The 144,179-nt window shown below is 44.7% G+C and overlaps 3 protein-coding genes and 1 long non-coding RNA gene across 5 annotated transcripts; 2 read left to right on the top strand and 2 right to left on the bottom strand.

The window, feature by feature from the left end:
- Positions 1-29,627: 29,627 nt before the first annotated feature.
- LOC119652279 lies at positions 29,628-30,638 on the top strand. Its single transcript, XR_005249526.1, has 2 exons — positions 29,628-29,988; positions 30,056-30,638. It is a non-coding gene; the product is annotated as an uncharacterized LOC119652279 (long non-coding RNA).
- A 33,536-nt stretch (positions 30,639-64,174) lies between these two features.
- Positions 64,175-108,985, bottom strand: LOC119652792 (origin recognition complex subunit 2). Of its 2 annotated transcripts, none has more exons than XM_038057110.1 (5): positions 108,758-108,985; positions 108,141-108,671; positions 107,188-108,003; positions 64,458-64,688; positions 64,175-64,396 (listed from the first exon to the last, which is right to left on the bottom strand). In XM_038057110.1, the coding sequence occupies exons 2-5, from the start codon at positions 108,661-108,663 to the stop codon at positions 64,197-64,199; spliced, it is 1,770 nt and encodes a 589-aa protein (XP_037913038.1). In that variant the 5' UTR covers positions 108,664-108,671; positions 108,758-108,985; the 3' UTR covers positions 64,175-64,196. The 2 variants fall into 2 exon arrangements, with proteins under 2 accessions (XP_037913038.1, XP_037913037.1); XM_038057109.1 differs by having other exon boundaries at positions 108,762-108,981.
- Positions 108,986-110,877: 1,892 nt separating this feature from the next.
- Positions 110,878-111,948, top strand: LOC119652456. The gene is made up of 4 exons (XM_038056619.1): positions 110,878-111,195; positions 111,253-111,451; positions 111,506-111,581; positions 111,641-111,948. Exons 1-4 carry the CDS (start codon positions 111,045-111,047, stop codon positions 111,887-111,889), a joined length of 675 nt encoding a protein of 224 aa, XP_037912547.1. The 5' UTR covers positions 110,878-111,044; the 3' UTR covers positions 111,890-111,948.
- Positions 111,949-111,983: 35 nt separating this feature from the next.
- Positions 111,984-112,772, bottom strand: LOC119652093. Its single transcript, XM_038056030.1, has 4 exons — positions 112,617-112,772; positions 112,394-112,560; positions 112,281-112,333; positions 111,984-112,210 (listed from the first exon to the last, which is right to left on the bottom strand). The coding sequence occupies exons 1-4, from the start codon at positions 112,770-112,772 to the stop codon at positions 111,984-111,986; spliced, it is 603 nt and encodes a 200-aa protein (XP_037911958.1).
- Positions 112,773-144,179: the final 31,407 nt, after the last annotated feature.

The raw sequence follows: 144,179 nt of genomic DNA, 5'->3' as shown, positions 1-144,179 counted from the left end.
GAACGATATGGGACGCAGGGTCGGAATTCTCTTTTTAGTCAGGATGACTACTTCGGCTTTTTCCAGTGCAAGGTTGAAACCATGAGTAGTCATCCATCCGCTTACCCGTCGCATCAATATTCCGAGTCTGCTTTGCGCCTGTTCGACAGTGCGTCCAGCAACAAGCGCTGCGACATCATCTGCGTAGCCGACCAGGCGCGACTCCTCTGGCGTGTCGAGTTTAAGCAGACTGTCATAGGTAGCGTTCCAGAGGTCCGGCCCTAGGATGGATCCCTGTGCTACCCCCGACGTGACCTCCATCCACCTTTGACTCTCTAGTGTTTCATAGAGCAGGGAGCGGTTCATCAGATAGTCCCTCAAAATCCGTAAGAGATAGTTCGGCACGTTGAAGGTATTGTCTAGTGTGCCTAGAATGTCTTTCCATCTTACGGAATTGAAAGCGTTTCTGACGTCAAGCGTTACGAGGAGCACCACCCGTCGAGTTCGGCGGCTATGTGCCTTTGCTCGTCGAGCGGCCTCGCAACTTTCCAACGAACAGGGAAAATGCCCTCCTTCAAGCAAGCGTTGAATGCGCCGAGCAGTAGGTCTGGCCGGTGTTGGAATACCAGTTTGTATACCTCTGCTGGAATACCATCGGGTCCTGGCGCCTTCTTGTTTTTCATAGAGAGGACTGCCTGTTCCAACTCTATTACAGAGAAAAGTGGACAGTCCTCTGCGCTCTCCGCGCCGACGTCACCATCCCATACGGGGTGTGCAGGGAAGAGTGCCCCCACAATGCGGTCCATCTGCTCGGGTTACTAGTTTGTAACCGAGTCCCCACGGATCCCCATTCACCTCGTCGACCAGATCTTGCCAGCAGCGAGCTTTGCTCTTGTTAATTGCACTGCGGAGTCTCCTTTTGGCTGATTTGTACTCCATCATTATGGTACATGCCTCCTCCCGGTCGCCTAGACGTTGCGTTTAGCGGCGGAGCCTGTGACACTCCTTCCGGAGCTCTGCGATTTCCACTGTCCACCAAAACATGGGACGTTTGCCGCGCCTCGATGTCTTCCTGGGCATGGAGGCTCCGCAGACCGTCGTTATCAGGTTCATAACTGAATTTACGACAGTGTCAGCTGCGGCGCCACCGCCCCCAGAAGTATCTTCCAGCGTGGCCCCACCCGTTCCCAGAGTTTCGACAAACTTCCCGGTGTTCACCTTCGCGACGTTCCATGTACATGTAGATCACTGGGGTGGCGCACACCGAGAGTTTGTGTCCACCACTTCGAAAGCAATGTATTGGTGGTCACTTGCGGAGATCCGGTGGGGTAGATCCGGTGTTTAGAACTACCAGTCTTGCTCTCGTCGCCATTTCCAGAATTCGTTTCCCTCTGGAATCTGTGTGAGGCATGCCCCATTCAAGTGCCCTAGCATTGAAGTCACCCCCGACCAGGATTTGCCCATCCGTGCATAAGATAGCGTCCTCCAAAGCATCAAGCCTCCGACGAAAGTCCGGCATTCGGCGTCTCATTCGGCGTAAGAAAAAACGTTATCCCTGAACACCGAATCCAGACAATGCCGTCCCCTCGGCCTTGGGCAAGAACCCCCAGGAGGGTGCCGTCCCGAACCCAGATGGCAGCGGTACCTGATATGTCTGGGTGCCATGAAACTGGGCCCTTGTTTCGGTATTGCTCACTAATGAGTACTAAATCAGTTTTGCCCTCCGCAGCGAACTGCGCTAGCAACTCGTGAGCGGTTGCACTCCGGTGCATATTGATTTGTAGGATGCGAATCATGTTGACCGTATCCTAGCTCTTTCCAGTTCTGCTCTGAAAACTGGACACCGCCCTGATCCCGCAGTGTGCGCAATGCTCTCATCTGTCGCGCCACGGTCCCTGCATAGGACGCAGTTTTCCTTTTTATTGCAGGTGTTCGCTTTATGGCCTGCCTGACCGCATTTACGGCATGTTGCCCTTCTGTCAGGTCCCCGACAATTTGCAGATGTGTGCCCATAATCCAAACATCTGTAACATTTGGTTGGGGCGGCCCGAATTCGTATCCTACACACTACCCAACCAATTCTTATTTTCCCGCTGTTTGGAAGCTTCCTCGCGTAGTGCTCGGCAACTTCCACCACAGCGAGTTTTTGGCCTCGGGAGTTCGCGCAGGTGATACCAATCCGGACATTGGTTACCTCCGGGCATTCGCGTTTGATGGCCTCTTCTACCTCGTTCTTTTCCGTGAGGCAGTCAAAGTCTCGGATTTTCAAAGCACACGTGGGTTCCAGGCTGGAAACCAAAGCTTTTTCTCCTAGACGCCCCTTGACTGCTTCACAGAACGTGACTTTATTTATAGTCTTCGGGCCTAGTTCGACTAACACTCCACCACCCTTCGTTTTACGTATGCAAGACACTTCCGCTCCGTTATCTTCGGGTTTGATTTTATAACGGACTTCGCTGAGGACTTCCGCAAAAGTCTTCCCTGCCGGCGGCTTAATAAGCAAAGCTGGCGGTCTAGTCCTCCTTCGTCTCCGTACCTCTTCTTTTGGTACTCCGTCCTTCGTGTCCGCCTTAGTTCAGAGGTTTTTCTAATGGCGCGACATGTTGTTGTCTTTTGGTCCTCTTCGCCTTCTTCTTTTCAGCCCTGGAGAGTACCTGAGTGAAGTCTCCCTCAGATGTCCCTTCCTCCTTTCGTTTTTTACCAAGTTCGCTCTGCAATGGGCTGTCAGCGATCCGTTTGGTACTCGTGCTGTTTTCCTCGGGAAGCGTTTATAGGGTCGAACTCTCTTTTCACGCAGATTAACCATCATCTGCGACAATAATTTTGGCGTTGTCTTACTGCAGTGGACGCAAATAAATACCATTGAACGCGTCATGGTCTTTCTTTTGATTGGCCAAAACCTTAGCCGCGTGGCAGCAAGAAGTCCTTGAAGGCCTACATGGAAATTTCTAATGTGAATGCCTGCCATCACCAAACGAGAAATAGTATCATTTATGGCAGCAATATTGAATGTTTCATATCATTCAGATGTTTGCCTCTTGCAAGCGTTCTCCAACACTGATGACACCTTTCTTGTCCTAGAATGGAGCAAGTGAACTTAAAGTGCCTTGCTTATCCACTATTTTGGAAGCGAGTCAAACTCTTACGAAAAGTTTCGACACTGGGCTTCCCTCATAAGCAGGGTCGTGGCTGATTCCATTTCTTCAACGATTATAAACGATAAGCATCTCAGCTCTCTACTGGTTCAAGTGTTGTTCACGATTCGAAAAACATACGTGACGATCCGTCGTAAATGTTGAAATGTATTCCGGTGGTCGATTGTGGAAAGTATGCCTTCTTTATTTGCAACTAAGAGCACCACCTTTGCGTGCTTAGTTTCCAAATTCATTTTGAATTTTCGGTAGGTTGGCCACAAACTCTCCCCACCATGTAGAAACCAAAGGATGTTGTTAAGGTTCTTATTAGAATCGAGTCGATGTCTGTCTGTTATACCCGATTTATTCAGAAACGGCTGAACCGCCTGTCACGAAAGTTAATAAGAAAATGTAGTCTGTGGCTCCCTTTACAGAGAGTAAGTGGCGCCATTTTGTGTTGTGTTTAAGGGGGCTCCCTATGCGAAAGGAGGGTGCAAATTCTTTTTCACAGAATGTAGAGGTATCAAATAAAAGGGTTCAATTAGTACTTTTGCAAACTGGTCCCATATTAGGTCTCAGATGAAATATAGGGCAGTGAGGGCTCAAAATAAGTCCATCAAAAAGTGTAACAGGTCTCGTTCGTAGAACTTATCCAACCGAAAAATCTGAAAAAAATTCACAATGGCGCATTTGAATGAAATCAAGGCCCCAAAATACATCCCGTTCCGATATCTGCACAAATAAAGCTAATAATAGTATATTAGCACATTTTAGAAATTTAATCTGAAACCCCCGTTACGTTCATGCTAGAACTACAAAATTTGGCAGTGGCATAGGGGATAACATAAGGCATAATTTTGGGTTGTTTGTTTGACGAAAACCCAACTATTATTAACAAAGTTATAGAAGGTGAAATTTTTACATTTTATGTGGATTTCATTCAAACGTGTATGAAGTCATCATAACATATCATAATAAAGTGAGCTCATATGAATGGAGAGTCACAGGAAAACATTTCGTTTTAGTTTTTTAATCATTTATGTATAAATATCAAGTTTTATACATGCATATATAAGTATAGTGTTCGGTAATAGGCAATGTTTGTTTGTTTAGTGTGCGCATAGTGTCTACTTCTGTGATATGTACGAATATCTGAAGGATATGAAGGAATATTTTGGATTTTTAGCGAACGAATAATAAGATGAACGCAAAAGCTTTATACCCGAAGCGCCAAGTTCCCGTATTCGAACTTTTTTTTTAATTTAGTGGGTGAGCTTCGTGAAACTAAATCTGATAGGTTTTTCCTGGGAGGGTACATGTCGCTTTTGGTTAATGGTGGTGAGCTCTTGTATTGCCGCTACTTGATCCACAACGAAGGTGACATACGAAGACATTGTTTTCCTTAGCCAGGCGAGAACTATATCCGAATCGGACCAAAATGTACATGGTACGTCATTCCACCGTAATTCCCTTTTGACGAGTGTCGTGTTTGGTAGTAAGTACAGTGGCGATGTAGCGATCTTGGACTTAGCACATAGAAGTCTCGCAACTACGGTACCATCCTTGCGCTGTGACCGTACATATAAGGCCGCTCCGTAAGCCCTTTCTGATCTATCACTGAAGGCATGTAATTCGATGATTTGTGGTGTGTTTCCAGAAAATACATGTCTGGGAAACTTAAGGTGTTGCAAACATTGCAGCTCCTCACAAAACTTGATCCAACCGGAGTACATCTTCATTGGCACTGTTGCATCCCAATCAATTTTTAGTTTCCAGAGTACCTGAATGAATTCTGACGGTTAATATGTGATCTGTGGAAGAACAAAACCTTGGATTCAAACCGAGTCGATTCACAAGGTTTTGGAGCTAATATAACTTTTTATTAATTATATTTATTAATTGCAGATAAAATTACGTTTTGTTAATTGCAGATAAAATTACATATTACTTAATTATTTAATTATTTGATTAAGTTCAATTAATATACTTTTAAAATTAATAATTAGTTAGGAGTCGTAGTCGTGTCCTGGGGCAGTTCCAAAAGTCGTAGACTCAAGTTTTTTATTTTTTTTTTCTTCTGCCGCCTACTTATCGAGAGCGCTCTCCACTCCTGTGGCGAGTTCTAAAAAATGTGTGGAGAGCGCCGTTGGCGTCATCTGCCACGAATCCTGCCGCGCCACATCACTCCGCCCCCAGATGAAACCTAGGGGGGTTTCGGCGACTGATCCCGGAACTGCGTTCCCCATTAGTCCGCGAAGCGAACCTGCCGTTATTTTGGGGTGCACACGGGCTTCAGCCTGGATAGAGAGACCGCCTTTTCGTGTCCAACGATCTCGAGCTGGAAGAAATGTTCTCCACGCTCGAGAATGCGGTATGGGCCTCCATAGGGAGGCTGCAGCGGCTTCCGGACGGCATCCGTCCTGACCAGGACGTGCGTACATGTGTCCAGTTCCTTGGGCGCACAGACAGGTGCGGACGAGTGTCGGGTGGGAGGAGTGGCCTTGATGCGTCGAAGATTGTCTCTCAGCAGACGCACCAACCCCGACTGTGTGAGACCCGATTTCTTGTCGAAGACCGGATCACTTGGGAGTCTTGGGTTCTCCCCGTATACCAGCTCCGCCGGGGTGGCAGCAAATTCCTCTCGGCGGGTTGTACGTAGGCCGAGTAGTACCAGAGGCAAGACTTAAGTTCAGGACGGATCGTCGCGTGCCATAATGGCGGCTTTCAGCGCCCGGTGCCAACGTTCTAGCATCCCATTGGATTGCGGGTGGTACGCAGTAGTCCGCTGGCGTTTAAACCCCAGGAGTTTTCCTAACTCCGAGAAAAGGGTGGACTCAAATTGCATTCCCTGGTCAGTGATGACCACTGCAGGGACGTCAAAGCGAGGTATCCACTCTCGACAGAGGGCTTCGGCGCAAGATAGCGCCGTAATGTCTTTCAGAAGTATTGCCTCAGGCCACCGCGTAAACTTGTCGATGATTGTAAGGCAATACTTGTAACCGTGCGAGTCTCGCAAAGGCCCTACTATGTTTAGGTGTATTGTGTGGAACCGCTTGGTAGTGCGGGGGAATGAGCCCACTTCTTTCCTTACATGCTTGGTGACTTTAAACTTTTGGCATGCGATGCACTCTCTGGCCCAGGAATTGACATCCCTGTTCATGGAGGGCCAGAAGTATTTCTCGGTGACTAGTCGTGAACCGCGTGGATGTAAACTGGCTTATAAAGCTCAGGTGTTGGGGCTGATGAGGGGACGCTTTATCGGGCTTTTATTTCAAGGCATATGTGAGACACTTGGTGCGTGTGTGAACGGCCTGCCTTCTTGAGAGAAGCGGAAGTATTTGTTGCTCAAGTTCGCGCCGAGCAATTCGCGATCGTAGGTACTGTAGTTCCGTTGACCGGGGTTCAACGGCTGCCAGGCATGATTCACCTCTTGGTGAAGAGCGGCACCTACTGCTGTGTCAGATGCATCAACAAAAACGGCTAGGGGTGCATCTTGCAGAGGAAATGCCAAGAGTGTAGCAACAGCCAGTTGCTGTCGGGATTTATCGAACGGCGGACAGCCTCTTCAGACCACACGATCTCTCGTGTGTCTTTAGTTTTAGGGCCAGACAAGTACGCGTTCAAAACGGACTGGTGTTGGGCGGCCTTGGGCAGGAAACGACGATAGAAGTTTAGCATGCCCAAGAACCTCCGCAAATCCTTCACTGTTTTCGGACGCGGGAAGCTTGAGATCGCTTGCACCTTGTCTGAGTCGGGCTGCATTCCTTCAGGGGAAATGGAGTGGCCGAGAAATCTCACCTGTGCTTGAAGGAGCTTGCATTTCCCAACGTTTAGGATTAACCCGACCTAAAGGAGACGTTGAAAAATGCACTCGAGATGGGTTAAGTGCTCAGACTCTGAGATAGAAGCGACCAAAATATCATCCAAATAAACGAAACAAAAGTTGAGGTTTGGCAGGACCGAGTGGATGAACCTTTGAAAAGTTTGCGCGCATTGCACAATTCGAACGTCATCCGGGTGAACTCGAAGACTCCAAAGGGTGTGCATATTGCCGTGTTTGGAATGTCTTGTGGAGTTACAAGGATTTGATGATAAGCCTTGCTTAAGTCCAAGCAGCGACACAATCCCAGCCACCATCAGGGAGCGTGTTCGACAAGTCATCGGGGAAACTGGTGACCGAGAGTCGATGGGGGCAGAGGCGGGGGCATCAACAACACCACGCCGCGCTGCAGGTAGCAGTTTCAGCACTCGCCGAAGCACTCCAGCAGTACTTGATAGTTCTGCTTACAGCATGTATTGGGACCGGCAAGTTCTGACTGATCGCCACACTCTACACAACAAGCCTGACGTACTGTTAGTTGACAAGACGGGTCGCTCCGCGTATATTATTGATGTTGCTATGCCCCATAATAGCAACATTGAACGGAAATACGTGGCGAAGAAGGTAAACTATGAGTCATTGGCTCGGGAAATCAAAGAAATTTGGCGTCTCGAGCGGGTGATTATCGTTCCCATAATATTGTCAGCTACATGTATTGTACCTAAATCCCTGACGGCTTCCATTGATGTCCTGGGACTTTCGCACAGTCTGATTCAAACCATGCAGAAGTACACCATTCTGCATACGTGATCGATGTTGCGGGGAGTACTCGGCGGATTCTCCCACTGACCTACCACCGGCCACCACCACCAGTGCCCCTTTAGTTTTTAAGTAGGTAGGATCGTCCGAGCCTACTCGTAAATACTTGGCACTTAGTGCTAGTATTAGGTAAAATCCGATATCTGCCGAGATTGTGATAACTCGGAAATAATAATGTTATAAAGTAGCGTTAATTAATATTAGGAACCTGAAATCTGGAAAATGAATATAACGGAATATATTGGAAACCCATATATACAAAAGTGATTTCCAAGTTGTTTCTATATACATAAATATGAAATTACTGAGTTTGATCACAAGGGTGTAAAGAATCGTAATAACTGTGAATGGCCAGACGGTACTGAATTTTCCTTAAAGTTTGGCGAAGTGAACTTATACAACAAAAGTGACAGTAAACAACACTAAAGTGGTGACCCCGTGAGCACGCACCAAAGTGTGTGAGAGAGCCGCCGCAGCCACCAGAGACGCCGCCGCAGCCACGCTCGCCGTCTCCATCATCGCTGCCGCCGCCGTTGTCACCATTTTCGCCACAGCAGCGAATCACCCGCGACGGCCGCTCGCATTCACATCCGCCCTTAGATTGTAATTTAGATTTTGTTAGGAATAAACAATTATTTGGATATTATTTGGATGGGGTCGGCGCCTTACGTCTTAAATTGTGGTTTAGATGAGACTTTCTCTAGGTTAAATGTCTTCATTTGTTCTTAATTCTAAATTTTTATTGTCTATAAACAATCAGAAAGCATAAAATATTTTCTTTTTAAAGCGGTTTCAAGCAACCAAAAGTCAACATATTTAGAACGTGTACACGCAATTAAACCAAATATGTAACTATGTAAACACAAAGAGAAGTCTCAGAATATTTATATTTAGCCTCGGTAATTCAAAGTCGCATATTTGAATGGGATTGGGTCGAATATTTATCACCAATTTATGATATACGAGTACATACATACCAATAGGCTAAGAGCTATCAGTAGGAATTTTCAAAAGGAAAAATCCAAGTAAAGTTGGATCTTATTATATTTTCTAAGTAAATAGTATACCCGCTGCAAGAGACGGCGTTCAGGCGTTTTAGGTGCGTGTCATCGTTGGTTGTCCGCTCTCTGGGCGAGTTTCTGTGAAGTGATTTCTTCTCTTCTCGCTTAAAGGCGTCCGATTCGGTAGTGATTTCTATATTCGTGCGTACATTTGTGGGTTTGGCATGCCGTGTAGTTAGAGCAGTTTCACCGCGTCTCCGTTTAAACACTCGCGTCGCAAAAGTAGTTTTTTTTTGTTAGTGAAGATTTCGGTCGACAACAAAGACGCGGCAGGTCCATCGGACCCGGAAGTGACCGCCCTCGCCGTGCGTGTTCCTCCATTTTGGCGGCGGAACTCGGAGCTGTGGTTCATAACATACATTTGGAAGCGCAGTTCCAGATGTTCGAAATCACACCGGACGCGCCCCGCTTCAACTACGCGGTGGTCGGCCTGGATAAAGAGTCCATTCTTTTAGTGTCCGACGTACTGAAGTCGGCATCATACTCGCAGCTGAAGAGCGAATTGATCAGGCGCCTGTAGGTAAGCGAGTCTGCAAAATTAGACCACTTGCTGGCGGGTTTAACGTTGGGTGCTCCCAGCCAATTGCTTCGCGAAATGAGGCAATGGGGTGGGAGCAAGATCGGCGCTGACCTGATCAAGTCGCTCTGGCTGCGACGGCACCCGGAAGGCACCCAGGCGATCCTCGCTTGCGTCTCCGGTTCCTTGGAGGAAATGGCAGCGACGGCCGACAAGGTGCAGGAAGTGCAGGTACGCCCAACCATAGCGGCCGTTCAACCACCGTCGGACGAGGTGAGCGACTTGAGGCGCGAGATAGCCGCCTTAACAGCCAGTGTTGCAGAGATGCGGTCGACGTTGGCCGCTAAGCGTCGGGCGTCAGATCGCGAGTTCACTCACGGTCTGCCACTCGAAAAAGGCGTTCCGGTAGCAGGTCGTCAAGACAGCCTGCGGATAAAGGCATTTGGTGGTACCATTTTAGATTCGGTGATAAAGCGACAAGATGTACGCTCCCGTGTAAATTCGCGCGTACCGCAAAAAACTAGGTCCGCGGGGGGTCTTGGCGATGGCCACCCAGAACGCAGCGCCTCGTCGCCTAACTAGTTTCGACCCCCTCAGCAGGCGTGACTACCTCGTCGATACTGATGCGGACGTTTCGGTTCTTCCCGTACTTCGGCAAAATCAACTTTTCCCACAGCCGGTCAAACTGGCGGCAGCAAATTGCTCCCGCATCAACACATACGGGTATAGGCAAGTGGCCGTGAGTCTTGGCTTGCGTAGGATGTTTTCGTGGCGTTTCATCCTGGCGGATGTCAGCTTCCCCATACTAGGCGCAGACTTCTTGTGTCACTCTATGGGTTGCTGGTGGACTTACAAAATAAGTCCCTTATAGACCCCACGACCAACCTTAATTCGTCGGGCCAAATGGTATCTCACACAGACAATAACCTTTCCGTTCTTTTGGAAGACATCACCGACTCTCGTGTTCGGACACTTCTCCAAAAGTTCAGCCAGATTACTACCGAGTGTAGTCTCTCAAAACTAGTGAAGCACAATGTGCAGCACCATATTAACACTACTGGTTCACCGATTTTCTCGAAGGTGCGTCCTTTACCACCACAGAAACTGGCTATTGCGCGGAAAGAATTTGAACAACATGTTCAACAGGGTATCTGCAGGCCCTCAAACAGCTGTTTGTCTTCCCCATTGCATATGGTCCCTGAGCCAAATGGCGAATGGCGCCCCTGTGGGGATTACAGAAGGCTAAATGCACAGACTGTTCCTGACCGATATCCAATTCCACTCATCCACGACTTTGCGCATCACCTCGCGAATTGCCGCATCTCTCGACCATAGACTTGGCCAAGGCTTATCACCAAATCCCTGTAGCTCCTGAAGACATTCCAAAGACGGCAATATGCACACCCTTTGGACTCTTCGAGTTCACCCGAATGACTTTCGGATTGTGCAATGCGGCGCAAACCTTTCAAAGGTTCATTCACTCAGTCCTGTGAAACCTCGATTTCTGTTTCGTATATTTGGATGATGTTTTGGTCGCTTCTTCCACTGAGTCTGAGCACTTAACCCATCTCGAGTGCATTTTTCAACGTCTCCTTGAGGCCGGTTTAGTCCAAAACGTTGGGAAATGCAAATTCCTTCAAAAACAGGTGAGATTCCTCGGCCACTCCATTTCCCCTGAAGGAATACGGCCCGACCCAGACAAGGTGCAAGCGATAACAAGCTTCCCGCGTCCAAAGACAGTGAAGGAGTTGAGGAGGTTCTTGGGCATGCTGAACTTCTACCGTCGTTTCCTGCCCAAGGCCGCCCATCACCAGTCCGTTTTGAACGCGTTCAAAACTAAGGACACACGAGAGATCGTGTGGTCTGAAGAGGCTACCCGCGCGTTTGCCAAATCCCGTCAACAGCTGGCCGAAGCTACACTCTTGGTATTTCCTCTGCAAGATGCACCTCTAGCCGTTTTTCACCTTCACCAAAAGGTGAATCAAGTCTGGCAGCCGTTGAGCTTCTTCTCGAAACAGTTGAATCCTGCTCAACGGAACTACAGTACCTACGATCGCGAACTGCTCGCCGCGTACTTGAGCATCAAATACTTCCGTTTCTTCCTAGAAGGCAGGCCGTTCTCAGTGTTCACGGACCATAAGCCTCTCACGTATGCTTTGAAACAAAAGCCCGACAAAGCGTCCCCTCGTCAGCTTCGACACCTGAGCTTTATAAGCCAGTTTACGTCAGACATCCAGCACGTGTCCGGCAAGGACAGCATAGTTGCTGACGCTTTGTCTCATGTCTCCGAGGTTAACATCCCCGTCTCACTCGATTTCTCGGCTATTGCCAAGGCGCAGGAGGATGACGCAGTACTTCAGAGCCTCAAATCCAACCCTAAATACAAATTTCGAGAGTTGCCCATCTTCGGCTAGAACCTCTCTCTCTGCTGCGAAGACTCGGAAAAGGGACCTCGGCCATACATTCCGGCCACCTTTCGCAAGGAAGTGTTCCATGCAGTTCACGACTTAGCACATCCAGGCATCAGGACAACAAATCGGCTAGTCACCGAGAAATACTTCTGGCCCTCCATGAACAGGGATGTCAATTCCTGGTCCAGAGAGTGCATCGCATGCCAAAAGTGTAAAGTCACCAGGCATGTAAGGAAAGAAGTGGACTCATTCCCCCGCACTACCAAGCGGTTCCACATGATATACCTCGACATAGTAGGGCCTTTGCGAGACTCGCACGGTTACAAGTATTGCCTCACAATCATCGACAGGTTCACGCGGTGACCTGAGGCAAAAAGACATTACGGCGCAATCTTGCGCCGAAGCCCTCTGCCGGGAGTGGATACCACGCTTTGGCGTCCCTGCAGTGGTCATCACTGACCAGGGAATGCAATTTGAGTCCACCCTTTTCTCGGAGTTAGGAAAACTCCTTGGTTTTAAACACTAGCGGACTACTGCATACCACCCGTAATCCAATGGGATGCTAGAACGTTGGCACCGGGCGCTGAAAGCCGCCATTATGGCACGCGACGATCCGTCCTGAACTCAAGTCTTGCCTCTCGTCCTACTCGGCCTACGTACAACCCGCCGAGAGGAATTTGCTGCCAGCCCCGCGGAGCTGGTATATGGGGAGAACCCAAGACTCCCAAGCGATCCGGTCTTTGACAAGAGATCGGGTCTCACAGAGTCGGGGTTGGTGCGTCTGTGAGGGACAATCTCCGACGCATTAAAGCCATACCACCCACCCGACACTCGTCCATACCTGCCTGTTCGCGCAAGGAACTGGACACATGCACGCACGTTCTGGTCAGGACGGATGCCGTCCGGAAGCCGCTGCAGCTTCCCTATGGAGGCCCGTATCGCGTTCTCGAGCGTGGAGAACATTTCTTCCAGCTCGAGATCGTTGGACAAAAAAAGGCAGTCTCTCTGTCCAGGCTGAAACCCGTCTGCGCCCCGAAGCAGCGTCGTGTCCGCTTTGTGGATTGATGGTGAACGAAGTTCCGGGATCAGTCGCCGAAACCCCCCTAGGTTTCATCTGGGGGCGGAGTGATGTGGCGCGGCAGGATTCGCAGCATTCCGCAAGCCGTTGGTTGGGACAGGAAAAGACCGCATGGAAATAAGCCGGTCTCTTCTGTCGCAACCACCAAGAGGTACACGCGGCTTCCCACGCGGCCAAGTAGAAAACCATTCACCGTTCACCGTATATTTAAACTCGCAAAAAGTAAGACATGGAATCCTTCGACTGAAGTTTCTAAATTGAATAATAATAATAATAAACTCCGCCGAGGCCGGTCCCAAGCCCGGTTGTGAAAGAAAGAGGGATGGATAGCTTCAGTCTGAATGGCTGTACGCCACCGCAGCGTCTCAGGGGGTAGGTGAGGAAAGTGCAGGACTTTGCAGTCTTGCAGATTACTCACTAAGGAAGCTATCTACACACCTGGCAGCTAGGGATAAAATGCACCACCAAAAATGAGAAGAAGGACAAATTTAAGGTCCGGTACGGATAACCGGCGGGAGTCGTCTGACTTGGTGACTGGGTCGGGCTCTCGTAATGGACAGCACGGCGTCGAAACCGCTAGTCGTGGGGCGGTTCGACGTCTAGGCGCCACGGCGACCAGGAGCACAGCTCCGTCTGCTGCAGCTGTTTCGCCACAATCTGTGGCGGCCACTGCAGCAGGTTCGCGTAGGAAGCGGATGAAATGGACTGAAGAAATGAACCTTTTCATCATCCGCTCCTACTACGAAATAACGGCGGGGCCGGGTACAACATCTTACCGCCCCTTGTTGCACCAGAGATTCGTCGAGCGTTTCCCGCAATTCGCGCACATGACTGTGCAACGAGTCGCAGACCAGTACTGCTTCATTACTCGCAGCGACACAAACCCGGCCACCATCAGGTAGCGTGTTCGACTTGAAGTCATCGGGGAAACTGGTGACCGAGAGTCGATGGGGGCGAGGCGGCGGCATCAACAACACCACGCCGCACTGCAGGCAACAGGTTCAGTGCTCGCTGAAGCACTCTTCTCCACCGTCCAACTGAGGTTTCCGCTGAGGTTCGGGACGAATTCCAAAGAGCGTGTATAGAATTCTCGGATATGGATCCTTTGCATAGACCAGGTATTCCCAGGCTCTATGCATCTCCAGCAACTCCGGGAATTCTATCTCAAATCAATGATGAGATTGCATCTCGACTGTGTGCTGATATGTCGCTGCTGCAACTACAATCACTTGTGTATTGTGGTGCAGTTGCGGCCATCAGATTGCACGGTCAGAAGATTCGCTTTCGTGTTATTGGTTTGAGTGACCAAAGAGATACACCATGGAAAATTCGTCTGGAACGTCGGCGGGACTCACTAAGGCAGGACATTGCTAGACTGATTCAGATCAGCACTGGCAATGCCAGCCGACGGGTGAGAAATAAAGTGCAGTGGGTTTACCGGAACTATGCCATCCCCTGTGAGACACCCGTTGTTGAAATTCTGGACACACTAAAACAGAAACTTTCTGCCATATGCAGTCGGTTACGACGGTATGGCGAAAGTTATTCCAGACGTGTCCAGAATGCAACATACGCGAGGAACCAGCGGAGCTTTTTCAGATCTCTCAACGAATCCCAACAGAGCGCCCAGACAATACAGTTCTCGGTGACGGAAGCGAAAGAGTATTGGGGTGGACAGCATGCTGAGTGGATCACCGCCGAAGGCACCCACCATGCCAATACACCTGGTATGAATTTTGCGGATGTTACCGAAGAGGTAGTTCGACGAGCCATAAACATCTCGAAGAACTGGAGGGGCCCAGGTCTGGATCGGGTGCAGAATTTCTGGTATAAGAAATTTACCAGCATACACAGTCGGTTGGCACGCAGTATAAATGAGGTAATGAGTCGGCCGGAGGAATTCCCACCTTTCCTTACTGCGGGGATTACCTACCTTATCCCTAAGAAGGACATGGTGCAGGACCCCGCAGACATAAGACCGATCACTTGCTTACCAACCCTCTACAAATTCATCACGTCCATTATTAGTGGAAGGATCAATGCGCACCTCGAGACCAACAACATTCTGTCCGAGGAGCAGAAGGACTGCCGAGTTGGGTCAAGGGGTTGCAAAGAGCAACTCATTATCGACTCGGTAGTTGCAGGACAAACAACTACAGGCCAAAGAAACCTCTTCAGTTGCTATATCGATTATGCCAAGGCTTTTGATAGCGTTCCGCATACCTGGCTAATCGACATCCTAAATGTGTATCGCATTGATCCGAAACTAATAAAGTTTTTGGCGACAGTCATGGAAGGGTGGCATACCACCTTATCGGTGCGTACATCTGAGGGTGCTAATACCTCAGAGCCCATCCGTATATGGAGGGGCATCTTCCAGGGGGATTCATTGAGTCCTCTTTGGTTTTGTATGGCACTGAACCCCCTTCCATGGCTACTGAATGATGCTAGAGGGCATGGTTTTGCAATAAAATATGGCCTACGTGCTAAGTGCGAACGGACACACTTGATGTACCTAGATGACATCAAGCTGTATGCTGGTACTGACAACCATCTTAGAAGTCTGTTGCAAATAATAGACATGTTCAGCCGTGATATTCCGATGGAGTTTGGATTAGACAAATGTCGAATCCAAGCCATCTGCAAATGTCATCACGCATGCCGGGCATAGCATTGGTGACCTCCACATCGAAGCTATGACCGAGACAGACTTCTACAAGTACCTAGGAATTCTGCAAGGAACCCATGCTCGAGTTGGTGATCTGAAGGAAGCTCTGCTGTCCGAATTCCTGCGTTCCTGCGTTGAATGTATTCGCTATCCCTTCACTGGCTTATGCATTCGGAATATTGCCGTGGACGAAGACCGACCTGGAAAACGTCCAGCGGCGGATACGGACAACTATGTCCAAATTCCGAATGCATCACCCAAAGTCTGCCGTGGAGCGGATGAACCTGCCTCGTGACATCGGAGGTAGGGGCGTGGTTGACGTGGCAGCACAACATCATCGCCAAGTCGACTCGCTGCGCGCTTATTTTTACAGCAAAGAGCAGGCGAGTCCCTTGCATGCGGCTGTCTGTAAGGCAGACTGTGGGCTGATTCCACTTAACTTGAAGGATCGATCTTTCAATCCTCTGAGTGGGGTGAAGTCGGACCAAGAGCGGATCGATGAATGGAAGTCGAAGGCAATGCACGGTAAACACGTGAATTGTCTTTGGCAGCCATTTGTCGATTTGCATTTGTCGAACAGATGGATGTGTGCTGGGGAGCTCTTTGCTGAGACGGAGGGGTTCATATGTGCCATTCAGGATGGCGTGGTCGCCACCCGAGCTTATAAAAAGCTCATCATGAAAAAACGGGTAGAGAACTACCAGTGCAGAATGGTTGGTTCGGCGTTAGAGACGTTGGACCATCTCATTTCTGGCTGTACTATTATGGCACCGGTGCAATACATCACCAGGCATAATGCTGTATGTAAGGTGATCCATCAAAACCTTGTATACAAGCATGGGCTGATCACGGGGACATGTCCGGTTTACCGATATGAGCCGCAAGCAGTACTTGATAGGTCTGCTTACAGCATGTATTGGGACCGGGAAGTTCTGACTGATCGCCATACCGCACACAATAAGCCTGACGTACTGTTAGTTGACAAGACGGGTCGCTCCGCGTATATTATTGATGTTGCTATCCCCCATAATAGCAACATTGAACGGAAATATGTGGAGAAAAAGGTGAACTATGAGTCATTGGCTCGGGAAATCAAAGAAATTTGGCGTCTCGAGCGGGTGGTTGTAGTTCCCATAATATTGTCAGCTACAGGTATTGTACCTAAATCCCTCACGGCTTTCCTTGATATCCTGGGACTTTCGCACAGTCTGGTTCAAACCATGCAGAAGTACACCATTCTGCATACGTGATCGATGTTGCGGGGAGTACTCGGCGGATTCTCCCACTGACCTACCACCGGCTACCACCACCAGTGCCCCCTTAGTTTTTATTAAGGTTTTGTGTGAAACAAAACCTTATTAGAATCGATTCGATGTCTGTCTGTCCGTCTGTCTGTCTGTCTGTCTGTCTGTCTTTTTTTTTTTTTTTTTTTTTTTGAGGAGGTGGAAATCTTTAAAAGACACTGGTCTGGACACACCAGCGTGTGGGATTTTTACCCACTAAAACCACCCCCGACTCCCTCCCTGCCCCGCGGAACCACCATAAGGTATTACTCACGGGGCGGAGTCAGCTCACTCTAGCTTAATCCCCTTTCTTCTATACGCGGCGCACGTGACCGCGTTTTTCTCCTTTCCTCTGCCTTTCGCAATTTATCTTGAATTGATGCGATCATGGAGTTGACCGCATCCCAATTCTCTTGATGTGCTAGCATTTTCGGCACCAGATTTTCTGGTACCAGCACCTCTCCTAGAGTCTCCTCTAGGTTCCTCCTTTCTTCCACAAATCTCGGACAGTGGAAGAATACATGCTCTGGGTCCTCTGGGACTCCATCGCAATTTGGACAGTCGGGTGAGGTCTCCAATTTAAACCTGTGAAGGTATTGGAGATATCCTCCATGTCCCGTGAGAAACTGGGTGAGATTATAATTAACCTCACCGTGTCGTCTCTCCAACCACTCCTTGATGGCAGGAATGAGCCTGTGAGTCCACCGACCCTTTCCCGAGCGTTCCCACCGCTCTTGCCATCTATTTATGGATCTCTCCCTCTCAGCCTTCTTCGTCTGCAATAAGGGAGAGGTTGGCTTCGCATGGTATATATTCGCCATCTCATCTGCCAAGATGTCAATGGGCATCATTCCAGAGATGACGAATGCTGCATCATCTGAGACAGTCCTGAAGGCAGAGCATACCCTCAGAGCTGTCCTCCTGTAGACTGCATTCAGTTTGCTAGTGTTAACTGACATCCGCAACGCCTCGCTCCAAACTGGGGTCGCATAGAGCATGATTGAGGTCACCACCCTGGCTATAAGCAATCTAGAGGTATGCCGTGGCCCTCCCACGTTCGGCATCATCCTGGCCAGGGCCATACTGGCAGTGGATGATTTATCACAAACATACTGTACGTGTTGCTTATAGCTGAGCTTCCTGTCTATCACCACCCCCAAGTATTTGATGGCCGGCTTGGAAGTGATGATATGATTCCCGACTCTAACACAGGCGTAATTTCTCTTCCGGCGCTTCGTGATGAGGACCGCTTCCGTTTTTTCCTCCGCAAGTGTCAGACCAGAGCTCTCCAACCAGCATTTGACAGCACTGATTGCCTCGCTTGAGTATAACTCAGCATCTTCGAGATGCTTTGCGACAACAACCAGTGCAATGTCGTCAGCGTAACCCACCACTGTGGCTTCCTCCGGAAGGGGAAGATTAAGAACATCGTTATACATGATGTTCCACAGTAGTGGGCCCAATACGGAGCCCTGCGGGACACCCGCGGAAACGACGTACTCCTGCGGTCCGTCATCAGTGTCGTACCAGAGCCTCCTTTCAGTTAAATAACTATCGACAATTGCGGCGAGGTAGGCGGGAATACCAACCTTCGCTAGGGATTTCCGGATTAGATTCCAATTGGCCGAATTGAATGCATTTTTCACGTCCAGGGTTACTACCACGCAATATTTGCTGGTACTACCCTTTCCGTGGATTGCATCTTCGGCCAAGCCAGTAACCAATTTGATGGCATCAATGGTTGATCTGGCTTTACGGAACCCATACTGCCGATCTGAAAGGCCGCCTTGGCTCTCAACTACTGGGAGTAATCTATTATAGATTACCCGCTCTAGCATTTTCCCCACCGTGTCCAAAAGACATATGGGTCGGTATGAGGATGGTTCACCTGGTGGTTTACCAGGCTTAGGCAGAAGCACCAACTTCTGCCGCTTCCATACCGCTGGAAATATTCCCTCGGACATGCACGCTTCGAATAACTCAGCAAACATCTCCGGCCTGGATTTCACGGCAAGCTTAAGGGCCTTATTCGGTACTCCGTCCAGACCCGGTGCTTTATTGTCTCCTCTGTCTGTCTGTCTGTCCGTCTGTCTGTCTGTCTGTCTGTCACAGCCGATTTATTCGGAAACGGCTGAACCGATTGTCACGAAAATTGGTAGGAGTATGTGATCTGCCGTTCCCTTTACATGCAGCAACTGACGCCATTTTGTGTTAAGTTTAAGGGGGCTCCCCATACATGTGAAAGGAGGGTGCAAAATTTTTTTTCATAAAATGTGGCCATGTGCGGTATCAAATGAAAGGTCTCAATTAGTACTTTTCGAAACTGGTTCAATATTTGGTATTGGGTGAAACATAGGGGAGTGAGGGCTCAAAATATGACCACCAAAAAGTGTAACAGGTCTCGTTCTCAGAACCTATCCAACTGAAAAATCAGAAAAAAATCTCAATAGTGCATCTCTACGAAATCAAGGCCTCAAAATATATCCGGTTCCGATATCTGTACAAATAAAGTTAATAATAGTATATTTCCACATTTTAGAAATTTACCCGGCACCCCCCTTATGTTCGTCCCAGAAGTACAGAATTTGGCATGGGTATAATGAAGAATATAATGCACAATTTTGTCAAGTCTGAAGAAAATCCAACTATTATTAACAAAGTTATAGGGTGTAAAACTTTACAATTTTTTGTGAATTTCGTGCACTCTAAAACCTGATGATATCATCACATATCAATTCGTTAATACCACACGAAGTAAGTTCGTATGAATTGGGTGGAAAAGAATTATTTTGTTTTAGTTCTTTAATCATTTGTATATGAATATCAATTATTCCAACGAGCCATGTGTGTACGTAGGTATATAGTATATGCGTGCTAATGAACTTTGCGGGTAGAGCCTAATTCAGATAGATATAAGAAGTAAATCGGAAATATGGGTACGATCAATTTATGATATATACGTGCCTATATGTGTACAGTATTCGAAAATAGGCAGTTTGTTTGTTTAGGGTGAGCGTAACATCTACGGCTGTAATATGTACGTATGTCTCGTAGTTTTGTAGCTGTGTACGGATAGAAAAATGTGCGTTGAAATTTCTTAGATAAGATGAACACAAAACCTTCCGGTATTCCGACTTGTTAAGTAGGTAGGATCGTCCGAGCCTAAATACTTGGCACTTAGTGCTAGTATTAGGTAAAATCCGATATCTGCCGAGATTGTGATAACTCGCAAGTAATAATGTTATAAAGTAGCGTTAATTAATATTAGGAACCTGAAATCTGGAAAATGAATATAACGGAATATTTTGGAAACCCATATATACAAAAGTGATTTCCAAGTTGTTTCTATATACATAAATATGAAATTACTGAGTTTGATCACAAGGGTGTAAAGAATCGTAATAACTGTGAATGGCCAGACGATACTGAATTTTCCTTAAAGTTTGGCGAAGTGAACTTATACAACAAAAGTGACAATAAACAACACTAAACATTGCTTTATGTAGATGTTGTTTTCCTAACGTGTAATTCTAAAAATGAGCAACTTGTCCAAAAATGAAATGATCGAAGTGAGCGATGTAAATATTTCGGGTTAACGTTATCAGCCAATGGAAAACTGCGTTATGATATTGCTTCACGCATTAATTCGAAGAAGTTTCTCGATATTAACTTTTCGAATACTAGTTCATCGTAATCTCTTTTATTCATTATCATTATCAGGTTTCGTGTGAAACAAAACCTTATTAGAATCGATTCGACGCCTTTTTTTTTTTTTTTGAGGAGGTGGAAATCTTCAAAAGACTCTGGCCTGGGCACACCAGAGTATGGGATTTTTACCCACTAAAACCACCCCCGACTCCCCCCCTACCCCGTGGGACCACCTTTAGGTATTACATCACGGGGCGGAGTTAGCTTACTTTAGCTAGGTCTCCTTCCGACTACCCGCGGGGTTCGTAACCACGTCTTCCTCACTTCTTCTGTTTTTTGCAGTTTTTCCTGGATTACAGCGATCATGGAATTGATCGCATCCCAGTCTTCCTGACAGGCTACCATTCTTCGGACAAAATTTTCCGGTGATAGCACTTCACCTAGAGTTTCCTCCAGGTTCCTCCTTTCTTCCACGAACCTAGGACACTGGAAGAAAACGTGCGCCGGGTCCTCTGGGACCCCGCAGTTTGGACAATTAGGCGAGGTGTCCAATTTAAACCTGTACAGGTATTGACGGTATCCTCCATGGCCGGTGAGAAACTGGGTGAGATTATAATTGATCTCCCCATGCTTTCTCTCCAGCCACTCCCCGATGGAAGGGATCAACCTGTAAGTCCAACGACCCTTTTCTGACTGGTCCCATCGCTGTTGCCACCTGCTTATGGATCTCTTCCTTTCGGCTTTTTTCACCTGAGATAAGGGAGAGATGGACCTGGTGTTATAAATGTTCATCATTTCGGTTGCCAGGATGTCAATCGGCATCATTCCCGAGATGACGAACGCTGCATCGTCTGAGACGGTCCTGAAGGCAGAACACACCCTTAGGGATGTTCTTCTGTAGACCGCACTCAGTTTATGTGTATTGCCTAAAACCTGCAGTGCTTTTCCCCAAACTGGGACTGCATACAGCATGATAGAGCTCACCACCCTGGCTATGAGCAGCCTGCAAGTATGCCGCGGGCCTCCTACGTTCGGCATCATCCTTGCCAGAGAAATACTCGTGGTGGATGCTCGTTTACAAGTATGCTCTATGTGCTGCTTAAAATTAAGTCCTCCGTCTATCATCACCTCCAAGTATTTGATGGCCGGCTTGGAAGTGATGATACGATTCCCGATTCTAATGCAGGCGTAATTTCTTTTGCGGCGCTTAGTGATGAGGACCGCTTCCGTCTTTTCCTCCGCGAGTGCCAGTCCAGCACTCTCTAACCAAGCTTTAATAACACTGATTGCTTCGCTTGAGTACAACTCAGCATCCTCGAGATGCTTTGCAACCACAACCAGGGCTATATCATCGGCGTAACCCACCACCGTAGCCTCCTCCGGAACCGGAAGGTTGAGCACATCATTATACATGATGTTCCACAGTAGTGGGCCCAGTACAGAGCCCTGGGTGTCCCCCAGAGACAACGTACTCTTTGGATCCGTCATCGTTATCATACCAGAGTGTCCGCTCTTTCAAGTAGCTATCGATAATAGCGGCGAGGTAGGTGGGAACACCAATCGTCGCCAGAGACTTTCGTATAAGGTTCCAATTGGCCGAGTTAAATGCATTCCTCACATCTAGGGTCACCACCACGCAATATTTGCTGGTACAACCCCTTCCGTGAATTGCATTTTCGGCCAAGCCAGTAACCATTTTGATGGCATCGATGGTTGATCTGGCTTTCCGGAACCCATACTGCCTATCTGAAAGGCCCCCTTGGCTCCCGACGACTGGAAATAATCTATTATAAATGGCCCGCTCCAACATTTTCCCCATAGTGTCTAGAAGACATATGGGTCTATAGGAGGACGGTTCACCAGCCTTAGGCAACAGTACCAGCTTCTGCCGCTTCCATGGTGCAGGAAAAATGCCCTCCGACATGCACGTTTCAAACAGCTCCGCAAACATATCCGGTCTACTTTTGACGGCAAGTTTGAGAGCCTTATTCGGTATGCCGTCAAGACCCGGGGCTTTACTGTCGCCTATTCGACTGCAGATCTCTAGCAGCTCGTCCCTGGTGACTGGTGGAATCGGCGTCACATTCAGGGGGCGCTGGAAGGTGTCAGCACCCCCCTCTTGCTGGGGAAATAACCCCTGGATTATTTTCAACAAGAGCATAGGGCACGTGATTTGCGGAGACGATCGGCCTCTGAATCGTCCTGTCACGATTTTATAGGCGCTACCCCACGGATTTATGTCCGCTTCCGAACAGAGCCCCTTAAAACATTCCCTCTTACTCCGCTGAATGGCGAGCTTGAGGTTCTTGCGAGCTTCCCTATAGGCATGCTCCTTTTACCCCTGATCGATCCTACCTATTGCTCTCTGAGCCGTTCGTCTGGCTTTGTGGCAAATCGATCGAAGATTGGCAAGTTCACTATTCCACCAATAATTGGGTCTTCTAGTGGGGAATGAACATCTCCTAGGCATCGACGCGTCACATGCTTTAGAGATGCTCTGTGTGACATGGAGAGCTCTATCCGTGGAGGTGCCTGCTTTGCTAGGCAAGTCTAGCCACACCTCCATGAATGTCTGCTCATCCATCGCTTTGGCAGACCATCCTGGTGTTCCACTGGATTTCGGCTTCCGGGGTGCGGGTCTCCTGCCTTGTGGCTCCATCCTTAGTTCAAAGATGATTGCCTGGTGGTCGCTGTACGTGAAGTCCTCACTAACTTGCCAGGACATGTCACGTGCTAACGCAGGGCTGATAAAAGTCAGATCTTCAATTGACCCAGTTCCCCCTTTCCGATAAGTGTTTATATCGCCTTCGTTGGCCAGAACCACATCCAACTGGGCGAATGCTGCTAATAAGCACCGCCCCCTTGCGTTAGTCTCTTTGCTGCCCCACTCGATAGCCCACGCATTAAAGTCACCGGCTATCACCTTTGGACTCCGTCCCTTTGCATCGTGAACAAGATCGTCTAACAGTTCTTCAAACTCGGGCAGTGTGAGGCTCGGTGGGGCGTAACAGCTATATATGAATATACCGCTTATTTTTGCCCACACAAAGCCTCTAGTTGCCTGACCCATGCTATATTGTATGGCTTGACGACCGCACGCCCATATCGCCGCTCCACCAGTCGAATCTGTGACCCATACAGCACCGTCAAGATTTCTGTACGGTTCACTAATGATAGCAATCTCCATTGCGGATTCGTAAGTGGTCTGCGCAAGCAAATCTTGTGCGACCCTGCAATGATTAAGGTTTATTTGTATTAACCTCATTTTTTCACTGCAGTTAACGCCTTCCTAAATTCTGGGCATTTCCCACTTCTGGCAATATGCCGGTTATCCCTTCCCTCCTTTTCTTCGCACAAAATGCATTTGGGGTCTCTATTGCACTCCTTGGCAATATGTCCTTTTTCCCCACATCTTCGACATCGATCGGACCGATCGATGCCGCTAGTGCATGCCTTTGCGAAGTGTCCAAACATTAGGCATTTGAAGCACCTTTTTAAGGAGATCTGTTCCCTTAGTCGGCAAACAACCCATCTAATCCGAACCTTCCCCACGGCCAACAACTTCTGCGCTGACTCCACTGGCAGTCGCATTGTGGCCGTTTGAGTACCGCCATAAGCCTTTCTTAGGCTCACGATGGATTCTTCCCTGAAATCCTCCAACTTGAATTGTTCCTTCAAGGCAGTGCAGATCTCTTCTCTGGATGTTACCTCATCGAGATCCTTGCACTGAATATAGATCTCATGTTTTTGGGAACGAACCGCGACATTCTCCCCAAGTAAGTTTAAAACTTGGTTACGAAAGTCGTCAGTTTTACCCACGCTGGATTTTTTCAGCTCAAACATGAGATCACCTTTCTGGGTCCTCCGGATTTTGCTAACATTTCCGCCTAGGTCTTTTAGGTCGGGGTCAGATTTCACCTTCTTCAGTATCTCCGCATATGTTAGATGTCCTCTGCTGGAGATTACAATTGCCTCCGGGCGAATTCGCACCTTTGGTTTCTTATTTCTTTTTTTATTCACGACCTTAGTCCAACCATCGTTCCTATTTTCTTTCAGTTTCGGTTCGCTAGCCGACTTTCCTACTTTTGGTACTTTGGGCCCTTCTGAACTTTTAGTTCCCTTTGTTGGACTGGTCAAGACCCCTTTTTTCCTTTTTAGGGCCTGTTGATTCGCCAAAGCTTCCCTCTCCTTGTCTTTCACTCTTTTACTTGAGCGAAGGTCGGCGACTTTGTGCTTGGGTGTCACTTGAGTCGCCTGTGACACTGTTGAGGCTGGGATGTCCGGCTTTTCCTTAGGCTTTCTTATTTCTTCCTGTGACCTATTATAAAGCACTCTGATGGCTCTCACCATGTTCTTAATGGCTTGGTGCACGTTGTGCTTGTCCTTGATGAATTCGGACAGCTCAACTATTTTAGTCCCAAGCTGCATAAAAGGTAGTTCTTCTGGGTCAGGGCTCTGTTCTCGGTGAGTCCTGGCCAGACTACTCCTTTTACTGACTCCTTCACCTTTTTCAGTTGCTGAGCTCCCATGAGCTTTCTCTTTTGCCGGCTTTGATATTGGAGGAGATCGTAAAATTGATGAGCTTCTCCTGAATAGATCTATTTGCTGCTGCTGGAGTACCTCTTGATCAGATCCGATGGGTGTCGAAATCGCCTTTTTTGGCCAGCTATCTCCTTTTAGCCCATCATTCTTTGCCTTCGCAATTGGTGTTCTTGGCAGAGTTGTGCTTCGTTTGAACACCTCCTTCTCCAAATCTAAAACACTTGTAGTATTAGATGCAACGGTGGCCAAGTTGTCCACCACCGAAGCACTGCGGTCGAGGGATATCGACGGCCGGGAGCCCGCTTGCTCACTCCCAAAAGCCGCCGGTACTGGGGTTCCGAGCCCCTGCACCGTGACTTTACTCCTTCTCAATTCGTCCATGTTGGTTTTATTTTCTGGGTGTCCTTCCCATAGCCATTTTGGTCCACGCACCAGAGATGAGCAAACACTAGCCCATGCACAGTCAGAAAAGAAAAGTGCATGAACACATATTTAGACATCAATAGGTATGCCCCTATCCGCCAGCTGGGGTCGCGCCTGATGGGAGATCTGGCCACTCCTCACAGGATTCGATTCGACGTCTGTCTGTCTGTCTGTATGTCTGTCTGTCTGTCCGTCTGTCTGTCTGTCACAGCCGATTTATTCGGAAACGGCTGGACCGATCGTCACGAAAATTTTTAGGAGTATGTGATCTGCCGTTCCCTTTACATGCAGCAACTGACGCCATTTTGTGTTAAGTTTAAGGGGGGGCTCCCCATACATGTGAAAGGAGGGTGCAAAATTTTTTTTTACAGAATGTAGCCATGTGGGGTATCAAATGAAAGGTCTTTTAGTACTTTTTGAAACTGGTTCAATATTTGATATTGGGTGAAACATAGGGGAGTGAGGGCTCAAAATATGACCATCAGAAAGTGTAACAGGTCTCGTTCTCAGAACCTATCCAACCGAAAAATCTGAAAAAAATCGCAGTAGTGCATCTCTACGAAATCTAGGTCTAAAATATATGCGGTTCCGATATCTGTACAAATAAAGTTAATAATAGTATATTTCCACATTTTAGAAATTCACCCGGCACCCCCCTTATGTTCATCCCAGAAGTACAAAATGCGTATAAAGAAGAACATAATGCACAATTTGGTGAAGTTTGAAGAAAATCCAACTATTATTAACAAAGTTATGGGGGGTAAAACTTTACAATTTTTTGTGAATTTCGTGCACTCTACAACCTGCATGACGTCATCATCACATATCAATTCGTCAATACCACAACGAAGTAAGTTCGTATGAATTGGGTGGAAAAGAATTACTTTGTTTTAGTTTTTTAATCATTTGTATATGAATATCAATTATTCCAACGGGACATGTGTGTGTGCAGGTATATAGTACAGGGTGCGGCAGCATAACTTCCTTTTTTCAAAACTCAATAAAAACTATTGTATGCATCGGAAAATATTTATTTATTTTTTATAATGTAGGTACATGTCTAGAGTTTTTATTTACATTGTTTTGAAGATCAAATCTGTTAGGTGACGTCCCCCATTCTCCATACATTGCGTAAACCGATTTCTGGCGTTTGTCATGACTCTTGTTAGTATAGCAGGTGTTATGTTGGCAATTTCTTCTTGGATGTTGGTTTTCAAATCTTGTAACCGACCCACACAAATGAAAATGGGCTTCATCGCTAAAAGAAACAATAGCATCCTCGGGAACGACATCAGGAAGAAGCTCACACGCATTCATCCGAGAATTGAAGTCACGTTCTGAAAGTTCCTGCACTATCGCCATCTTATAGGGATGAAAATGAAGATCATCACGAAGAATTCTTCTCACAGAACGATCGGATAGTCCAAGGGCAGATGCGGGTTTGCGCGCAAAACGCCGTGGCGATCGCAACATTAACGCTCTCACTGCTTCAATGTTCTCAGGTGATCTAACGGGCCGAGGGACTCCAGTTCTTCCTTTTGTCGCACTTGCGGTTTGTCTGAATGTATTGACCCATGTAACAATTGATTTGCGGTCTGGGACGGGAGCCGACGGGGCTAAATTAAAGCGATTCCGAAATGCACGCTGTGTTGCAATAACCGAACATCCGCTTGAAAAGTAAACCTCAACGGCAAAGGCACGCTCCTCACTATTCCAACGCATGATGGCGACTGAACCGTGTCGGGACAAAACTTTACAGTATCCCCTCTTGAACGAGACCACTAGCGCTCCTCTATGACATCAACTAACTGAGTGGCGCGTATTTTAAAAAAGGAAGTTATGCTGCCGCACCCTGTATATGCGTGCTAATGGACTTTGCGGGTAGTGCCTAATTCAGATAGATATAAGAAGTAAATCGGAAATATGGGTACGATCAATCTATATACGTGCCTATATGTGTACAGTATTCGAAAATAGGCAGTTTGTTTGTTTAGGGTGAACGTAACAGCTACGGCTGTAATATGTACGTATGTTTCGTAGTTTTGTAACTGTAGAAAAATGTGAGTTGAAATTTATTAGATAAGATGAACCCGAAGCGCGAGCTTCCGGTATTCCGACTTGTTTTTACTTGATTTTGGCTTGTCCATTATCGTAGTCTCTATGGGCGACGGTGGTGCGGCGACATAGCTGAAGCCTTTATTCAGTGGTTTCAATTTCTCGACTGTGAATTTGATTATCGATTTATTGATTACAGAGTTTGGTATCGTCGCGATGGGTTGGGTGTCTTGCTGGGGTGATAATGGAATTTGGTTGCGGAGCGACGTTCGTTTTTTTATCGCGGATATTTTTCTTCGGGTTTTCTCACATTCTTCGACACTGGCTATTTCAGCAAAGTTGACAGTTATTGATACCCCTTTTGCTGTCAATTCCTTAGCTAATTCTAAGTGTGTTGCATATACTTGTAGAGTTATTTTGTTAATCATACACTAAAATTTCTGTAAAGTAATTAAACGCACAAATATAAAAAGAAACACAAAATAATTCCGTCACTTTGTCTTTATTTCTCAAGATCTACACTCTTCTATATCTTCTTCTATTCAACTCTTTCACGGCGTATCTCCGATTGAGATCCTTTCTTATCTTAAAGCGTAAAACTGGACAAGTGGAAGGGTTTCAAGCTAAACCTGTTTTCACACACACATATTCACCACACACATGTATTATTGGAAGATCTCCGTCGAGATCTGTTCCCAATTTTCTCATTTGTGTAGGATTGCAAGCTATGGCAACAAGTTAGTACGTCTACTAATTGCGTGTTACCATGCTCGTCCTACACGTTTAACTAAACCCAATTTGTTCATTTTTTTTAAGGTTTTGCGTATTTAACTTATTGTTGCACATAGATCTGAGTATTCAATATTTTCATCTACTTAAGTACATATATAGTTTTAGGGAATCACTCATTAAAAACACATAGCGTCAATATAGTCAATTCGTTTGAACCGTTCGAAATGGCGTAATTCGCCTTGAATAAACAAACAGATCATATCATATTTTTTGTTTTGAAATACATTTTCACCGGTCTAATATTTTCTTTTCAACAACCCAACGCTTGGAAATTAAATTTCATTCTATTTCATACAAAATTTAGGGAATTGTATTATATGCTTTTAAGGTATCTCATTCATAGTATAGCATATAGTTATATATAGTATAGAGTTATATATAGTATAGAGTTAGCCTCATTAGTTCAATGTAGTCTCAAGAAGAATCCTCGGTTACCGATAAATCTTTGAATGCCACAAAAAGGCATCAGGCAGTAATTTGATGATTTACATTCATAACCGAGGAAATCCTACTTGGTCTTAGATGATTTCAAGCAAATTGCCCATGATTTGATTGTAAGTTCAACTTTAAATTCTCTATATAATCATATATCTTTCCTTCAACTCTAACTGTTTTATTCTGATCACAAAGAAGTAAAAAAGAATGCTTTAAGATCTTTTCCTTTTTTTAATTCACTTAATACGTTCGAAAATAATTGTTGTTGCATGTATTTTATTAGTTTCACTTCCACGATTCTTAGCTTGCTCAAAATTAAATTATTAAATCGACATTTTCAAAGCTATGAAAAATCTCAAAATGTAAACTAGAATCCCTTTTGTCTTTGAAAAGGAAGAGTACTTCTTTAAAAACTCTAAATTATCAATTTGAATTTTGTTGAACTTGAACTATTTTTTTTCAGTGTGAATCAACTTTTCTTTTGCGAAATTTTACCACTTTATGTAAAATCCAAGACTCTGAAAAGTCTTTCAAAAAATCTGGACCATTCTACCACACTTTATTTTTAATTCTCTTTATTGGGAACCTCTACTAATATAATCAGCTGGATTCGCCTTGTGCTTGTAGAATATTCGTACCTTTGTTCAGGATTAGAAATATTCAAAGTCCCACTATGTTATTAATATAAATATATTTTTGCAATACTTCGAATTTTATTCGACTCAATGGAATCATATTAGCCAAACATAATGAAATCTTCAGATCGTGAGTTAGACTTCAAATTACTATCTGCTTAATTAATAACACTTCATTATGTTAAGGCACTAAAAGAAATCAATTAGAAGTTTTAACTGAATTTAATAAAAGAATAATCAAATAAAATTATTCCTTAGAAAACTTTTCTGAGAACCAACGTAGGCAGATCTACTGTTCAGCATTATTTCAACGAAAAGAAAAAAATAATTGATTAATTACAGAACCACCTTCAGGAGATTCCTAGTCTTTAGAATTATGAAATGTATCCAAACCATCCAAACCGTCTATAGTATAAAGTTGACTCACAGCAATTTGTGTATAAGTTATCAAACTTAATCATGTAAACAAATGAGATTCGCGAATATTCCAAACACAAATTGACTTCTCCTATCCCGTTCCTCATTCGCCAGTTATTCAAATTCTTTTGTATAATAAAGGTTGACATTCTTTCATACACTATTGCTCACTTACGGAAAATTGGTGTGAGCAGAATCTTGACAAAGGCACAATGCAGAATTTTTTATGAACATAATTAAGAATTTTACAACGGAAGGAAAATTTGTACATGTAAGTGATGTTCGACAAATTAAATGTTTTATGTTGTTCAAGTAATCAAGACTTTGCTATTTTAAAGTTCATGGGGAGTCTGCCCAAGCGCTTCACAATATTCTTTGACCACAAACAGCCAGTTTGATTTGGAGAAGAATCCCCAACTCAACAGCTAAGATTAGAACAAAAATTGCCAGCAAATATTGAATTGAATATACGTTATTTAGAATGGATAATGAAATATTTAAATTTAAAACAGATGCGATTAACATCAAAGTGATATTACTGGCTATCCTTTGCGACATCATAGAGTACCGCACCCTTTAGCAGCAATTAGACCGAAGGGTGGTTTTAATGCATCCTGCATTTCATCTAGTAGTCATTGAATAATTATTTGCCATTAGGCCAACATTTTTGAATTATTGACATTTACCTTTGATAGCGTGGGCGTTGCAACGTTTACAATCGCTTGCTATTCAAATAAAAAGAAATACCCCCAAGAACGGCAAATTATAATTTCTTGTCCTTATATAGACGATTTATCAGCAGAAGCATATTCTTGGAGCAATTAACGAAAACAAAAAATAAAATAAAAAGTATTCCAAAGAAACTTGAATTACGCAAGTGATTTTTGAACTCTTATGAAATAGTAAAGAACATTTCACATATGGGATTTTTTTGATTTACATCCAAAAGTACTAGGCGCCTTCATGGAATGTCTTGCATGAGTATTTTGGCTTTCCTAATTATTATTACCATAATCAACAGAACGATGTTAAGTAAGATCTCAATGATATCTGATCCAATGGGATTATTTGGCTCCAACATCTTTAATGACAAAATATTCAATGCACCAAATATGGAAATATGAAGCAAATAGGGATAATAGGGTCGCAGCTGAATTTCTAAAAACTTGAAACATTCTAAGTGTTAATTTATAATTTTAGAAAATGTAAAGATTAATAGATCATTTGAGTTGAATGAGTTCGAAATTGTTGATTTAATTTGCATTGATTTGATTTTCGGATGCATCAACAATGTACTATGGTGATTGTGTGCATATAAAACAGATATCAAGATTAATCGAGAGGAAAATTATGAATTGAAGTTGGCATCTAGGATCGTTCTCTCTACTTAAATAAGATTTAAATAAAACTGGATTGATATCTAAATAAGTGGAATCCTATTGTTATTTAATTCCGAATTGTATTGCTGGTTTCCAAACAGTCGAAAACGATATTTTGAAGCAGTTACTCCTGTTAATCTATTCTTTTCTAAAAATTCACAAAATCATACGACGTCGAACAAAAAATTAACAGGAGTCAACATACATCAGCAATATATACATAAAGGAGAGAACGACCTGAACACAGAACCCCCTTTTTTTTTTTAGTCTGTTGCCGCTGCAAGGATCCAACATAGCGGAATGAACTTCACCACAAATGCGATCTGCGAGAAAATTGGCACCAACAAAATCTCGCACGATTCAGCCTACTTTTATTAGACAGCACGATTCTTGGCAATTTCACAAACAATATATCGTTCGGTTGTAGCTCCTCCTCTTCTGCTAAAATGAGTTGATACACACACGCAAGCAAATAATAGTTGCCTATCTGAAAATATAATTTAATCGTTGAAACATTCCAACTAAAAAGTAAATTAAATTTAAATTGTTGTTGACCACTTTGTCGACTATACACTTCCTGAAATCATTTTGTTTTCCGGGTTTTCCAAATTGGTATCGTCCATCCTCCCACGGACATCAGGCCGCGAAAGAGACAAAACACCATAGACACATATGAATGCTCTTCTGCTGCCTCTGACTTGACCTCTTCCGCGTCACTCGACTTTGCTTTCTGTTCGAAGAGACTGCGAGCAGCGGTGGTGGCACTCTGGGCTTGCTTCATGGAGACCTCTGCCTGGGCGAGAAGCGTCGCTTGGGTGGAAATCAAGGTCACCAACCGGCGGATCACTAACGACAGAAATAGAATCCAGATGCCGAGCAAAAGCAAGAAATATGCATGCGCCTGCCGACCTAACATTGCTAGAAACCGCAATCTAAACAATCGTTGCCATCGCGATGGGCTGGCTACCGGCAAAACGAACAATAAAACTACACCGATTTCAATGGGATTCACGAATATTCACGGACTAACGGCCCGCAGATAACACTCACAGATAGATACGGAAGACGCCTTTTACGCGTCAATCTTCACAGTAAAATTTTCGATGATTCACTGCAAAATCACTTCCATCACTGATTTTAGCCCATGACAGTTCCGAGGCTGCAACGATAGGGGCATAATTGCAGTTGTCACGCTATTTCACAATCTGCGGCAGCAGTTTCGCACGCCGTCCTTTCGTAATTTTCTGTCGTCTTCGAATTTGGCACGGCACGCCCGAGACAACAAATTACAAGACTTGGTCAGTTCCCAACATGAAAGTAAATTTCCGACAAAATTTAGGAATTCACCAAATTTATTCAATACACAAACATTCAATAATTATTTAACCGCAACCGACACCTCGTTGACTCTTATCAGTTTATTCAATTATACGATTGCAAATTGTTTATTGCCGATGCGATATATCCGGCTCGAAGGACCAAATGTAAAGTAATTAAACGCACAAATATAAAAAGAAACACAAAATAATTCCGTCACTTTGTCTTTATTTCTCAAGATCTACACTCTTCTATATCTTCTTCTATTCAACTCTTTCACGGCGTATCTCCGATTGAGATCCTTTCTTATCTTAAAGCGTAAAACTGGACAAGTGGAAGGGTTTCAAGCTAAACCTGTTTTCACACACACATATTCACCACACACATGTATTATTGGAAGATCTCCGTCGAGATCTGTTCCCAATTTTCTCATTTGTGTAGGATTGCAAGCTATGGCAACAAGTTAGTACGTCTACTAATTGCGTGTTACCATGCTCGTCCTACACGTTTAACTAAACCTCTTCCACGACACTTATTACAGTTTTCATCCGATTGCGCATTGATAATCAATGAGTCGGAGACACTTTAACTCTCATTGCACATTCCGAATACGAAATAACTGAGAGACATAGAACTCATATTTTGTCTCAGTTTTAGCTTTTTACACATTTCGATTTCACCACTTAACAATTTCTTTATATTTTCTTTTATTAAGTCGCATTCCCAAGTTTTCACTTTGGCCCGTATATCCGGGTTTATACGATTCGAGATCCCTGGGCATGTCAGCGATGATTTTCGCGTGGTTGGCATGTGATGACGGTTTCAGCTTTGGCATTGCATCCTTGAGCAGACGCAACGGACCGTTAGTGTTGAGTCCTGACCTGATGTTGACAACAGGGCCGCTGGGAAATCTCACAATCTCCCCGTATACCAGCTCAAATTTGCAGCAAATTTTTCCCGATTGGCTGTCCGGATGCCAAGTAGAACGAGTGCAAGGACCTGAGACCAAGTAGGGTTGACTTGGGCCATTATAGCCGTCGGTAATTACAATTACTAGCACACCAAGCGTTAAATCCATTCTCGACAGGGCCTTTGCAGAGGTATCATAATTCTTCAATACCTAAAACCGTGCGAGTCTCGCAAAGGGCCAATGATGTCGAGGTGGATTGCTAGGAAACGCTTGATGGTCCGAGGGAACACTGCTACTACCGGTGCGCTATATCGTGCACGGCGTGAAATACTTCCTTTCGGAAATCGGTCGTAATATATGGCTCTAATCCCTCGTCTGAGGTTTCGTAATATATATTGGATGTTGAGTCTTAGATAGGAAACTTCCGAAATGGGTATTTGGAGTTAACAAAGCGTAAGCAACCACGTTATCTTTTCCAGACACCTGTTGAATGTCGGAAGTGAAACGCCGGGACAGCCTTTGGGATCCATACAATCAGGCGGCAGTCTTTGGTTTTTGGCCAAGACAAGAAAGCATTAAGTATTGATTGCTGGTGGGCGGTTATGGGTAATAAACGATGATAGAAGTTTAACATACCCAAGAACATTCTCAGATTCCTAACAATTTTTCGAAGCGGGAAGTTCAAAATCACTCAAGACGTTCTAAATTTTCAGACTCAGAGGAAGACGCGGTCAGAACGTCATCCAAATATATGAAACAGTTGAGGTTTCGCAGTACAGAGTGGAATAGTCTCTGAAAAGTTTGCGCCGCGTTTCACAGTCAAAAAGTCATCCTAATGCACTCAAAGAGTCCGAAAGGTGTGCATATTGCCGTTCTCGGAATGTCTTCGAAAGCTATGCCTTGATTAAGTCCAAGGTCGAGAAAATACCACAGTTTGTGATAGAATGCGCAACATCGTGGATTAGTGGGATGGGGTATTGGTCTGCAATCGTCTGAGCATTTAGACGTCTGTAGTCACCACAAGGTCTCCTTTCGCCATTGGTCAAGGTCCGCAAATACTCTGTTTAAGAAGTTCTTCGTACTTTTTCCGCGCAACGGTTTTGCGGTGATAATGAACACACTTTAGAAAAAATCTGGGAAGCCGCCAGTGTTGTTGATCATGCTTAACGGGCTCAGAGAAACTACGCTCGATAGTGATGTTGCGGTATGTTCGAAAAAGTGCGTCGCCAATATCTTAAACAAGTCGGAATACCGGAAGCTCGTGCTTCGAGTATAAAGGTTTTGTGTTCATCTTATGTGAGAAACTTCAACGCACATTTTTCTGTCCGTATATAGCTACAAATCCAACATAATCCTTCATATTTTTCCAAACTACGAGACATACGTACATATTACAGCCATAGATATCACGCTCACCCTAAACAAACAAACTGCCTATTACCGAATACTGTACACATATATGCACGTATATAAATTGATCCTACCCATATTTCCGATTTACTTCTTATATCTATTTGAATTAGGCACTACCCGCAAAGTTCATTAGCACGCATCTATGATATACCTACATACACACATGTCTGGCTGACAAATAACTAAAAAACTAAAACAAAATAATTCTCTGCGACCGAATTCATAAGAACTCATTTCGTTGTGGTATTGACGAATTGATATGTGATGATGACGTCATGCAGGTTGTAGAGTGCACGAAATTCACAAAAAATTGTAAAGTTTCACCCCCTATAACTTTGTTAATAATAATTGGATTTTTTTCAAACTTGACCAAACTGTGCATTATGTTCTTCATTACACGCCTGCCAAATTTTGTACTTCTGGGATGAACATAAGGGGGGGTGCCGGGTAAATTTCTAAAATGTTGAAATATACTATTATTAACTTTATTTGTGCAGACATCGGAACCGGATATATTTTGAGGCCTAGATTTCGTAGAGATGCACCAATATGATTTTTTTCAGATTTTTCGGTTGGGTAGGTTCTGAGAACGAGATCTGTTACACTTTTTGTGGGTCCTATTTTGAACCCTCACTCCCCTATGTTTCATCTAATATTCATTTGATATCCTACATGGCTACATTCTGTGAAAAAAAAATTTGCACCCTCCATTCACATGTATGGGGAGCCCCCCCTTAAACTTAACACAAGATGGCGCCACTTACTGCATGTAAAGGGATCACCAGATCACATACTCTCACCAATTTTCGTGACAATCGGTCCAGCCTTTTCCGAATAAATCGGGTGTGACAGACAGACAGACAGACGGACAGACAGACAGACAGACGGACAGACGGACAGACAGACACCGTCTCGATTCTAATAAGGTTTTGTTTCACACAAAACCTTAAAAACGATAGAAACAATGCTGAGTGAGCAGGATGAGATTTTTCCAGATGGCATAAGGGAAGTTGTGGGGTCAATGAGAAATCTGTTATATAGATCCACTAGCAATCCATAGTGGCGCAGGAAATCCGCGTCTAAGATGGGAATGCTGATGTTCGCGATAAGCGTCAAGAAAACACTCGTTGAAGTCCCAAACTCAAGTTGACCTACCTGTAGTCATATGTGCGAACCGACGAAGAATTTGCTGCTGCGAGTTTCAACGATCGCGGTATTAAATTATGATGCCGCAATATGGGAAGAATCCAGACTTCAGCGCCTGTATCGACTAAGTAGTTGCGCCAGCTCAAGGGGTTGTAGATTGTGAGACTTATAAGGGCAGTCCTCGAGAACTCGGAGGGAGGCTCAACTGTCTCCTCATGTAGCCCGAACAGTTCGGGATTGAAGCGAATGACGGGCAAAGCAAACTGAACCTTCAGCTAGAGGAAGCACGCTGCCAGGCTCCTAAGACAAAATGGCGGTACCCGTGCGAGAGGGGGAGAACTCTCTATTCTCTCTCTCTCTATTCTAGTGAACATCGTAAGCGGAAGCGGAGTGCAGAAAAGAGCAGAACGAACGAAAAAAATTATCCTGCACCGTCTCTTACGCCGTTCTCGTCTCTTAATATTTATGTTAGTTTTTTAAAATATACAAAACACAAACAAAAATAAATTTGATATTCCGCTCGCTCTTTCCCTTGTATATTTTAGCTCTGCGGAAGCAGGCCAAAGTTGTTTGGAAACTGAACTTGGTTGGCGATTTTATAGAGTTACAAAGTCCTATCGTTTGTTGAGAACTTGTAGAAGTCCAAGTGACTACCGCTGCTATTTATCATTATTCCAGATTATGAAGATTTTCCACTATTATATTCCAGTATTTCCAACGACGAACCAGCATGTGCGGAGTGCGTTGTACTTAACATAGAACACTTAAGGGGGTCATCCCGCGTGAAGGCCGTTTTTTTGGCCTTTTTTAGAAATTTTTTGTGAAGAACTGAATGAAGATACAAACACACCCTAGATTTACTAATATCTTGAGCATTCATAATAACTTTTCCAGCCCTATCGCATAGTTCGTTATTGAAATACAGAGCAATTTATACACCCATCTGCAGAAAAAGGTGTTTTTCTGCTGCCATGCTTGAGGGCGCAGCGATCATCTTAAAGAAAAAAAGTAGACGGCATTTTAACGGAAAGACATAACTACAGACCACAAACTAGGATTATTAGAAAAATATCAAAAGCTAAATTTTTGGTGCCGTGTTAAACTTTTTTTTGCGAGTTTTGGTGTTTTTTCACGACTTCTTCAGTGAATAAAAAAAAACTACTGAATCAATCGCAATTATCAAAAAATCCCCTTGCCCATATATTCTACACTGTATCTAAATACAATTGATGCCAAAAAAACATCGATTCCGCGGATCCGACACACGAGATGACCCCCTTAAAAAATATAAAGGAGTATTATATTCAATTAATTTTTGCCACACTGGAATGCGATAAAACACTTGCTGCAGTCCCTTTGCACTATTTACTTACTTTCTGAAACATTTCGACCGGTTTAATTTCACTTTTCGCTTGGTAAGATAAACACCTAGTGCACTTCCCATGGAAATTGACTTCAGTTACCCGTTTTTGAGGTTTTGTGTAAAACAAAACCTGATTAAAATCGGTTTATTGTCTATCTGTCTGTCTGTCCGTCCGTTACACGCATTTTTCTCGGAGACTGTAGCAGCGATTGACACCAAATTTGGTGAAAAGGTGGGAACGCCCACGCATAAAGTGAGCTACATTCTTTTACATTGAATTTAAAGGGTGGTCCCCATACATGCAGAAGGAGGTGGAGTACATTTTTTTCACCAAATATAGTCATGTGGGGTATCAAATGAAAGGTCTCGGTTAGTACTTTCCGAAGCTGGTCTTAGTTTTGACATGGAAAGGCGTGGTGTTCGAGGGGTCGAAAGTGATAATTTATTCAACGGAGAAATTCTCACAAACTGTCTTGCGGAAGGTCGCGGTTCAAATCTCACTGGTGGCAGTGGGATTTGTATCGTGATTTGATGTCGGATACCAGTCGACTCAGCTGAGTACCTGAGTCAAATCAGGGTAATAATCTCGGGCGAGCACGACGCTGACCACATTGCCCCCTACAGTGTACTGTAGTGTACCATTACGGTCTTGAATGAAGTGCTGTAACACATTTCAAGGTCCTGATCCAATATGAATTGTTGTGCCAACGATTATTACTATTAATCTCAGAAACTGTCCAACCGAAAAAATTGAAAAAAGTCAATAGGTTGCCACTATAGGTGGCTAGGCTCCGAAATACCCCCCATGCCGATATCTCTTCAAATAAAGTTAATAATAGTATATTACTATAATTTTCAATAATTGGGGCATTTAAAGTGGTTCAAGGGCAAGTGCTGGTGGTCAAAGCGTAGTATAGGTTCCATTGCGAAACGTGGATTGGTACCCACGATGGAGCATAAAACCTGGGAAATGCCTACTGAACCAACACCAACAGTTCTACTACCAAACCTTATCTCCACCTCCACGTGGTGACCGCTGGGAGCTCTTTCGTAACGAAAAGCTGCAGACGGAGAAGGTTGAAGGCGAGTCTGCTGCGCCTAAAAACGGGACAAACTGTACCAACGGGCCCTCGAAGTTGGGGGTTGGGTAGGGCTGACAACCCTACATGGACAACCGATGTTACGAAGCCACGAAAGGGGCCTCGGACAGGATGGACTTTACAACGACGAACCCGGCAACGACAACAGATTAACGATTTGCGCACTTTCTCATGGAACGTGCGCTCCCTTACAGAGATAAAGCTGATGAGCACCTAGCCGATACCTTGTCCCAATATAGGGCTGATATAACAGCGTTACAAGAGACGCGATCGACAGGAACCTGGAGAAGAGCCGCTACACCATATATTATAGCGGTCATCCAGTAAACCATGTGTTCGGGGTAGGTTTCTTAGTCAGCTAAACAATTAAACCTGCTGTTATCGGCTTTGAAAACATAAGCGACCGGCTATGCACTCTGCGCTTGCGAGGCAAGTTTAGAAATATAAGCCTCATTAACGTTCACGCATCTACAGAGGAGACTGCAGAGTCGGAGAAGGATACCTTCTACGAGGCAGTAGAACGAACCCTCGAAGCCTGTCCCAGATATGATATTAAAATCATACTTGGGGATTTTAACAGCCAAGTAGGGAAGGAGCCCGTATTCAGGCGATACGTTGGCTCCCATAGCTTACACGAAAAAACAAATGATAACGGACTGCGGATTATTCAATTAGCAGGGTCACACGAAATGGTTGTTGGAAGTACCTGGTTTGCGCGGAAAGCGGTCTACAAACAAACGTGGGCCTCTCCAGACGGGACCACTTTCAACCAAATTGAACACGTGTTGATCGAACGCCGCCACCTCTCAGCCTTGATGAATGCCAGAACATATAGGGGGGCCAATAGAGACTCGGATCACTATCTGGTTGGTATGGTGCTCCGAGCTCGAATAACAATACCACCTAGAATCCCCTCTGACAATCAGGTGAGAGTGAACACTGAAGCCATCCACAACACAGTCCTCCGCGACACCTATAAGAGGGATATGGATGCCGCAATAACAGCAGTCCACAGAGGACTTGGGGATGAAGCATCAACAAATAATCTTCACAATCACCTGAAGAACGTTATTATATTACGGCCACAATCATACTTGGCCCCAGCCGCAAAAAGAGTCGGAACGGCTGGTTTGACGATGAATGTAAGCTAGCAACGGAACGGAAGAATGCTGCATACCGAGTAATGTTACATTCTCAAAGAACGCGGGCACGCGCAGAGACTTATCACGAACTCCGTCGAGCGGAGAAGCGACTTCACAGACGGAAAAAGGAAGCCTGGGAGAACCAACAAGTCTGTGAACTAGAAGAGTACAGGGAGCAACCACACCAGGCGCACAAGTTTTACCAGCAAGTCAGCAGGATGAAGCCTTATACACCTCGATGCACATCCTGCCGAGACAAAGAAGGAAATCTGATTTCCGACAGAATGGGCATATTGGAGCGATGGGTTCAGTACTTTGATGAGCTACTGAACAACCAGAACATCGGCGAGTTGGAGGTGCCGCCAACAGAAGACGACGGACAAATACTGCCACCACCAAGTTTAGGAGAAACAATCCGCGCAATTCATCGGCTAAAAAATCATAAGCCGTCAGGAGCCGATGAAATTACAGTCGAACTGGTTAAATATGGAGGCGACCAAGTGGTTCATCAACTTGTGCTCAAGGTATGGGACAGCGAATCAATGCCTGACGATTGGCAACGAGGCATTATCTGTCTCATACATAAAAAGGGAGATATCACACAGTGCAGCAATTATAGAAGCATCACGTTGCTGAGTACCATCTATAAGATATTCTGCGCTATCTTGCTAGGCCGGATAGCCCCATACGCCCAGAACATCATTGGCCCATACCAAAGAGGCTTCACTCCAGGTAAATCAGTAACAGATCAGATTTTCTCTGTGCGGCGAGCGATGGAAAAACTGCTGGGATCTGTTCATCGAATTTATAGCCGCCTATGATAACATATCCAGGGTAAAACTGTACACGGCCATGAGAGAATTCGGTATCCCGATGAAATTAATAAGACTGACTAGGCTGACCCTGACCAATGTGCGAGGCCAGATAAAAGCAGCAGGATCACTCTCAATACCATTCGATATCAACAACGGTCTACGACAAGGGGATGCCCTATCATGCGTCCTCTTTAACCTGGCCCTCGAGAAAGTGATCCGTGATGCTGAGGTAAATGCAAGAGGTACGATCCTCTTCAAATCCACCCAACTACTGGCCTATGCTGACGATATCGACATCATGGGAAGAACCACCCGAGACGCACAAACTGCCTTCATCCAGATCGAGCAGGTGGCCATTGGGGCGAGATCTTGGGCTGCACATCAATGAAGGCAAGACAAAATATGTGGTGGCAACGTCAGCACCGAAGACGAATCAACCAACAACATCAAACCGCACTTGTCAAACAGGAAGAAAAAGAATAAGAGAATACAACTTTGAGACCGTTGACAATTTCTCCTATCTAGGGTCGAAAATCACAACCGATAACAGCTACGATGATGTGATCCGCCCACGGTTGTAGTCAGCCAATAGAGCCTATTTCAGCTTACAAAGACTGTTCCGCTCGAAACGTCTCACCCTAGGGTCAAAGCTCTTACTGTACAAGACTATGATCTTGCCAGTCCTCATGTGTTCCTCGGAAGCTTGGGTTCTTAGCAAGAAAAATTGCAAAATCTTGGCCGCGTTCGAGAGAAGAATCCTCCGAAGAATTTTTAACCCCCTACATGAGGATGGACGATTCCGTAGCCTACACAATGACGAAATCTATGAGCGATACCATGACCGTCCGGTTGTGGATAAAATCCAGCTCAATAGGTTACGGTGGGCGGGTCACTTAATCCGTATGGATGAGGATGATCCCACCCGGAAAGTCTATAAGGACAATATCTATGGTAGAAAAAGAAGACGAGGCAGACCCTGTCTAAGATGGAGCGATGGCGTAGGTCAGGACGCCAGACAGCTTCGATATACCTAAAGAATATCAAATTGATGGACCTCGGCGCAAACCCGGAATGTCTGGAGTTCCTTATTAAGGCAGGCCTAGACCAGATACCGGTTGTTGCGCCGTTGATGATGAAGTGCATTCACCGGAAAATGTACCCATTCTCATTCGTGTGGAACTCCATAGAGTCCACACGAATAGAGTGCAAATTTTTATGTCGTAGTATGCCATTGTATTAATATAATTCCATTTTAAGAATATGAACGACTTGAATGAGCGTTGCTGTTCGCAGTGGTGGATGAAATTAGGTGTCCTGGATTCAAATTCAGTTATATTTGGTTTAATATTTTCGTTGTCGTCTCTTTCTGTTTCTTTTCAGAGAAAAAGCAAGTCGGAATACCGGAAGCTGAGCACTTCGTGTATAAAGGCTTTGTGTTCATCTTACGTGAGGGACTCTCTATGCACGTTTTTTGTTTCCTTCATAGCTAAGAATGCAAAATATGCCTTCATATATTGCCAAATTCCAAGATTCAAATCTGTACATACATATTAAAGACATAAATGTTGTGTTCATCCTAATCAAACAAACATTGCCTATTACCGTATACCGATGCATACATATGTATGTATCTAACGCATCTCCAAATATTTCACTTTACCCCGTGTTCAAAAGTATACGTAAATAAGGTACCGCTGGTATTATACATCATATTGTACACGACCCGCAAACTCCATTTTTTTTTTTTTTTGGGAGTAGGTGAATGCTTTTACGCACAGAGTGTTGGGCTCCCGCAACAGTACGTTGGCGGACTACCAACTAAACACCTCCCTGTCATCAGAGAAATAGCCTGGAACCGTTTGACACATTACTAGCTCTCCCGGCTTTGGTAGCCTTCAAGTTTGGGAATTCCTTTCACCAACGGAAGGGGAGGGGAGGAAGGGAGTTGTTGTTAGTTCAGGGAACCCCTTACCGTCCGATCCCTCCGCCGGTCGAGTTCAATCTTGTTGGTAATAAGAAGCGCCCGAACATAATGCGCAATACGATTCCAGCTGCCAGCGCTCTTCAGCATCTCTCGCACAATGTTGTCTGGAGAGAGCTCCCCTCTGTCTGCATAAAGCTGCCGGCGGAGGCCGTCCCACCTATCGCAATAGAAAAAGGTGTATTCAGCGTCATCCGCCACTCCATTGCAGAACACACAATCAGGAGATCGCGCCTTCCCAATCCTGTGCAGGTAAAACTGAAAATCTCCATGCCCAGTTAGAAGTTGGGTGAGGAAGTAATCAATCTCACCGTGCGTTCTATTCAACCATGGGTCTAATTTGTCGATGAGCCGCGCAGTCCACTTGCCCCTTGGCTCATTTTGCTAAGAAAGTTGCCACTCGCTTAGGGTGCGTTGACGTTCTTCACGGGCAACCACTTCTCTTAAGTTTTCGCCCTTACGGCGATAGATAGCTTTGCGCTCTTTGGCAAGGAGGGCAAAGGGGATCACTCCCGCGATCACCATCACAGCCGGTTCGGAGACGGTGCGATAAGCAGACGCCACTCGCGAAGCTCCCCGCCTCTGCACTTGAGCAAGACGTTTACGATGCACCTCTTTGTCAAGGGCATCAGCCCATACCTCCGCACCATAAAGAAGAACGGACTGCGTTGTTCCCATGAGGAGACGTCCCCTACTTGATATAGGGCCCCCAACATTCGCCATTAGCCGACTCAAGGCCGCGACTCCAGCTGCAGCCCTGTCCGCTGCTGCTTTGATTTGCTCGAAGAAGCTCATCTTCGAGTCGAGCATTAAACCAAGGTATTTAATCGCTGGTTTTGACTCTATAGTCAACTCGTCGATCGATATGGGACGTAGGGTCGGGAGTCTCTTTCTGGTCAGGATGACTACTTCGGTTTTTTCCAGCGCAAGGTTGAAACCGTGAGCAGTCATCCATCCGCTTACCCGTCACATCAATATGCCAAGTCTGCTTTGCGCCTGTTCAACAGTGCGTCCGGCAACAAGGCCCGCAACGTCGTCTGCATAACCGACCAGGTGCGATTCTTCGGGCATATCGAGTCTCAGCAGACTATCGTAGGGAGCGTTCCAGAGGTCCGGCCCTAGGATGGATCCCTGTGCTACTCCCGACGTGATTTTCATCCTCCTCTGGCCCTCTAGCGTCTCATGGAGCAGGGAGCGGTCTTTCAGATAATCCCTCAATATCCGCGGGAGATAGCTTGGCACGTGAAAGGAGTTCTCTAGTGTGTCTAGCATATCTGTCCATCTTACGGAATTGAAGGCATTTCTGACATCAAGCGTTATGAGGAGCACTATCCGTCGAGATCGGCGGCTGTGTGCCCCGGCTCGATTAAACACATCTACGAACTCCATAACAGCATCCACTGTAGATTTCCCTATTCTAAACCCGAACTGCCTTGCGGATAAGTCCCCGGTAGCATGGATCGCTTCAGCGAGTCTACCCCTGATGAGCTTCTCGAGCACTTTTCCGGCCGTGTCAAGCATACACAGCGGTCGGTATGCAGGCGGGAGCTCCGGGTCTCCTTTACCCTCACTGATCAACGCGAGTCTGGCCACTTTCCAACGATAAGGAAAAATGCCCTCCCTCAAGCACGCGTTGAACGCTTCAAGCAACAACTCTGGCCGTTGGCGGAACACCAGTTTGTAAACTTCCGCCGGGATGCCATCAGGACCTGGCGCTTTCCTGTTTTTCATAGTGAGAACAGCTTTCTCATTGTGAAAAGGGGGCAGTCCACAACGCTTTCCGCACTATTTACATCAACCCGTACAGGGTGTTTGGGAAACAATGCCCGCACAATGCGGTCCATCTGGTCGGTGCTCAGTATGCAGGGCTTCTGCAGAGTCCCGATTTTCCGGGTGACGAGCTTATAGCCAAGTCCCCACGGGTCCTCATTCACCTCATTAACAAGATTTTGCCAGCCGCGAGCTTTGCTTTTATTTATAGCGCTGCGGAGTCTCCGTTTTGCTGATCTATATTGTTCCTTTATGGCACATGCCTCCTCGTTGGCGTACAAACGTTGTGCCAAACGGCGGAGCTTATGACACTCTTTCCGTAGGTCGGCAATTTCCGCCGTCCAGCAGTACATAGACGGCTTGTCGTGTCTGGGGCCTCTCCGGGGCATGGAAGCCTCACACGCCGTTGTTATCAGATTCATCACTGAATTTACGACGTTGTCAGCTGCGACACCACCACCCCCCGGAGTGCCCCCCAGCGCGGCCCTACCTGCTCCAAGAGCTTCGACGAACCTTCCGATGTTCACCCTCGCGATTCCACACGCAGGGGGAACGTCGTGTTGGTGCTCGCCGGCAAGTAGCGCCAAACACTTCGAACGCAATGTACTGATGATCACTTGCCGAGAAGTCTTCTAGGACTCGCCACCCGTCCACCGATGATGCCAGAGATTCCGACGCAAAAGTGCTGTCAAGAATGCTTCCTTCACAACCTGGGCGCCGAACCGTTGGCGTGGATCCGGTGTTTAAAACTACGAGCCCGGTTCTCACCACCATTTCCAGAATCCGTTTCCCTCTGGAGTCTGATTGAGGCATACCCCATTCAAGAGCACTAGCATCAAAATCACCGCCAACAAGGATTCGTCCCTCCGTGCTCAAAACACCGTCCTCCTGAGCATCAAGTCCGGAAGCGTCTCATTCGCTAAAAAACGTTATCCCTAAACCCCGGATCCAGACAAATCCGTCCCCCCGGCCTTCGACAAGAATACAAAGTCGAACGTTGTCCCGAACCCAGATGGCAGCGATGCTCGATAAGTCGAGATACCATGAGGACGGGTCCTTGTTTCGGTATTGCTCGCTAATCAGCACTAGATCAGCATTTACTTCCGCAGCGAACTGTGCTAGCAACTGGTGAGCGGTTGCACTCCGGTGCATGTTAATTTGCAAAATGCGGATCATGGCGTTCGCGCCCTAGCCCTCTCCAATTCCGCCCTGAAGATCGGACACCGTCCCGAGCCCGCAGTGTGTGCAACGCTTTCGCCAGACGCGCCACGATCCCTGCCGAGAACACAACTCTCGCATCTCCGGCATGCTGTCCTCCTGCCCGGACCCTTGCAAGCTGCTGACGTGTGTCCATAGTCCAGACACCTGTAGCACTTGGTGGGGACTATCCGCATTCGTACCCTGCATACTACCCATCCGATTTTGATTCTCCTGCTGTTAAGGAGTTTCCTCGCATATTGCTTGGGGACTTCCACCACGGCGAGCTTTTACAGAGGTAATACCTACCCGGGCATTGGTTACCTCTGGACATTCATGCTTTAGCGCCTCCTCTACTTCGGCCTTTTCTATGAGGCAGTCTAGATCCCGTATTTCTAGAGAGCACATGGGTTCTAGGCTGGAAACAAGAGCCTTTTCCCCCAATAGCCCTTTGACCGCTTCGCAGAACGTGCTCTTGTTGGTCGTCTTTGGGCCCAGTTCGACGAGAACTCCACCACTCCTCGTCTTCCGTATCAAAGACACCTCTGCTCCGTTCTCTTCAGGTTTCATCCTGTAGCGGATTTCATTAAGGATTTCCGCAAATGTCTTGCCTTCCGTCGGCTTAATGAGCAGAGTCGACGGTCTAGTTCTTCCCCGCTTCTTCGTTTTTTCCGCTCCTGGCTTTTGGTTGGCAGCCTCCTTGTTTTTGGACAGATGTGTCACTGGCGATGGAGTCCATTGTTTCTTTTTTTCCTTTTTCGCCTTCTTTTTTTGGGCCCTGGAGACTACTTCGATAAAGTCTCCTTCAGGCACGTCGTCCTCTTTTCGGTTTTTCTCCAGTTCACTTTGCAGAGGGCTATCTGCGGTCCGTTTGACGCAAGCAGCATTCTCAGCGGGGAGTGCGACTGTTTTTTCTCTACAATCGTCTTCCGCTGCTCTCCACGTTCGTCTATAAAAGGAAATGCGGTACAGTAGTTCCTCCAGTTCCATCAGCCCGTTTTTGACGCCTTTGCTAACGTTCCTCCGAAGGAACGTTGCCGACCGCATAGGTTTCACCACTGCTGCACACTTTCTGATGAGCCTTCCACTCGATTTGTGTCCAAATCCATCTGCGCAGGACTAGCGATTCTGACTGAGCTTACTTCCAGAACAGGGGCTCTGCAAGGTATTGGAGTTACCATCTCCGCACGGTCAGTCGCGCCACTTGATGAGGCTTCCTCTTTATTTGGGCGCCCCGGTGTCACATCGGGTATGTCAGCCCTCGTCGCCTCTTTCGCTGTTCGCTGCGGTGAGCGACGCATTTTTGTGCTCCACCTAAACGCACTCAGCTCTTTATCCGTGCCTGTTGTTTCGTCGTTGTTTTTTGTAAATTTATGAATATTCTCCATGAAAAAGTAACCAGCGCATCATGTGCAAGGGAGCGGGCCGCAATAGTCAGGAACGGGTATACCCTCGGGGACACAGCCCATACCCCAGTTCCCTGAGGCCTGACCAACGCTTAGCTGATCCCGGAATTCACGGACGGATCAGCGCTCGCTCGGGGCAACGCGGTCTACTAACACCGGTTCAATGCACACTTCCCGACAAGGGTCCCGAAAGGGCTGGCTCCTGATACACGTCGCAACTACCACCTTGGCAGAGCTAGGGTCACATAACCCCGTCGACGCCGGCAGAGAGTTGTCGATGGCTCCGGAGACTCCCAGTGTGTCCCGACGTGCACAGATCATTCGCGGTTCGCTCTTCACCGAGAAGCTTTCTCGAGGCTACTACCTAGGACGCAGGAATGCTGCCAACTAGGACGCAGAACTACTTACTCGGGCACCTCGGGGACGTCACACTCCGTATCGTAAGCGACCCGTTAAAAGTCGCTAACGACCCCTGAGGGAAACTCCATTAGCACATACATAAACAAACACATGGGTGTCTTCAGTAATACTTATACTGATATACAAATAACTAAAAAAAGTTAAGAAAGGTAAGTTAAGTGTCCCTATGGAACCCGCCATCCATATAAGTTCACTTTATATGGTCATACACGTCTTGAATAAATAATAATATTTACGTGAAATGCAAAATTTCGACCTTCTATAACTTTGTTAACAATACGCACATTGCGTTCAAGTTAAAGAATTATATTATCTCATATATCGTAACCAAATTTTGTACGTCTAGCATGAACTTAAGGGGTTCCCGGCTAAATTTCTTAAAAAAATTGTAATATAGTATTATTAACTTTATTTATGCAGATATCGGAACGGGATATATTTTGAGGCCTAAATTTCGTCTAAATACACGTCTGCGATTTTTTTTCAAATTTTTCAGTTGGATCTCTGAGGACGAGACCTGTTACACTGTTTCAGGGTCATATTTTGTGCCCTCGCTCCCCTAAACTTAATAAGGTGTTGGCATTGCCATCTCAGAGGGTTTCCGTGATGATTAAAGAAGTCGAACGATTTGATGATCAGCTAATGAAGCTCACCGTTATAACAGCTGATCGCTGTATTCACAGCGTATGCACCACAGACAGGTCGACCTGATGCCGAGAAAGATACCTTCTGATAACTTCTCGATGGAAAGACCTGCAATGTGCCCGCTCACGACTATATCATCTTTGCCGGCGATCTGAATGGTCATGTGGGTGAATAGGCAGACAGTAACAGCTGCAATGGGGGAAAGGGTTTGAAGCATGCAATGAGGGTGGCGAGTCTATGATCGATTTTGCGGACACCCATAACTTTATACTTATGAATACATAGCGCATCAAACAATTGTCTCATCTTCCTACATTTTATATTGGGAACAGTAAAACGCAAATCGACTATATCTTCATAAGACATTTTACCACTGTCACTAATTGCAAAGCATCCCCATCCCCTATGAGACCATCGCACCTGAACATCGACAGCTGATTGCTGTCCTGTGAATTAATAATAATTGTTGGAAAAAATCCATATTGAATCAGGGCCTTGAAGTGTGTTGGAGCACTTCATTCAAGACCGTAATGGTACACTACAGTACACTGTAGGAGGCAACATGGTCAGGATTGCGCTTCCCCGAGATTATTACCCTGATTTGACTCAGGTACTCATTCACAGCTGAGTCGACTGATATCCAATGTCAAATCACGATACAAATCTCACTGCCACCAGTGAGATTCGAACCGCGACCTTCCGTACGACAGCCTTGTTCTCTAACCACGCAGCTATCCGAACATACGCTGCGAATTAAGCCACTTATAAACAGCGTGAGGAATGCACTGGCCCGCGCAATAAATGGTGGCGATTTCGTGAGAAGAAAGAAGAAATCATCTTACTTACGCGATTACCAACCATTACGAATGTGGAGGAATCGTGGAACCAAATGAAAGACACGATCCACAAAGCGGTCTCTGCAACCCTCGGGGTAACCCAGCCAGGTAAGCGGTATTTCAACCGAGATATTGACGTTGGAATGACGATGCTGAACTGAAGGTTCGTAGAAAGAAACACCTCTACCATAAGTTTCTCGAAGATGAAACGCTGGCCAATTGGCAAATTTATAAGAATGCTAACCAGGAAGCAAAGAAAGCGTTCGCGGTCACCCGAGTGGTCCATTACAAAAATCTTCACGACATCTTAATGACAAGATAGATAGCGAGAATATTTCGAGTAGATTTCAACTGAAGAATTTGCTCATCTTCCACTTCCACAACCATTGCCGACATTTAGACCAATTCCATCTATGAGTGCAACTGAAGTCGAGGAAGCAGTAAAACGAATGAAATCGGAGAAAGCCACAGAACCTGACAATATCGCATCTGAGCTGGGGAAAGCGAAGAGCTGGGACCCAACATAATCGGGTTATTCGGGAAGGTAGAACACCATCTGGTTGGCAAGAAAGTACCACAGTTCCAATATGGAAAAAGAAAGGTAGTCCAGCAGAATGTTCGAGTTACCGTCCGATCCGGTTATTTTCCCATACCATGAAGATTTTTGAACGCATTCTTAACAACCGTATTCGCGAAATCATTGAAATAACCGTGAATCAAGCCGGATTTGTCAAGAACTGTTTAACTACCGACGCAATATACGCTACACAATTACTTATGGGAAAACACTGTGAGAAGCCTCGCCCTCTTTACATTGCATTTCTGGATCTGAATAAGGCGTTTGACCGTGTGCCACACGAACTCATCTGGTATCTTCTTCGTCAAGACTTAGTGCCAGAAGACCTCGTGCACTGGGTTCTATTGCTTTACCACGATCCGAAAAGCAAAGTTAAAAGTGTGGCGGGTGTATCAAAACCACTTCGTGCCTTTGTTGCTTTTCATCAAGGAAGCGTGCTCTTACCACTCCTCTTCGTTCTTTTATGGACACCGTCACACGGATCCTCCAACGTGCAGCGCCCTATACACTGCTTATGCAGATGATGTTTTCCTAACGTCTAATACCAAAAATTGTCTCGAGCAACTTATCCAAAAATGGAATGACCGCCTCACGCAACACGGTCTCAGGTTCAATCTGAATTAAACTGAGTTTTGACGACGATCCCCATGAAACAGGCACAATCACTGTCAATGTGTATACACCTGCCTTGAGCGATTTAAATATGTCGGGACAATGCTATCAGCCAATGGAGAACTGCGTTATGAAATTGCTTCATGCATTAACGCAACCTGCATAACGTAGCGTTCCACACCCGGTGCTCTTTGTGACCGACGTATCAACGAACGTCTCAAATCTAAATTTACCGCAATGTCGTCCGTCCTGCTCTGTGGTTCTCAGTGTTGGCCGACTATATGGTAATATCTGAGTGTAATTATGCGGTGATTCCAATGATTAATTATCCGAAATAATAAAAAACTTGTTGGTTTTTTTCGTCGTCAGACCCGAAACCCTTAGCACTTCATTGCCGCCACATTCACAGGGGCTTCCTCATGAAAGCCAGGTCTTATTCAACATGTCATTCTCCTCCCTGTGGAACACAATCTCTAACATCTACCACAACAACCTCCGTCTCCTCCCTGAAGACAAACCCGAAGCGTACTTACAATTCCACTCCAAATTGATAAACAATCAAAATGAAAGGGTTTCACTCAACACTAATTCGCTCATTTCTAACGACAAAAGTTTCGCTCTCCACAAGTTCCTCGACGATTTCGATCCCAGTCTCGCTCTCCTAAACGAAAGCAGTCTGCAGGAACTTTACTTTCCGCAACGACGCGGGCAAAGGCACAGTCATCCTAGTCAGATCGGGACTTAGGGCAAATAGAATCCCCTCGGCTGCACTAACATCAAACTGTTTATTAGCAGTAGTGAGACTTCCTGTTAGGGGTGGAGGCGTCCCCCAAGTCCTAATCGGCTCTGTCTACTTCCCGGGCAGCACAGGCCGCCACCTCACTCTCATTCTGTGGGAACTCTGCGAAATTGCAGCCAGTTTCAACGCCTTCATCCTCGGTGGTGACGTGAACACGAGGCACGCATCTTGGGGCGACTCAGTTAACAACGAAAACGGCAAAGTGCTCTTCGATTGGTTCTAGCCAGGCCTATTCTTTAGCGCGGACAACATTAACGCCGGAGTGCCATCTTTTCATCGTAGGTCTTCCTTCCTAGATGGCTTTATAATTTCGTTCAATCTCTCGGCATATGCCACTAGCTGCTCCTCTTGGCAGCCCACTCCGAAACCATGCCTTCAGCCTCTCTCTGCATCTACAGCAATTTATCGCTTCCCTCCACCATCCGCATAAATGCAGACCCTTCAATCTGACAAACCGGAACCAACGCGACTTATCCAGTGCGCTGGGTCCTCCGCTGGACAAATCGCGCATCCACTCTAATGGTGAGCTAGACACTTGCATCTGGAAATTCAAGAGCCTGGTTACTACAAATACGGGTGCCTTTCCCGCTCAACCCCCCCCCCCCCCCCCCCCCCCCTTAGTCCGCAAAAGAAACAGATTACTGCAGCGCAGGAAACGATTATTTCACCGACTGCGGAACAGATGCAACGATGACTACTATTTCCCCTCCGAGATCATTAAAATCCTATCCAGCAAAATCAATGGAGCTATTCGGTCTGAACTGAATGCATCCTACAAGAAACTCCTCAAACCTGGCCCACAAGTTTTCGATTCAATTGGCTGGAAGGTAAAAATCTTCTCTCAACGTCAATTACTACCCGATAAAAATAGGGAACCCCCAGTTTCACATCCTTGAGGAAAAAATATCAGCCATTTATTCGGAGCCAAATCGTCCGCAGAACGAATTCAGACTAATTGCATCCCCTTATTCAGAATCCTTGGAGACTTCATCTCCAACTGAGCTTGCCAGATGACTTCGCTCCATTGACTTCCCCATAAACTCTTCCCGCATCAGGAGGGATCTTCTTCGCTGACGACACCATCCTATATGCGAGCGGGCCTCTCTCTCTCAAACGCCTAACCAATAGGGTCATTGCGTATTTCAACCGCTGGACCCTCACTGTTAATTCTACTAAGTCTAAGGTTATTTACTTCAGAAACCCCAGCGGAAAGTGCCATTACCGCCCAATGTCAGAAAGTAAAAACCTTCATTTCCGCATTGCCAATCACACTCTCAAGCCAAAACCAAACATTAAATACCTGGGAATATCTCTCAATGACAAACTTAAATCCAACCCTCAAGTCAGATCTGCTATTGTAAATATGATACTTCTATTGGCTAAGCAAAGACAGCAGCTGCGGCTGATAAACGTATTATCTGTATCTCTGCGACTAGCCTTCGACGAGTGAATAGATCCCTGGAGACCTTTATGTTTTTTTAAGAGATTTGACAACCATTTCCACCAAAGCATGGTACCTTCGACCCGACCTACAGGTCGGGAATACATTCCAGAAGCGTATTGTTTTCTGTGTTTACAAAAAAATCGATGTGATCGGGGCAGTAGTTTAAATTTTATAAGCATTTGATTTTGTTAGGTACTTTATGAGGGTAATAAGTCCTCAGGGACCTTCAACCATTTTTCATGGATTGCGAAAACGAGATCAACGTTGATTACGAAGACGAAAAAGATGATGAATGGGAAAATGAGGCTGATGATGCCACACCTGTCTTTTACAAAGCCAAAGATAGCACCATACGGATGAAAACTCAGCCACTAAGTTCACGAATTCATGCTCATAATGTAGTGGATTACAGCCTAAAATAACTCGGCTCATTGATAACAACAAATGATCCGCTACAAATATTCAAATCCATTATCACGAAACCGATTGCATTGCGTATTTTACGGATAGCTGAGTGGTTAGAGCACAAGGCTGTCGTGCGGAAGGTCGCGGTTCAAATCTCGCTAGTGGCAGAGGGATTTGTATCGTGATTTGACGTCGGATACCAGTCGACTCAGCTGTGAATGAGTACCTGAGTCAAATCAGGGTAATAATCTCGGCCGAGCGCAATGCTGACCCTGACCACATTGTCTCCTACAGTCTACTGTAGTGTACCGTTACGGTCTTGAATGAAGTGCTCTAACACACTTCAAGGCCCTGATCCAATATGGATTGTTGTGGCAACGATTATTATTATATTATATTATTATTTTACGGGAAACAAACTGAAAAGGACAACAAGTGGCTAAGGAATGGACTGATGCTAACCCTCAGAAGCCAAAACAGTGGCAACCTTTCATTTTTGGCAATAATTTTGCATGCTGGGCTGTGTCAGTCAAATAATGAGCCAGTCAAAGAATTATATAGTATATATGTAAAAAGCAGGAAGCCAGCGGCAATTGATGACGTGTGGTCAATGATGCAAGTGAACTTAAAAACGGTGTACATAGCGCACGCAACTGTTTACGAAATATATACCTTCAAAACAGGTTAAATGTGGTAAGGTATGGTGGCTCTAAATCACACTTTCCATTGAAGGGAATGACTTACTCTGGCAAGCAGCAGGATCAACAACGTGAAGTGAATCAAGGGTAGAAAGTTATGCAGGAGGTGACGAAGAAATACAAGCATACGGGCCACACAGTTTAGGTAGATGATTTTTTTACGACCCTTTTGAAGCAGATAACCACATATGTAGTCACAGTGCGTGCAAATTAAAGATTCATAGGAAGGAATTTTGGATTCCACGAAGGTGATGTTGCCCTTTGTCCATATGCGCCTAAGAAAAATAAGGCGGTCATTTTATTGTCAACTATGCACCATACGTATGCTATAGACAGTAGCAGTGCAAAGCTGAAACCGTTGGTTATTTTGGATTATAGCGACAATAAGTCGGGCGTAGATACTATGGATCAGATGCTAGGCACATATACCCGTAAGAGGGCAACCAGGCGATGGCCACTAGCAATATTTTTTTGACATGATAGACGGAGCTACATTGGCTGCATTTATCATTTATGATGAGATGACTTCGTCTTGTACTTAGGAGGCGGGATCCGTGGAGCATTTTCTGGGTTAGTGCCTCGCTCAGATTTTTGGTGCTGATTTCCTCAAACTGCAGCGGATAGCATCACATCCACTAACGGAAATCCTGCGATACATAAACGAATCTGGAATATTAAGTTAGAGGGGAGAATCGTGTACAGTGTCCCATGAGGGTCTGAGTGCTCAGAGGCTTTGCCTCTTTCCTACCTCATACACCATACCCACGATCCGTTTCAGTTGGTCGGCGTTGTGTCGAGCAACGGAGTTTGTGACACTCGCTCCGGAGCTTGGCAATTTTCTACGTCTACCAATATGTAGAAGATTTGTCACGTCTTGAGGCTATCTTGGGCATGGAAATCCGCAAACTCTCGTTACCAGGTATCTAACTGAAATTACGGCTGTGTCAGCTGCGTCAAGACCTTCGAAAAATATTCTGGTGTCCACCGTGGCAACATTTCACGCGCAGGAAGAGCGCCGGGTTGGTGCACAGCGAGCAGTAACATCAACCTCTTCGAACGCGGTGTGTCGCTTATCGAGAATTTTTTTAGAACTCGCCACCCGTCCACCAGCGACACCAGTGATTCGTTGAGAATGCTTCCGGCGTGGATCCAATGTTTAAAATTACGCACCCTGATCTCGCTGCCATTTTGAAAGTCTGATTTCCTCTGGTAACTGGATGAGGCATGCTCAATTTAAGTGCCCTGTCATTAAAATCTCCTTCAATCGGGACCCGCCTCTCTGTGCCCAACACAATGTCTTTCAGAGCATCAAGCCTGCGTCGAAAGTCCGGCATGGTCACGCCCGTCGTTAGATAGACGATAAAGAACGTTCTCCCTAAACACCCCCTCGGCTTTGAGAAAGAGCCATAAGGCGGGTGTCGTTCCGAACCCAGACAGCAGCGGTACTTCATAAGTCTGGGTGCCATGAGGCTGGTTCCCTGTTCCGGTATTGTTCACAGATAAACACTAGATCAGCTTTTATCTCCGCAGCTAGCAACTCATGAGCGGTTGTACTCTGATGCAAATTGATCTGATTTTACTCTGAAGACCAGCCACCGCTCCGAGCTCGCAATATATGCAAGGCTCCCACCAGACGCGCCACGATCACTGCATAGAACGCAACTCTCCTTTTCGTTGTACGTATTCGCTTTATAACCTACCTGCATGAATTTGCGGCACGCTGCCGTCCTCTCAGGGTTCCTCCGGCTAGTTGCAGACGCGTGCCCATAATTTAAGTATCTGTATCACTTGGTTGGGATGGCCTGAACTCGTATTCTACCCAACCAGTTCTGGTTTTTCCGTTATTAAGAAGTTTCCTCGAGTATTGCTCGGCAACTTCCACCACAGCGAATCCGGGCACTGGTTACTTTCAAACATTAATGATGACCTTTCCTACTTCAGTCTTTTCTGTGAGGCAGTCAAAATCCATTGAGGATGTGGGTTCTACCACCACACGAGCCATCTCCTCCAAATGCCCCTTGATCCCTTCCCAGAACGTACCTTTACTTGTTATCTTTGAACCTAATACAGCGAGGACTTCACCACCCTTCCTTCCTTTTCCAAATGGAAGATAGGCTATTTGCTTAATAAGCAGAGCAGAGTCTAATTGACTTTAGTTGCATCATCAGGCAGAGGGTTTTCTGACGACATGGCGTGTTGTGGTCTCTTGTCCCTCTTTGTCTTCTTCTTGTGAGCCCTGAAGATAACCTGGGTGAATTCCTCCAGTTCGCTATGCAACGAATTACTTGCGATCCGTTTCTAGCTTACGATGCTCCCAGCTGGGGCGTGGTTGCTTCTGCTTTTCGCGCATTTCTGTTACTCTCTATGTGCACCTATATAAGAAAATGCAATCGAAGAGTTCCTCCAGTTCCATGAGCCTGTTTTTCACTCCTTTGCTAACGCTTTTCTGCAGGGATGTTGCAAACCACATGCGCCTCACAACCGCCGCGTATTCCTTTCTTTCTTTTTTGGCTTTCGCACCCACTCGGCTCATTCCGGAGTAGAAGCCCTGTGTGGTACTGGATTTGCCGTCTTCTACTTCGGTGTCGCATTACTTTGCGAGTTTATTTTTTATTCGGCTGTCCGCATTCCGGTGTCCCGACGGGTACTTCAGCCCTTGTTATCTCCTTCGGTGTACGCCTCCTTGTCTCCTCAGTTTTATAAATGTTTTTTTTTTCATGAAAGTTTTAGCAACGCGTTGTGTGCAAGCGAGTGATAGCTGTAACGGTCAGAAGCGGATGTACTTGTGGCGCCGCAGGATTCGCGGTATTCGAAATTTATTTCGAATGTTGCGAATGCGAGCGGATAGATGACGCCACCGGCGCTCTCCACTCAGTTTAGAATTCGCCACAGGAGTGGAGAGCAGAGTGCCATGACTTGACGGCAAGACGTAAAAAAAGAAAAACATAGGGAGTCTTCCGTCAGCCGTCAGATGAAATAAATATAATCAGGTTTATTAATTATGTAATATAACTGTAATTTAATAAAAAAAAAGAAACGACTAACAAGAATAATTAATTTGTAATTATAATGTGTTGATTTTATCAAGAAATTATTAAATATATATAAGTATAATATATTAAATACATTATAAATTGGTGACCCCCAAAATAGAAATTTTGAGAAGCGGATCGAAAAATTTGTGACTGCTAGTTGGATTGTGTTCACATCCTCTGGATTGATCCAAAAATTCCACGTTAGTTCCTGTGCAAGATTTTGTCCATGAAGGAAAACAAAATTCTAAGATCCCATTACTTGTGTGACCGAGGGCAATTCGTTTTCAGTAACAGTAAGAAAATTGTGTTGGCAACTCGGACTGTCAAAAGACTCCGCCATCATTGTTGCAATTCTTACTCGTGGCAGCGAACAAGTAAATTACCACTTATCCAAACGCACTCGGAGAGTCGTCCCAGGAAGACCAACCAACATCAACAAGATCGGCAGACAATTATAACACAACAAGAATAATTGACAACGCAGCCAAGCGCAGCACGAACAACCACAGCCACCGCAGCAGCCGCCAACACTACCGCTATCGCCGCCATCAGCCGCCTCCTCAGCAGGCGCCGTCATTTTTTTTATTTATAAGTTAATTGAAATTTTACTTTAGGTCAGTAAACACGGTGATAAAAATAAAATTTAAATCGTCGCAAGAGACGGCGTCGAGGTGATTGTATAGGTGGATCTCTTTTCGCTTGCTCTCCGCTCTTTTAGCGAGCTTTTCACTTTGGAGTACGTCGTTGGTGTTTCGTTTTCGCTCGTGCGGTTATTTGAAGGTGCGGCCTGCCGTGTCGTTTAGGGATTTAGCTGAAGTCGGTATTACCGCGGTTTTCTTCCCACAAATTCGCGTCGTAGTTTTAGCTTTTTGGAATGTCGGTTGACGGCAAAGACGCGGCAGGTCCATCGGACCCGCAAGTGACCGCCCTCGCCGTGCGCGTCCCTCCGTTTTGGCGGCGGAACCCGAAACTGTGGTTCGTGCATTTGGAAGCACAGTTCCACATGTCCGGGATCACAGCGGACGTGACCCGTTTCAATCACGCGATGGTCGGCTTGGACGGGGAGTCCATCGTGCTGGTGTCCGACGTAGTGAAATTAGCTTCGTACTCACTGCTCAAGACCGAATTGATCAGGCTGGTACTTGCTGGCAGGCCTAACGTTGGGAGATCGAACTCCCAGCCAATTGCTGCGCGAAATGAAGCAATTGGGTGGGAGTAAGATCATCGGCTCCCGGAAGGCACCCAGGCGGTACTCGCGTGCGTCTCAGGTTCCTTGGAGGCATTGGCAGCTGTGGCCGTCAAAGTACACGAGGTGCACGTACGCCCGACCATAGCGGCCGTTCAACATCGGACGAAGTGGGCGTCTTGAGGCGCGATATAGTCGCCTTAACAGCCAGTGTGGCCGAGATGCGGGCTACGCTGGACGCTCAGCGTTCGGGCGCCAGATCACGAGACAACCCGCGGTCTGCCACTCGAAAAGGGCGATCAGGTAGCAGGTCGTCAGGACAGTCCACGGACCGAGGGATTTGCTGGTACCACCGCAGATTCGGCGATAAACCCACTAAATGTAGAAGCCCTTGTAAATTCACCCCTGCCGCAAAAAACTAGGTCCGCGGGGGTTCCGTGCGACGGCCACCCAGAACGCAGCGCCACGTCGTCTAACAATTTACGACCCTCTCAGCAGGCGCAACTACCTCGTGGATACTGGTGCGGAAGTTTCGGTTCTTCCCGAACCCCAACACCATAAACTATTTCCACAATCCCTGAAACTATCATAGCAGCGGCAAATTCCTCCCGTATAGGCAAGTGGACGTGAGTCTTGGCTTGCGTAGGACATTTTCGTTGCGTTTCATCCTGGCGGATGTCAGCTTCCTCATACTAGGCGCAGACTTCTTGTGTCGCTATGGGTTGCTGGTAGACTTGCAAAACAAGTCTCTTATAGATTCAACCTTAATTCGTCGGGACAAATGGTATCTCACCCAGGCAATAATCTTTCCGTTCTTCTTGAAGACATTACCGACTCTCGTGTTCGGGCAATTCTCCAAAAGTTCAACCAGGTTACTACCGAGTGTAGTTCTCAAAACCAGTGAAGCACAATATGCAGCACCACATTAACACTACTGGTTTCCCGATCTTCTCGAAGGTGCGTCCTCTACTATTCCAGAAACTGGCTATAGCACGGAAAGAATTTGAACAACTCGTTCAACAGGGTATCTGCAGGCCCTCAAACAGCTGTTGGTCTTCCCCACTCCATATGTTCCAGACCAATATTCTATTCCTCTCATCCACGACTTTGCGCATCATTTCGCAAATTGCCGCATTTTTTCGACCTTGGATTTAACCAAGACGTATCACCAAATCCCTGTAGCTCCAGAAGACATTCCAAAGACGGCAATATGCACACCCTTTGGACTCTTCGCGTTCACACGGATGACTTTCGGGTTGTGCAATGCGGCGCAAACCTTTCAAAGGTTCATTCACTCTGTCCTACGAAACGTCGACTTCTGTTTCGCATATTTGGATGATGTTTTGGTTGCTTCTTCCACATAGTCTGAGCACTTAGCCCATCCCCAGTGCATTTTTTAACGTCGCCTTGAGGCCGGGTTCGTCCTAAACGTTGAGAAATGTAAGTTCCTTCAAACACAGGTGAGATTCCTCGGTTCAGACAAGGTGCAAGCGATTACAAGCTTCCCGCGTCCGAAAACTGAAAAGGATTTGCGGAGGTTCTTGGGCGCCATCTTGTGCCGAAGCCCTCTGTCGAGAGTGGATACCTCGCTTTGGCGTCCCTGCAGTGGTCATCACTGACCAGGGAATGCAATTTGAGTCCACCCTTTTTTCGGAGTTAGGAAAACTCCTGGGGTTTAAACGCCAGGGGACTACTGCATACCACCCGCAATCCAATGGGATGCTAGAACGTTAGCACCGGACGTTGAAAGCCACCATTATGGCACGCGACGATCCGCCCTGGGCCCAAGTCTTGCCTCTCGTCCTACGTACAACTCGCCGAGAGGAATTTGCTGCCAACCCCGCGGGGAAGAACCCGAGACTCCCAAGTGACTCGGTTTTCGACAAGAGATCGGGTCTCACAGAGTCGGGGTTGGTGCGCCTGCTGAGAGACAATCTCCGACGCATCAAGGTCACTCCTCACACCCAACAGTCGTCCGCAACTGTTTGTGCGCCCAAGGAACTGGACACCTGTACGCACGTTCTGGTCATTTCTTCCAGCTCGAGATCGGTGAACAGCTCGAGATCGGTGAACAGCTCGAGAGGCGGTCTCCCTGTCCAGGCTGAAGCCCGTGTGCACCCTAAATAACGGCGCGTTCGCCTCAAGGAGTTCCGGATTCAGTCGCTGAAACCCCTCGGTTTCATCTAGGGGCGGAGTGATGTGGCGCGGCAGGATTCGCGGTATTCGAAATTTATTTCTACATCTTCCATTAAACGATTGTCTCATTTTCCTACATTTTATAGTGCGAATAGTACAGAAATTTTATCAAGCCAAGCCATTCCCCATGAGATCATCGCACCTCAAAATTGCCCACTGATGGCCGTCTTATGGAGCAAGTAACCGATAAAACAGTAGGAGGAACGCATTGGCCGCCACGCATTAAATGATGGAGATTTCGTGAGAAGAAAGAAATGATCTCGCGGACGCGATTACGAACCATTTTGATTGTCGAAGTTTCGTGAAAACGAGTTAAAAGCAAAACCCACAAAGCAATATATGCTACCCTCGGGGTCACCAAGCCTGGCAAGCGATTCATCAACCGAGATACTTGACTTCCAGAACCATTGCCGACATTTGGAACAATTCCACCTCTCAGGGCCACTGAAGTCGAAGAAGCAATAAAACGATTGAAATTGGTTAGAACAGTAGGACGTGATTACTAACGACATCGCATCTGGGCTCTCGAAAGCGTAGAGCGCTCAGTGAGCTTTTCAATCGAGTTATTGAGGAAAATTGAGAAAGGGGCGTCTTCAATGGCATAGTCGCGTAATTCACGCTAACGAAAATTCACTTGCTAAGATTGGTCTGATCATCGAAGTCGGTGGAAAACGACCAAAAAGACGGCCGAAACAACGGTGGCTTGATACGCTGGATGATAATTTAAAAGCCTTGCGACTACATTCAGGCCAGGCCTTTGATCGAGTAAAAGGATGTAACCGATCGAAATGGACTGACCGCGTTTTTGAACGGAACAACGGTTGAAGAGGAAGAAAAAAATGATTAGCGTTTGCATGTATGTCACAAGTTTTAAGCTCCATATTGGCTTACCTACAGACATATTGCTTTCTATCAAACCTTAACAGAATGTACTTGTATGTGTATGTATGTGAGGTTGGGAAGAGGCAAAGTCTCTGATCACTCAACCTTTAGTGGTCCTTTGTACTCGATTCCCCGTCTAACGGAAAATCCCGGATTCGGTTATGTATCGCAGGATTTCCGTTTGTAGATGTGATGCTACGCGCTGCAGTTGGAGCACATGTGCCGTGGCTCCCGCTTCCTCATTACAGGATGGACACGTAGCATCTTGGAGAATCCCTATTCTGAAAATCACCACCAACCAACACAATATTTCGGCAAGTCTTTCTGCTTCTTCCGAACTTTGCTGTATGTTTGTTTGTTGGTTCCTCATTAACGACCCTCACAGAGCCATACTGAAGCATACCACCAACTGCAAGGTCTTTCATAACGTTGCTTATGGTAGCGAAATCGCATATTCTTTTCACCTTCAGGTTGATTTGCTCGAAAAATTGCTAACAAACGCCGATGAAGTAATTATTTTCATTTCTATTTTGTATGTTTTGGTTGTTAGTAGTAACGTACGCGTATTTGAGAATATATAAAATATTTTACAAAGCGTTGCAAAACAAAACAACAATAAAATTTCCTATGAGATATACCTACATATCGTATATAGAGATATTAACAAATATTTGTATGCGGCTTTCGCTGGTAGTGCTACAAAAGCTGATGAGTTACCAGCCGATGTTTTAGCATTAGAAAACCTACCAAGTACGCCAGGCGAGACACCAATAGGTAGCGCTAAAAAGCGAAAGTATTCTCGGAATGATAATTACACTAGAAGTACACAGACGAGAAAGTCCAATACTCGACGATTTTGAAGGATTTGGTGATGATGTTGAGTACTTATCAGATGATAATTTACAAATTTCGTCTAATGACGACGATGTGACCTTTTCACTGATTGCTGGCAGCAAAAATAGTAGCATCACCACTTCAAATTTTCAAAGTAGATTAAGTTTTGGGCTTAACGGCATTGGACTTTTGAGGGAAAGTGATGCAACGCAACATGATAAATTACCTTCCACATCCTGGTACACCCAAGTAACAACTCGATCCTCTCGTGGATGGTATTATGACCAACCACCACCTAAAAACATAGGATGAGGAATTCTTTTCGTGGGTGGAGAAGGTATGAAAATAATCACAGCCCCTCAGACTCCTTTAGAATATTTTCGTCTATTTTCCACGAAAGATTTTTACCTCTTTGATAAGATTAATGATTATGCCAGTTATGTTTTATTTGAGTCGTTCAAGGATCTCACGATGGAAAGAAGCTACTGTTGATGAAATGAAAACTTTCATTGGTCTAATTTTTCTGATAGGATTAAGCGAGTCAATAGGATGAATGACTGTTGGGAGAAACATTGCCTTTTCAATTTATCGTTCCACAAATTTATAAGTTGAGATTGGTACTTGGTTATACTACGCTGCCTTCCCTTTCAAAAAGAAAGTTCAAGTGACCTAATCTTTAAAATTCGGCCTATGATTAATTATTTCAATCACAAAATGAACGAAATATGTTACCATTGACGAGAGCATGGTTCTCTAGAGGGGTCAACTGGCATACAGGCAATTTCTGGTAGGAAATGCCATAAATATGGTATCAAATTATATATGCTAGCCGAACCAAATGATTTAGTACACATTCATTCATGTGTATGGAGGGGCCAAAAATTTGATGTAAGCGGAGATGTCTCGAAAATTGTTGCACATGCTTGGACATGGACATGCTTTGTACCTGTACAGCTTTTTTTAACTTCGTCACACGTGCGGAACAGCTGCCTGATCAAAATATATATTCTACCGGGAGGCTTAGGGCGAATAGGGGAAGAGATCCTCCAGAAGTAGCAACAAAAAAATTACCCGAATGGGAAACGGTTTGTATGGTTACGAATCTGTTTCAGCAAAGGAACAGACAAAGGAAACGTTTTGAGCATCTCTAGTGAACATGTAGCCAAACTCGTAAAAAGGAGAAATAAAAGGGGCCAGGAGAAGGAAAAACATGAACTCATCGTCGAATATAATAAGAATATGAAAGAAGTTGACAGGCAGGATCAGATGTTATTCTATATCTGCTCATGCACAAAACGTTGAGATATTACAAGAAACTTGACATTCATATATTTCATGCAGTGTTTCCTTTACAACAAACACAGCCATGGAAAAAAAATTAATTTGCATAATTTTCATATTGAAAAATGTTTAAGCTTATTGCCACAAACATCAGAAGAAACGCGACTAACTAGTGAATCCATTAATTTGCCTGAATTTCTACTCAGAGGACCAAAGAATAGAGTGCAACGCAGAAGCTGCAAACTTTGCAGTGAAAAATGTAAACAAGTCGGAATACTGGAAGCTGGACGCTTCGGGTAAAAGGTTTTGTGTTCATATTATGTGAGGAACTTCTCGTGCGTGGTTTTCTATTCATACATAGCTAAAGATGCAAAATATTCCTTCATTAGTTGCTAAACTCAGGATATACATATGTACATACATATCAAAGACACTAATATTTCGCTAATCCTAAATAAACATAGTCTATCCAAATTGATCGGGTGCATCTTCACGTATTTAAGGGAGTTTTTGGGTAGATTTCTAAAATATAGTAATATACTATTGTTAACTTTATTTGGACAAATATCGGAATGGGATGTATTTTGAGGCCTAAATTTGTGATTTTTGGCTGGATAGGATCTGAGAACGAGACCTGTTTCACTTGGTGGACACATTTTAGGCCCTCACTCTCCTACGTTTTACCCGATATCAGAAATGAGATCAGTTTCGAAAAGGACTAGTCGAGTCCTTCTATTTCATACATGACCATATTCGGAGAAAAAACGTGTACAGTCCCTCTTCAAACTCCACATAAAATTGCGCCGCTTGCCATATGTAAAGGGGTTCGCAAACCATATTTTCTCACCAAATTTCGTGACAATTGGTACAGTCGTTTCTGAGTAAATCGGGTGTGGCAGACCGACAGACATTGAACAGATTCTAATAATGTTTTATTTCACACAAAACCTTAAAAAACGGGTGAATTCCAATTTTGGATGTTCTTCCTGTCCTGACTCTCCAGGATTTTGTTTGACACCATGTTACAGAATATTCCATGGTTACATGAAGGAATGTTTGATGGTTTTATTAATTGCATTTGTTTTTTTTAGTGAATTTACATAACTTGGAATATATTTTTATATTTTAATCTGGCACTTCCTCCTATAAAAATGTAACTTGTATAGTTTTGATTGCTTTGTTTTTATCGAATTAACCTTCTAGATAGCACTTATTTTTTTCCACATTTTCAGCCTAAACATCAGAATTAAAACAAAAGTCTATCGAATGAAACAGCAAACATTTAGCTCAGACCAAATAAAGATATATTTTTTTTTGTTTCATTCTATACTAATCGACCAACTGAACAACTAATCAAAACTCGTATCATTTGTGTAAAAATACAGCCATATTTGACCGCATATTGAATGAGAAACATTTCTCAACTAAGGAACTGACCACGCATATACTGCTTGAGCACCATATTTCCTAGAATTTGATCGACTCCATGGAAAGGACATTAGAATTAATACAACATGTATGTCTAGTTCTGTTTTGCGTAAAAAAAAATTTCAGTTTCCCAGGAGCGCTTCGGTTTTTTGGTTAGTAATGAACGTGTTAAATGGGAATAGCGAATTTACATTGTCCTAACTACATTTCGCAAATTCTACGAAAGAAAACAATTAGAGATAACAATGTAAATATTTTATTCTCAGCATCCTTGGTTGTCCAAAAATTGCTGTAAAAGATTACATGCTATAGGGATTCGTAAATGCTCTGTTCCGTCTGCTGTTCGTTTAGATTTAATTAGCTTGTGATCTAGAAATTCAGTCAACTGTGCCCGTAAAGCTAAGTCGGAACTTACTAAAAACGATTCTCGAGCGAGCCAGTATAAATCTTTGAATGGTAATCCTAAAAAAATAAAAGAAATATTTATTGATTATCGAAACCTAGGGAAGAAAAATGAACCTACCGGGATAGTTCGTGTCATCAACTTTCAGTTGTTCTTTAGCGATTAGCAAGAAAATCTTACGAGCGTTGCTTGTGAGGGACTGGAAAACATTGTTCATTGACGATAATGCCAAGTCTCCTGAATTTTGTACTAACAGACAATTTTCGTACGATGTTTCATCACTGTAAGGTAACAGTGTTGTCGCGTCCCAACAAGAGAAATTAAAGTTGCTTAAATTCATATGATCCCACACTAAAATGGAGAAAGATAAAATATACTGATGGGAAAAAATGAAGGAATGTAAATTGGAAAGATTTTAATGGCATAAATAATAATTGTGTGAAAAAATATTAATTTGTATTCTTCACGTATAGAATAAATTACCTACGACATGTTAGAGGGCAAGTCTGGATAGCTCCCGAGGCTTTGGCATGAAATTATTATTGAATTGCCAGAAGCCACTTTTGCATTATCTGTCCTATACATAAAAAGGAGATATCACATAGTGTAGGAAAGAGGATCTATATGGATAGCCCCATATGCCCAGAACATCATCGGCTCATACCAAACAGACTTCACTCCAGGCAAATCGTCAACAGATCAGATTTTCTCTTTGCGACATGCAATGGAAAAACTGTTAGAATATGGCCATCAGTTGCACCATCTTTTCATCGACTTCAAGGCCGAATGTAATACCATAGCCAGGGCACAACCGTACACAGCCAGGAGAGAATTCGGTATTCGGTATTAATAAGACTGACTAGACTTACCCTGACCAATGTGCAAGGCCAGATAAAAGCAGCAGGATCAATCTCGAGAGCATTCAATATCAACAACGATCTAAGATAAGGGGATGCCCTATCTTGCATCTTGTTTTATTTGATCCTAGAAAAGTGGCGATACTGATGGAAATGCGAGAAGCACATGCTGCTGGCGATATTGACATTATGGGAAGAACAGTGCGATAGGGACAATCTACTTTCATGCAGATCGAGCAGGCGGCGTGAGATTTTGGGCTGCACATTAATGAAGGCAAAATGAAGTACGTGGTGGCAACGTCAGCACCAAAGAATAAAGAAGCGACCATATCAGATCGCGCTGGACAAATAAGAACAACAAAGATATGAGACTAAAACTTTGAGACTGTTGGTAATTTCTCCTATCTAGGTTCAAAAATCACAACCGATAACAGTTACGGCGTTGAAGTTTACGTATGGTTGTTGGTGTGGCGGCGCAGCGGAGACGCGAGCTACGCACTGCATTATCGGCAGTGCACAGAACGCACCCACAGCCGGCACATCTGGCGGCCAAGCATGAGGCCTGCATCGAGCGGTACTTTCTTTTCTTGTCGTAACCTCCGTGGGGTGTAGTCGTTCGTAAGATTAATTGAATATTTGCAAAAAAGTCAATAGTATAGATTTTATTTAGGGAATTTTTCATTTCAAAAATATGTTCCCCGCTAAATTAAGAATTTATTATATGTAGTTCACTACTTCCAGTATTATTCACACAATAACTTTCCTGGTGCCAGTTAGTGAACAAATTATAACGAACTAGTAAGGTATTTGAATAAATTGAACAAATAATTACTTATTGTCATTACTAATTGCACAATATTTTCTCCCATACACTGTAATTCATATGTACCTAAAAGTACAGGCCTACTAAGCATATGTAAATTTTGTATAAATTAGGAAACATGAATTTAGAAATACACAATTCGCGAGAATTAATAAAACAACGAACGCGTTTGAATCTTGTGGAGTCTAGGCAATTGTTGCTCCCAAAATTGATTGGCCTGGAGTTTAGCACCTTAGGTGCTCCGACTTTTGGTAGACCCATATAGAGAGAAGGAAAAAAAATTGGCGAGGATCGGAGGATGCACAAATACGAGCATTGGGAACTATCAGTGGGCTGGTAACATCACAACATACCTCTCAGCGCTAAAGGAGGACAGAGAAAAGAACTCCAGCGACAGTTTGCAAACTACAACCGTCTACAGCAGATTACAGCCACACCGGAGGAGAAGACTAAGTACAAACATCTGATGACCATCGTAAAAAAACAGATCAATTACTTAAAAAAAATGTACACAGAAAAAAAAGTATAATAACGTAAAAAGTAAAATGATGTAAAAAAAAAAAATTTCCAATTAGTATTAGTATAACAAATAAATGAAATCTTTCAAAATAATGTTAGTATTGGTGCCACACGATGGGTAAAACCCAATCGAAAAACAGAAAATACTGGCCAAGTAGCCAACAATATAGAAATCTCAGACAATATCAGAATAGATAACGTGGAAATTATAGTGCTCCTCTCAATAATTGCAGCTACTAAAATCGCTGAATTTGTATATCTGGTATATAAAAATCATAAAAGGGCACTAAAAAGGAAACATCTCAGTACGGCAACTAGTTTAAATGTCTGAAAATGTTATCCTTGGCTTTTTCTAAATGGACAAATTAGAATCTCTAAAACAGAAACTATAAATTACACTAATAAATCTATGGGAAAGTGTAAATCGGCCTTATAGTGAAAAAAATTCACGCAAAAAACGCGAATTAATTCAACAAACACTAATAGACACAAAGTCGACCGAACAGAATATAGGAACAGACGTTAAAACAGCAACTCTAATAAAGAGAGTTTACAAGGAAATACAGCAACTATCTGCTAAAACACTTTCACTATTAGACAAACAACAATTAAGTAACATGGCTTTCGACATTAAAACAGCCACAGCCTTAATCAATTACTTTGATGGAAACAAAATCCCTCATTGAGTCAGTTTCACTATTAAACGAACTCACACCAATGCTAATGACTTTTCACTAGACGTAGATGCGATTCTAGGTTTAGACTTCCTTACTAAACATAGAGCAATAATCGACTATCACACCTGGATATGACAATTAACATCAATAATATTCTCCATGAAATTCAAATTCTAAGTGGTCCTACACGGACCACATTCTTAATCCCGACCAAATGCGAAGTAATACGCAAACTAAACAGTCAATTCTCAAACGACATAGTTATACCCGGACAAGAAATACAACCCGGAATTTTCTTTGCAGGATCAATTATTTCTCCTCAAAACCCACTAGTTAAAATCCTAAACACAACTTCCAGTACAGTAAAAATCAAAAACCTCAACACCCAATGGGAACACCTTTCGGATTATTCTGTATACAAGAATACCAATAAATTGCATAAGCCACAAAGAATGGAAAAATTTTAAATATATTGAACGTAGAACACGTCCCAGAATATGCGATAAAAGACCTTATGTCGAGAATATGCGGATATTTTTAATATAGAAAACGAGCCATTAACCACCAACAACTTGTATAGTTAACATATCCAGTTGAGCGATAACTCATCGGTATGCACCAAAAATTATCATATACCTGAAGCCCATAAAACAGAAATCAATCGTCCAGTCAAACAAATGTTGGATGACGGTATAGCACTTAACATCGCATTTCAACTCACCTATACTAATAATCTCCAAAAAGTCATCAACAGGAGATAAACAAGTCGGGAAACCGGAAGCTAGACGCTTCAGGTATGAAAGGTTTTGTGTATTTCTTTTATAAAGAGATTTGGGTGTGCATTTGTCCCATTAGCATGTAGCACGTAAAATATGCATATATTATGTGAAAAATTCCACTTTCAAGTAATATTGACATTCATAGTCTCGAATTTGCAGAGAAGCGACAGCTTTGACCTAGTATTACTTTGTTAGTAATAGTGCGATTTTCACCAAATTTGGCAGGATCATGCTCTATGCTGTAGCCTATATTGTTGCAAAATTTTGTGATTCTAGGATGAACTTAAGGGGGGTTTTCCTGTCAATTACTAAAAATTAAAGTAATGTACTATTATTAACTTTATTTGAACAGGTATCGGTATGGAGGGTATTTCGGAGCCTAGGCACCATATAGTGACAGCCCCCTGATTTTTTTCAGATTTTTCGGTTGGGTAGTTTCTGAGAATGGGTTCATTAAAGAAATGACCACTTTCAACTCCCCGCACCCTCCACCTTTTCAACAAATGTCAAAACTAAGACCCGCTTCGAAAAGTACTAATCGAGACCTTTAATTTGATACCCCACATGACTATATTTGATGAAAAAAAAATTTACACCCCCCCTTTGCATGTATGGGGACCCCCCTTAAATTCGTCGTAAAAGGATGTATCTCACTGTATGCGTGAGCGTTCACAGTTCCCACCTTTCTACCAAATTTGGTGCCAATCGTTACAACCGTCTTCGAGAAAAATGCGTGTGACGGACAGACAGACAGACGGACAGACAGACAGTAAACCGATTTTAATAAGGTTTTGTTTTACAAACAAAACCTTAAAAATGGCATTTGGTAGTTGATTTTCGTAATCTTAACAAAAAAAAGTAGTAGCAGACAAATTTCCACTTCCCAGAATAGATGAACTTCGTGACCAAATGGGTCGAGCCAAATATTTTTCCACTTTAGATTTACTATCTGGATTTCATCAAATACCTCTAAAACAATCATCGCGAAAATACACAGCTTTTTCTACCAACCAGGGACATTACCAATTTACCCGCCTACCCTTCGAGCTAAATATTAGTCCTAATAACTTTCAGAGAATGATGATCACAGCATTATCAGGTTTATCACCCGACACAGCTTTCTTATACATTGACGACGTAATAGTCACTGGTTGTTCGAACAACCATCACTTAAAAAATCTAGCTTCAATATTTCAGCGTTTACGAGCCGAAAACTTAAAATTAAACCCTGATAAGTGTAAATTCTTTGAATCAGAAGTAACAAATCTCGGACATCCGATCTCAGCCGAAGGAATACAACCTGATCCTTCAAAATTCGAAGTCATTAAACAATTTCCAGTGCCAAGAAACCCAGACGAAGTAAGACGATTCGTCGCATTCTGTAATTATTACAGACGTTATCATTAAATCAATTGTTGCGTAAAAATATTAAATTCGAATGGACACCACTGTATAGCACTGAATTCGACATCCTTAAGGGGGTCATCCCGTGTGAAGGCCGTTTTTTTTGAGAAATTATTTTGAAGGACTGGATAAAGATAGAAACGTGATTTTTTCACCATATGTTTATTGATATCTTTAGTATATGTGATAAATTGACAAATCTTCGTAGATTGGTTTGATGACTGTTTGAACTTCTTCAGTTAAAGGTGCCTTCTCGTGGTGGACACTATCCAGTTCTCCTTTAGCTCCCGCTTTGCGCAATTTGCACGAACTGCCCTCGCCTGCTGGACAATTTTGATGCTGAAGATTTTCGTCTGTAGAACATTTGTGGAAGAAAGTTGCCCAAATTTCTTGCTTCGTTCCTTCTATAGAATTTGCGTGTCGACGAATAGCTAGCCCAAACAATGTAGTGAGGTCGTTAATAACCTCATCAGTAAGTTTTCCAGCTCCTTTTCCAGCAATGCCTTTGTGATTCTTCTTTGCATTTCTAAGCCGCGTTCCCATTCTTTTCTCGACATGACCTATGCATTCCTTTTTTACTACTACGTATATTTTATTATTTGCAGAAATACCGGAGAAAACTCCAACAAAATCCAATATACAATATACAAAACTTGTCGCAATTGGAACATCCATGTTCATGCTTGCTAAAAGTTTCTTTGCTGATGTTGATGGGAAGTCCTTTTTTTCTCTGATAAGTATCGATTCCCATGAAATTCTCGTTTTTTAGTGCGAGCATGACGTTAAACGTTAAGCGATCTCCCTTCGTACGATCCATTTAAATCATCACTGAACACACAAACAGCACAATACTTACAACAAAATATAACTGAGTATAGCTTGAAATGAAAGCCTTTCAGTGCTCACTCTAGACTAGATTATCCTTTTTATTCCAAACAGCAAATAAGTTTAGACAATTGATTGGCTTTCCATCTTTTTATATATATACCTGTGTTCGAATTTATAAAGCTCAGGTAAAAAACTAACAGGTAAAAAAAGATTCGATGCTCTTTCTCATCGAGTACTCTAGCCGCGGCTGCAAACTCCTTACCTGTTTAACCCTGTAATTTCTGAACGACTCGGAGTATCGGAAAATCCCTTTGCCCACTATATATAGATACAATTCATACAAAAAAAAAAATCGATTTCTCCAACCCAACACACGGGATGACCCCCTTAAAACAATATTAATGTTCCCGCCCATACTTCAACACAGATAATAATAATAATAATCGTTGGCGCAAAAATCCATGTTGGATCAGGGCCTTGAAGTGTGTTAGAGCACTTCATTAAATACCGTAACGGTACACTAGGAGGCAATGTGGTCAACATTGCGCTCGCCCGAGATTATTACCCTGATTTGACTCAGGTACTCATTCACAGCTGAGTCGACTGCTATTCGACGTCAAATCACGATACAAATTCCACTGCCACCAGTGAGATTTGAACCGCGACCTTGCGTACGACAGCCTTGCGCTCTAACCACTCAGCTATCCGGCCCATATCACACAGATGCATCCGAAAATGCATGTGGAGCAATACTATCACAGACAATAGATGAAACTGAATTGCCAATAGCTTTCGCTAGCAAAACATTCACTAAAGGTGAAACAAATAAATCTACAACAACAACAACAAGCAATTATATACTTCAAACCATATGTCTGGGAAGAGATTTTATAATAAGAACAGATCATAGGCCACTTTTTAAGGTTTTGTGTGAAACAAAACCTTATTAAAATCGAGACGGTGTCTGTCTGTCTGTCTGTCTATCACACCCGATTTATTCGGAAACGACTAGACCGATTGTCACGAAAATTGGTGAGAGTATGTAATCTGGTGATCCCTTTACATGCAGTAAGTGGCGCCATCTTGTGTTAAGTTTAAGGAGGGGCTCCCTATACATGTGAATGGAAATTTTTTTTTCACAGAATGTAGCCATGTAGGGTATCAAATGAAAGGTCTCAATTAGTACTTTTCGAATCTGGTTCAATATTTGATATTAGATGAAACATAGGGGAGTGAGGGTTCAAAATATGACCCACAAAAAGTGTAACAGGTCTCGTTCTCAGAACCTATCCAACCGAAAAATCTGAAAAAAATCACAGTGGTGCATCTCTACGAAATCTAGGCCTCAAAATATATCCGGTTCCGATATCTGCACAAATAAAGTTAATAATAGTATATTTCCACATTTTAGAAATTTGCCCGGCACCCCCCCCCCCCCCCCTCCTTATGTTCATCCCAGAAGTACAAAATTTGGCAGGCGTGTAATGAAGAACATAATGCACAGTTTGGTCAAGTTTGAAGAAAATCCAATTATTATTAACAAAGTTATAGGGGGTGAAACTTTACAATTTTTTGTGAATTTCGTGCACTCTACAACCTGCATGACGTCATCATCACATATCAATTCGTCAATACCATAACGAAATGAGTTCTTATGAATTCGGTCGCAGAGAATTATTTTGTTTTAGTTTTTTAGTTATTTGTCAGCCAGACATGTGTGTATGTAGGTATATAATAGATGCGTGCTAATGAACTTTGCGGGTAGTGCCTAATTTAAATAGATATAAGAAGTAAATCGGAAATATGGGTACGATCAATTTATATACGTGCATATATGTGTACAGTATTCGGTAATAGGCAGTTTGTTTGTTTAGGGTGAACGTGATATCTATGGCTGTAATATGTACGTATGTCTCGTAGTTTGGAAAAATATGAAGGATTATGTTGGATTTGTAGCTATATACGGACAGAAAAATGTGCGTTGAAGTTTCTCACATAAGATGAACACAAAACCTTTATACCCGAAGCGCGAGCTTCCGGTATTCCGACTTGTTTATTTATTGGGGATGAAAAACCCTTCATCCAAACTAACACGGATGAGTCTTGATCTAGAAGAATCTAAATTTGCCATACAGTACATTAAAGGTAAAGAGAACATTGGCCGAGATACATTATCTAGAATAGAACTAGATATAACAGACCTAACAAACCTGCAAAATGTCTTGCAAGTGCAAGCAAGAGCAATGACCAAAAACACAAAGCAATCAAAACTCATTAACAATACTTTGTACGTAGCCCGTCAAGAATATGCATTTAGCATGTCAGATTCAGTACTTCGGGTTGTAAATTTACACGGTAAAAACAAATTTGAGCTACTGTAACTTTGTTACTAATAGTATGATTTTGATCAAACTTGGAGATAATATGCTTCATATTATATTTTATACTACTACCAACTTTTATAATTCTGAGGTAAACTTAAGGGGAGTTTTACTTAATTTTCCTACAAACATGGCAATATACTATTAGATATCGATATGGAGAGTATTTTGAGGGCTGGGCACCATATAGAGGCAGCTTCATAACTTTTTTTCATATTTTTCGGTTGGGTAGTTTCTGAGAATGGGTCCGTTAAAGAAATCATCACTTTGCACCCCTCCCACTCCCCGCCTTTCCAACAAATCTCAAAACTAAGACCGGCTTCGAAAAGTACACACATCTTTCACGAACTACTAAACAAAATTCAAAAATATTCATCCTGAAATTTCGGGCTTGAATTCAGTTGGATCCGAAAAAGTTGCACTTTCCCACAAATGCAAGATATACATTTTTATTTGTTGCAAAAGAGGATGTCAAGCAGGAAGCATTGAAATTTTTCATTTCTTAAGAAAACTTGCTCTGTATTCCTTACTTCATAGTTTCGTAGGAACATTTGATACCCAATGCCATAGATTCTATTACTACACTCAAACATGGATATTGTTCGCCTTTTCTAAAAAAATCCAGGATTGTAATCACAATATTGGATAGTCCATATTAAATAAAAATGTTTGCTACTCATTGCGAAAATTACCTAACATGATTACAATTATAAGTAGCTGTGTCAGAACATTTGCCTATAACATTACAATCTGAATTCAGTTTGTCAACCTCTCCGTGCGGAGGACATTCAAAATCGGAATTCTCTGCACGAATAATGTTACCATTTTTATCGACACCGTGACAGCGAATAAAATTTAGGAATTTATGAAAGGGGCAACATCATTATTTTGCCTATGTGCAATCAGAAATAGGTCTATCGCTTCTATAAATTTGCCGTTGCAAGTTCTTTCCCATAATCATTAGTTCTAACTTGTCCCGGAGCAGGAATCACGTACTCACGATTACTGTCCATTTTTTACAGAATAGATTAAGAACAAGTCGGGAAACCGGAAGCTGGGCGCCTCAGGTATGAAAGGTTTTGTTTGCTTCTTCTGTGAGTATATTTGAGTGTAGAACTATCCCATTTGTACGTAGCCCGTTAGGAATATGCATTTAGCATGTCAGATTTAGTACTTCGGGTTGTAAATTTACACGGTAAAGACAACTTTGAGCTACTATAACTTTGTTACTAATAATATGATTTTCATCAAACTTGGAGATAATATGCTTCATATTATATTTTATACTAACGCCAACTTTTATACTATGGGATAAACTTACTCAATTTTCCAAAAAACATAGTAATATACTATTATTAACTTAATTTGAACATATATCGATATGGAGTGCATTTTAAGGCCTGGGCACCATATAGAGGCAGCTTCATCATTTTTTTCAGATTTTTCGGTTGGGTAGTTTCTGAGATTGGGTCCGTTAAATAAATCATCATTTTCCACCCCTCCCACTTCCCGCCTTATTAACAAACTTCAAAACTAAGACCGGCTTCGAAAAGTACTAATTAAGACCTTTCATTTGATACTCCACTTGACTATATTTCGTGAAAAAAATGTTATACCACCCTTTTACATGTATGGGGAGGTGTAAACACAAAACCTTATTAAAATCGGTTTACTGTCTGTCTGTCTGTCTGTCTTTTTTTTTTTTTTTTTTTTGAGGAGGTGGAAATCTTCAAAAGACTCTGGCCTGGGCACGCCAGAGTGTGGGATTTTTACCCACTAAAACCACCCCCGATTCCCCCCCTACCCCGTGGAACCACCTTTAGGTATTACATCACGGGGCGGAGTTAGCTTACTTTAGCTAGGTCTCCTTCTGTCTACCCGCGGGGTTCGTAACCGCGTCTTCCTCACTTCTTCTGTTTTTCGCAGTTTTTCCTGGATTACAGCGATCATGGAATTGATCGCATCCCAGTCTTCCCGACAGGCTACCATTCTTCGGACAAAATTTTCCGGTGATAGCACTTCACCTAGAGTTTCCTCCAGGTTCCTCCTTTCTTCTACGAACCTAGGACACTGGAAGAAAACGTGCGCCGGGTCCTCTGGGACCCCGCAGTTTGGACAATTAGGCGAGGTGTCCAATTTGAACCTGTACAGGTATTGACGGTATCCTCCATGGCTGGTGAGAAACTGGGTGAGATTATAATTGATCTCTCCATGCTTTCTCTCCAGCCACTCCCCGATGGAAGGGATCAACCTGTAAGTCCAACGACCCTTTTCTGACAGGTCCCATTGCTGTTGCTTTCGGCTTTTTTCATCTGAGATAAGGGAGAGATGGACCTGGTGTTATAAATGTTCATCATTTCGGTTGCCAGGATGTCAATCGGCATCATTCCCAAGATGACGAACGCTGCATCGTCTGAGACGGTCCTGAAGGCAGAACACACCCTTAGGGATGTTCTTCTGTAGACCGCACTCAGTTTATGTGTATTGCCTAAAACCTGCAGTGCTTTTCCCCAAACTGGGACTGCATACAGCATGATAGAGCTCACCACCCTGGCTATGAGCAGCCTGCAAGTATGCCGCGGGCCTCCTACATTCGGCATCATCCTTGCCAGAGAAATACTCGTGGTGGATGCTCGTTTACAAGTATGCTCTATGTGCTGCTTAAAATTAAGTCCTCCGTCTATCATCACCCCCAAGTATTTGATGGCCGGCTTGGAAGTGATGATACGATTCCCGATTCTAATGCAGGCGTAATTTCTTTTGCGGCGTTTAGTGATGAGGACCGCTTCCGTCTTTTCCTCCGCGAGTGCCAGTCCAGTACTCTCTAACCAAGCCTTAATAACACTGATTGCTTCGCTTGAGTACAACTCAGCATCCTCGAGATGCTTTGCAACCACAACCAGTGCTATATCATCGGCGTAACCCATCACCGTAGGCTCCTCCGGAACCGGAAGGTTGAGCACATCATTATACATGATGTTCCACAGTAGTGGGCCCAGTACAGAGCCCTGGGGGACACCCGCAGAGACAACGTACTCTTTGGATCCGTCATCGGTATCATACCAGAGTGTCCGCTCTTTCAAGTAGCTATCGATAATAGCGGCGAGGTAGGTGGGAACACCAATCGTCGCCAGAGACTTTCGTATAAGGTTCCAATTGGCCGAGTTAAATGCATTCCTCACATCTAGGGTCACCACCACGCAATATTTGCTGGTACAACCCCTTCCGTGAATTGCATTTTCGGCCAAGCCAGTAACCATTTTGATGCATCGATGGTTGATCTGGCTTTCCGGAACCCATACTGCCTATCTGAAAGGCCCCCTTGGCTCTCGACGACTGGAAGTAATCTATTATAAATGGCCCGCTCCAACATTTTCCCCATAGTGTCTAGAAGACATATGGGTCTATAGGAGGACGGTTCACCAGCCTTAGGCAACAGTACCAGCTTCTGCCGCTTCCATGGTGCAGGAAAAATACCCTCCGACATGCACGTTTCAAACAGCTCCGCAAACATATCCGGTCTACTTTTGACGGCAAGTTTGAGAGCCTTATTCGGTATGCCGTCAAGACCCGGGGCTTTACTGTCGCCTATTCGACTGCAGATCTCTAGCAGCTCGTCCCTGGTGACTGGTGGAATCGGCGTCACATTCAGGGGGCGCTGGAAGGTGTCAGCACCCCCCTCTTGCTGGGGAAATAACCCCTGGATTATTTTCAACAAGAGCATAGGGCACGTGATCTGCGGAGACGATCGGCCTCTGAATCGTCCTGTCACGATTTTATAGGCGCTACCCCACGGATTTATGTCCGCTTCCGAACAGAGCCCCTTAAAACATTCCCTCTTACTCCGCTGGATGGCGAGCTTCCCTATAGGCATGCTCCTTTTGCTCCCTGTGCGGAGTTGCCAAATCTCCCATCAAGCGCGTCCCTTCGTGCGGATAAGGGAATGCTCGGCGAATGTGTCATGGGCGTGCACATGCACGCATCCGGAGATGTGCGTGTATGGGTATGCTTATGCGCAGGCCGGGTAGGTGGGAAGTAGCCTCTTCACCAAAAAAGGCGGAGCCGGCGAGAGTACCCGCGAAAGTCGGTAATCTCACGATTGCAGCCACAACACCTACAAAAGTGGAAAAAACCAACGCCCGGAGGCCCGAACAATGGACTAAGGTGAGCAACAAGAGGCAAAAGGACAAAAAGAAGCTCCGCCCGGAAATAATAATTATTTCCAAGAAGGGAAATATGTCCTATGCCGACATCCTCCGAAAGGTGAAGTCAGACCCGGAATTGAAGGATTTGGGGGATAATGTGAGCCATATTATGCGAACACAGAAAGGGGATCTGATACTGGAGCTAAGTAAATCCACCGACAAGTCGGCCGATAACTTCCGCGGGAAGGTGGAAAGTGTACTTGGAGAGGAAGCTGAGGTAAGAGCTCGGAAACAGGAGATAGTGGTTGAGTGCAAGGACCTAGATGAAGTCACCTCACGGGAGGACATCTGTGCTGCGCTAAAGCAGCAGTTGAACCTTGGCGATATAGACCAGAGTGCCATAAAAAGGATGAAGAAGGCATATGGTGGCACACAGACCGCTATTATTAGTTTGCCGGCGGAATCAGCTATTAAGTTGATTACCGCGGGCAAGGTAAGAGTAGGTTGGGTCGTGTGCAGGCTCAGGGAACAAATCTCTCTGAAGAGATGCTTCAGATGCCTCGATTTCGGCCATTTTGCGGCGGCATGCACTAGCCAGCATGATAGGTCGAGGAGTTGCAGGAAGTGTGGGGAAGAGGGCCACCTCATCAAAGATTGCACCGGAGATCCACGGTGTATGTTATGTAGTGGGAAAGAGGGCGTGGACGGCCGGCATATTGCGGGAAGCAGCAGATGTCCGGTATATAGGAGGGAGCTGAACCGCACAGGAAAATGAGATTGATACAAATCAATCTCAATCACTGTGAGGCAGATCAGGACCTGCTCTCGCAAACCATTCGAGAGTCGAATGTCGATGTCGCGGTTATTTGCGAGCCGTACAGAAACTACGGCGGTGCGACTTGGGCGGTGGATGCGTCTGGCAACGCGGCAATCTGGGCGTGCGGAAGACAGGCCATTCAGGAAGTCATGGCCCCTCCGGCAGCCGGTTTTATAAGGACGAAGGTCAACGGTGTCCATATTTACAGCTGCTACGCTCCTCCTAGTGCAACCTTAGCACAATATGAGGAGATGTTAGACAGTCTGGTGTTGGATGCTAGAGACCGCAGCCCTAAAATCATTGCGGGCGATTTCAACGCGTGGGCCCTGGAGTGGGGAAGCCGATCGACGAACACCAGAGGTCAAATTCTGTTGGAGTCATTTGCGGAGCTGGACATCGTGCTAGCCAATGTTGGATGCGTGCCCACCTTTCGAGGAAGAGGGTCGGGTTCGATCGTTGACTTGACATTTGTTAGCACTTCACTGGTGAGGGGGATGGCTTGGCAAGTGAGTGAGCACTACACCCACAGTGACCACCAGGCCATCTTCCTCCACATTGGGAACCGGGGAAGCAGTCAACGACGCTCTGGAGGTGGAAAGGCTAAGGCGGTAGGGTGGTCTATCGGAGCTTTCGACGAGGAGACATTCCTGGACGCAATGGAGGGAGCCCATTATCCGGATGGAACAGCGGTGGAAAGGGTCACACAGCTGTCTCAGCGTGTAACCGAAGCATGCGACGCTACGATGCCACGACGACGTTTGCACCACGGCAAGAGGCCAAACTACTGGTGGAACACGGAGATCGCTGCCTTGAGATCCTCTTGTCTCCGAGCGAGGAGACTTTCCCACAGGACAAGAGGAAGGCCGGAGCACCAGGAGCGTGAGGAGGAATACAGGGATATGCGAAGCAACCTTAAGAAGGCCATTCGGAGAAGCAAGCGGGAATGCTACCCGAAGCTCTGCATGGAGGCTAATATGAATCCGTGGGGTACAGCCTACCAAGTTGTAATGAAGAAGATTCGCAGGCGAAAATCACCTCAGATGACATGCCCACGGCTCCTGTTGCAAATAATTGCAACTCTTTTCCCGCAGCAGGAGCAGGACGAAAGAGAACCCCAACTGGCAGCTCAGCAGGACGTCTTCTCGATCCCTGATGTTACCGAAGAGGAACTTTGGGAAATCTGCAGACGTATTGGGGACAGCAAGGCTCCGGGATTGGACGGAATTCCGAACAGGGCTCTGAAGGTGGCGGTCAAGGCCAGACCAAGGTGGTTCGCAAGCACATTCGAATCGTGCATGGCGGAAGGAGTGTTTCCCGCCCAGTGGAAGAGGCAGAAACTGGTCTTACTACCGAAGCCTCGAAAACCACCCGGCGTGCCCTCTTCATATCGCCCTATTTGTCTCTTAGACACCATGGGGAAGATGTTGGAGAGGGTGATATACAACAGGCTGCTCCCGTTCATCGAGCTTGCGGGTGGTCTTTCAGAGCGGCAATATGGGTTTCGGCGAGCCCGTTCTACGGTCGATGCAGTAGCAAAGGTCATGGAATTGGCTCGGAATGCAATGGCCATGGGCAAATGCTGTGCTCTGGTGACGCTGGACGTCAAAAATGCTTTTAACTCAGCCAACTGGGGCTGGATTAAGGGCGCTTTGGCCAAACTGGGTGTTCCTAGCTACTTGGCTCGGCTCATCGAGAGTTACTTTTCGGACAGACTTCTCTGGTACGAGACGGACGACGGGCCGAAGGAGTACATTGTGACAGCAGGTGTGTCTCAAGGTTCTGTATTGGGACCACTGCTGTGGAGCATAATGTACGACGGAGTGCTTGGCCTTCGCGTGCCGGAGGAGACAACGATGATTGGTTTTGCGGACGACTTGGCGGTAGTTGCAATTGCAAAGCATCCCGAGGACGTGGAGCTTTATGCAAATGAAGCCATTCATACCATCAAGTCATGGTTACGAATGACCAAGCTGGACCTGGCGGACGAAAAGACGAAGGCGGTCCTCATTACCAACCGTAGGAAGAACAACACGGTTACCATCCGGGTTGGTAATCGTGATGTCGTCTCAAAATCGGTTGTCAAATACCTGGGGGTGATGATCGATGCCAAGCTGAGTTTCAAGGGACACTTGGATTATGCGCGAGAAAAGGCAGCAAATGCCAGCTCATCCCTTGCAAGGATGATGCCTAACGTAGGAGGGCCGAAGTATAGTCGCAGGCTATTCATCGCGGGAGTGGTGAGGTCGATCCTGCTGTACGCGGCCCCTGTCTGGGCGGGAGCGTTGAACCACGCTGTCAACCGGAGGAAGATATGTTCGGCATACCGGCCAATTGCGCTAAGGGTGTGCAGCGCATTTAGGACGGCGTCGACGGAGGCAGCGTGTGTTATCGCAGGAATGATCCCTATAGATCTTCTAGCGAGCGGGGCACACTGGCTCTACGAAAAACGGAAGGCAAATCCAGCCGAGGTGAATGCGGATTTCCGAAAAGCCATCAGGAGAGAGTTGTGTGGCAAGTGGCAACTACGATGGGATAACTCCGACAAGGGCAGGTGGACCCATACATTGATCCCATGCATCGAGAAATGGGTCAACCGAAAGCACGGAGAATTGAATTACCACCTGACACAGTTCCTTACGGGACACGGTGGCTATAGGAAGTACTTGCATCGCTTCGAGTTGGACGAGTCTCCCAACTGTCCTGAATGCGGTGTTACACCCGAGGACCCGGAGCACGTTATGTTCTATTGTCCCAGATTTCTGCAGCAGAAAAGGAGGTTGAACAGCATCTTAGGGGCGGACATCGAGCCCTCCAACCTGGTGGAAGAGATGTTGAAGTCGGAGGAAAACTGGATGGCGGTAAATGAGGCAGTAGCCGTGGTGCAGACAAAACTCCTGGAGTTGGATCGAGCTCGGAAGGCGGCGCGACGGAGACGTGACATGGACGAGCTGGTATAGCGAACCAGAGCCTCCCCCGCGAAGTAATACTTCACGGTGGTCCCGCGGGGAGGGGCGGAAGAGTGGGGGTGGTTTTAGTGGGTGTGAATCCCACACACTGCTGCAACCTGGCGCAGCACCGTCTTTCTAAGATTTCCACCTCCATCCATAAACAAAAAAAAAATGCTCCTTTTGCCCCTGATCGATCCTACCTATTGCCCTCTGAGCCGTTCGTCTGGCTTTGTGGCAAATCGATCGAAGATTGGCAAGTTCACTATTCCACCAATAATTGGGTCTTCTAGTGGGGAATGAACATCTCCTAGGCATCGACGCGTCACATGCTGTAGAGATGCTCTGTGTGACATGGAGAGCTCTATCCGTGGAGGTGCCTGCTTTACTAGGCAAGTCTAGCCACACCTCCATGAATGTCTGCTCATCCATCGCTTTGGCAGACCATCCCTCAGGGGGGTATGCAGAGCATACCCTCAGGAGGACAGCCTTGAGGGTATGCTCTGCCTTCAGGACTGTCTCAGATGATGCAGCATTCGTCATCTCTGGAATGATGCCGATTGACATCTTGGCAGATGAGATGGCGAATATATACAATGCAAAGCCAACCTCTTCCTCATCGCGGACAAAGAACGCTGAGAGGGAGAGATCCATAAATAGATGGCAAGAGCGATGGGAACGCTCGGAAAAGGGCCGGTGGACGCACAGGCTCATTCCTGCCATCAAGGAGTGGTTGGAGAGACGACACGGTGAGATTAATTATAATCTCACCCAGTTTCTCACGGGACACGGAGGATATCTCCAATACCTTCACAGGTTTAAATTGGAGACCTCACCCGATTGTCCAAATTGCAATGGAGTCCCAGAGGACCCAGAGCATGTATTCTTCCACTGTCCGAGATTTGTGGAAGAAAGGAGGAATCTAGAGGAGACTCTAGGAGAGGTGTTGGTACCAGAAAATCTGGTACCGAAAATGCTAGCACATCAAAAGAATTGGGATGCGGTCAACTCCATGATCGCATCTATTCAAGATAAATTGCGAAAGGCAGAGGAAAGGAGAAAAGCGCGGTCACGTGCGCCGCGTATAGAAGAAATGGGATTAAGCTAGAGTGAGCTGACTCCGCCCCGTGATGTAATACCTTATGGTGGTTCCGCGGGGCAGGGAGGGAGTCGGGGGTGGTTTTAGTGGGTAAAAATCCCACACGCTGGTGTGTCCAGACCAGTGTCTTTTGAAGATTTCCACCTCCTCAAAAAAAAAAAAAAGACCATCCTGGTGTTCCTCTGGATTTCGGCTTCCGGGGTGCGGGTCTCCTGCCTTGTGGCTCCATCCTTAGTTCAAAGGTGATTGCCTGGTGGTCGCTGTACGTGAAGTCCTCACTAACTTGCCAGGACATGTCACGTGGTAACGCAGGGCTGATAAAAGTCAGATCTTCAATTGACCCAGTTCCCCCTTTCCGATAAGTGTTTATATCGCCTTCGTTGGCCAGAACCACATCCAACTGGGCGAATGCTGCTAATAAGCACCGCCCCCTTGCGTTAGTCTCTTTGCTGCCCCACTCGATAGCCCACGCATTAAAGTCACCGGCTATCACCTTTGGACTCCGTCCCTTTGCATCGTGAACAAGATCGTCTAACAGTTCTTCAAACTCGGGCAGTGTGAGGCTCGGTGGGGCGTAACAGCTATATATGAATATACCGCTTATTTTTGCCCACACAAAGCCTCTAGTTGCCTGACCCATGCTATATTGTATGGCTTGACGACCGCACGCCCATATCGCCGCTCCACCAGTCGAATCTGTGACCCATACAGCACCGTCAAGATTTCTGTACGGTTCACTAATGATAGCAATCTCCATTGCGGATTCGTAAGTGGTCTGCGCAAGCAAATCTTGTGCGACCCTGCAATGATTAAGGTTTATTTGTATTAACCTCATTTTTTCACTGCAGTTAACGCCTTCCTAAATTCTGGGCATTTCCCACTTCTGGCAATATGCCGGTTATCCCTTCCTTCCTTTTCTTCGCACAAAATGCATTTGGGGTCTCTATTGCACTCCTTGGCAATATGTCCTTTTTCCCCACATCTTCGACATCGATCGGACCGATCGATGCCGCTAGTGCATGCCTTTGCGAAGTGTCCAAACGTTAGGCATTTGAAGCACCTTTTTAAGGAGATCTGTTCCCTTAGTCGGCAAACAACCCATCCAATCCGAACCTTCCCCACGGCCAACAACTTCTGCGCTGACTCCACTGGCAGTCGCATTGTGGCCGTTTGAGTACCGCCATAAGCCTTTCTTAGGCTCACGATGGATTCTTCCCTGAAATCCTCCAACTTGAATTGTTCCTTCAAGGCAGTGCAGATCTCTTCTCTGGATGTTACCTCATCGAGATCCTTGCACTGAATATAGATGTCTGTCTGTCTGTCCGTCACACGCATTTTTCTCGGAGACGGTTATAGCGATTGACACCAAATTTGGTAGAAAGGTGGGAACTGTGAACGCTCACGCATACAGTGAATTACATCCTTTTACGTCAAATTTAAGGGGAGGTCCAATACATGCAAAAGGGGGGTGTACATTTTTTTTTCATCAAATATAGTCATATGGGGTATCAAATTAAAGGTCTCGATTAGTACTTTTCAAAGCCGATCTTAGTTTTGACATCCGTTGGAAGGGTGGGGAGCGCGGGGGGTTGAAAGTGATCACTTCTTTAAGGGGGCCATTCTCAGAAACTACCAAACCGAAAAATCTGAAAAAAATCAGGAGGCTGCCGCTATATGGTGCCTGGGCTCCGAAATACCTTCCATGCCGATATCTGTTTAAATAAAGTTAATAATAGTATATTACTACAATTTTTTGTAATTGGTTAGGAACCCCCCTTAAGTTCATCCTAGCACCATGAAATTTTGCAGTGATATAGGCTATAGAGCATGATCTTACCAAGTTTGGTGGAAATCGCACTATTACTAACAAAGTTATAATACCTCAAATTTGTTGCTTCGTTGAAAATTGAAGACTATGAATGTCAATATCACCCGAAAGTGGACACTCTCACAATATATATGGATATATTACGTGCTACGCACTAAGAAATACACAAAACCTTTCGTACCTGAAGCGTCCAGCTTCCGGTTTCCCGACTTGTTTAATTTTACAAATTGTACCACCTGAATGACATAATGAAGCGGGTATTGAAGTGATCGGGTACGTAAACATTCACAAATGTGAAAGATTTATTACAATATGGATCGAAATGGAAGTAGCACTTATTTAAATTATCGCACTAGTGGGATATACAGTAAAACCTCTCTAAGTCGAACTCCAATTTGCCAGGAAAAATTATTCCGAATTATAGAGATGTCAACTTAAGGAGTTATTCTAGTGTTAAAACGATTTTCCTCCAATTTCTTTCTTTTAACTTATTTTAGTAGATAATACACTCAAAAATAACTGGGTAGAAGCATACTTCACAGTAATAATTATAATAAAAAATCAAAAAATGCAGGATAGCACAGAGAAAACATACTTATGGCATAATTAACTACTGCACACAAATAAAATTAGGCAAATACATTCAATTTTAGAAATTTGGGAGCATTTTGGTTTACGCGCTTTGAATTTTTTAACCCCGCAAAAAACTGCGAAATTCTAAATGTATGGCCAGATATGTACATAAGAAAGCAGGGGTACTACACCGCGCGTTTCTATCTCTTTGCGCTTTCACGCTGCAATATCTTACGTTTTAGTTGTTCCTTTCCTGCTTTTTTATAGCCATGAAATTCCCACCAGAAGGATATAACAAAGAAGTTTGTAGGTTGGTAGTTTTACAGTTATTTTTTTATGACGTTGTTCAAATGACACCATCTTTTATGTATTTAACACAAGAATAATCCCTTGAAAAACTAAAAATCATAACTACATATATGTACATACTTCATATATATGTATAAGTAACCTCTAAATTTTTGACGAAATCTGCTAGCATGTTGTTTCTGCCTTTTGTAAAAAGATCTTTTCGGTATCAAAAATATTGTACTCCAACTGGTACATTATGTATTGACAAAATTATTTGCAAATTAACAATTGACTTGTTGATTTTTTCTCTACCAGTTATTTTTATTGTAGCGTCATTATCATCATCATTCTCATCGTCGCTCTCCATTTTTTTGCAATTTGGCGAACGTCATCTTGAACTTGAGGTTCATCGGCTAGGACCGGCGGCAGCAGCAAATAGTCGTTGTCATCCCACTCAAATTTTTCGAAAACTATGTAGTAATTTGTAATTATAATAGGCGTGAAATTCATTCATTTTTAAGATTTTGTGTAAAACAAAAACCTTATTAAAATCGGTTTAGTGTCTGTCCGTCACACGCATTTTTCTCGGAGACTTTTGCAACGATTGGTACCAAATTCGCTGGAAAGGTGGGAATTGTGAAAGCATACAGTGAGTTACATCCTTTTATGTTGAATTTAAGAGGAGGTCCCCACACATGAAAAAGGGGGGGGGGGGGGGGGTATTTTCTTTGTCACCAAATATAGTCATGTGAAAAGAAATGAAAGGTCTCAATTTGCACTTTTCGAAGCCGGGCTTAGTTTTGACGCCTGTCGGAAAGGTGGGGAGTGCGGGGAATCGAAAGTTTTTTTTTAACGGGGACATTCTTAGAAACTACCAAACCGAAAAAATCGGAAAAAAAATCAAGAGGCTGCCACTATATGGTATGATAGAGCCAAATGGCGAAGCCGATCACGACGAGCCGACCCCGCTTGTGAACGGGACAAAGGCTGAAGAAAAAGAAGAAGAGGCCTAGGTCCAATAAGGCTCCGAAATAGCTTCCATACCGATATCTGTCCAAATAAAGTTGATAATAGTATATTATAGTTACGAATTTGCTTTTACGTACTTCTACCGCGGTCACCAATTGTTACGATTTCCTTCACGTAATCTCGTCGCTGTCACCAATTATTACGTTCTTAGCTATTCGTACTTGTCACTAGTTACATTACTTGTTTTACGTAGGCTCGTATCACTGGATTGCGCAGCACTAAACAAAAACTCGTTCTATAACTTTAATACAAGGGTTTATTAATCACTAAATTATACAACCGTACTGTATAATTAATTATAGAACAATTTAACTAATACAATTCGAGGCGTATTCATACCCGACGCGATCTGTTCTAACTCTAGAACCAGACTGACTTTGTGGGCGGATTTCCGGCACTTTTATACCCCGCCGAACATTCCGGAAAGTCATTTAAACACTTTACTAGAAAACTACTTTCCGAGAAGATCCTTCTACCGGCATTAATATAATAATAATCGTTGGCGCAACAATCCATGTTGGATCAGGGCCTTGAAGTGTGTTAGAGCACTTCATTCAAGACCGTAACGGTACACTAGGAGGCAATGTGGTCAGCATTGCGCTCGCCCGAGATTATTACCCTGATTTGACTCAGGTACTCATTCACAGCTGAGTCGACTGGTATCCGACATCAAATCACGATACAAATTCCACTGCCACCAGTGAGATTTGAACCGCGACCTTCCGCTACGACAGCCTTGCGCTCTAACCACTCAGCTATCCGGACACAAACCGGCATTAGAATAACAATTATCGTAACTAAATATTCGCCCCCCGGACAAATGCACACTCAAATGTTTTAATATAAGAAGTACACAAAGCCTTTCATACCTGAAGCGTCCAGCTTCTGGTTTCCCGAGTAGTTTTTAAGGTTTTGTGTTAAACAACGACTAGACCGATTGTCACGAAAATTGGCGAGAGCATGCAATCTGTTGTCCCTTTTATCTGCAGCAGTGGCGCCATTTTGTGTTAAGTTTAAGGGGGGGGCGGGGGCTCCCTATACATGTGAATGGAGGGTGCAAATTTTTTTTCGACAAATGTGGTCATGTGGGGTATCAATTGAAAGTGCTCAATTAGTACTTTTCGAAACTGGTTCCATATTTGATATCAGGTGAAACATAGGGAGTGAGGGTGCAAAAAATGACCATCAAAAAGTGTAACAGGTCTCGTTTTCAGAACCTATCCAACCAAAAAATCTGAAAAAATTCACAGTGATTCATCCCTATGAAATCTAAGCCTCAAAATACATCCGGTTCCGATATGTCTACAAATAAAGTTAATAATAGTATATTTCCAAATTTTAGAAATGTACCCGGCAACCCCCCTTATGTCCATCCCAGAAATACAAAATTTGGAATGGGTGTAAGGAATAATGCACATAATGCACAATTTGGTCAAATTTCAAGAAAATCCAACTATTATTAACAAAGTTATAAGGGGTGAAACTGTGCCATTTTTGAGAATTTCGCATCCTACCATATATATTGTAGGCAACAACAACAACAACAACATCAAATAACAATTCGTCAATACCGCAACGAAATGAGTTCTTATGAATCCCAAAGAATTATTTTGTTTTAGTTTTTCAGTCGTTTGTATATGAATATCAATTACTCTAAACAGACATGTGTGTATGTAGGTATATAGTGTATGCGTGCTAATGAAGTTTGCGGGTAGTGTCTAATTCAGATAAATATATTTCTACATTAAACCAGCCGTAGTTAATATACGTACTATAAATGTAATGTAATGTATGTAATGTATGTGCTACTGTGCATGAAGTAAATCGGAAATGTGGGCACGATCAATTAATATACGTGCATATTCGGAAGTATTCGGAAATAGGCAGTTTGTTTACGTTGAGCATAATATCTATGACTATAATATGTACGTATGGCTTGTAGTTTGGAAAAATATGCAAGAATATGTTGAATTTTTAGTTACATACGCATGGAAAAATGTGTTTTTACATAAGATGAACACAAAAGCTTTATACCCGAAGCGCGAACTTACGGTATTCCGACTTGTTTCTATTTTTCAAAAGTTATAAAACCTGTATTTCTGGTACTGTATTTAGAAGTTCGGATGATTTCCATGGTTCTTTTATTGAATTTTACTCATCATATTCTTGTCCTAACTTGTAAAAATATACCCTGTCATCTATGACCGCTTTTTGTCATATAATCGGTGGGTAAGTAATTTATTCGTCGAAAACAATGAGATTTGTTTATTCTTCCTATTATTGAAAATTCAACAACCAAGTCACGTTGGCCGTTATTAGTTATGCTTTCTATCAAAATATATATCTCCTTTTACTTGTAAACCAGACTTCGACAGACGTCGAATTATAGGACAATATTCAAACAAGTCAGGAAACCGGAAGCTAGACGCTTCAGGTACGAAAGGTTTTGTGTATATCTTTTATAAAGAGATTTGAGTCTGCACTTGTCTCATTAGCATGCAGCACGTAAAATCTGCATATATTACGTGAAAATATCCACATAGTCTTGAATTTGCAGAGGAGCGACAGCTTTGACTTAGTATAACTTTGTTAGTAATAGTGCGATTTTTACCAAATTTGGCATAGAGCTTATGCTGTAGCCTACATTCCTGCAAAATCTTGTGATTCTAGGGTGAAATTAAGGGGGGTTTTCCTGTCAATTACTAAAAATTATAGTAATGTACTATTATTAACTTTATTTAAACAGGTATCGGTATGTAGGGTGTTTCGGAGCCTAGGCACCATATAGTGGCAGCACCCTGATTTTTTTCAGATTTTTCGGTTGAGTAGTTTCTGAGAATGGGTTCGTTAAAAAAATGATCACTTTCAGCCCCCCGCACTCCGCACCTTTTCAACAGATGTCAAAACTAAGTCCGGCTTTGAAAAGTACTAACCGACACCTTTAATTTGATACCCCACATGACTATATTTGATGAAAAAAAAATTTACACCCCCCTTTTGCATGTAAATTCCCTTAAATTCGACGTAAATGGATGTAACTCACTATATGCGTGAGCGTTCACAGTTCCCACCTTTTTACCAAATTTGGTGCCAATCGCTTTAACCGTCTCCGAGAAAAATGCGTGTGACGGACAGACAGACAGACGGACAGACAGACAGACAGACAGTAAACCGATTTTAATAAGGTTTTGTGTTTACACAAAACCTTAAAAAGTCCTTGAAGCCACCCATGCATGGGGGACATAGGATCGTCTATATTTTGAATCGCTGTAGCTAATCGTCGCATAGAAGAATATTTCCAAGAAAAAGTTGATTTCAAAAATTCTGTAAGTCTATAAAAATGTGTCATTAAAGGTTACTATTGCCTGCATCCTTGAAAAACCAATTCAGGTAGGCCCTGCCTTTCTTTTCCTCGAACAGCATTCGAAGTTTTTCCGCTGAGCGATTTATTTGCCTTGTAGAAATACAGAATTCTAAACGTGTTTTTGAGTTGGTTTGTAGTATAAATTTCAAGCACTAAGCATGAATATTGAAGAGGAAGGTATGTACTTAAAAATGGAGCTTTTATTTTTTGCATTTTCCTTTATACGTATATACATTTCTCATCTTGTTCCGCCGGGACTAAAAAAGCATGGTCATCTTTTCGGGAATTCTACATTCAAAAGTGAGTTTGTATATAAACTAGCCTGGTTAAGTTATGATTTTGTGCGTACAGTAAAACTTATTCTTGTTAGTTCTTTTGAAAAAAAAAAAAATCCGCCGGTTTCTGCCGGTTTCTATTCGGGGAAAACTTCCATTAAAATTTTTATTTCAGAACCGCGACTTAAGGGGAATAATGCAAATGAAAAAACACTGGGCCGTAAAAAGGCTCGGATGAACCTCAAGAGATTTTAATGAATCGAGTTCGCCCACAAGAAGGCGTAAAATAAAGACTTTGAGAGAAGAACCTACCTATGCTGCCCAAATGAACCAGCGTGCTGCAGGACACAGTGACGTTTCGAAACTAATAAAGGATATTATTTCTACGTCAGCATAAGCGAAAAAAATTCGAACAGGCCGAAATAACAAAAGCTGGACACTTCAAGTATAAAGGTTTTGTGTTAATCTTGTATGAAAAATATCTTCTTCACATTTCCCCATTCGCGTATACCTCCAATTCAAAATATTCCTTGATATACATATGTATTTCCAAACGCCAACTTCGCCGTTCATATGAGTTCACCTTATAAGATGATGCCTTAGAGAGCGATAGATTCATGTGAAATACACAATTTCTATAACTTTGTTAATAATAGTTGGTAAAACAAACTTGCAAATTATGCATTATATTATTACTTATAGCCGTACCAAATTTTGTACTGCTAGCATGAACTTAAGGTGAGTTTTCGGGTAAACTTCTACAAAATGATAATATACTATTATTAACTTTATTTAAGCTGATGTCGAAACGGCCTAGATTTCGTATAGATGCAATATTGTGTTAGCCATTTCGGAATGAATCAAGTGTGATAGACAGACAGGCTTCAAATCGATTCTGTTGATTGTTCACACAAAACCAACAAGTCGGGATACCGGAAGCTGGCCGCTTCGGGGAAAAGGTTTTGTGTTTATTTTATGTGAGGAATTCCCTATACACGGTTTTCCATTCATACACAGCAAAAAATGCAAAATATTCCTTCATTATTTACTAAACTCTAAATATACATATACACAAACATACTTGATGCCATCAATATTTGGCTAAAAAAAACTAAAAAAGGAAAATTAAAATGTCCTCATGGACCCCGCCATTCATATAACTTCACTTTATATGATGTTGACGTCATACACCTTTTAGAGTGCAATAAATTTTCATGAAATGCAGGAGTTTTAACCCCAATAACTTTGTTAGTAATAGTTGGATTTCATTCCAATTTCCCAAAGTTATGTCTTATATTATCCCTTATAACAATGCCTTGTACTTCTTGGATGAAATTAAGGGCGGTTTTTGGGTAAATTTCTGAAATGTAGTAATATGCTATTAACTTTATTTGAACAGATATCAGAATGGAATCTATTTTGAGTCCTAGATTTCGTACAGTTGCACCTTCTTTTTCTTCAGCCTTTTTCCCGTTCACAAGCGGGGTCGGCTCGTCTTGATCGGTTTCGCCATTTGGCTCTATCGAATGCCTGATCTCGGTACAATCTCGAGGCTTTTAAATCCCCATCCAGCGTATCAAGCTACCGTTGTTTCGACCTGCCTTTTGGTCGTTTACCATTGACTTAGATGTTCAAACCAATCTTGGCAAGTGAATTCTCGTTAGCACGAATTACAAGACCATACCATCGAACACGCCTCTCTCGTAATTTTTCTACGATCGGTGCAAGCACATAACGATCGCGGATATCCTCACTCCGCATGTGATCAAATTGTGTCATGCCACCAGTCCAACGCAAAATCTTCGTTTCCATCACCACTTCATCAAGGTTGCGTTAATGCGTGAAGCAATTTCATAATGCAGTTCTTCATTGACTGATAGTGTTGACCCGATGTATTCAAATCGCTCAGCTCTGGGCAGATCACTGCCGCTGACAGTGATTGTGCCTGTTTCATGGGGATCGGTCGTCAAAAATGCAGTTTTGTTTAGATTCAATCTGAGACCGTGTTGCGTGAGGCGATCATTTCCTTTTTGGACAAGTTGCTCGAGATCATTTTTGCTATCAGATGCTAGGAAGACATCATCTGCATAAAGCAGTGTATAGGGCGCTACACGTTGGATATCCCGTGTGACGGTGTCCATAATAAGAACAAAGAGGAGCAGTGAGAGGGCGCTTCCTTGTTGAACACCAGTAGAGACACGAAGCGATTTTGATACACCCGCCATACTTCAAACTTTACTTTTCGGATCGTGGTAGATCAATTGAACCCAGCGCTCGAGCTCTTCTGGCACTAAGTGTTGTCGTAAATTATACCAGATGAGTTCGTGTGGCACACGATCAAACGCTTTCTCTAGATCCAGAAATGCAATGTAAAGAGGGCGATTTTTCTCCATGAGTAACCGCGTAGCGTGTATTGCGTCAGTAGTTCCGCAGTTTTTGACAAATCCGGTTTGATTCACGGTTATTTCAACGATTTCGCAAATACGGTTGTCAAGAATGCGTTCAAAAATCTTCATGGTATGGGAAAGTAAGTGGATCGCACGGTAATTTGAACATTCTGCTGGACTACCTTTCTATTTCCATATTGGAACAGTGGTACTTTCTTGCCAGATGGTATTCTTCCTTCCTGAATAACCCCGATTAAAGAATTCACTGAGCCACAGTGTTGGGTCCCAGCTCTTCGCTTTCCAGAGCTCAGATGTTGCCTCCTCGACTTCAGTTGCGTTGACAGTTAAGTCCTTGGGGTTTTAACGTAGGTACCTGTCGTGGAGACTGCTTCTTAAGACACGGATTGATTTTGGGACCACAATCAAAGCCCCATTGTGACAAGCAACAACGATACCAGTCTATACCAAGTGCATGGCTTAGCATTCATACTGGTGAATGCAAGACCTACCTAAATCTCTACCGAACTAAGGAGTACGGCACCCGTGTTGAAACGCAACACCACGACGAGGCGCGAAGGTCTCTTCTAGCTTGAGCATCACTAACACCCCCATGAAGCTCCCACTAAGGGGCCAACCGCAAACAACCGTGCTGTACTCATATACGACAGGAATTCTCCCGAAGTATATGAATCGAGGGGCTACCCCGGTTCCCTTGGTACCAGTATACCCCTGGTAAGGTTTCGTGGCCGAAGCCACTTCAGATGAGTCCCCGTGCAGACTCGTGTCTGATCACCCTGATTAAGCCTTGGAGCATTCGCCTACTGCATCACGGCCGGCAAGCCAATGCGATACAGCGTTTCCCGGTGCCACCACGTGGAGGTTCTCCTCGGCCACTTGATTTTGGTTCAGTCGACAGGGTTGCTGCCCCGCCTTCTTCCCCGCCACCTCAGAACACCAGTTGCGTAGACAGGTGGAACTGGTCCAAATGTCGGCAATGATTGTGGAAGTGGAGGATGAGCAAATTCTTCAGTTGAAATCTACTCGTAGTATTCTCGCCATCTATCCGTTGCGGCTCGACGGTTGGTAAGCAGAGTACCGTTCTTGTCATTAACGCAACAGAAGTGTTCGATATCCTGTGTGCGATCGTTACGGCTTTAGCAAGTCAATACAGATCTCTCTCGCCATCCCGGCTGTGCAGTTTATCGTAAATATTTCTGTAATAGTTCGCTCGGATGACAGCGACTGCTTTCTTTGCTTCCCGGTTGGCATTCTTATAAATTTGCCAATTAGCCGGTGTTTTATCGTCGAGAAATTTGTGGTAGAGGCGTTCCTTATCACGGACCTTCATTTCAACATCATCAAGCCAGTATCTCGGTTGATGTACCCCTTACCCGGCTTGGTGACCCCGAGGGTTGCAGAGGCCGCTTTGTGGATGGTACCTTTCATTTGGTTCCACGATTCTTCCACATTCGTAATGGTTGCTAATCGTATGAGTGAGATCGTTTCTTCTTTCTTCTCACCAAATCGTCACCATTTAATGCGCGGCGGGCTGGTGCGTTCCTCACCCTGTGGCTTAATTCGCACGACGACAATCAATGGCAGATGTTGAGGTGCGATGGTCTCATAGTAAACGGCTTTGCAATCAGCGACAGTGGTAAAATGTTCCCACTATAAAATGTAGGAAGATGGGACAATCGTTTGATGAACCATGTATTTATAAGTACAAGGCCATGGGTGTCCGCGAAATCGATTATACGCTCCCCACCCTCATCGCGCGCTTCGAACCCTTTTCCCCCATGGCACCTGTAACCGTCTACCTTTTCACCCACATGACCATTAAGGTCGCCGGCAATGATAATATTGTCGTCAGCAGGCACATGATGTATTTATAAGTACAAGGCCATGGGTGTCCGCGAAATCGATTATACGCTCCCCACCCTCATCGCGCGCTTCGAACCCTTTTCCCCCATGGCACCTGTAACCGTCTACCTTTTCACCCACATGACCATTAAGGTCGCCGGCAATGATAATATTGTCGTCAGCAGGCACATGATAAGTCTTTTCATCGAGAAGTTGCCAGAAGGCATCGGGTCGCCATGTCTTTGGTGCGTACAACTTCTTTAATGGCATCACGGAAACCCTATGAGATGGCAACGCAAACACCATATTGAGTGTGTGAGCTACCAAAATAGAGGAGTTTATAGCCATTTTTACCACGTTCGTGTTCAATGTCGCAGCTTTTGGCACCAGATCATCGCAGAGCGCAGATATCAATGCGCCTTTCCCGAAGGGCCCTTGCGAGTTCCTCGGTCTTTCCAGTTAGGGCACCAACATTTAGCGTTCAGACACGTATTTTGTTTGTTGGTTTATATTGTGATTTTTTTTTTAATTTTTTGGCTGGAAAGGTTCTGAGAACGAGAGACCTGCTTCTCTTTTTGGTGCACACATTTTGAGCCTTCACTTCCCTATGTTTCACCCAATATCAGAAATAAGGTGTTTCGAAAAGTACTAATCGAGCCCTTTAATTTGATATCACATGACCATATTCGGTGAAAAAAAAATTACACTTTTTTTGCGCCTATCTCTTCAAACTCAATACAAAACAGCATCAGCTGCCATATACAAAGGGGTTCATAGACTACAACTTCAGACGGGCAGACAGACAGACATTGAATCGATTTTAATAAGGTTTTATTTCACACAAAACTTTAGAAAGGATATTATCGAAAAACAGACTCCATTACATGCAACATCTATTTTTGTGGAAGCTGATTCGACGAGGAAACAATATGAAGTTATTTACGATGTCGGCTCGTCCTGATCGATTTCGTCATTTTATTTTATCAAACGCCTGATCTAGATGTAATCGCGAAGCTTTTATTATCCCCATCCAACGTATTAAACCACGGTTGTTTCGGCCGGGCTTTTGGTCGCTTACCGTTGGCTTGGTATTGAGACCAATATTGGCAATTCTCGTTAGCGCGAATTACGTGACCATGCCATCGAAAACGCCTCACAAGCAGTTTTTCCACGATCGGTGCAACCCCATATCGATCGCAGATATCCTCATTTCGGACGTGATCAAAACGGGTTACTCCACCAGTGCAATGCAACATTTTCGTCTCCATTACCGCAAGGCGCCTTTCATTGTCTTTTATAGTCGTAAATTTTAGATTTGAGACGTTCGCTGATACGTTGATTACAAAGAACACCAGGCATTCCACCCGATTTCATCCAGGTCGCATTAATGCATGAAGCAATCTCAAAACGCAGTTCTGCATTGGCTGATAACATTGACCCGAGATATTTAATTCGCCCAGTTTTGCGAAGCTTATAGAAACTGACAGCACTGAACAATTTAAATATCTCGAGTCAATGCTGTCAGCCAATGGAGAACTGCATTATGCTTCTCACATAGGGAAATGCAAAGCGTTTTATACCTGAAGCGTCAAACTTCCGGTTTTCCGACTTGTTTTCGCTAGTATGAATTCATTCATTTTCCGTTGATACTTATTTGGAACTGCTTCGAAGTTGATTCTCGTCTTTGCATACATTCGTCAATATACATTAAATGACTTAATGTAAATTTCGACAATATGCCATGTTTGATTAGAAATCCGTATTTGCTTTCATGCAGAAGATGGGATAGTGGATTCGAAACCAAATAAAACCACAGTGAGCTTGGAGAAAAGACTTGGAAATGCCACGCCTGATGGGTATCTCTTCTGATGTTTGTGAGGATGCCGATAGCTTCGTGCTCCAATTCCTCATTACTGTTCTCAGGAGAAGAACCACATTCGAATTGATTATGTATAAGCGTAATACTTGCAAAAACCACGAATGTGATATGGGAGTCAAAAGATTATTTACAATCGATGTAGACTGTCGAGATATTTCGTTTTTGGTGGACAGCCTGCTTGGTAACTATTGTATCGATTATAAGCTGTTCCTTACAGCCTCGGGAACCTTTAGCGCATCCTCTTTGCTCTTCATCTATCAATTTATGAACATCAAGATGTTTTGAGATGTTCGCGCACAGAACTGAAGTGAAAACCTTGTAGATGGTAGGGAGACAAGTAATTGTGTCGACATTTTAAATTGCAAGAGGAACCCTGTTTCTTGGGGATGAGAAAAGTTATCCCCTTGGTGAAAAATTGTGGAATTAATTTGGGATCGACAATCATCTGATTAAAATGATTTGCTAATACCCCGTGAGTGCTCTTGAACTGCTTCATCCAGAAACTGTGAATCTTATTAACTACTGGCGCTTTTCAATTACCTACCTATTCAAGGACTGCTTCTACGTCCACTTCAGTTATGTCAGGCATGGTCATAAAAATACCTGAAAGAACAAGATATCTGTCCTTCGTTGAAAGTTTTTTGATACCTACGGATGCGATTAGAGCATACCGCAAGTTTCTCTTTCAGTACCTAGAGGGTAGTTTCCAATGATGTCCGCAACACATCTGTGCACTCTTGGTGATGGATTTCCAAGAAGTGCTTGCGTGACACGGCCAGACCCTTTTCTCAACTTTTCGACTCTTTTGTTGAGTCCAAACAGCCAGAACGATAAATTCCTCCTGTGTGTACCTCTGTTATTCGCTCCAAGATGTTGATTATGAAGACGGATAACCGTGGCAGCTGCAACGTAGACCAGGCTATGAACCTCTGTTGCAGTAATTTCGCTAGCCGAACGATCAGCTAAAGTTCTGTCAAGTGCAAAACTGGTAATGAATGCGTAATGGAGTTGGTGTCTGTACCCTGATGAATTACGTCCCAAATCCGTGACACGGTAATCGGCGCGGCCGATAAATTCGTTGAATTGATTCGTCCAAACCATACGACGCCTAGGTTTCCCGTTCCTGGTGGTTGATGGCATAATCGCCAAAACATCTAAGGGGGAAGAGCCGCTCTGGTGTTGTTGAGCGACTCTTAACCCTGTTGGGTACTGTCTTCGAGGCATCGTTTAACCTCCCTCTTTCAATCGCGAATCTCGTACAACTGTACATATCATGCTCCAACTGTCGATGTTCTGGCTTCCTTCTTGTCATTTGGCAAAGCCCCCTCGCTCGCAGACACAATATTCTCAACAGCGAGATTTCTTGGTTCCACCAGTAGTTTGGTTTGTTACTGTGGTTGAACTACGCTCGCGGTATTGTAAAGTCGCATGCTTCGGTAACACGTTGACATACCTGGCTCGCTAATTCCAGCGCCGTTCCCTTCGGGTCGTGACCTTCGAAAGCCGCAAGTCTATTCTTCGAAAGATCCCGTGGACCAGCCAACTATCCTGGTTTTCCGACTTCTGTTGCTCACTCGACTGTCGCCTCCCCCGTTTCTGATGTCGAGAAGGATGGCCTAGTGGTCAATGTAGATGTAGTGTTCACTCACCCGCCAGACCATCCTTCTCGTCAACGAGGCACTGAGGTAAGTGAGATCGACAATTAAGCCTGGCCCACTGCCTCGGAAGGTGGGCACGCACCCAGCATTGGCTAGTACGATGTCTAGCTCGGTCAAGGTTTCAAACAGGATTTGACCCCTGCAATGATTTTGGGGCTGTGGTCTTCAGCGTCCAACACCAAGCCGTCTAGCATCTCTTTATATTGCGCTAATGTTGCACTAGGATGAGCCCTTACAAATTCGGCTCCCGGGAATGCCATTGTTTTTTGAATGGCTTGCCGTCCACTTTCACTCACGTAGCATTACCGGGATTTCGGTAAGGTTCACATGTTACTGCCACGCCCACATTCGTCTCTCAAATGGTTTGCGAGAATAAGTCTTGAGCTGCTTCGCAGTAGTTGAGGTTGATTTGTATCAACCTAATTTAGCCCTATGATTCAGCTCCCTCCTATATATGCTGGACACCTGCCAGCAACGTGCCGATCATCCACTCCCTTTTTCCCTTTGCATAACATGCATCGCGGATCTCGAGTGCAGTATCAAAGGTAGGCACCTTTGTCCATTCTTCGAGTTCAATAGCTGTAGACTCCTCCTCCTTTGCCAAAGTAGGGGCTGTAGTCGAAGATCTACCCGGAATTTTCGCTGGCGAAACTACAGCCGAATTGGTTAAATATGGAGGCGACCAGTTACACCAAGTGGTTCATCAACTTGTGCTCAAGGTATGGGACAGCGAATCAATGCCTGACGATTGGCAACGAGGCATTATCTGTCTCATACATAAAAAGGGAAATATCACACAGTGCAGCAATTATAGAGGTATCACGTTGCTGAGTACCATCTATAAGATATTCTCCACTATCTTGCTAGGCCGGATAGCCCCATACGCCCAGAACATCATTGGCCCATACCAAAGAGGCTTCACTCCAGGCAAATCAGCAACAGATCAGATTTTCTCTGTGCGGCAAGCGATGGAAAAACTGTTGGAATATGGACAACGATTGCACCATCTGTTCATCGACTTTAAAGCCGCCTATGATAACATAGCCAGGGTAAAACTGTACACGGCGATGAGAGAATTCGGTATCCCGATGAAATTAATAAGATTGACTAGGCTGACCCTGACCAATGTGCGAGGCCAGATAAAAGCAGCAGGATCACTCTCAAGACCATTCGATATCAACAACGGTCTACGACAAGGGGATGCGCTATCATGCGTCCTCTTTAACCTGGCCCTCGAGAAAGTGATCCGTGATGCAAAGGTAAATGCAAGAGGTACGATCCTCTTCAAGTGCACCCAACTACTGGCCTATGCTGACGATATCGACATCATGGGAAGAAGAACCACCCGAGACGTACAAACTGCCTTCATCTAGATCGAGCAGGCGGCGCGAGATCTTGGACTGCACATCAATGAAGGCAAGACAAAATATATGGTGGCAACGTCAGCACCGAAGACGAATCAACCAACAACATCAAACCACACTGGTCAAACACAAACACGAAGAAGAATAAGGATAGGAGAATACAACTTTGAGACCGTTGACAATTTCTCCTATCTAGGGTCGAAAATCACAACCGGTAACAACTACGATGATGAAATCCGCGCACGGTTGTTGGCAGCCAACAGAGCGTATTTCAGCTTACAAAGACTGTTCCGCTCGAAACGTCTCACCATAGGGTCAAAGCTCTTACTGTACAAGACTATGATCTTGCCAGTCCTCATGTATTCCTCGGAAACTTGGGTTCTTAGCAAGAAAAATTGCGAACTCTTGGCCGCGTTCGAGGATGATCCCACCCGGAAAGTCTATAAGGGCAATATCTATGGTAGAAAAAGAAGACGAGGCAAACCCTGCCTAAGATGGAGCGATGGCGTAGGTCAGGGCGCCAGACAGCTTTTAGGGATACCGAATTGGTGGACCTCGGCGCAAAACCAGGATGTCTGGAGTTCCTTATTAAGGCAGGCCTAGACCGGATACCGGTTGTTGCGCCGTTGATGATGATGATGAAACTTTCTTCGGCGATGAGGCTTTTTTCTTCTTGGCCGCTTGCTGAGTTGCTATGGTTTCACTTATTCCGTCTCTACTCCGTGTTCCCGCGTTCTCAACTACCCTACGCTGAGAAGGCGTCATCTGCGTGATTTTGCCACATAACGCTGGCGTTTTTTTACTCTACCGCCCTATAGGGCAACATGGCACATATCAGAGCCCTGATCTTCTGATATTCCGCCTCTCCTTAATGAATTGACAGAGTTAAATTATGCGTTCCCCCAGTGAAATAAACACTGTTGCATTTTGCTGTCTTCCACGATCGTCTTTTACAACATACATAATTATGTCAATCCGAGGACTCTTCAGGTTCCTTTCCGAGTCCCAGGACGAAACTCAACTGGCTAGGAGCAATGTTACCCTCAGTGGTGACCTCCCAAGTGTTGAGTTTTTGCGAAAAGGATCCGGTGTAGATCTCATTTTCACTCCATTAAGATATATATATACAACAGAAGTATGCGTTCTGGGTGTTTCGACTCAACAAAGTTGAGAAAGGAGATTGGCCATATTACACAAGCATTTCTTGGAAACCCATCACCAAGAGTGCACAGATGCGTTGCGAACATCATTGAAAACTACCATCTCTCCAATGATATGCCAATCGAAGAAATCCTCTGGTGTGAAGCAGAAACCTGCGGTATACTCCAATCGCATCCGAGCTTTCAGTGAAGGACAGACAACACCTTGTTCTTCCAGAACCAAAGAGGATTTTATAAAAATCTCAAAAACTCACGTCGGGAAAGTAACCTCGATCTGGATCAGGCAGAAGACCTCTGGAGAAGTTTTTAGAGCGAACCCAGCCGTTGCAATTTAGAAGCCTCGTGGCTCCCACAACTTATGCGTTTATGCGAGACGCTCCCCGAAATGACCATGACATATAACTGAAGTGGACGTAGAAGCGGCCCGTGATAAGGCAGGAGTTAATAAGATTCAGAAATTCTGGCTAAAGCGGTTTAAGAGCAGTCACAGGGCACTGGCAAATCATTTTAATCAGATGATTGCCGACCCGAAAGTAGTTCCACAGTTTTTCATCAAGGGAATAACTTTTCTTATCCCCAAGGAACAGGGTGCCTCTTGCCCATCAAAATGTCGGCCAATTACTTGTCTTCCTATCATCTACTAGATCTTCACTTGAGCTGAGGAGTAAAAAGGATGCGCAAATGGCTTCCGTGGCTGTAAGAAACAGCCTATAATCGATAAACATGGCAAATTGTCGAAATGTACAGTACTAAATGACGTACAGAGCTCGATCTAACTCCAGGAGTTTTGTCTGCATCACGGCTACTGCCTCATTTACCGCCATCCAGCTTTCCTCCGACTTCAGCATCTCTTCCTCCAGGTTGGAGGGCTCGATGTCCGCCCCCAAGATGCTATTCAACCTCCTTTTCTGCTACAGAAATCTGGGACAATGAAACATAACGTGCTCCGGGTCCTCGGGTGCACCGCATTCAGGAGAGTTTGGAGACTCGTCCAACTCGAAGCGATGCAAGTACTTCCTATAGCCACCGTGTCCCGTAAGGAACTGTGTCAGGTGGTAATTCAATTCTCCGTGCTCTCGGTCGACCCATTTCTCGATACACGAGATCAACGTATGGGTCCAACGGCCCTTGTCGGAATTATCCCACCGTTGTTGCCACTTGCCACACAACTCTCTCCTGATGGCTTTTCGGAAATCCGCATTCACCTCGGCTGGATTTGCCTTCCGTTTTTCGTAGGACCAGTGTGCCTCGCTCGCTAGAAGATCTATAGGGATCATTACCGCGATAACACATACTGCCTCCGTCGACGCCGTCCTAAATGCGCTGCACACCCTTAGCGCAATTGGCCGGTATGCTGAACTGATCTTCCTCCGGTTGACCGCGTGGTTCAACGCTCCCGCCCAGACAGGGGCCGCGTATAGCAGGATCAACCTCACCACTCCCACGATGAGTAGCCTGCGACTATACTTCGGCCCTCCCATGTTAGGCATCATCCTTGCAAGGGATGAGCTGGCATTTGCTGCCTTCTCTCGCGCCGAGATTTTTGATTTGATACCCCACATGACTATATTCGATGAATGGTAACTCACTGTATGCGTGAGCGTTCACAGTTCCCACCGCTCCACCAAATTTCGTGGCAGTCGCTACGTTTTCTTAGAAAAATGCGTGTGACAAACAGACAGACGGACAGACAGACACTCCTACGTTGGCCCCATTGCGACAGGTACCTATTGCTACCAAAAGGATGTAACGAGCCACAAATTGAAATTCCAGGAAGTGGGAGCAAATGTTTGACACGCGTGCAGCGAAGAAAGCAGGTAAAAAGGAGGAGGTCCCGTCCGGATGCAATTGTTATCGAAAGCAAAGGTAACCCTTCTTTCGCTGAGATTCTGCGGAAGGCCAAGGGAGATCCGACGCTAAGCGGTCTGAGAGACAATGTCACACGGATCAGAACCGGAAGAACGCAGAAGGAAGAACTATACCTGGAGCTTCGGAAGACGCAATTTCAAATTCCAGACGGCAAAGTCGACGCAATAAAGAATTAGCGGAAAGCATACTGTGGCATGCAAACGGCAATCATTAGCTTGGCAAAGTGAAGATCGGATGGGTTGTCTGTAGGATTCCGGAGAAAATATCTCTGCTATGTGTTTTAAATGATGTAGTACGGCCACATAGCCAGATCTTGCACAAGCAAGCATGATAAGTCTGATTAGTGCAGGCGGTGTGGCGAAAAAGGACACCTAGCACGAAATTGTGAGAAAGATCCTGAATGCATGTTGTGTAAAGATGTAGGTTTTGTTGGTAAAACTAGTCGAAGAGAGCTGCGAAAGGCAATCCATGAAAGTGAACGGAATTCCTTTAAAGAACTTTGCGGAGAGACCAATCCGTGGGGAGGAGCATATAGAGCGGTAATGGTTAAGTTGAAAGGAAGCAGGGCCCCGCAGATAAAATGCCCAGTTTTATTGCCAATAATAGTGACCACTCTACTCCCACAACAAAGCAAATGCACTATTGCGGTCGGGAGAGAGAGCATCCCACAACGGATATCCCAAGTATAACAGAGGATGAGCTTAGTATTGCCCGCGAAAAGGTAGGGGCTAAAAAAGCAAAAGGACGGAATACTGAACGTGGCTTTGAAGGCCGCGATAAAACCAAGACCGGAATGCTTCGTTTTCACTTTTAATACCTGCTTGGAAGAAGGCACTTTCCCGACTCATTGGAAAAGGCAAATGCTGGTGCTGTTACCAAAGACTGATAAACCACCTGGAGATCCATTGCCGTATCGTCCCATTTGTTTGCTGGACAGTAAAGGATAGTTACTGGAGCGTATTATATGCAACAGGCTGCTGAAGCAAAAGGCATGTCCACACAACAATATGGTTTTTGCGGCGGCCGATCAACGGTGGATTCTATCAACGCAGCAGTCGATCTGACAGAGAAGTCACTTGCAGGTATAAGGTGGCAGGATGGTGTAAAATGAAACTCTACTTTGAAAGAAACTCTACCTTTTCGTGTGGGCAGCAAGAGAGTCCCAAGCCTTTCATCAAATATCTCGGCGTTATGCTGGATCATCGATTCACCTTCAAGGAACACTTGAGCCATGCGGGCGAGAAAGCAACGAAAGTTGTAGCTACGTTAACTGGCATGATGCCTAATATTGGAGGACCCAAGCCATCGAGGAGGCTGCTGCTAGCCAGAGTGTGTCCATTTTACTATATGCAGCACCCGTTTGCACAAAAGCCCATAATGTTCAGGCGTATAGGAGAAAAATACCTTCAGTATATCGTCTGAGTGCGTTAAGACTCGCTAGCGCTTTCGTAGTCGCGGGGCCTTGCCGTTAGGCTGATGTACAAGGGATGGACTGCGAAACTTGTGTTCATCGGGATACGCTTTCGACCAGGTCACATCTGGTGGACTGCGCGACGGAGGACACTGCAGAGTGACTGAGGACCATAGTTCCTAAATTACAATGCTGAGAACGAGGAAAACTGTCACATAGGCTGCGGAGGGTATACCAGGAGCACACATGGTGACAATGCTTCTCCCAAACGCCACAACAATAGAGACGGAAGATCTCATGGACCACCTAATCATTCAGAATGAGTATCTTCATATGTAATTATGAAGAGTCTCCAGAAGCAAAGTGGAGGGCAAGAGTAGACTCCTCACAATCGGAGTAGATTATCGGTCCCTGGAGGCAATCAAACGTCGGAGTTGCCATATCAACTATCGATTTCACAACATACCTGCGCGCGTGCACAGGGAAACGCCGAGGAAAAACACCTCGGAGGGGACACTGGATGGAAAGCTTACCAAGGTCCCCGAAGAAATCGTGGAAGCGAAAGGATTAGATCAGTCATGAAAGTAGACCTGCTGCCCAGTGAAGAGCAGAAGTTGGACGAACTAGACCTAGGGCTTAGGGTGGACAACGACGCGCAGGATAGCGCCATGTCGGAAGACGAGAGTGATATTCCGACAGTGGAGAAGAGCTTCAAACAAAAAAGGGAGCCAATGGCCAGTACTAAGATAGCCCACATAAACCTCTACCATGCGGAAGCTGCATCTGTGGTAATCTCAAGAGCAAGTTCCAAAGAGAACATTGGAATAATGCTGGCTCAGGAGCCCTGGGTGTACCGAGCACAGATTCGCGGTATGCAAAGAGGAAGCCTGTAGGTAATTTGGGACTCCTCTTGCGAAAAACAAAAAGCTTGCATAATTCTTAAACGTAATTCAAAATATATGTCCTTCAGAGTTCCCGACCGGGGACCCTGTGGCTATCCAAGTCTCACTGGAAGACGGGCTAGCGCTCGAGAGACAGTCGTCGCATTGGGCTACTTCTCAGGAGACGACATCCGGGTCGCACAGGAATTAGGATTCCAATATTCGTGATCAGAACTAAACAAGAAGCACTAAACATGACTCCAGGAAATACTCTAACAGCCCGTTCGGGAATTAGAGGGTGTCGGATGAGCCCTCTATATCTGATCACAGAATAATCCGATTTGACATTAAGGGCCACTCCGAAATAAAAAGAAAAATAAGGAATCCCAGGAGAACGGATTGGGATTCCTATGCAACGCACCTAAGTAACACCATGGCTCACCTTCAAAGGGGCAGCGACATCAGGAGCCAATTGGAACTAGAAAAAGTGGTGGGAAACCTCAACACAGTTGTCACTGACACATATGAGTCCAGCTGTCCGACCAAGACAGTTAAGTCATTAAGGGATGTACCCTGCTGGAATAGGAACAGAGGTACGAAAACGTTTCAACCGGGCATAACAGACCCGGGACTGGTCGAGGTACAAGAATGCACTGACTGTGTATAGCAACGTGTATAGCTTCAGGGAATTCCGTAAAAGCATCGAACAAACCCCAGTAGCAACCAGGCTTTGCAAAGCTGCAGTCAAAGACGGGGCACTACCTTCTGTTTGAAGGAAGATGGGACATTTATCGAGAAAGAGGACAGAGTATGCCTGCTTCTTAGAACCCATTTTCCGCGGTCCTACCTCGCGGCGGCAGGCGACAATCTTCTGCCTGACACTCCAACAACGAATAAAGGGAGAAGAAAAGAGAACTGGAAACTAGCAAAAGAAGTATACTGGAAACTAGTGTAAGGTGGGCAGTGGGAACTTTTAAACCACTGAAATCACCCGTTGTAGATAACATCTTCCCAGCGCTAATCCAGAGAGACCTAGAAATCATGTTAGAGCCTTTTGCGAGGGTGGTAAGGGGCAGAATAGCCCTGGGATATATACGATTCGAAATTTGCCGAACATCGTTCGTACTCAAAACGGCGGAGAAGATCATAGACAACTAACTAACTAACTAACGTTCTAAAGCGTAAGCCCCCAAATTAATGCCAACACGCTTACTGGGCAGGACGGTCAATCGAAACTGCTCTGTATTAGCTGACGGATGTGATATCGTGTGCCATAGAAACAAAAGAACTAGCAGTGTATGCGTTTATGAATATCCAAAGAGCATTCGATAACACATTGCACACAGAGATACACCCTGGCCCGCAAGGGAATGCGGAACACCCTGGCTTTCTGGATGGGCAAAATGTGAGAGAGTAGGCAAATATAAGTGCCAATAGGTACAAATTATATTGTCATGAATACTACTAAAGGTTGTCCACAGGGTGGGGTACTTTCACCACTTATGTGGAGTATGGTAGTGGATGAACTCCTGGACGAGCTAACAAATACTGGAATACAGGTCCAGGGTTACGCGGACGACATTGTTTAAATCGATAGAGGCAAAAATGAAGATACCCTATATGATAGAATCAAAACTGGATTAAGCGTTACTAGTGCCTGGTGCAGGAGGGCGGGACTGCGTATCAATACAGCCAAAACCACCATAGTACCATTCACTAGGAAACGTAAGCTTGATCACCTGAGAGCCACAAGGTTACATGACATTGAGGTGAAACGAGAAACAGAGGTCAAATATTTGGGAATTACGCGAGACCAAAAATTACTCTGGAAGACGCATGTCGGAAAGCTACAAGGGCTCCTAATGATTTACTGGTCTATAGCAGAAAACAATGGAGTTGCACCCGGAAGATACTAGTTTGGATATACACTGCAATAGTTAGACCAATGTGGCGGTAATTTGGGTTGAAAGAATTGAACTGACCACACAAGCCAGGGAGTTACACAAACAAAGACTGATGAGATTGATATTCTTTTTAGGCGGCAACCCGAATTATTGATACCAAGGGATAACATGACGAGAATATTTTTTTTCAGAATTATGGGGTCCTAAGTCCGCATCAACTTAATGCTGGACCGGACCAAATGAGAAGCAACTTACTCTCTTACTCCCTTTTTTTGGTCCACGGACCCCTCGTTTAGGGCTTAGCACCCAAAATTTACAAAAATGTCAGGCGATGTCGTGTTCTGCAAATTATATAAAGCACTCAACATCTGCGAGCCGCTTCGGTCACGCTGCTCCCAGGGCAGAGTTGAGGCAGCGTCTGACGATTTGCCGCTGCCCTGGTAAGAAAGCATAAAGCCGTCATCGCCTGACATTTTTGTAAACATGACTAGGTTTCACACTTTGAAAGGAAATTTGAAACACCTTGGAGTAACCAGACACACTTGGAGAGCGTGGTTGTGATATACGGCTTAAACCAGCAGCTGGTTACTTGGTACACTGTCGGATCCCTCACAGCAGAAGGAGCAGGTACCGGGGTAATTGGTCCAAGGCAAATGTACTTGAAGCCAATGTGTGGGGCACTAGCATATTCTAGGCGGAAATATACGCAATGGACAGATGTGTCTCCTTTAATCTAGGAACTATATGATCATTGCTATTCTGACTCACAGCCAAGCGGCCATCAAGATCAACCACGTGAACTCTAAACTGCCTTGAGACACTGAATACGCTCCACTCGCTCAATAAGGTCTGGATACTCTGGTTTCCAGGCCATGCTGGGTTGACAGACAATAAGTCAGCGGATGAATTAGCCAAGACGGGAGCTGGGACGCCTTTACACGGACCAGAACGCCCCGTGGAATTGGAAACGGGCTATACCATTAAAAAATAAAGAGAAACAGCTGAGGGAACTATACTCTGGTCAACCAAGAATGGAGTTGTCCAGGGTGCTTATTGGGGGATACGACCGCAAGCGCATAAAGAACTGTTTAAACATCACCGAGAAGAAACTCCGAATCATAGTGGAAATTCTCACTGGTCACTACCGACTAAAATATCACGGGGCGATTGTACAGAAAAGTAGCCGTTTTTCTGTAACAATTGGGCTGTTGGAGTCAAGGCTTGGTTTGATAAATATTATTCGGACCTTGCACCAGGAAAATCAACGATTGAGAAGTAGTTTGTTAAGTTTAAACGAGGCAGAATTAGCACTTGCTAATTTTAAATGAGGCGAAATGAGGCGATGCACGCAGTAAACGGCTTAAAGAGACTGTTACCGATAAAAAAATCAAAAAAGTCCAAAAAATAATTTTGAATTACCACAAAGTGAAGTTGATTGAGATAACTGAGGCTCTGAGGATTTCAAACGAAAGTGTTGGAGATATCGTGTATGAATCTTTGGGTTTCCGAAAGCTTTGTTCAAAATCGCTACCACGCGAGCTCCCGACCAAAACCAACGTGTTGACTGCACTGTTTGCAGCTCTTCCTCCTTAAAAAAACCGAATTTATTGATCAATACGTGGCAATTGACAAAACATGACTCCATTGTTTCACACCAGAATCAAAACGATCCTCATCTGAGTGGACTGCACGTAACGAACCGACTCCAAAGCGCGCAAAGACGCAAAAGTTAATAGTATGGCATCAATATTTTGGGATGCGCATGATATAATATTCAACGACTATCTTTTGTTTCTAAGTTAGCCTACGAACTTTTCAACCCAACTTTTAATTCTATACGTACCCAGGGGAGTGTTGATATGATCCATTGACGCAATCAGATGAACATTCGGTATGGCTGATATTCGACTGAGTACTTCCTGTGCTTTATAACTTCTCAATATTGGGCCGTCGATATTATGCACGATTAAAAATAGATGCTTTTCCGGAGTTCTAGCAAATTCGTTGTATATTACGTCTACAGAATCATGTATATTACTACTGGCCGTAGGAGTGAGCGCTAAGATGTCACGGAGTATCGCTTCAAGAATATCTTTCATTGAGAGGCTCGGAAAAAATCCGTTTACAATGATCACTGATTCTTTTCCAAGGATTTCATTGTGGAACGCCTGTAGTAACTTTCGCTTCGATCCCAAGCCATAAAGCAGAATGTTATAACCTTCGTTCATGATGAGCATCCACTTATTGAAGCATAGTTTGTATTGTTGAAAAAGATTAGTCAACGCACGTTCATGCTGCATCGATAACTTCATAGAGGACAACAGAGAAAATATTTGTGGTTGCACAAGGCGGGCGTTTTTTAAACGATTCAAAGTGTGATCGGATGTCGTTAGTTTCTTATTAATGTGCGTAGTGAAATACGCTGAACTCTGCGGGATGTATTCAATCTGCCTGTCCACTTTCAATGGACGTCTCGTTAACGGTGTTTTTAGCAGATTATTTTCGACCTTTTTGGCTGGTATAGTACTATTATCCTCACTATCTGACATTTCTACATCATCATTGGTTGAACTGCTTTCCGATAAGTCTTCTGGTTCGAAGTCGCTTTCATCAACGGAAAAGTCAGACAGGGAAGATTCAACCAAACGCTTATATAGTTCTAAAACAGAATGAAATGTGAATTATAATACACATCCAAATGAAAATCGCAAAAACGAGTTTTTAAGAATTAAAGTCGATATATAGAGCTTGGCACAATTACAGACACACTAAATTATTTAAAGTGTGAGCGCTTACCTGCCTTTACTGTAGATCTCAAATGCTTAGGTGTTTCCTTCCCAACAAAATTGTGCTTTCTAAGGTCTTTTCCTTCAAGTGTTGTTGGTGTCCTTGGCGTCCGCAACGCTTTTAATGTCATACTACTTCGTTTTTTTGGGGTAGTGAACATATAAATCTGTTTTCCGTCCACATCGGTGGAATCTTCAAATAAATTTTCGGAATGGCACCGATCTTCATCACTTGCTGGTTCATACATTTGACTAGCACGGCATGGCGTTTTCTGATTGACTTGATGAGCATTTACTTTGGATTTCGGACAGCCCAGTTCAAAAAATTCGTCATACTTTTTATTTGGAGTAACTTTTCGTGAAGATTTTCGACTTCCAGGCGTAATAGTAAGGCCGCAACTTTGATCGGTTTCTTTGGCAATTCTATCCATTTCGGAATCATTCTTCTTGTCATCATATTCGGCATAGAACCCGGAGGAGTTTGAAATAACACTACTTCTACGCCTGTGCCGATCTTTTCCACTTTCCCCCATGATTAGACCTAGTTAAAATATATTATTGCAAATTTATTCAAATTTAAAACTCGTAAGTCAATGAGGAATCTCCGACGCACAAAATTGAACATACTTACGGAATTTGTAAAGATTAAATTTCCTAACCCGGGGCCTCGATCGTCCAACGAATAATCAACTTTAGTCGTAATGTGACGTTTGGTAGTTCTTTGCTTTGACAGTTTTATTTGCGCGCGAAAAGTGCTATAATTCAACTGTTGTCGCTTTCAATTTTTCGCACTAAATTTCTTGAAATTGGGCAACTTGCTGGTAGATCAAAATTTGAATTACCTGGATTATGCAGTGATTTAAATTCACAAAAAATCGTATTTTCGTTTGAATAGAGCGAGACGCGAATTTCAGTGACATTCGAATAGTCAAATGGCGCACGTTGCAACGAATGAGGGATCTAGGTGGAGGGAAGGGTTTTATTTGCTTATTTTATAGTAAAGTTTGCACCAGTCACGAATATCCGCATATGATGGGTTACAAATATAACAAAGAAAAGCTATTGGTAAAAGCAGCTTTTTACATTAAAGGCAGTTTTTGGCAGAAAGCATATTGCACCATTACTGCCATTAATTAAGCAGTAACTCGGTTTTATTCATTGACTATCAGACAAACCTCCATTTTAAGATTTTGTTCAAAACAAAACCTTATTAAAGTCAGTTCACCGTCTGGCTGTGTATCCGCCTATCTCTCTGTCACACGCACTTCTTTGAAGACAGTTACACCTATTGATATGTTAACTCATATGCGGTGAATTACATTGTCCGTTCGAAAAATTCGAAACCATATCTGCCCAGATAAACTTAATAGTTACATATTATTATACATATGTCTTCTATCAATCCCTGCTCAAAGAAAGCTAGTAATAGTGTATTTTATCGAATTTCACTGAAAAATTCGTCCGAGGATTCTATTGCAGAATCGTAAAACACAGTATAGACCATAATATTTGAAATTTTGAAGGGAATCATACTATTATCAACAAAATTATAGTAGGTTAAAATACAACAGTGAATGCTCACGTTAAATCACGTTAAACTGAATACTCTGACAAATTAAGTTCGCATATACTATATGAGTACAAATAGGATTGTGTTCTTACATATGCCATCCATAACTTGAAGCAGTGAACTTCCAGTTTCCGACTTGTTTAGTTGTGAACATGTAACTGATATGCAAAGAGAAAGACAAAAATCGGATGTCGGTTCAATACCATCATAATCTCAACATGTATTAATTTTGGGTTTTCACCGCATATAGATCCTATTTAACGCAGTAGGCGCCTGCTCATTGTAAGGAGCAATTTGAAATGAATCGTTATCTGTTGACCATGACCTCGTTATCTGTTGACCATGACCTGCTCCCAACAGTTTGCGAAGCAATGTTATAGTTACCCAGAGAAACTTCTGTCCTCTTTTTTTCGTCATCACCAACGGCGCAGCAACTAGTGTTTGGTCTAAGCCTGCCTTAAGCATAGTACTAAAGCATAGTACTAAAGCATAGTACTAAGTTCGCTTTTTCGCGTGAAATCTCATATAAAAACTGTCAAAAATTTCGCATTTGTGAAATAATTTCGCACCGTTTTTCGCACGGAAAAAATTTCGACCAAATTAGCTAAGACACAATTATCCACAGAAATCTACACACAGTTGTAAAATTTCCGTGCGAAAACAATGCACCTACACATTATTTTCGCGCGAAAATATGACAGATAGGCAGATTATAAACTGACTGACCAACAGTCTATAAAAATAGTTATCGTTCCGATGCTTGTAGTTCTTCTAAATAAAAATAAAAATAGGTAGCTTGCTCCTACTACTATATATTCATCATTGGGAAGTTTTTCCTGAATTTTTAAATAAAACAAATTAAAAGTCTGTAGGGACAGATTATAAAAAGTTGCTTAAAAGCTAAAGATCCGTATGTGGGTACAGATTCTAAAGGGTAATCTCCACTGTCACTGTCACAAATCTCCACTGTCAATTTTCCACAGCGAAAAAATTTCGTGCGAAAATATTTTTTCGTGCGAAAAACTTAGTACTACGCTTAAGTTCGCTTTTTCGCGTGAAATCTCATATAAAAACTGTCAAAAATTTCGCATTTGTGAAATAATTTCGCACCGTGGTACTAAGTTTTCCGCACGAAAAAATTTCGACCAAATTAGCTAAGACACAATTATCCACAGAAATCTACACACAGTTGTCAAATTTCCGTGCGAAAACAATGCACCTACACATTATTTTCGCGCGAAAATATGACAGATAGGCAGATTATAAACTGACTGACCAACAGTCTATAAAATTCTATTGTGTTTGGCTATTGTAAGTGGACGGACCTAATTTATAGAATTTAAAATGAAAAAGTTGAGTGTAGATGAAAAGAAAAAATTTATTAAAATTTTAAAAGAAAATAGTGTTGTGTGGGATTTGTCCGAAGCAGGGCATCGAAAAAGTACGGCATTGGCTGCCGCTTGGGAGAAGATTTCCAAAGAAATGAAAAGACCAGGTAATATAGTTTTATGAAAAAGTTGGTGTAGGCATTATATTTGTGCTTTTATTACAGTTGCGGAATGCAAGACCATTTATAGATCTTTTAAAGATTTAGCACGTTATAGGGGAAGGAAAAAACAGTGCCAAAAATCCGGCAGTGAGCTAAATCTAGATGAAAGTGAATCTCCCGAAACTTCGATTGGCAATGAAGAAGATTGTGCAGAATTTTCAGTTTGTTTGGATTTTTTGCAGCCGAATTCGTCCAAAAAAAGGTAATGTAACATTTTAAAATTTGTGTGGACATTTCGTGATCAGATTTTTTACAGGACTCTTTCAACAAGCACAATAGCCACCGAGGAGGATGTTTCGAGCCCTGCATCAGATGGTTCGCAGTACAATTTCGTAAGTTAATAAAACAATGTTTTAGACGGTTCGACTAACTAAACCCGTTTTACTTTTAGAATGCACAGTGTTCTTCATCATCGCAGACATTAAAACCTGCTACCGACTTGACGAAAGTTATTTCCGATATGATAGCAATTAAAAAATCAAAACTCGACGAGCCGAAATTGAAATATATCTCGATGCATGCCAACCTCGACCGACTATACTGCCAATTGCCCGCCGACGAAGTCGAAAAATTAAATCACGAGTTTTTTAATAAAACTTTTGAAAGGGTTATGGCCCATAAAAACAACGGAAATTTATAGAATCAACTAGAATATGTGTTACATGATAAATAAATAAATTTGTGTTTGAAAAAATGTAATCTTTTATTGTACGATCAACTTTTTGATATAATTCTCACAAAAAATTTCCAAATTTTAATTCGTTTGATGTGTTATTTTTTTTTTGCGAAGGAACTGAACCCTCAGGCGAATTTACGAATTCCTTTAATGAATCTCTAGTAGTTTTTCCGATATCAGTTGGTCGTCCTTGTGTCGGATTTATTGTTGAACTAAATAGCGAGTTCGCTGGTATATTATTCCTCCACTCGCCCTCAATGGGATTACCGCTCGAATCAATATAGTCTGCATAACGTGTGGGACAATAAACCCTTGGATTTAGACTCATCAATTATTTTACCAAAATGTTGCTTACTTATCCTATACACAGAAGCGATGTGCCCTTGCAGACTTCCGCAAGCGAAGTACCTTAAAATACAATAGTTGTTTTCGAACTATGTAAATAAGAAGAAACTACATATATATTACTCTAACACTGCCGCCAACTTTTGATTCGGAGATATTCCATCTGTTGGCCGAGTCATTTTCTTGGGCTTCAAATAAGGTGTCACCATCGATAGGATCCGCTGAAAAGTTTTCACGTCCATGCGAAAATTTTCACAGAATCTTATGGGATCTTTAATTAAATCCTGAAACTATATTAGACAAATTAAAAAATACTAATTGAACGAATTTGCAGAATACAACTCACATCTCTTGCAAACCTGCCACTTTTTTGTCGCTTCTTCAAATAAATGCTTTTATTTTGCCTTTTCTTTTTTTGTTTTTTGATAGATTCGGCAAGCACTGCACTATATAACAAAATAGCATCTTCCAAATCAGAATCAAAGTCTGAATCGATAAACATTTTTTGTATTTTGTGGAACACTGCTATTTCCTTTAAAATTGAAAATCTCCACTGTCACTGTCACAAATCTCCACTGTCAATTTTCCACAGCGAAAAAATTTCGTTCGAAAATATTTTTTCGTGCGAAAAACTTAGTACTACGCTTAAAGCTCCAGATATCCCGGTTTTGCGTTGACACCAATTCGATATCCCTAAAAGCTGTCTGGCGTCCGGATCTACGCGATCGCTCTATCTGAGGCGGGGCTGCCTCGTTTTCTTTTCTGCCATAGATATTGCCCTTATAGACTTTCTGGGCCGGATCATTCTCACCCATACGGATTAGGTGACCCGCCCACCGCAACCTGTTGAGTCAGTTTTATCTACAACCGGACTTATCATCTTGTCATCTTATCGCTCATAGCTTTTATAGTTATAGAGGCTGCCGAATTATCTATCCTCATGGAGAGGGCCAAAAATTCTTCGGAGGATTTTTCCCTCGATCGCGGGCAAGAGTTCGCAATTTTTCCTGGAAAGAACACAGGTCTCCGAGGAATATATGAAGACTGGCAAGATCATAGTCTTGTGCAGTAAGAGCCTTGACTTTATGGTGAGACTGTTCGAGCGGAACAGTTTCTGTAAGCTGAAATGCCAGGATTTCATCGTCATAGCTGTTATCGGTTGTGATTTTCGACCCTAGATAGGAGAAATTTTCAATGGTCTCAAAATTGTAGTCTGCTGTCTTTATTGTTCTGGTTTGACCAGCGTGATTTGATGTTGTTCATTCTTTGATGTTGATGATGTTTTCCTAGCATCTGATAGCAAAAATGATCCCGAGTAACTTGTCCAAAAATGGAATGATCGCCTTGTGGCGCGGCAGGATTCGAAATCTGTTTCGAATGTTGCGAATGCGAAAAAAATAGATGGCGCGCCGAACTCTCCACTTTTTAGAACTCACCACGGGAGTGGAGGACTAGCGGTGAGAAAGTGCCGTTGGTTGGGACAGGAAAATACCGCGTGGAAATAAGCCGGTCTCTTCTGTCGCAACCGCCAAGAAGTATAGACGGCTTCTCACGCGGCCGAGTAAAAAAAACCATTCACCGTGTATTTAAATTAAATTCAATTGAATTCAAAGTAATAAAGGAGTGCATTAAAGATTATGACAAAAATGGATTTCCTTTCGTACGTGGCCTAGCGGTGAAGTTTGTTCATAAAGAGTACAGCGGCATAGTGTGCGTAATTTATTCTCCAACGACTTTTGTTACTGTTCGCAATTTTCAACACGACGTGAAACGATTTTATTTTTTGTGACGAAAAAGAGCCTTCGACTAAAATACATGCACGCTTATTATTCCCCGCTATTGCTAATTTAAAATAATGATTCAGAACATCTTAACAAAATTTGTACAAAAGCCTCATGCAGCACGGTCTCAGATTGAATCTAAACAAAACTGAATTTTTGACGACCGATCCCCATGAAACAGGCACAATCACTGTCAGCGGCAATGATCTGCGCAGAATTGAGCGATTTGAATACCTTGGGTCAACACTATCAGCCAATGGAGAACTGCATTTTGAAATTGCCTCACGCATTAACAGAACCTGGATGAATTGGCGTTCCACAACTGGTGTTCTCTGTGATCGACGTATCAACGAACGTCTCAAAACTAAAATTTACCGCAATGTCGTCTGTTCTGTCGCTCTCTATGGTTCTGAGTGTTGGCCGACACGGTTTGATCACATGCGAAATGAGGATATCCGCGATCATTATGGGGTTGCACCGATCGTGGAAAAATTACGAGAGGGGCGTGTTCGACGGTATGGTCACATAATTCGTGCTAACGAGAATTCACTTACCATGATTGGTCTGAACATCGAAGTCGATGGTAAACGACCAAAAGCCAAAACAACGGTGGCTTGATACGTTGGATGGGGATTTAAAAGCTTTGAGGTTGCACCCAGATCAGGCATTCGATAGAACTAAGTGGCGAAACCGATTACGACGGGCCGACCCCGCTTGTGAACGGGACAAAGGCTGAAGAAAGAACAAAGCTACCTCTAGCTTTGTACTGATGAAGGGAGTAAGTTGCTCCCTAAATATATACATAATAAAATAAAATTGTAGTTTGGAGTAAGCTACTGGTCTATCAATTTTAGACTTAACTACAAACAGAAAGCAATATCTAACATTTTAGAACTGATCAGTTGTGTTTGACATACTGCCCGGACTTGCCAATGGATTGGTGATGTATAAGTGAATACGTGAAACAACTTTTTGCTAGATGGGTGAGCACGGCAGTAGTGCCAGAATAGCAAAAGTCCACCGATCTCTCTCTTACTAATACGATTTGACGAAGATTATGCCTTTTCCTTGTTTAGGGTCTCTGATGTGTACAGATAAGCTTCTGCAGCGCATTCGCAAGTGGCGTCATTTTAGTGTGGATAATACCTATAGTAGATCTACTGTGGTTTGCAGAGTTGTCGTGAACTTCAGTGTTTTGTTACTTGTTTATTTCTACGTATTTGGCTTATCAATATAACGGTCCTTGCTGGATCCGACTAAATTCTAAGCTTTTTTCCAATCAGGTTGACCATTTGACCCGCTATGTGGCGTTGAGATTATCTGCTTTTCATTTGTCGCTTGGGATGACTCTTACGAACGCGGTGAATTTCCTTCAATTTGCTTGTGGGACCTTTCGATCACATTTCAAGTAGCACGGGCTTAATGGCGTTACAATTGTTTTTTCCAGTCATAGGATGCTTGGAATGCTTCTAAAGAACTTAGTTATTTGCAGCAGGAAATATAGAGTTGAGATTGCCTGAAATTACAATCACTCAAATGCTTCTTTCTTTTTCAGGATCACATAGTGTCAAATTTCCATCACTTTTTTGGACTGATAAGAACTGTCAAATCAACCAACCTAACGAAACACCAAAAGGTATGAGTCACCGTGCCTTAAGTGCGGTCAAAAACAATGACGTCACGATAACGCCCGCGGTCTCGTGACGTTAGGCACACCACTTTTCCCTTATAGAGACCACATAGATTCAGATTTATTTATTGAGCAAAGAAAAGAAATACATGTGCGGTACAAAAGGAATAATAATTTAAAAGCTCAAGCGTGACTAATTAAGTATGTAATGCTAACCTCCGAAGACATCCGTTACATGTTATAAAGTGAAAAGGTGGTGCATGTCAGTGCTCATTTGACATAACATGTGCTTAAACCTAAGAATAATTTATAACTTACAACTAAACAAACATAACACAAAATAGTACTCCGTACTGCGAAATGGGAAAAAGGGAGTTTTTTAGGCACCGGTCGACAGGATTGATCAACGGAATTGGAGTAAAGCGTAGTCCTTTCTCAATGGTGTCAGCATTCTGAGAAAGGGCTACCTTTTACTCGATTTGGGCCTGTCCGGGGACAGAGACCCAAGGCGGGAGGGATGAAAAGGACTGTGGGATTGTGGGGCTTAATAGGTAGAAGGAGGGATCTTAATTTAGGGAAGAAGTTAATGCTTGGAGGTATTACATTATGACAGGCTAATTAGTGTCTATTGTCTTAATCTGGACTAAGTAAAGAAAAAATAAATAAAAATAAAATATGGTTGGATTTGAGTTTGTTGTTGCGGGAGATTCCCAGGTATTTAATGTTTGATTTCGGCTTGAGTCTGTGGTTAGCAATGCGTGAATGCAGGTTTTTGTTTTCTGGTACTGTGCGCCAGTGGCACTTCCCACTGTGGTTTCTGAAGCAAATAATTTCAGACTTAAGGGAATTAACGGTAAGGGTCCAACGGTTGAAGTAAGCGATGACCCTATTGGTTAGGATATTGAGAGAGAGGGAGGCTATTGAGGGCCTGAGATCACTCGCATATAGGATGGTGTCATCAGCGAAGAGGATCTTTCGTGACGCGGGAGGACCATCGTCATTGGGGAAGAGGGCGGGAGAAGGGCTGCCTGAGTTGCCGTTGTCGTGGGGGATAAGTTTACGGGAGGAAGGGGAATATTGTGGAGGAAGATGTTAAAAACTTTGGGGCCTAGAATAGATCCCTGAGTTTACCAGGAAGTCGCTGGAGCATAGTCCATAGTTGGAGACGAGGTCTGCGAGGATTCTGAATAAGGGAAGGGGGCAATTGGACTGGATTAGTTTGTAGAGCAATCCCTCTTTCCAGACTGAATCAAACGCCTTTTCGAGGTCTAAGGCGCAGGCTACGGTGCAATGCCTGTTTTCCAGTTGAATGAGGATATGGTCTTGCAGGTCTAGGATTGCCTACTCGGTGGATCTTCGGTTTTCGAAGCCGAATTGATTGAGGTGACCTAGTAGGATACGTTCGACGATTTTTCCAATATTGGAAAGAAGAGAGATAGGCCTCATATCTTTGAGATCGCCCGAGCACCCTTTCTTAGGGATAGGTATGAGGAGGGCTGATTTCCAAGATACCGGGAAGTGGCCGTTGTTCAGGCAGTTGTTGAAGAGGATGGCGAGACGTTCACTGATTGTAGGCACACACTTCCGCAGAAGAAAGTTAGAGATGCCATCGGGGCCCGAAGATTTTTTATTGTTGCACCGGGAGATTGCAAGTTCGACTTCTTCTAGGGAGGTAAAGAAGGAGGCAGACGGGCCTGTTCTGACTGTATCAGCCGGGCATCTGGGAGAAAAGGGGCAAAAGCAAGACCCTTCCAAGCTCAACCTTTTATCGCTGACAGCATTGGCGACCACCGAGTTCCAGATGGGGTTCGCTGGCGATTTGGCTCTGAATAAGTGGCTGAAATAGTATACGCAGGCGGATATTTCCTGAGGGGAGTGACACTGGAGGTTACCTATTTTTATCGGTGTTTGGTTGAAATTAGTATATTTTTTTCTTTCGGCCAATCTATTAATTACTGAGAAAACTTGTGGGCCGGGTTTGAGGGATTTGAGGAGTTTCTTGTAAGACGTATTCAGTTCGGACCGAATTGATTTTGATGTTCCGTGACCGGTGAAATAAACGATTCCTGCGCTGCAGTAGTTTGTTTCTATCGCGGACTAAGAGGAGGGTTGAGGGGGAAAGGCACCCGCATTTGTAGTAACCAGGCTGAAGAAAAAGAAGAAGAAGAAGGTTCTTTAACTGGAGCGTGTTTGTCGATTGTAGTTTCGAAGGCAGAGTTCACTTTCTGGATGTATGTATCTAGCTCAACATTAGAGTGGATGGGCGATTTGTCCAGGGGAGGGCCCAGCACGCTGTCTAAGTCGTGTTGGAAATGGTCCCAGTTTGTCAGATTGAAAAATCTGCATTTGTGCGGATGGTGGAGTGAAGGGAGAATTTGTTGTAGATGTAGAGAGAGGCTGAGGGCAAGATGGTCCGAGTGGGCTGCTAAAGAGGAGCAGCTAGTGACACATGCTGAGAGATTGGACGAGATTCTAAAGCCGTCTAGGAAAGAGGATCCACGAGGAAGGGATGGCACTCCCGCGTTAATGATGTCCGCGCTAAGGAATGGACCTGACTGGAACCAGTCGAAGAGCACTTTGCCGTTTTCGTTGTTAACTGAGTCGCCTCAAGATACGTGCCTCGCGTTGAGGTCACTGCCGAGGATGAAGGCGTCGAAGCTGCTCGCGATTTCCCAGAGTTCATCCAGAGTGGGAGTGAGGTGACGACCTGTGCCGCTCGGGAAATAGAGAGAGCCGATTAGGACTCGGAGGGCGCCACCATCCCTGACAGGAAGTCTGACTACTGCTAACCGGCAGTTTGACGCCAGTGCAGCCGATGGGATACTATTTGCCCTTAGTCCCGCTTTGACTAATATGGCTGTGCCTCTGCCCGCGTCGTTGCGGAAAGTACTGTACCCGGGAGCATGTAATTTTACGTTGGGGGCTTCCCCCAGTCTGGTTTCGTTTAGGAGAGCAAGATTAGGATTGGAAGCCTATAAGAGCTTGTGGAGAGCGAAACGTTTGTCGTTAAAGATGAGCGAATTAGTGTTGAGTGTGAGCACCTTCATTTTGGTTGTCTAGCAATTTGAAGAGGAATTGTAGGTACGCTTCGGATTTGTCTTCAGGGGGGAGACGGAGATAGTTGTGATAGAAGTCGGAAATCGTGCTCCACAACGAGGAGAAAGACATATTGAATAGAGACCTGGCTTCCCTTAAGAAGCCCCTTGGAATGGAAGAATGTGCAGGCGATAAAGGCCTAAGGGTTTCGGGTCTTGCTCGACCCCTGGCCACTGCGGCAAAAGACGGGGTCAGTGAGGGGGGGAGTCCTGTTGGCATGAGGCAGAGTGTTAGGCTGCGAGACACGAACAGGCGAGGGTCTGTCAAGATGGGGGAAGAACGAAGCAGATCGAGAGTGTGGGATGCTTTTTGCTTTTTCTTTGCGCTGGATAGATTCCAGTCTGCGGGGGCACTTAGAGAAGTTGGCAGGGCGATCCAATTGGCCACAGTTTGCACATTTTAGTGGTGCCGTCGACTCCTTTTCGGCGTTGGCTTCCACATTGGAACGGGGGCAGTCCCTGGAGGCGTGTGGGCCCGCGCACTTCACGCATCTGGGGTCGTATCCGCAGTTTGCGGATTCGTGGCCAAATTGTTGGCAATTGAAATATTAGGTGACTTCCCCTTTTCGGGGCTTCTCCCAGCTAATCTGTTGATGCAGTAGGGTATTTTTTTTTTGTGACTATGTTGGCCACTGCGTCAGAGTTGAAAATCACACGGAAGAGGCTCAGATTGGTGTCATTGGCTTGTGACCACGGGGTGGAAAGCCCAATTACTCGGGCAGGTGTGATCTGCGTTAGCTCCTTGATTTCCGAAGCCACGTCTTCGGGAGTGAACTCATGGGGGGAGATTCCTCCGAGGATGGTTGGCTTTCTCTCCTCTTTCAGCGTGAAGAGATGGTCTTCCAATTTGGTGATCTTAATTAAATGTATTAGTTTCCTATGGATATTGGGACAAGTGAGCCGGACTTTGAGCCTGTCGGCCGGTAGGTTGGTAATTTCAAATGTGGCATTTTAGTCTATGTTCTTGATTATGATTGAAGGCCCAGTGCCCTGACAGTCAATCCATACAAGAAAATCGGGGGCAGATAGCTAATTCTATTCTTATCTTTAACTAACGGTGGAATGGCCGTGTCAGCGGATTTCGAGGTTCGGGGACGTGCGTGCGTCGCTTCGGGGCGATGCTCATTGTCAGAGAGGAGATAAAATCGGTTTTTGTTCGCTGGGGCCTCGTTGTCCGAGATGCGCGAGTCTGTTTGTTTTCGTTTGAAAACAGACTTACTTGAAGCAAGTTTGAATTCATATTGAAAGCCTTGGATGTATTATAGTTAACGCAGTAATTTTCTTCAGCCGTCCGGGCGTCGGGCTGGTCCCCAGGAGGGAAGCTCTGGTCGTCGTCGACAGTTATGACAGGGCAGTCGTCACTTATCATTTCTTCGGCCGTAATGGTCTTGTCGGCCGAATGGAGGAGTTGTATGGAGATATTAGAATTGCCCAATCTATGGGCGGCGGCAGTGTAAGCTGGTTCCGCGTCCTTTACACGCTGTAGTTTCGTGTCCCTCGAGTAAGGATGAATTCCGCACTCGCGGCGCGAGGCTTGTACCGGCTTCACTTTGTTAACGCGAAGTCACGGTTATTAAAACTCAAATTGTCACTGTTTTACCGTTAAATAAACCGTTAATCAAACACGGCTAAACAATTAAATATCGATGATCCTAAACTTGGCAACAGCGCACAAGCCCGATTTGAGCACAGTCGAGAGTAATCGTCAGAACGAACCATTCGCTTCGGCGGACACAGGCGAACTCCATAGAGACCACATACTCGCAGCCTAATTTTAAATCTCTGTGGGGAATATGTGGTTGGTCGTTGAAGTTAAAGCCACGGTTGCAAAAGTATCACAAAATATTGATGTTTGTGGGCATGGTTAACAACCAAGTTTCACTATATGTAGCGCAACTTTATTATGGTCATTATGCTAAAATAACAGCAATCGCTCAACATACGATTTTTAATCTGTAAGAGCTCAGAATCTAATAAAGTTGCTAGTTAAGATTAATTATCGGTCCCGAACTTAATTACGTGCATGGTGTTTGACCGATCTGTGGCGATCCGATACCGGCCGCACTGTGAGAGAGAGCGTAACCTGCCACAAGGCCTCGCCGGCTCATTTTGTGTGCAAAAGTAAAGTAAAAATAATTGAATTTTCTTTTCAATCACGGAGTGAAGATGTACCCCTAAGTTTACACTTTTACTAGAATCACAAAGTTTTGTTATAACTAAATAAAATAAAAAGTTAAAATGTAATAATAAAAAATAAAAATATTGTTATTAAAACTATAAGTGAAAATAATAAAGTAACTCCACCGCAGCCAGTCTTAAGCCCGGTTGTGAAAGGAAGGGGATTCAATCATTCACCACCAATACACCACCACGGGGTCTTAAGGTAGGTAGGGAAAGTGCAGGAACTTTGCAGTCTTGCAGATTACTCACTGAGAAAGCTATCACCATACCTAGCAGTTAGGCATAAAATGCAAATCCATCTAATGAAAAGAAGGAGAGACTTAAGGTCCGGTACGGATAACCGGCATGAGTCTTCGGACTTGGTGTCTGAATCGGTGACGACTAGGAGCATTGCTTCGCCTGTTGTAGCTGCTTCGCTACAATTTGTGGCGACCACTTCAGCAGATAGTGTAGGCACCGGATGAAGTGGACTGAGGAAATGAGTCTGTTCAACATCCGCAGCTACTACGAAATAACGGTGGGGCCGAGTATAGCATTTTCCGCCCATTGTTGCACCAGGAATTCGTTGAGCTTTTCCTGCAATTCGCGCAGGTGACTTAGCAGCGAGTCGCAGACCAGAACTTGTATTGATCGCGGCTGCGCGACGGGAGCGAAATCTCATTCGGCTCTTTCTTAATTAATTTGCTTAAATAATGCATTTAATAATATGCAATTACCCTAATGTTCGCCGCAGATTGCACATTATTGAATGCATTCGGGCGAATTAATCTTGACAGGGGCGAATGATTTGCCGCATCCGCAGGCGCATGTGCATGTTGCCGCAACATTGGCTAGACAGAGTTCAAGGCAATGTAGCGGCAAGTGAAGCGGTGCTGGGAAAAAAGGTGGGAGGACCGTTTTTAAGGTTTTGTGTAAAACAAAACCTTATTAAAATCGATTCAATGTCTGTCTGTCTGTCTGTCTGTCTGTCACACGCATTTTTCTCCAAAACGGCTAAACCGATCCGAACGAATTTGGTGGACAGATGGGAACTATGAAATCCCACGCATACAGTGAGTGGCATAAATTTAGGTGGAGTTTAAAGGGGGGCTCCCCATACATGTTAAGTATCTATTCAGTTTTATTAAAGCTATTGCATTATTGTCACTAAATTGTCTTTTATATACAAAAATATTTAATTTAATTCAAAAGAAAAATATTTGAAAAGCGAATCGTTTGAATTGACATAATCATAGAACTTATCTTTTTTTATATTATTTACAATTATTCTTTAATTTAAGATGAAATACAAAACCAAAACGACCAGTCCGGTTGATGGTTGAGAACTGAATTCCTTCTTGCTTCTCAAACGTTAGAGGCAGAAAAGACGTCTCCCTTCATTTGTTTCTTTTCTGCCCCTAACTCATGGCACACTCGCCGGTCCTCCACTCCCGTGTCGTGATCCGCAAAGTGGATAGATCCGCGCCATCTATTCGTTGGCACTCGCAACATTCGAAATAAATTTCGAATGCCGCGAATCCTGCCGCGCCACATCACTCCGCCCCCAGTTGAAACCTAGGGGTTTCGACGACTGATCCCCGAACTTCGTTCGCCGTTAATCCACAAAGCGGACACGACGTTGCTTCGGGGCGCACACGGGTTTCAGCCTGGACAAAGAGACCGCCTTTTTGTGACCACCGATCTCGAGCTGGAAGAAATGTTCTCCCCGCTCGAGAACGCGGTACGGGCCCTCATATGGAGGCTGCAGCGGCTTCCGGACGGCATCCGTCCTGATCAGCACGTGCGTGCATGTGTCCAGTTCCTTGGGCGAACAAGCAGGTATGGACGAGTGTCGAGAGGGTGGTGGCGCCTTGATACGTCGGAGATTGTCCCTCAGCAGACGCACCAACCCCGACTCCGTGAGACCCGATCTCTTGTCGAAGACCGGATCGCTTGGGAGTCTCGGGTTCTCCCCGTAAACCAGCTCCGCGGGGCTGGCAGCAAATTCCTCTCGGCGGGTTGTACGAAGGCCGAGTAGGACGAGAGGCAAGACTTGAGTCCAGGACGGGTCGTCGCGTGCCATAATGGCGGCTTTCAGCGTCCTGTGCCAACGTTCCAGCATCCCATTGGATTGTGGGTGGTATGCAGTAGTCCGCTGGCGTTTAAAACCAAGGAGTTTGCCTAACTCGGAGAAAAGGGTGGACTCAAATTGCATTCCCTGGTCAGTGATGACCACTGCAGGGACGCCAAAGCGAGGTATCCACTCTCGACAGAGGGCTTCAGCACATGATTGCGCCGTAATGTCTTTCAGAGGTATTGCCTCAGGCCACCGCGTGAACCTGTCGATGATTGTGAGGCAATACTTATAACCGTGCGAGTCTCGCAAAGGCCCTATTATGTCGAGGTGTATGGTGTGGAAACGCTTGGTAGTGCGGGGGAATGAGCCCACTTCTTTCCTTACATGCCTGGAGACTTTACACTTTTGGCATGCGATGCATTCTCTGGCCCAGGAATTGATATCCTTGTTCATGGAGGGCCAGAAGTATTTTCCGGTGACTAACCGGTTTGTTGTCCTGATGCCGGGGTGCGCCAAGTCGTGAACTGCGTGGAACACTTCCTTGCGAAATGTGGCCGGAATGTATGGCCGAGGTCCCTTTTCCGAGTCTTCGCAGCAGAGCGAGAGGTTTGAGCCGAAGATTGGCAACTCCCGAAATTTGTATTTGGGGTTGGACATGAGGCTCTGAAGTGCTGCGTCATCCACTTGCGCCTTGGCAATAGCCGAGAAATCGAGTGAGGCGGGGATGTTAACTTCGGAGACACGAGACAAAGCGTCAGCAACAATGTTGTCCTTCCCGGACACGTGCTGGATGTCCGACGTAAACTGGCTTATGAAGCTCAGGTGTCGAAGCTGACGAGGGGACGCTTTGTCGGGCTTCTGTTTCAAAGCGAACGTGAGAGGCTTATGGTCCGTGAACACTGTGAACGGCCTGCCTTCTAGGGAGAAACGGAAGTATTTGATGGACAGGTATGCGGCGAGCAGTTCGCGATCGTAGATGCTGTAGTTCCGTTGAGCGGGATTCAACTGCTTCGAGAAGAAGCTCAACGGCTGCCAAACTTGGTCCACCTTTTGGTGAAGGGCAGCACCTACTGCGATGTCAGAGACATCAACAAAAACGGCTAGGGGTGCATCTTGAAGAGGGAATGCCAAGAGTGTAGCGTCAGCCAGTTGTTGACGGGATTTGTCAAACGCGCAGACAGCCTCTTCAGACCACACGATCTCTCGTGTGTCCTTAGTTTTGGGGCCAGACAAGTACGCGTTCAAAATGGACTGGAGATGGGCGGCCTTGGGCAGGAAACGACGGTAGAAGTTTAGCATGCCCAAGAACCTCCTCAACTCCCTCACTGTCTTTGGACGCGGGAAGCTTGATATCGCTTGCACCTTGTCTGGGTCGGGCTGTATTCCTTCAGGGGAAATGAAATGGCCGAGGAATCTCACCTGTTGTTGAAGGAATTTGCATTTCTCAACGTTCAGGACTAAACCGGCCTCAAGGAGACGTTGAAAAATGCACTCGAGATGGGCTAAGTGCTCAGACTCAGTGGAAGAAGCGACCAAAACATCATCCAAATATACGAAACAGAATTCGAGGTTTCGCAGGACTGAGTGAATGAACCTTTGAAAGGTTTGCGCCGCATTGCACAATCCGAAAGTCATTCGGGTGAACTCGAAGAGTCCAAAGGGTGTGCATATTGCCGTCTTTGGAATGTCTTCAGGAGCTACTGGGATTTGGTGATAAGCCTTGGTTAAGTCCAAGGTCGAAAAGATGCGGCAATTCGCGAGGTGATGCGCAAAGTCGTGGATGAGTGGAATTGGATATCGGTCAGGAACAGTCTGTGCATTTAGCCTTCTGTAATCCCCACATGGGCGCCATTCGCCGTTTTGCTTAGGGACCATATGCAGTGGGGAAGACCAACAGCTGTTTGAGGGCCTGCAGATACCCTGTTGAACGAGTTGTTCAAACTCTTTCCGTGCAATTGCCAGTTTCTGAGATGGTAGAGGACGCACCTTCGAGAAGATCGGGGAACCAGTAGTGATAATGTGGTGCTGCACATTGTGCTTCACTGGTTTGGAGAGACTACAGTTGGTAGTAATCTGGCTGAACTTTTGGAGAAGTGCCCGAACACGAGAGTCGGTAATGTCTTCTAAAAGAACGGAAAGATTATTGCCTGGGTGAGATACCATAAGTCCCGACGAATTAAGTTTGGTCGTGGAATCTATAAGAGACTTGTTTTGCAAGTCCACCAGCAATCCATAGTGACACAGGAAGTCTGCGCCTAGTATGGGGAAGCTAACATCCGCCAGGATGAAACGCCACGAAAACGTCCTACGCAAGCCAAGACTCACGTCTACTTGCCTATACCCGTACGTGTTTATGCGGGAGGAATTTGCTGCCGCAAGTTTGAGCGGTTGAGGGAAAAGTTGATGATGCTGGGGTACGGGAAGAACCGAAACTTCCGCACCCGTGTCGACGAGGTAGTTGCGCCTGCTGAGGGGGTCGAAAATAGTTAGGCGACGTGGCGCTGCGTTCTGGGTGGCCGCCGCCAAGACCCCCCGCGGACCTAGTTTTTTGCGGTAGGAGAGAATCTACACGGTAGCGTACATCTTGTCGCTTTATCCCCGAATCTGCGGTGGTACCAGCAAATCCCTTGGTCCGTGGACTGTCCTGACGACCTGCTACCTGATCGCCCTTTTCGGGTGGCAGACCGTGAGCGTGCTCGCGATCTGGCGCCCGAACGCTGAGCGTCCAACATTGCCCGCATCTCGGCCATACTGGCTGTTAAAGCAGCAATCTCGCGCCTCAACTCACCCACCTCATCCGACGGTGGTTGAACGGCCGCCAAGGTTGGGCGTACGTACACCTCCTGGACCTGGTCGGCCGTCGCTGCCAGTTCCTCCAAGGAACCGGAGACGCAAGCGAGGATCGCCTGGGTGCCCTCCGGGAGCCGACGCAGCCAGAGCGACCTGATCAGGTCGTCGCCGATCTTGCTCCCACCCAATTGCCTCATTTCACGAAGCAATTGGCTGGGAGTTCGATCACCCAACGTTAAACCCGCCAGCAAGTGGTCTAATTTTGCCGACTCGCTTGCCGACAGGCGCCTGATCAACTCGCTCTTGAGCTGCACGTACGATGTCGACTTCACCACGTCGGACACCAGAAGTATGGACTCTTCGTCCAGGCCGACCACCGCGTAGTTGAAACGTGTCGCGTCCGATGTGATGCCGGACATTTGGAACTGTGCTTCCAAATGCACGAACCACAGTTCGGGGTTCCGCCGCCAAAACGGAGGGACGCGTACGGCGAGGGCGGTCACTTGCGGGTCCGATGGGCCTGCTGCGTCTTTATTGTCAAAAGACATCTTGTTTCACTAAAAGTACGAGATTGAGATGCAACCGCGGTGAGTTTATACTGACACGGCAGGCCGCACCCACAAATGCACGCACGAAACGAGAAAAAAACGAAGCGGACGCTATCCAGCGCAGACCAAAAACACCACCAAAAATGGAGGACTCGCGATGCCAAACACCTCCACGCCGTCTCTTGCAGCGATTTCAAAATTTTTTATTACTATTTTTTTAACTGAATAAATAAATAAATATTATATATAAATGAATAATAATTTCTCTTAAGTATAGCTCCTCGTCGGTGGCGCTGGTCGAGTTTGTCGGCTGTAGCTGCGGCGTTGGCGGTGCTGGGGACGTCCGTTTGTTGCTGTTGTTGATTGTTGTGGCACTGATGTTGTTGTTGTTGATACTGCTGTGGTGGCTGTTGCTGCTGCTGTTGATTTTGTGGTGGTTGTTGTTGTGCAGGAGGGCGTTTTTCTTTCTTGCTTGTGCTCCGACTCGGGATGTGGATGGATTTCTATTACTTGACAATGGGAAATCATCTATGGCGCGAGTATAGTCCAGAGTATATTCAGCATCCGAATAATTGCATTCTTCTTCAGTTGGCTCATAGTCTCCATTTATGATCTCAAAACGTTTCTTGAAAATATCACGATGTCTTTCTTCCAAGCTGCGTTCCAATTCATAGACCTTACGATGAAATTCGGCATCAAGATGTGTTGTTATCAGTTGTAACTTTTGAAGGGCACGAACTTTTTTTTTAAAATCGGGGTCACCAATTAAGTATCTATTCAGTTTTATTAAAGCTATTGCATTATTGTCACTAAATTGTCTTTTATATACAAAAATATTTAATTTAATTCAAAAGAAAAATATTTGAAAAGCGAATCGTTTGAATTGACATAATCATAGAACTTATCTTTTTTTATATTATTTACAATTATTCTTTAATTTAAGATGAAATACAAAACCAAAACGACCAGTCCGGTTGATGGTTGAGAACTGAATTCCTTCTTGCTTCTCAAACGTTAGAGGCAGAAAAGACGTCTCCCTTCATTTGTTTCTTTTCTGCCCCTAACTCATGGCACACTCGCCGGTCCTCCACTCCCGTGTCGTGATCCGCAAAGTGGATAGATCCGCGCCATCTATTCGTTGGCACTCGCAACATTCGAAATAAATTTCGAATGCCGCGAATCCTGCCGCGCCACATCTGTAAAGGGGGGATTCAAAATTTTTTTTTCACCGGATATAGTTGTGTAGGGTATCAAATGAAAGGTCTGGATGTGTACTTTCCGAAACTGTTATTAGTTTTGGCATAAATTGCAAAGTGCGTGAGTGATGAGTCAAAATGTACGCATTTGAAGTGAGGCAGGACTCATTTTCGGAAATTACCCAACCCAAAAATCCGAAAAAAATCAGGGTGGTGCGTCTAGATGAAATCTAGGCCTCAAAATATGTCCCATTCCGATATCTGCTCAAATAGACTTACTAATAGTATATTACTACTTTTTAGAAATTTACTGAAAAACCCCCCTTAAATTCATCCTAGGACTTCCGAATTTTGTACCAGCATAGGGGATATTTCGTATATATGTGCTAAATTTCATGGAAATCGGGCGATCTGAGCGATTTAAATACCTCGGGTCAACGCTATCAGCCAATGGAGAGCTGCGTTATGAAATTGCTTCACGCATTAACGCAACGTGGATGAAGTGGCTTTCCACAACTGGTGTCCTTTGTGATCGACGTATCAACGAACGTCTCAAATCTAAAATTTACCGCAATGTTGTCCGTCCAGTCGCTCTCTATGGTTCTGAGTGTTGGCCGACCATAAAAGACAATGAACGGCGTCTCGCGGTAATGGAGACGAAGATGCTACGTTGGACTAGTGGCGTCACACGTTTAGATCACATCCGAAATGAGGATATCCGCGATCGTTATGGGGTTGCACCGATCGTGGAAAAGTTGCGAGAGAGGCGTCTTCGATGGTATGGTCACACAATTCGTGCAAACGAGAATTCACTTGCCAAGGTTGATCTGAACATCGAAGTCGATGGTAAACGACCAAAAGGCACACCTAAGCAACGGTGGCTTGGTACGCTGGATGGGGATTTGAAAGCCTCGAGATTGCACCCAGATCAGGCATTCGATAGAGCCAAATGGCGAAGCCGATCACGACGAGCCGACCCCGCTTGTGAACGGGACAAAGGCTGAAGAAAAAGAAGAAGATGTCCTATTCCGGTATCTGTTCAAAAAATTTACTAATAGTATATTATCAACTTTTAGAAATAGACTAAAAAACTCCCCTTAAGTTCATCCTAAGTGTACTAAATTTTGCATCGACAGAGAGGACAATCTCGTGCATACACATGCCAGGTTTCATGAAAATCCAACTATTAGTGGGAAAGTTATAGGAGTTCAAACTTATCAATTTCGTGCTAATTAACACCATCCTAAGCCATTCAAATAAGATGCTGACGTCATAATTAACGAGAATAATTGAAATTCGAGTGAAATATTAAAATTCCATTCAAGAATTCCATTCTGTCCGTCTGTCTGTCGGTCACACGCATTTTTCTCGGAGAGGTTTATAGTGATTGACACCAAATTTGGTACAAAGGTGGGAACTGTAAACGCTCACGCATACAGTGAATTACATCCTTTTACGTCCAATTTAAGGGGGGGTCGCCGTACATGCAAAAGGGGGGTGTAAATTTTTTTTTCATCAAATATAGTCACGTGGGGTATCAAATTAAAGGTCTCGATTAGTGCTTTTCAAAGCCGATCTTAGTTTTGACATTCTTTGGAAGGGTGGAGAGCGCGGGGGGTTGAAAGTGATCACTTCTTTAAGGGGGCCATTCTCAGAAACTATCAAACTGGAGAGTCTGAAAAAAATCAGGAGGCTGCCACTATATGGTGCCTTGGCTCCGAAATATCTTCCATGCCGATATCTGTTTAAATAAAGTTAATAATAGTATATTACTACAATTTTTTGTAATTGGTTAGAAACCCCCCTTAAGTTCATCCTAGTACCATGAAATTTTGCAGCGATATATGCTATAATATATACCATGATCTTACCAAGTTTCGTGGAAATCGCACTATTACTAACAAAGTTATAATACCTCAAATTTGTTGCTTCTTTGAAAATTGAAGACTATGAATGTCAATATCACCCGAAAGTGGATATTCTCACATAATATATGGATATATTACGTGCTACGTAATATATCCAGGAAGAAGAAATACACAAAACCTTTCGTACCTGAAGCGTCCAGCTTCCGGTTTCCCGACTTGTTTTTGTTTTGGAGAGGAAGAAGTGACAGTTTGGTGGAAGTCGGAATCGTTTGAAAAGGTGTGAAGATTTTCGGGAGGAAGAATAAAAGAATTCGACCAAGAAAACTGACACCAAATCGTGCTAAACCATAATTCAAGTGTATTTTAAACGAAAGATTTCGAGAATAAGTTCAAATCGTTGACAAGAGTAACAAATGATAAATGCACAGTGATTTAAAGCAAAAAGGATAGGCCGAAGACTAGGAAGGCTGTTTTTTGTGAATTGTTGGCGGGGACGTGAACGGCTCGAACCCTTTGTCGTCTCTGTTCCGGACAAAGGAAGCCTTCGAGACTGCATCAGAAAACAGCAGAAGAAAAGAGAAAAGGCGGCTCCAGTGGAGGTGAAATTTTCGTGGAGGTTTTGCCGCAATAACATCTTCACCTAGCGGATTTGGAAAGGAAAATAAGGGAAAGGAGAGTGGGAACAAAAAGAAGAGACACAATTCAGCTACTTAATGAAAATTTATATTTTTATGATTTTCAGATTATAGCAAATCATACTGTAATGAATTTCGTAGTAACCCAAAAGCATCCTTCGAGCTCAGAGTGACGGCCTAAGTAAGTTTTTTTTTTAAAATTTTCTTTGTTTTTCCTTTTAGTTTTTTTTTATCTTCTTTCTTTACATTTTTTTAATTTAAGTTAATTTTTTTTCCTATTTTGTCTTCATTATGTATTTACATATTTAATTTTTTTTTTTTTTAATACATTATGAATTGCAAATAAGTCTGGCGTAATTTGAGGACTTCCTCCCTCTCTTTTCCTCCTTGCTCCCGCGGAACCTGTATAAAGGGGCATCCTCAAAAATGACAAACTGGCCTGAGGATGTGAAGGAAGGGTGGGAGCCTCAGGGGCTGCGCCTCATTCAAGATCTGAGCCGGAAGAGGCAATAATTGGGACTGCGATCCGTCGTGGATCTTCCTATCCTTAATCGCGGCACTCAGGTCCGGAGACTTACGGCTCCACGCGCGCGGTCGAGCCGTTTTTAAGGTTTTGTTTGTAAAAAATCAAGGTGGTGCGCCTTGATGAAATCTAGGCCTCAAAATATGTCCCATTATCAACTTTTAGAAGTTGACTAAAAAACTCCCCTCAAGTTCATCCTAAGTGTACTAAATTTTGCACCGACATAGAGGGCAGCTTCGTGCATACACATGCCAAGCTTCATGAAAATCTAACTATTATTAGGAAAGTTATAGCAGTTCAAACTTATCAATTTCGTGCTAATTAACAGCATCCTAAGCCATACAAATAAGATGCTGACGTCATAATTGACGAAAGGAAAGGAAAGTTATAGCAGTTCAAACTTATCAATTGCGTGCTAATTAACACCATCCTAAGCCATACAAATAAGATGCTGACGTCATAATTGACGAGAATAATTGAAATTCGAGTGAAATATTAAAATTCCATTCAAGAAGATTCTAATTCTCCCTAGTCCTTTTTAAGGTTTTGTGTAAAACAAAACCTTATTAAAATCGATTCAATGTCTGTCTGTCTGTCTGTCTGTCTGTCACACGCATTTTTCTCCAAAACGGCTAAACCGATCCAAACGAAATTTGGTGGACAGATGGGAACTATGAAATCCCACGCATACAGTGAGTGGCATAAATTTAGGTGGAGTTTAAAGGGGGGCTCCCCATACATGCAAAAATGGGATTCAAAAATTTTTTTCACCGGATATAGTTGTGTAGGGTATCAGATGAAAGGTCCCGATTCGTACTTTCCGAAACTGGCATTAGTTTTGGCATGAATTGCAAAGTGCGTGAGTAAGGAGTCAAAATGTACGCATTTGAAGTGAGACAGGACTCATTTTCGGAAACTACCCAACCTAAAAATCCGAAAAAATCATTTCATCTAGGCCTCAAAATATGTCCCGTTCCGAGATCTGCTCAAATAAACTTACTAATAGTATATTACTACTTTTATAAATTTACCGAAAAAGCCCCCATAAATTCATTCTAGGACTTCCGAATTTTGTACCAGCATAGGCGACAATATTTCGTATATATGTGCTAAATTTCGTAGAAATCTGGCAACTAACGCCAAAGTTATAGCAGTTCAAACTTAGCAATTTCGCGCGAGTTTACCGCTTCCAAAGCCATGGAAATCAGATCCTGACGTCATAATTACCCGTAATAATTGACATTCGCCTGAAATATTAAAGTCGCATTTATGAAGAATCTATTTATCTCCAGCCCTTTTTAAGGTCTTGTGTAAAACACTTATGTGAAATCTAATCTTCGAGAGATGTCCTATTCCGGTATCTGCTCAAAAAATTTACTAATAGTATATTATCAACTTTTAGAAGTTGACTAGAAAACTCCTCTCAAGTTCATCCTAAGTGTACTAAATTTTGCACCGACATAGAGGACAGCTTCGTGCATACACGTGCCAAGTTTCATGAAAATCCAACTATTATTAGGAAAGTTATAGCAGTTCAAACTTATCAATTTCGTGCTAATTAACAGGATCCTAAGCCATACAAATAAGATGCTGACGTCATAATTAACGAGAATAATTGAAATTCCAGTGAAATATTAAAATTCCATTCAAGAAGAATCTAATTCTCCCTAGCCCTTTTTAAGGTTTTGTGTAAAACAAAACCTTTTTAAAATCGATTCAATGTCTGTCTGTCACACGCATTTTTCTCCAAAACGGCTAAACCGATCCAAACGAAATTTGGTGGACAGATGGGAACTATGAAATCCCACGCATACAGTGAGTGGCATAAATTTAGGTGGAGTTTGAAGGAGGGCTCCCAATACATGCAAAAGGGGGATTCAAAAATTTTTTTCACCGGATATAGTTGTGTAGGGTATCAAATGAGAGATCTCGATTTGTACTTTCCGAAACTGACAATAGTTTTGGCATAAATTGCAAACTGCGTGAGTAAGGAGTCAAAATGTATGCACTTGAACTGAGACAGGACTCATTTTCGGAAACTACCCAACTTTAAAATCCGAAAAAAATCAGGGTGGTGCGCCTTGATGAAATCTAGGCCTCAAAATATGTCCCATTATCAACTTTTAGAAATTGACTAAAAAACTCGCCTCAAGTTCATCCTAAGTGTACTAAATTTTGCACCGACATAGAAGACAGCCTCGTGCAGACACATGCCAAGTTCCATGAAAATCCAACTATTATTAGGAAAGTTATAGCAGTTCAAACTTATCAATTTCGTGCTAATTAACAGCATCCTAAGCCATACAAATAAGATGCTGACGTCATAATTAACGAGAATAATTGAAATTCGAGTGAAATATTAAAATTCCATTCAAGAAGAATCTAATTCTCCCTAGCCCTTTTTTATATTTGATGTTGGGTAAATAGTTTTCATTCGCTAATAATATTAAACTGAGAGCGTGAAGCGTGTGAAGTTGACCATTATCAACATAGGGCTTTCCATCAAATGATTTATTTAAATCGCTTTCTAGAAAATAGAGGGCAATGGAATTTTTAGCTATATTACACGGAGCTGTCGTGCACTCGTCGCTTCTCACATCTTTTTCTTTTTCTTCAGCCTTCAGTTCACAAGCGGGGTCAGCTCATGATGATCGGTTTCGTCATTTTATTTTATCAAATGCCTGATCAGGATGTAATCGCGAGCGTATCGAGCCACCATTTTTTTGGCCGGCTTTTTGGTTGCTTACCATTGCTTTCGATGTTCTGATCAATACTGGTTGTTGAATTCTCGTTAGCGTGAATTACGTGACCACACCATCGAAAACGTCTCTCTTGCAGTTTTCCCACGATCGGTGCAAACCCATATCGATCGCGGATATCCTCATTTCAGACGTAATCAAAATGTGTCACGCCACCAGTGCAATGCAACATATTCGTCCTCATTACCGCAAGACGCCGTTCATTGTCCTTTATAGTCGGCCAAAACTCAAAACTATAGAGAGCGACAGACGGACGACATTGCAGTAAATTTTAGATTTGGTACGTGCGCTGATACGTCGATCACAAAGAACACCAGTTGGGGAATGCTACTTCATCCAGGTTGCATTAATGCGTGAAACAATTTCATTACGCAGTTCTCCATTGGCTGATAGCGTTGACTCGAGATTTTTAAATCGCTGAGTTCTGGCAATGGCAGTAACGTGCCCTTCGAGTTACTTAAATCGCTCAGTTCTGGCAATGGCAGTAACCTGCCCAGAACTGAACTGATTTCAATATCTCGGGTCAATGCTATAAGCCAATGGAGAACTGCGTTATGCTCCTCACATAGGGAAACACAAAACCTTTTATACCTGAAGCGTCAAGCTTCCGGTTTCCCGACTTGTTTATATATACTTCGTTTCTTTTTCCATTTTATTGCTTCTTTTTGCCTTAGAATTTCGTTTCGTTTTTTTGGACTTTCTTTTGGTCGTTTCCAATTTCGCATTAATTAACAACATGTCACATCGACGAGAACACGGGTCTCGCGACCTTTACCGTCTCCGTTCCAAGCAACCTCCAGGTCAGTGGAGCTCTGCTGAGCTTGACCTGCCTGCACGCCGTGACGATTGACGGTGGCATGAGGCGGCGAGGAGAGATTCTGTGGATTGAGGTGAAGGAATGGTTCGAGAGGAATTTGTTACGCTTCGAGACTCGAACCCGAACACGCACTCAGTGAATTAGCCAGCTCAACATCAGCCTGCTTCAACTCGTGCAGTACATTTTGAGGACAGGCGTGACTATGGACAGAATAATGACAATTTTTACACACCTTACCATAGACGTAACATTGATTTTTACGGACTTGACGACAGGTCAGGATCCGAGCACTTTCACCGACGTGACGATACATCCGGACTCGACTATTTGTACGGTTTTACTGACTCTGACGACAACAATTCGCCGTATGGATGCCAGGCGCGACCGCTTAATACCAAGTCAGCGGATCATGTTTATTCAATTTTGGCATCCTTGAACTTGGTTTTTGAGGGCACATCACTCTCTCTCTCTCACATCGCTCTCTCACCAATTACACAGCTATTCTGCTGAATCTGAAGAGGGTGTTTACATAAAGGACATTTTAGGAAATCCTCAGTCTGAGATTCAGGATCGTGATTTGGACTTGCTCTGCTGGAATTGTCGACAGAGGGGACATTTGTTTATAGACTGTTGGGAGGATCCCAAAGTGTTCTGTTTCGGTTGCGGGCGCCCGTACACTCGTAAGGCCGTATCTCCAAGCTGTCGAGTTCCAGAGCTCAGCCCCAGTTATCAAGGCGCTCCTGCATTGGACGCACGTGACTGCGCAGGCGTTACGACAACGTCTTTTACAATAACTCCGAAAGTTACCGTGTTGAAGCGGTCCGATAAATTATATATGACCTACCCGGATTTGACCCCACCACCAATTATTTCGAGAAAACCGATGGTTTCGGTTTTGAGGCCGTTGCACGTGACTGCAACAATATCAAGCGGCCAGAGAACGGATCTTCGGAGTAGCAGAGATCGCGACGAAACAACCGAAGCGCTCAACTCTTCGTTTGCACTAATATTGGCGGCGAATAATGCGCAACCGTCGTCTCTACTACTCTGCCATTCTCACGTTCACGAGAAACAACGGACTCCGGCGCCAGAGACACGTCTGTCCAAAAACAAGGAGGCTGCCAACCCAAAGCCAGTAGCGGAAAAAACGAGGAAACGAAGAAGGACTAGATCGTCGGCTCTGCTCATTAAGCCGACGGAAGGCAAGACATTTGCGGAAGTCCTTAGTGAAATCCGCTACAGGATGAAACCCGAGGAGAACGGAGCAGAGGTGTCTTCGATACGGAAAACGAGGAGTGGTGGAGTTCTCGTCGAACTGGGCCCAAAGACGACTGACAAGAGCACGTTCTGCGAAGCGGTCAAGGGGCTATTGGGGGAGAAGGCCCTTGTTTCCAGCCTAGAACCCATGTGCTCTCTGGAAATACGGGATCTTGACTGCCTCACAGAAAAGGTCGAAGTAGAGGAGGCGCTAAAGCGTGAATGTCCAGAGGTAACCAACGCCCGGGTAGGTATTACCTCTGTAAATGCTCGAGGCCAAAAACTTGCCGTGGTGGATGTCCCCGAGCAATATGCGAGGAAACTCCTTAACAGCGGGAGAATCAAAATCGGATGGGTAGTATGCAGGGTACGAATGCGGATAGTCCCCACCAAGTGCTACAGCTGTCTGGACTATGGACACACATCAGCAGCTTGCAAGGGTCCGGACAGGAGGACAGCATGCCGGAGATGCGGCCAAGCGGGTCATCAAGCGAAGACTTGCAAGGAAAGCGAGAGTTGTGTTCTCTGCAGGGATCGTGGCGCATCTGGCGAAAGCGTCGCACACACTGCGGGCTCGGGACGGTGTCCGATCTTCAGGGCGGAATTGGAGAGGGCTAGGGTGCGAACGCCATGATCCGCATTTTGCAAATTAACATGCACCGGAGTGCAACCGCTCACCAGTTGCTAGCGCAGTTCGCTGCGGAAGTAAATGCTGATCTAGTGCTGATTAGCGAGCAATACCGAAACAAGGACCCGTCCTCATGGTATCTCGACTTATCGGGCACCGCTGCCATCTGGGTTCGGGACGACGTTCGACTTCGTGTTCTTGCCGAAGGCCGGGGGGACGGATTTGCCTGGATCCGGTGTTTAGGGATAACGTTTTTTAGCGTTTACCTGACGCCGAATGAGTCGATTCCGGACTTTCAACGCCGGCTTGATGCTCTGGAGGACGCCGTTTCGAACACGGAGGGACGAATCCTGGTTGGCGGTGATTTTAATGCCAGGGCTCTTGAATGGGGCATGCCTCAATCAGACTCCAGAGGGAAACGGATTCTGGAAATGGCGGCGAGAACCGGGCTCGTAATTTTAAACACCGGATCCACGCCAACGTTTCGGCGCTCAGGTTGTGAAGGAAGCATTCCCGACATAACTTTTGCGTCGGAATCTCTGGCATCATCGGTGGACGGGTGGCGAGTCCTAGAAGACTTCTCGGCAAGTGATTATCAGTACATTGCGTTCGAAGTGTTTGACGCTACTTGCCGGCGAGCACCAACACGACGTTCCCCCTGCGTGTGGAATGTCGCGAAGGTGAACATCGGAAGGTTCGTCGAAGCTCTTGGAGCAGGTAGGGCCGCGCTGGGGGGCACTCCGTGGGGTGGTGGTGTCGCAGCTGACACCGTCGTAAATTCAGTGATGAATCTGATAACGACGGCGTGTGAGGCTTCCATGCCCCGGAGAGGCCCCAGGCGCGACAAGCCTTCTATGTACTGGTGGACGGCGGAAATTGCCGACCTACGGAAGGAGTGTCATAAGCTCCGCCGTTTGGCACAACGTTTGTACGCCAACGAGGAGGCATGTGCCATAAAGGCACAATATAGATCAGCAAAAAGGAGACTCCGCAGCGCTATAAATAAAAGCAAAGCTCGCGGCTGGCAAAATCTTATTAATGAGGTGAATGATGACCCGTGGGGACTTGGCTATAAGCTTGTCACTCGGAAAATCGGGGCTCTGCGGAAGCCCTGCATACTGAGCACCGACCAGATGGACCGCATTGTGCGGGCATTGTTCCCCAGACACCCTGTACGGCTTGATGTAAACAGCGCGGAAAGCGTCGTGGATTGCCCCCTTTTCACAATGGGAGAACTCGAAGAAGCGGTTCTCACTATGAAAAACAGGAAGGCGCCAGGTCCTGATGGCATCCCGGCGGAAGTTTACAAACTGGTGTTCCGCCAACGGCCAGAATTGCTGCTCGAAGCGTTCAACGCGTGCTTGAAGGAGGGCATTTTTCCTTCTCGCTGGAAAGTGGCCAGACTCGCGTTGATCCGTAAGGGTAAAGGAGATCCGGAGCTCCCATCTGCATACCGACCGCTGTGTATGCTTGACACGGCCGGAAAAGTGCTCGAGAAGCTCATCAGGGGTAGACTCGCTGAAGCGATCCGTGCTGCCGGGGACTTATCCGCAAGGCAGTTCGAGTTTAGAACAGGGAAATCTACAGTGGATGCTGTTATGGAGGTCGTAGATGTGTTTAATCGAGCCGGGGCACACAGCCGCCGATCTCGACGGATAGTGCTCCTCATAACGCTTGATGTCAGAAATGCCTTCAATTCCGTGAGATGGACAGATATGCTGGGCACACTAGAGAACTCCTTTCACGTGCCAAGCTATCTCTTGCGGATATTGAGGGATTATCTGAAAGACCGCTCCCTGTTCTATGAGACGCTAGAGGGCCAGAGGAGGATGGAAATCACGTCGGGAGTAGCGCAGGGATCCATCCTAGGGCCGGACCTCTGGAACGCTTCCTACGATAGTCTGCTGAGACTCGATATGCCTGAAGAGTCGCGCCTGGTCGGTTATGCGGACGACGTTGCGGCACTTGTTGCCGGACGCACTGTTGAACAGGCGCAAAGCAGACTTGGCATATTGATGCGACGGGTAAGCGGATGGATGACTGCTCACGGTTTCAACCTTGCGCTGGAAAAAACCGAAGTAGTCATCCTGACCAGAAAAAGACTCCCGACCCTACGTCCCATATCGATCGACGAGTTGACTATAGAGTCAAAACCAGCGATTAAATACCTTGGTTTAATGCTCGACTCGAAGATGAGCTTCTTCGAGCAAATCAAAGCAGCCGCGGACAGGGCTGCAGCAGGAGTCGCGGCCTTGAGTCGGCTAATGGCGAATGTCGGCGGCCCTATATCAACTAGGAGACGTCTCCTCATGGGAGCAACGCAGTCCGTCCTTCTCTATGGTGCGGAGGTATGGGCTGATGCCCTTGACAAGGAGGTGCATCGTAAACGCCTTGCTCAAGTGCAGAGGCGGGGAGCTTTGCGAGTGGCGTCTGCTTATCGCACTGTCTCCGAATCGGCTGTGATGGTGATTGCGGGAGTGATCCCCGTTGCCCTCCTTGCCAAGGAGCGCAAAGCTATCTATCGCCGTAAGGGCGAAAACTTAAGAGAAGTGGTTGCCCGTGAAGAACGTCAACGCACCCTTAACGAGTGGCAACTTTCTTGGCAAAATGAGCCAAGGGGCAAGTGGACTGCGCGGCTCATCGACAAATTAGACCCGTGGTTGAACAGAAAGCACGGTGAGATTGATTACTTCCTTACCCAACTTCTAAGTGGGCATGGAGGTTTTCAGTCTTACCTGCACAGGGTTGGGAAGGCGCGATCTCCTGACTGTGTGTTCTGCAATAGAGTGGCGGATGACGCTGAACACACCTTTTTCTCTTGCGAGAGGTGGGACGGCCTCCGCCAGCAGCTTTATGCAGACACAGGGGAGCTCTCTCCAGACAACATTGTCAGAGAGATGCTGAAGAGCGCTGGCAGCTGGAATCGTATTGCGCATTATGTTCGGGCTCTTCTTACTACGAAGAAGATTGAACTCGACCGGCAGAGGGATCGGACGGTAAGGGGTTCCCTGAACTAACAACTCCCTTCCTCCCCTCCCCTCCCGTTGGTGAAAGGAATTCCCTGACTTGAAGGCTCCCAAAGCCGGGAGAGCGGGAGGGCTAGCCCGAAGTAATGTGTCAAACGGTTCCAGGCTAGTTCTCTGATGACGGGGAGGTGTTTAGTTGGTAGTCCGCCAGCGTGCTGTTGCGGGAGTCCAACACTCTGTGCGTAAACGCATTCACCTACCCTACTCCCAAAAAAAAAAAAAAAAAAAAAAAATTCTCACGAGTCGGCCCAATAATGATATTCGCCCGTATGCGGATGTCACAGTCTTGGGTGAGCGTGTTTCAGGACTGATTGATACCGGAGCCACTGTAAGTGGCTTAGCTTCGGATTTCGCTCGGAAAATTATTAAAGACGGTCGGTACAAGTGGGAGAGATTACGCATCGATCTCAGGACAGCCGACGGGAGTAGCCACTCGACAGTAGGCAGAGTGTCGGCTGACATCACGTTTCGTGATCGGACGGAATCGATGTCGTTCCTCCTTATCCCGCAAAATCTTTACCTTGGAGCTGATTTTGTGCGCAAGTTCGGTCTCGGACAGGACTTATTTGTACCTTCCATTTGTTCAATCGAAAATGTCGAGAACGTCCATCAACACCAGTTGACGACACACCAGCGAGCAAGGCTCGAGGCTGTCATTGGCAATTTTCCATCTTTCGTGTGGGAGGAGATAGGACGTACAAGTCTAACGACACACGTCATCGATGTCGGCAGTAATAAACCGATTAAACAGAGATTGATAGGATGATAGGATGCTGGCTTTGGGAGTCATCAAAGAATCGCAAAGCGCCAGTTACCCTTGTGGTGAAACCCGGTAAAGTGCGACTTTGCCTTGATGCACGTAAAGTGAACAGTGTAACAGTGAAGGACGCTGATCCTTTATCTTTATATGCTTTATCTCTCATCAAGAGGATCTTCAGTCGTCTCCCGAAGGCTAGATTCATTACGAGTCTCGATCTGAAGGATGCGTTCTGGCAAATTCCTCTGGATGAGGCGTCCAAGGATAAGACTGTCTTCACCGTCCCAGGTCGACCACTCTATCAGTTTGTGACCATGCCGTTTGGGCACTGCAATGCACCTCAAACCATGCAGCGACTGATGGAAAAGGTCATCCCTGCTCACTTACGTCATCAAGTCTTTGTATATTTAGATGACTTGCTGCTTATTACAGAGACCTTCGACCAGCACCTGCTGCTCTTAAGCGAAGTGGCTCTCTGTATGAGACGCGCTGACTTGACGTTGAACATCCGGAAGAGCAAGTTTGTTATGAAGGAAGTTCGATACTTGGGGCACATCATCGGCGTAATTTGAGGACTTCCTCCCTCTCTTTTCCTCCTTGCTCCCGCGGAACCTGTATAAAGGGGCATCCTCAAAAATGACAAACTGGCCTGAGGATGTGAAGGAAGGGTGGGAGCCTCAGGGGCCGCGCCTCATTCAAGATCTGAGGCGGAAGAGGCAATAATTGGGACTGCGATCCGTCGTGGATCTTCCTATCCTTAATCGCGGCACTCAGGTCCGGAGACTTACGGCTCCACGCGTGCGGTCGAGCCGTTTTTTTTATTTATTAAGGTTTTGTGTAAACACAAAACCTTATTAAAATCGGTTTACTGCCTGTCTGTCTGTCTGTCCGTCTGTCTGTCTGTCTGTCTGTCTGTCTGTCCGTCACACGCATTTTTCTCGGAGACGGTTATAGCGATTGACACCAAATTTGGTAGAAAGGTGGGAATTGTGAACGCTCACGCATACAGTGAATTACATCCTTTTGCGTCAAATTTAAGGAGGGGTCTCCATACATGCAAAAGGGGGGTGTAAAATTTTTTTTCATCAAATATAGTCATGTAGGGTATTAAATGAAAGGTCTCGATTAGTACTTTTCAAAGCCGATCTTAGTTTTGACATTCGTTGGAAGAGTGGGGAGCGCGGGGGGTTGCAAGTGATCACTTTTTTAAGGGGGCCATTCTTAGAAACCACCAAACCGAAAAATCTGAAAAAAATCAAGAGGCTGCCACTATATGGTGCCTGGGCTCCGAAATACCTTCCATACTGATATCTGTACAAATAAAGTTAATAATTGTATATTACCAAAATTTTTAGTAATTGGCTGCAAAACCCCCCTTAAGTTCATGTAGGCACCATGAAATTTCGCAGTAATATAGAGTATAACATAGAGCGTGATCTCATCTCTCAAGTTTGGTCGAAATTGCACTATTACTAACAAAGTGATAATACGTCAAAGTTGTCGCTTCCTTGCAAATTCAAGACTATGAATGTCAATATCATCCGAAAGTGGAAGAACGTGTCGAGCGAGCACTTTGATGGAGCTTCAATCTTTGCGGGCGGACCTTTACGATCAATTTAGCCATTTTTTTTAGGTTTCTGGGATAGCTCTGCCCTCTAGGTCGTTTTCGGCCACTTAGGATGATCGCTCTGATCAAACAACCCCCATATTACATTACAAATGGCGCCCAACGTGGGACCCAACATTTCAGGTAAAGGGACGATTTGTACCGATCCCGACAAGGTACAACCCATCAAAGATTTTTCGCGAAGAAGCGTCAGTTTTGCTGGTCTGAAGACGCCATCTCGGCCTTCGACGCTCTGAAAACGAGTCTCTCCTCGGCTGCAGTTCTGCATAGCCCCGACTTCTCCAAACCTTTCGCCATACACTGTGACGCAAGTCAACATGGTATTGGAGCGGTGCTGATGCAGAAGACAGAGGAGGGACATGAAGTTCCTATAGCTTATATGTCGAAGAAGCTTACACAGCCTCAGCGAAACTACATTGTCACTGAGCAGGAATGTCTGGTAGCGGTTGAGGCAGTGCGCAAATTCTGAGCGTATATTGAAGGCACCATATTCGAAGTGGTAACTGACCACGATTCGCTCAAATGGCTGATGAACCAGTCCGACCTTCACGGCAGACTGGCCAGATGGGCATTGAAGCTTCAAGGATTCCGTTCATCAATAAACACAGAAAGGGATCACAACATCTGGTTCCGGATTCTTTATCTCGAATGTATTCACCAACGGAGGTGGATGCTTTGGAGAGAATTGGGAACAACGCAGACATGGATTTGATTCACCACATTTTCGGTCTGCGGACTATTTGCAATTGATAGAGCGTATTAGGGAGAATTCCAACAAACAACCTGATCTGCAGGTGTGCGATAGATTGGTATACAAGCGAACCAATCATGCTTCAGGAGATGAGCTGCAGGAACAACAGGCTTGGAAGCTTTGGATTCCGGAGGAGCTGACGATGGAGGTGATCACCTGTGCCCATGATCATTCTTTGAGTGCACATGGGGGGGTTGATAAAACCTTGGGTAGACTGCGGTTGTGGTTTAATTGGCCTAAAATGGTTTCCCAGGTCAAGGACTATATCCGCAATTGTGAAACGTGCAAGACGTCAAAAGCTCCCAACCAAACGCTCCGATCTCTAATGGGAAAAGCGCTCATTTCCGGTCGGGTATTTCAACGCTTGTATATCGATTTGATCGGCCCATACCCCAGATCTCGCGCCGGAAATATCGAAGCAATAGTTGTTCTCGATTCTTTCTCGAAGTTTTTACTTGTAGAGCCGATTAAACGGTTTACCGCGAACGTGCTGACTGATTACTTGTAGAAGAGAATCTTTCATGTGTTTGGAATCCCTGAGTCGATCACGTCTGATAATGGGGTACAGTTCAAATCCGTGGCTATCAACGATCTTCTGAACCAGTATGGCATTTAACACATTTCGGGGTCAAGCAGTGTACTGCAGGATAGACTGATGCGGAACATAGCTCCCTGAGGCCAACCTATCTTTGTCTAAGGATGAGTTGTCTCTCCTCTGGGACGGTGTGTGCCTTTTCAGGGGCCAAGCCTCTCGTCTACCAAGACCGTTAGTGAGTGGTGATAGCCACACCCTGTACGAGGTGACCCTACTATTAACAAAACGCTACGGATCTAGACTGGGGAGTCGAAAAACACCTCCCCCAATCCAGGGTGTCATGCGAACCGTGCCCATTGGATAGTTTGCAGTCGGGGGTAACTGACTGTATTCGAACGGAGCCTCACTGATACCTGGTCGCCTCAGTGAGTAAGTTAGATCTTACCGTGCTACGGGGGGCTATGGCACGGCGGACCTCTTAACCCCCATACTCGTGGGAATCAAATGAGTACTAAATTGAAAAAAAAAACAAAAACCAAAAAAGCGGGGCCCCGTACCGCACCAAAACTGGTTAATCAGGTGGAGGCACGTCTCCGAATTACTGAAAGCCAGGTGACTACACCCAAGAAGGGAGAAGTTGGGACGTCAAGCAGTGGATCCAAGGTGAGCATTGGTATACTGCATGGACTACAGCCAACGAACACCACTGCTCAAAGAGCAGGGACCAGCAAAAGCACGTCTGAGATAAACATAACAGACGTCAGGAAGGAGACAGGTCTCAGTGGCGCCGGGGTTAAATGGTACCTGCGCTATCTGAAGGAAGGCCTGAAACCAGAAGAGGCCCTTAAGAAGGCTCAGGACAGACCTAAGCCATCTCTACCGGAGCCGAGAAAGCGGGGAGCAGCAGAGATCAGCCCGCATGAAGGGAATGCCCCCAAAAAACCCAGACCTGAACCCACGGGAGGAGAAAACCCGGGCAGGTCAGGAGTGAAGGCAGGACCCAGGAAGCCCGGCATTAGCTATGCTAGTGCGGTCAAGGGCATTCGGCTGGCCATACTGCCAAAAAGGTTTCCCGAGCAAATACTCACTCGGGAGGAACAAGAAACCATTGAAGAACTGGTCGTCAAGCAGATGATCAAGGGATGGACGTCGAAACTGGTGTTCACCGGGATACGCTTTCGACCAGGCCTTATACTGGTGGACTGCGCGACGGAAGGTACCGCAGAATGGGTCAGAACCATAATTCCTAGATTGCCAGGCTGGGAAGGGGCGGAACTGTCAACATGTGCTGGAGATGATATACCAGGAGCCCACATGGTGACAGTTTTTCTCCCAAAGGCCGCGGCAATAGTAACAGAAGACCTCATGAGACTCCTAATTGCTCAGAACGAAGATCTCCATACTCGACTATGGAGAGTCTTCAGAAGCAAGGTGGAGGGAAAGGGTAAA

The sequence above is a fragment of the Hermetia illucens genome, chromosome 3 (genome assembly GCF_905115235.1).
Source record: "Hermetia illucens chromosome 3, iHerIll2.2.curated.20191125, whole genome shotgun sequence".
Taxonomy (NCBI): Eukaryota; Metazoa; Arthropoda; class Insecta; order Diptera; family Stratiomyidae; genus Hermetia; species Hermetia illucens.
Note: the sequence above shows the minus strand (reverse complement) of the source record. Positions and strands in the feature narration are given on the sequence as shown.

Bases quoted from the DNA above. Each gene is read 5' to 3' on its own strand.
- LOC119652792 (XM_038057110.1), bottom strand. From the start codon at position 108,663: ATGGGGGAAAGTGGAAAAGATCGGCACAGGCGTAGAAGTAGTGTTATT. The intron at 64,689-107,187 runs GTACGTATAGAA...TCTCCATTTTAG, and splicing joins TCATATCAACACTCCCCTGG to TGTGGGATCATATGAATTTA. The intron at 64,397-64,457 runs GTAGGTTCATTT...TTATTTTTTTAG, and splicing joins TGATGACACGAACTATCCCG to GATTACCATTCAAAGATTTA.
- LOC119652456 (XM_038056619.1), top strand. From the start codon at position 111,045: ATGAAAAAGTTGAGTGTAGATGAAAAGAAAAAATTTATTAAAATTTTA. The intron at 111,196-111,252 runs GTAATATAGTTT...CTTTTATTACAG, and splicing joins CAAAGAAATGAAAAGACCAG to TTGCGGAATGCAAGACCATT. The intron at 111,452-111,505 runs GTAATGTAACAT...GATTTTTTACAG, and splicing joins CCGAATTCGTCCAAAAAAAG to GACTCTTTCAACAAGCACAA.
- LOC119652093 (XM_038056030.1), bottom strand. From the start codon at position 112,772: ATGTTTATCGATTCAGACTTTGATTCTGATTTGGAAGATGCTATTTTG. The intron at 112,561-112,616 runs GTGAGTTGTATT...TGTCTAATATAG, and splicing joins GTGGCAGGTTTGCAAGAGAT to TTTCAGGATTTAATTAAAGA. The intron at 112,334-112,393 runs GTAATATATATG...TTGTATTTTAAG, and splicing joins AAGTTGGCGGCAGTGTTAGA to GTACTTCGCTTGCGGAAGTC.